The sequence below is a fragment of the Natator depressus genome, chromosome 21 (assembly GCF_965152275.1).
Source record: "Natator depressus isolate rNatDep1 chromosome 21, rNatDep2.hap1, whole genome shotgun sequence".
Classification (NCBI taxonomy): domain Eukaryota; kingdom Metazoa; phylum Chordata; order Testudines; family Cheloniidae; genus Natator; species Natator depressus.
Genome location: NC_134254.1, coordinates 10687082 through 10800805, shown reverse-complemented (window position 1 = coordinate 10800805; position 113724 = coordinate 10687082). Strand labels below are relative to the sequence as shown.

At 46.0% G+C, this 113724-nt stretch overlaps 1 protein-coding gene across 4 annotated transcripts; it reads left to right on the top strand.

Moving 5' to 3' along the window:
- Nucleotides 1–10393: 10393 nt before the first annotated feature.
- On the top strand, nucleotides 10394–84565 carry ILRUN (inflammation and lipid regulator with UBA-like and NBR1-like domains). 4 transcript variants are annotated; one of them, XM_074935814.1, is made up of 5 exons: nucleotides 10394–10663; nucleotides 31237–31391; nucleotides 36511–36708; nucleotides 47550–47878; nucleotides 58006–58500. In XM_074935814.1, exons 1-5 carry the CDS (start codon nucleotides 10506–10508, stop codon nucleotides 58192–58194), a joined length of 1029 nt encoding a protein of 342 aa, XP_074791915.1. In that variant the 5' UTR covers nucleotides 10394–10505; the 3' UTR covers nucleotides 58195–58500. The 4 variants fall into 4 exon arrangements, with proteins under 4 accessions (XP_074791915.1, XP_074791911.1, XP_074791914.1 ...); XM_074935810.1 differs by lacking the exon at nucleotides 58006–58500 and adding an exon at nucleotides 83859–84565 and having other exon boundaries at nucleotides 10396–10663; XM_074935813.1 differs by lacking the exon at nucleotides 58006–58500 and adding an exon at nucleotides 54403–54525 and having other exon boundaries at nucleotides 10397–10663.
- The last annotated feature ends 29159 nt before the right edge of the window (nucleotides 84566–113724 follow it).

The following is a 113724-nucleotide window of genomic DNA, read 5'->3' as shown; positions in this document are numbered from 1 at the left end:
CATAAGTAGGTGTTTTACCATTTTGTAACTGTTTGACCACAAGCATCACGTCTTCTAACGTGATGGCCTGTTTTCTGATAGATGCTTTTTTGCATTAACTTGTAATTTACATTTTGGCGGGATCTGTTCATTAATTCACAACAATGCTCAGAGCAACACTTAGGTTGTGCATCAATATCCTGGCAGCATTCTCCATTTTTGTCCTTAACTTGTGGAAATTATTCAGCCCAAATGGGAGTTATATCACACATTACAAGAGCATGTGTTATCTTAGTAGATCGTTCCTGTTCTTCACAATATCAGCTCTGCTGTCTTGTGCACATACACATAAAGATAGATAAGGTAGGAGAGATGGCCCCTTCATTTCTTTATTACACAGTTAAGTGATTTACATCCCTGCGCTTTAAAACATGACGGAATGTATGAGACTGGATGACTCTGGTACTTGTTCACAGGCTACATAGCCATTCATCTCTACAGCCTTGATCTTGCAATCAGACGTATGCAGATGGACCCTTGTGCCCACATGGTGCCCACTGAAGTCAATGTTGTATTCAAGGGTTTGCTGGCACTGTTCATATTGCAGGATCATACACTAGATCATTAGTTTAAATCCAGCTCAGGTTGACCAGCTTCACCATCTGACAGCTGCTTGACTTTCTATGTACAATGAGTTGGTGTGTCTCAGTTCACTTCCTAGTCATAGACTGATGTGTAAAAAGCTAGCAGTCACACAATGTACCGGGATCAATTCATCCACCACTGAAATGCAGACACCATTGGGTTTAACAGTGTATGGCAACACCACAAGAGATCTAAGGACCCAAAGTTAACAGCAACATGTTATCTTGAAACCCAGGAGAGAATTGTAGAGAGGCAGAATGTAGCTACCTAAGTAGGGATTTGGCAGGACAGCAAGGTTACCACTTATGCAATAATAGTAATTAATAAGAAACCTCCAAGGCCTAGAAATAGTGGTTTGGCACCCAGCGGGGTATAACCTGCCAACCCAACCAAATATGGAGAATACAGGCAAATTGATAATTATTATGAACAGTGTAAAGGGGGTAGTAAATGGGGCCTCAGAAGAGCTTAGCTGGACTGGAGGCTCCTCACCTGTGAGGGTATGTTGTGTGCGGGCAGACAACCCCAGGATGATATCATCCAACTGTCCAAACAACCCAAGAAAACCAGAGATCATTGTTAACAAAAGTGTGAAATGGACTCGCAGTGGAAATCCAGAAGTGATCCAGTGTTGGATTTTGGCAAAACCTGGAGAGGCTGAAGGAAAGGAAAGCTTCAACACTGAAAGGAGGTAAATAACAACAACACGGAGAAAAAAATTACCGAGCATAGACTTGCCAGATAACTAAGAGCTTTATTCCAAAGAGGTGAATTTATACTGATGCAGATTGAAAGCCTGAAAAGGGAGATTAGTGGTGTTGATCCACATGCAAATATATTGGTAGAAGCAATGATACGGGATATACAGCAGCCACAATTGTCCCAGACCAGTTGGTGTAAGCAAACAGGTCAGACATAGCTGCTGTAGGAAAGAAGACAAAACAAGACAATGTTTCCGAGGAGCAGCCGTGTTAGTCTGTATTCGCAAAAAGAAAAGGAGTACTTGTGGCACCTTAGAGACTAACAAATTTATTTGAGCATAAGCTTTCGTGAGCTACAGCATCCAATGAAGTGAGCTCTAGCTCACGAAAGCTTATGCTCAAATAAATTTGTTAGTCTCTACGGTGCCACAAGTACTCCTTTTCTTTTTGCAAGACAACGTTGTGATGGTTTTTGGGATACCCAGGACTGTGAGTCACCCTTGTTATCCCCTTGCTTCCAGCATGAGGGAGTCCTGCTTGTGCTTAACTGGGTGTCAGCTCCCTGACACCACCAGCCTGTTAGCCACTCAAGTACTCTCCTCTGGGCTATGCCAGCCCTTACTTCACCTTGCAGGCTAACAGTAGGTACACCCCAGTTCCTGAGTGCATTTGAAGCATTCCCTCTTCTGTTCTGCCCCTTATCCACTGTATGCTCACAGAAATACCAGGTCTGCTGTCCCCAAAGGAACAGTACACATACAGTCTTGTATGATTCAGCTCAGAATCAGCATCTTGCTTAATATCCCAGCACTTCGATATATTTATAGCGGAAACAAGAATAAGTTTATTATCAAAAATTCAAGATTAATGTGACAGTGAGTAAGAATACTGGAAACAACATCAGAGACTAAACTTAGCTAGCAAGTTAACCTCCTGTCTAAAGAACGTTTCAGAGTAACAGCCGTGTTAGTCTGTATTCGCAAAAAGAAAAGGAGTACTTGTGGCACCCCAAAGTCCTCTACGGTGTTTCAACTACGGCTGGCTGAGACCCCGCTTTCAGAAATGTCAATGCACTGCCTGTTTACATCCTCATTACAGGGTAAGGCGGTGTTCTCTTTGCCTTCTACTTGTACTCCTAAAGTTCATTGTCTGTACTCAGAGATAAGAAAATCACCCAGGGCTTATTTTTCTTGTGTGCTCCTTTCCTGTTGGCTTCATGTCTCTTTGTTGACTTTTATGTAAATGTGTAGCCATTGTGGTAGCTTACACTGCTTAATTTACATCCCGACGGAGAGACAGGTGAATAAACATCTCTTGTGTGACAGAAAACCTGCTTTGTCTCCTCTGCTGGTGACTCAGACCTTGACACAGACTCTAAGAACATACTTTCATTATATATACATAACTCCTTACACAGCATCTGTGGATAGCTTTCACAACAATATTAATGACCATGTGACCCTCTTTCATTTGAGACCTCACGTGACATTTTTTGGTGAACCAGAATGTATGTACCAGGATCAGGACATTGCTGTAAACCCCTTGCCAGTAAGCATTAAAGAGTTCTTGAGTCACACATGTTAATTGATACTGTCATACCAGCAGACAGAAACATAACAAAGAAACAAGAAGACAAGATAACAAGTATGAAGAACTCTGGCCCAAAGTGGAATGATTATGGAAAACTAGAACAAAAGTGATTACTGGAGAACTTGGAGTGGATGATCCCTAAGGGTATGAATGAGCAGCTCAAAAACACTTTGGAGCACAATGACAGGTTTCAGAGTAACAGCCGTGTTAGTCTGTATTCGTAAAAAGAAAAAAGAAAAGGAGTACTTGTGGCACCTTAGAGACTAACCAGTTTATTTGAGCATGAGCTTTCGTGAGCTACAGCTCACTTCATCGGATGCATAGCATATCGTGGAAACTGCAGAAGACATTATATACACACAGAGACCATGAAACAAAACTTCCTCCCACCCCACTGTCCCGCTGCTAACAGCTTATCTAAAGTGATCATGATCACTTGATGATCACTTTAGATAAGCTGTTAGCAGCGGGACAGTGGGGTGGGAGGAAGTTTTGTTTCATGGTCTCTGTGTGTATATAATGTCTTCTGCAGTTTCCACGATATGCTATGCATCCGATGAAGTGAGCTGTAGCTCACGAAAGCTCATGCTCAAATAAACTGGTTAGTCTCTAAGGTGCCACAAGTACTCCTTTTCTTTTTTCTTTGGAGCACAAGACATCATGAACAGTGAGCTCCAGAAGACAGCACTCTTAGGCACTGCAAGGAAAGTCAAAAGAGAATGAGTGCATTTAAGTACCAAAAATGCAGGAATTCTGCAGAGGGTTTAACAAAACTCCTGACTATCCAAACACACAAAAGTTGTTCATGGTCAGGATTTATTGGTGACTCATGGAGATAAATTTTAAACAGTAGTTTTCCTTTTGTTATGCATAAAGATCTTATATGTTGTGAAGGACATTGGTTTAAAAAAATCTCCATGATGTAATACTCAGGGATAATAATAATTAATAATGAATGACTGCGAGCAATCAGGATGTCAGTTTTGTCTCATCCAAAAGACATAATAGTATAGGGTATCTTGGATGGTGTGACAGTAGCATGTAGAATAATATTAAGAGCTGACAATATAGGAAAGGAAAACAAACCCAGTGGAAATGCCAAGATTGCTAGGTTGGGCATCAATGATTCATTTATTGACATCTACTCATTATATGATTAGTCTATTTATAACATGCACTAACTTATCTTCCTATGATGTGTTTAACCTGAGGGTTGGATATGATTGTTTATTTCTCCTTTGATATTTTTCAACAAAGGTTACTGGTTACTTTTTAATTGCTATATTTTTTAGCAATAAAGTCAGGTCCTGTGTTCTAGGTTAGTGGCATTTTCTGATACATCAGCAGCAAACAGCAGTTTTTCCCAGCCACGAGCCACAAAGAGAATTCTTTGGATTCGCAAAATGAAATGTCCTAAATTTGGGGTTTGCGGAAAGTCACTTCTCTCCCCATATTGCTTGTACTTTGGAGTTTGTTTTGCTTTTCACTTGCACTGATTTTCTCGTGAACTTGTGTTGTAATGTTTACTATATAAATATTGCAACAGGAAACTTCCTCTCAGTGGTCCTTAGAACTAATGCCACTATTATTTTTAATATGCAGAAAAACAACAGTATGTTTATATTAAACATTACTATATTACAGCTTTCCTATTAGGTTTCTTTATACTTTCACTGCTGGTGACTGGGTATGGTTTGACATTTGTTTCAGGTTTCTTTCTCTCAAAGGAAACAAGTAATGCCATCTCAAAAGAGGTGAGTTATGTTCTGCTTTGTTTAAAAACATGCCTGTGTATGAGTGGGAGAGAGAAGTGGTGGTTTAGGATTATGAAGGAGGACAAGTACTCAAAGCCTAGGAGTACTCCATTGTAAAATGATAATTTAAAGACAGACTCCAATGCTTTGATGCGATGACCTTAGATCCTTAGGTAAACAAATAGTTAAATATTAATGACAGATAAACAAATACTGCAAGAGACAATGCTAATTGAAAAGTATATTTTTATCTGAAAATGGTGTACCTACTGTAGTTACAAGTAACATGATTACTGTGGCCATGTTTACACTACAAAGTTCAGACAACACAAGTTACATTGGCGAGCTGCTGAAATTTGTGTATCGATCTGACGTGTGCACGCTTGGCTACTTGCATTGGTACTGTACATACTCATGAGGAGTGCTTGTGACAATGTAAAGCGCGGTGCCCCTTAGGTAGGTATCCTAGTGTGACATGCAGTGCTCTCTGGTGCAATACCTTTTGGGACATTTTCTCTGTGCTTTGTGGGACAGTAGTGAGTTGCCCAGGGATTACTGGAAGAAGTTAGTACAAAAAATAGTTTCCCATGTTTTTTATTTTTTCAGTTTGCTTGCTTAGAGTCAGATCCAATGTTCATTTAAGTCAATGGGAGTTTTTCATTTACATAAATGAGTGTTGAATCAAGCCCTTAGTACATCTGACAGCACTTGGTGTATAGTAAGTTAAGAACGTAAGAACAGCCATATTGGGTCATATCAATGATTCACCATCTAGCCCAGTATCCTGTCTTCTGACAGTAGCCAATGCCAGGTGCTTCAGAGGGAATGAATAGAACAGGGCAAGCTGAAAAAAACAAGGGACACTTTTTTCACTAACTTCTTAAAAAGAAAAGGAGTACTTGTGGCACCTTAGAGACTAACAAATTTATTAGAGCATAAGCTTTCTTGAGCTATAGCTCACTTCATCGGATGAACAGATGGATACAGACTAACACGGCTGCTACTCTGTAACTTCTTAAAGTAATCCCTGAGCTACTTGCTACTATCCCACATGATCACTATTTCTTGTAAAGTATCATTTATACCCCAATTCTGCAAACATTTCAGCATGTGACTAATTTATGTATATTAAAGTGCTTACAGGACAGTAGGCTTTGATTTCACTGGGGCTTCCAGCAAACTCAGGGGCCTGCTTGAATATATCGTCTTTTAGGACAGAAGCCTTATGAAATTGATTCCTTGCTGAACAGATTCTTAAAAACATCAACAGAGGAACAGAAAAGTCCTTACAATTTTTACAGGAATATTTTAAATAACCAAGTTATATTGCTTAAAAGGGCACTCTAAACTGGATTTTTTGTCATTAGATAGTTTCAAAATAGCCAAGTTGACAGTTTCCCATTCACTCAAATTGGACTGTGAAACTAAATTGGTCTAAAGAACGAGGAGTACTTGTGGCGCCTTAGAGACTAACAAATTTATTTGGTTTCAGAGTAGCAGCCGTGTTAGTCTGTATCCGCAAAAAGAAAAGGAGGACTTGTGGCACCTTAGAGACTAACAAATTTATTTGAGCATAAGCTTTCTTGAGCTACAGCTCACTTCATCCGATGCATGGAGTGGAAAATACAGTAGGAAGATCTATATATACAGAGAACATGAAAAGATGGGGGTTGCCATACCAACTCTAACGAGACAAATCAATTAAGGTGGGCTATTATCAGCAGGAGAAAAAAAACTTTTGTAGTGATAATTACGATGGCTCATTTCAAACAGTTGACAAGAAGGTGTGAGTACCAGTAGGGGGAAAAATTAGCATGGGGAAATAGTTTTTAGTTTGTGTAATGACCCATCCACTCCCACTCTTTATTCAAACCTAATTTGATGATGTCCAGTTTGCAAATTAATTCCAGTTCTGCAGTTTCTAGTTGGAGTCTGTTTCTGAAGTTTTTTGTTGAAGAATTGCCACTTTTAGGTTTGTAATCGAGTGACCAAAGAGATTGAAGTGTTCTCCAACTGGTTTTTGAATGTTATAATTCTTGACATCTGATTGTGTCCATTTATTCTTTTGCATAGAGACTGTCCAGTTTGGCCAATGTACATGGCAGAGGGACATTGCTGGCACATGATGACATATATCACATTGGTAGATGTGCAGGTGAACGAGCCCCTGATAGTGTGGCTGATGTTATTAGGCCCTGTGATGGTGTCCCCTGAATAGATATGTGGGCACAGTTGGCAACGGGCTTTGTGGCAAGGATAGGTTCCTGGGTTAATGTTTTTGTTGTGTGGTGTGTGGTTGCTGGTGAGTATTTGCTTCAGGTTGGGGGGCTGTCTGTAAGCGAGAACTGGCCTGTCTCCCAAGGTCTGTGAGGGTGATGAGTCATCCTTCAGGATAGGTTGCAGATCCTTGATGATGCGCTGGAGAGGTGTTAGTTGGTGGCTGGAGGTGATGGCTAGTGGTGTTCTGTTATTTTCTTCGTTGGGCCTGTCCTGTAGCAGGTGACTTCTGGGTACTCTTCTGGCTCTGTCAATCTGTTTCTTCACTTCAGCAGGTGGGTATTGTAGTTTTAAGAACCCTTGATAGAGATCCTGTAGGTGTTTGTCTCCAAGACAAACACCTACACTCTGGTTAGTCATTTTCACTTTCTGTTTTTTTTGTGTGATTTTTAGTGGATCATTTAGGGCCTGATTGTCAAAGGGGCTGAGCAGGCACAGATCTCATGGGATAGTTACCTAGCACTTCTAAAATCAGCCCATTAACATTTTTCAGAAAATGTGGATAATAATACTGACCTACCCTGTGGGATTATGACGCTATTACCCTTATTATTATTATACTTTATTTACTAGCGTATTTTCCATATTCATAAATGCCAATCAGTTATATATGCCTCTATTTTAAACAAATTTGTGATTAACCAACCTGCATCTATAATGTATATTACATGGAGTTGACTCCTATTATATTATGTGATTTTGTTTCACCGTCATTAGATTGATTTGCATGTTAACATATGAGATGCATATACCCCTGTACAGTTGCACAGCCATGTGATTGATTTACATATATAAACAAATGACATTTCTTCTGTGGTTAGCAATGGGATTAATTTGCATCTGTAAATGAAGTAGTTATTGTATCTGTATGCATCTGTGCTTGATAGGGTGTCACTTGCCTATGTAAACCATATTCATTCATTTGCTGTGATCTCATTATTTGAATAAACATGTGCTTAATTTCCCGATGCAAATATGAAAATATTTCTCTATGCCGTGTTCATCTGTTGCATGTACATATGTAAAAGAAAGGAGTACTTGTGGCACCTTAGAGACTAACCAATTTATTTGAGCATAAGCTTTCGTGAGCTACAGCTCACTTCATCGGATGCATACTGTGGAAAATACAGAAGATATTTTTATACACACAGAGCATGAAAAAATGGGTGTTCATCACTACAAAAGGTTTTCTCTCCCCCCCACCCCACTCTCCTGCTGGTAATAGGTTATGTACAGTGATCACTCTCCTTACAATGTGTATGATAATCAAGGTGGGCCATTTCCAGCACAAATCCAGGTTTTCTCCCCACCCCCACTCCCACACCAAACCCACTCTCCTGTTGGTAATAGCTTAGCTAAAGTGATCTCTCCTTACCATACACATTGTAAGGAGAGTGATCACTTTAGATAAGCTATTACCAGCAGAAGAGTGGGGTGGGGGGAGAGAAAACCTTTTGTAGTGATAAACACCCATTTTTTCATGGTCTGTGTGTATAAAAACATCTTCTGTATTTTCCACAGTATCCATCCGATGAAGTGAGCTGTAGCTCACGAAAGCTTATGTTCAAATAAATTGGTTAGTCTCTAAGGTTTCAGAGTAGCCGCCGTGTTAGTCTGTATTCGCAAAAAGAAAAGGAGTACTTGTGGCACCTTAGAGACTAACCAATTTATTTGAGCATAAGCTTTTGTGAGCTACAGCTCACTTCATCGGATGCATACTGTGGAAAGTGTAGAAGATCTTATTATATACACACAAAGCATGAAAAAATACCTCCTCCCACCCCACTCTCCTGCTGGTAATAGCATATCTAAAGTGATCACTCTCCTTACAATGTGTATGATAATCAAGTTGGGCCATTTCCAGCACAAATCCAGGTTTTCTCACCCCCTCCCCCCCCCGCCAACACACAAACTCTCTCTCCTGCTGGTAATAGCTTATCTAAAGTGACCACTCTCCTTACAATGTGTATGAGAATCAAGGTGGGCCATTTCCAACACAAATCCAGGTTTTCTCACCCCCCCGCCCCCACAAACTCACTTTCCTGCTGGTAATAGCTTATCCAAAGTGACCACTCTCCTTACATTGTGTATGATAATCAAGGTGGGCCATTTCCAGCACAAATCCAGGGTTTAACAAGAATGTCTGAGGGGTGGGGGGTAGGAAAAAACAAGGGGAAATAGGCTACCTTGGATAATGACTAAGCCACCCCCAGTCTCTATTCAAGCCTAAGTTAATTGTATCCAATTTGCAAATGAATTCCAATTCAGCAGTTTCTCGCTGGAGTCTGGATTTGAAGTTTTTTTGTTGTAAAATAGTGACTTTCATGTCTGTAATCGCGTGACCAGAGAGATTGAAATGTTCTCCGACTGGTTTATGAATGTTATAATTCTTGACATCTGATTTGTGTCCATTTACTCTTTTACGTAAAGACTGTCCAGTTTGACCAATGTACATGGCAGAGGGGCATTGCTGGCACATGATGGCATATATCACATTGGTGGATGTGCAGGTGAACGAGTCTCTGATAGTGTGGCTGATGTTATTAGGCCCTGTGATGGTGTCCCCTGAATAGATATGTGGGCACAGTTGGCAACGGGCTTTGTTCCAAGGATAGGTTCCTGGGTTAGTGGTTCTGTTGTGTGGTATGTGGTTGCTGGTGAGTATTTGCTTCAGGTTGGGGGGCTGTCTGTGGGCAAGGAGTGGCCTTTCTCCCAAGATTTGTGAGAGTGTTGGGTCATCCTTCAGGATAGGTTGTAGATCCTTGATAATGCGTTGGAGGGGTTTTAGTTGGGGGCTGAAGGTGACAGCTAGTGGCGTTCTGTTTTCTTTGTTAGGCCTGTCCTGTAGTAGGTGACTTCTGGGAACTCTTCTGGCTCTATCAATCTATTACCAGCAGGAGAGTGGGGTGGGAGGAGGTATTTTTTCATGCTTTGTGTGTATATAATAAGATCTTCTACACTTTCCACAGTATGCATCCGATGACGTGAGCTGTAGCTCACGAAAGCTTATGCTCAAATAAATTGGTTAGTCTCTAAGGTGCCACAAGTACTCCTTTTCTTTTTGCGAATACAGACTAACACGGCGGCTACTCTGAAACCTGTCAATATGTAAAGGAGAATCACTTATTTCTTGACCACATGCCTATTTTAATCATGTGAATAATCTGCATATGTGAAAGCTGATTTCCATCAGAAAATTATTAATCTGCAGACAGAAAACGCATGCAAATGAGTTATTAGCGTATGACACAATGAATTTGCATACGTAAATAACGTGCCCTTGCGGATCTCCTTCTGCCGCCGTGGAGAGGGTTCCCGGGGTGGGGCTCTGTTTGTATTTTTCCTTTAGGTGACGTCACCACGTCTGTGCGGTCACGCGACGCGACGACGTGACAGGTGGCGTGCCCCGCGTGTGGGCGGGACGGAGCGTGCGCAGTGCGGCGGGGCTCGCTCCCCGCGTCCCCTCCCCCTCCATGCAGCGCTGAGGAGACGGGCGGCGGAGCGGAGCAGGGGAGGCCCGGGGCCTAGCGGAGCGGGCTGGAGCGGCGGCCCCGGCGCCATGGAGGGGATGGACGTGGACCTGGACGCCGAGCTGATGCAGAAGTTCAGCTGCTTGGGCACCACCGACAAGGACGTGCTGATCGGCGAGTTCCAGCGGCTGCTGGGCTTCCAGCTGAGCCCGGCCGGCTGCGCCTTCTTCCTGGACATGACCAACTGGTAAGGGACCGGGCCTGGCCGGCGGCACCGGGCCGGGGGGCGGCAGCCGAGGCCTGGGGGCAGGCTGCGGGGGCGGACGGCTGCCCGGGAGAGCGGGAGGTAAGACGGGCCCTGTGGGGAGGGGGGCGGGTTCGCTGGGCCCGGGGAGGGGAGAGAAGGGGGGTAAGCAAGGCCCTGTGGGAGGGCAGGCGTGGGGGGTAAGCAAGGCCCTGGGGGGGGGCAGGCCGGGGGAAGAGAAGGGGGATAAACTAGGCCCTGCGGGGGGGGGAGGAAAGGGGAGGTAAGCTGGGCCCTGTGGGGGGGGGCAGGCCGGGGGAGGGGGGTAAATTGGGCCCTGTGAGGGGGAGGAAAGGGGAGGTAAGTTGGGCCTTGTGGGGAGGGGCAGGCCAGGGGGGTAAGACGGGCCCTGTGGGGGGGGGCAGGCCAGGGGAGGGCAGGGGGTAAGCTGGGCCCTGTGGGGAGGGGAGGGCAGGCCAGGTATGGTTGTGTAGTCTGTCTGCGCCTTTTTCCTGGCCATGGTAAGCCTGGAAGACAAGTCCCAGTGTGGGAGAAGCATCTGGGCAACCTTTTCCCAGCCAGCGTAAACAGAGAGAGACACAGAAGCGTCTAACTTGGACAAGGCTCTTAGTTTTCTTGAGATCAGGAGGAAAGAGTCTCTCTCGCATCACCAGGCAGTCTGAAGCGGGAGTGGTCCTCTGGTGTTGTTCCCCCCCCCCCCCGATTGTTTCTCCTGTCTGTTGAGGATACACAATATTTGGTGTATGTGCGTCCCTCGTCTCTCTGGGGAGCCTGTCTACAGTTGGATGGGATAGGGGCATGGGGAGCTTGGTTTCCCACTTCCACTTGAGACTGGATGCAGCACAAGTACTTGTATCTACACTGCTGGAAGGACCAATCAGGCATTAGCACCCTGTCCTGCTGACATCATCTCCCACAGTCCTGCAGCCTTTCCCAGGGTCGAGTAAAGGCAATTATAATAAAAAATGTGGCACCCTCTTGTTCCCCGTGCATCTTTCCCAGCACATTTACTGACTTCGGTAAGACAAATTCTTACTCCTGTGTGCCTCGCAGAGCTCACAAGGCTATGGGAAGGTGAGCTGGAGTCCTGTCTCAACCATCACAACCAAGTCATTGGTTGAATTTCAGTTGTTACTCTTTGTCACAGTTAAAACATCAGTGGCAGAAAGATCAAGTTTGACTTACAGATCCAGGTGGCAGTTAGAAAAAAAAATCCGTCTTACAAAGTGAACAAACTTTTTTTTGGAATTGTTGAAAGGACAAACATGAAAACAGTGTAATATTTAGTCATGCATTTGTCAAGAGCCCTGTTTCACATGACACTGGAGATTGCCTTTTTGGGAAGTGAAGAAAGGGTGAATGATCAGCAAATGCTGGATCCATCTTAAGCTAGTCTCCTGAATCCAGGGAAGGTGTCATGTGAGGAAGTGGTGAGTTTCTTTGGGGCAAGTGTTTTCATGACAAAATATTTCCTATTCAAAGTTTTTGGGACAGTAACATAAATACAATCTGTCTGCAGTACGTATGGGTGTTTTTTTTTTTTCCAGAGTAATATTGGCTTTTCCCTGTACGTTGTATTTCTCTTGGAAGAATAAATTCATAGGCCAACAGTGTGAACTCAAAAATGATCATGGATGACATAAAAGGATTTTTTTTGTGTTTGCATCTGTAATAATTCTGATTTTTATTAGGAAAACACTCTTTTGTTTTCAGGAATATTAGATGGCCACTTAATACTTCTGTCACTGCTTCCTTTATAAAATCCTGTTTTCAGGCATGAATAAATCAGTCGTAAAACTTGGGTTTCTTGGGTGAAACCTGGTGTGTCAGCAGTTTGGGCAACTGTTTTTATTAATGAATTTTCAACACAATTAGTCAAGCATTTTTTGCCATGAGTTTGAGTTATAAATGTTTGACTTTTGGATGCTGGCTTGTACTCAGCTCAGATGGTTTCATCTTTGTATGAAAGGCGTTATGTAAACATAAATAACATAAGTAACACATTCTGCATGTAGTCAAATAGTTTGGGGAGTACTGAAAGAAATTTTAAATTTGTCAACATTTAGGCTGACAGTTTCAAATTTGTGTGCCTAAATTCACATCCTTAATGTTGTTTCTAGTGTGTGAATTTAGTAAAAAGGGATTGGAACTGTGGCTGATTGGGTCTTATCAATTGGAAAATGTAGGGAGGAAAATGTCCATTAATTTGAACGTAGTACAACTGATCCATGGTATATGGCTCCAGTTTCTCACGTATCCCCCTTTAAGTGAATTTAGTGGCTGTGAAAGTGAGGGATTTTAACAGCATTGCCTTGAGCCAAATGTGCTGACAGGTGCTGTGAAAACTTCCCTCTTGTAACCTTACCAGTGTGCTACAATCCTGATCTGCAGCATCGTTTGCTATGCCAGACCCAGGACACCACACAGCTCTGCTAATGCACCTCAGTCCAAATCTGCAGCATCCTGACTATTGGTCATAAACCTATAATGGGCAAATACAGCCTAGTATAGGTATCTGGGGTACTAGCGTGGAATGGCCAGACCCCTTTTTGCTTGTGACCCAAGCCATAATTTGAACCAGCTTTCCTTAAAGGAAAACCTTGCTCTTTGGTATGTTGAGGCAACGTGAAAGTTATAGCTGTATAATACATACAAGCTGTCCCAAGGAAACGTAAGACAGTGGCCCTCTAGGTTTGGGTGGTGGGTGGGAAGTGTGTGTTCAGTTTGTCCTGAAAACCTAGTTTGTTGGTTTCACTACCAAGTTGCTTGTTCTTCTGTTAGGAACTCACCTCAGCCTTAGAGCTGGTTCTTCAACTCCCCACTGTTCCCAGCTTATGATTAATGTACCTCTACAGCAGGTTGTAGGGGAAGTGCATAGCAGGGTCAACGGCAGTGCACTCATGTGGAAGACCAAGGACTTCACCTCCCCTCTTATTGCACACATGCACAAATTTAACAAACCAACTAACTATATTGTTGTGAAAACTGTTTCCTTCACAACAGTAGCGAAAGCCGCTCTTTAAGGATATCTGTTACGCCACGAACAAACCTGAAGTTGCTTGCCTGTGTGTTGAAAAAGTACCATGTTGTAACAAATCAGAGCTAAGAAGTGTTTTTGGAGGGCATTTCCAGTGGTATTTCATTTGTAAACTTAATGGACATGCTGATAAATGAATTTATTATAAATTTGCAAGCTGGGGGGAAGGAGCGCAGAGGATATTTTGGCAGTTGTCAGAAAAATCTGGACAAACAGTGAATTACTTTAACCTTTAAACTTCTGATTTTTTCCAGTTCAATATACCAAACAGCAGAGAGGGCACATTGTAACTTGTTGGAAACTTTAAATTAAGGGTACTTTAAGACAGTGGCTCTCCATCTTCCCAGAATACTGTATTCCTTTCAAGAGTCTGATTTGTCTTGTTACCCTAAGTTTCAGGTCACTTAAAAATATACAAAATCAGACATAAAAATACAAGTGTCACAGCACACTATTACTGAAAAATTGCTTACTTTCTCATTCTTACCATATCATCATAAAATCAATTGGAATATAAATATTGTACTTACATTTCAGTGTGTAGTGTACAGAGCCATATAAACAAATTGTCTATGAAATTTTAGTTTATACTGACTTTGCTGCTGCTTTTTATGTAGCCTGTTGTAAAACTAGACAAATATCTAGATTTGTTGATATACCCCCTGAAAGACCTCTGAGTACTCCAAGGGGTAATGTACCCCTGGTTGAGAACCACTGCTTTAAGAAACAGTTTCCTGCCTTATTAGGAATATAGTGAAAACACTGGTAGTAGAGTACATCTTGAGATTGCACAGATTTCCAAGGTTGTTTTTTTTCTTGATGATCAAAAGCTATGAATTCAATATTTAATTGAACTATATTTACTTCCTCTCCATTTTTCTAAATCACTTCCTTAGAGCTTTGCCTCTGCTGATAAGCCATTCCGTTCTTTTTGGATTGTTCCAAGTTCTCAGTATTGCCCTTTGGACCACAAAATCCAAGTTGCTCCATTTTTTTGGGCTTTATTTTAGATGCTTGCTGTTCATTCTCTGAAAATGACACCACTGTAACATGGTTTTTGGTGAGGAGTTTTTTGTGATTGATGCAGGGGAAAAGTGTGTGATGGGGTTAGCTTCTATTGCTTGATACTCTTGCCTGGTACGGAAAGTTGAGTTCTATCAGTGTCATTTTGGCACTAAATTATCACTTAATGTTGGAGATTACACAGGTAGTGTAGTCAGTGTGCATTTTATGGCCAACACATCTGGGATAAAATCTGCCCTTCATTAAATAGACTATTTAACTATCACAGTGCGTGTTCCCATCCCCCCTCCAGATGTTACGTAATCCAGAAAACTGGCTGGCTGACACTGAAACTCATCTGGCATCTTGGGTTTAAGCGCTGGGAGAAGTGTTTTGGTCAAATGATTTTTGTGGTAATGTTAAGTTTCAGGTGTCCAGAGGAACTTTGAGTGTTGTGATATGGTATGACTAGTAACATGTCTGAGCTTGTTCCCGTCCTTCCCTCAAAATCCCTAGTAATGTCTAATTGCATCTACATTAGAAATCTGTTTGAAAAGCCCTTCTGTGTTAATGTTCCAGGAAACTGGAAATTGGACAGGTGTAATATAGTGTGCATACATTGGAACTTTTATTGCTATTCTTGCTTTAGGACAATTATTACTGTCAGTGCTCAGGACAGGTAGAGTATTTAGCCACAGGAAAATTCCTGCAGAATAAAGTTCATACAGTAGAGTAAGTTTTGGGTAAAGTGCAGTTGATATTTATGAGCATTGCTTATTTTTTTTAAAAAATCGTCAGTCTATCAGAAGATTTCACTTTTGTTACAAGAAATTCAGGTTACTGTACAAGTAAAAGAGTAGAGGAAAATGGCATTTTTTTCTTTATCTCTTTGTGTGGAGTCAGTTTCACTATTCCCCCTGTGTAGTTAGTTTCCCCTTTTGTTTATGTGGATATCAGATTGCAATAGGGGAGAGAGAAATATTTGTTTAAATTGAAAAATGTGATTTGTAAAACCACAAAAATTGGCCAGGGGAGGGATTCAAGTGGCAGGTGTAGGATCTGAAACTACTCTCAATTTAATTTTAAAATGGACTAGACTTCAAGTAGATGGTGTTGTTTAATTTTAAATCCCTGCCTTAATACAACCAGATGTTGGGATTTCATGGTGAGTCCCTTTAATTTAGCATTTAAATAATACAGTAACTTACACCTGCAATATGTATTGACATATTTGCTTTTTACTTCCGCTGAAGTATTTTTTTATATTAGCCTAATAAATGTAGCAATTAATTTAGGTTTGGCAGGTTGTGAAAACTGGTTGCCAGACGATGTCCATTATAAATACCAGTGTTATTGTAGTAAACCTTAATTTGTTTTGTTCTGAGCTTTCTGTAAAAAAATCTTTGTGTTAAGACTTTCTATGTGTGTCTTCTTCCTGAGATTGATTTTTTTTTTTTTAAAGGTAGAAGTCTTCTCTGGAGGAATTGAAATGTGTATATGAACAGAAATACTTCCCAAAAAAAAAAATCTGTTTTGAGTGTGTTTGGGTCAACGTTGTGATGCTCAAATTTGGCATGGACAGAGTAGTTTTGAATAACTTTGCTTTTGTATATAGTGTCTCCTCTCCAAAGATTTGTAATATATTTTTGCTTCTCAAATGTCTCCCCTTTAATGTGTGATAAATATTCTTGTTTTACAAGTGGGGAATTGAGGTGCAGGGAGGATAAATCTGTGGCAAAGCCATTGTATGGCAGAAAAATGTTGGTTGTAAAAAGTCAGCATTTTGCAATGGTCTAGTGAGCATGTGTAGGTGATGATTTTAACTCACAAGGATGCTCTTCCAAACAGTCCTAGGTAATTTTTATTTTGTCCATTTAATATACCACCTGTCCAGGGAGGAAGTACAGATAAGGCTCTGGACTGGGAGTCAGGATACTGAGATGCTAGCTTTAGCTTTGCCATTCATTTGCTGTGTGAGCTTGGGCAAGTGACTGCATGTCTGTTTTGTCCCCTGTAAAATAAGGGTAGTGATACCCAGCTTGGTAAAGAGCTTTGAGATCTTTGGATGAAAAGTACCTTTATAAATGCTAATATTGGTATCTCTTCCCTAAGCACTCCGCAGAATTAAAAACACAAAGATAAATATGCTTTGTAAAGTTAAAATGCAAAAACAGGGTCACTTAGCCAGGTCACAATAGAAGAAATAGCACCACAAAATAAAGTTAGAAATTGGTCCAGTAAAAGATATTATCTCACCCACTTGGCGTCTCTAACAACACAATAAAAGAATGTAACATAATTTGCCCCCACTCAGCACAGAAGTCGCAAATAGTGTGTCCATGTGAAATAAAGCCCATTTTAGGAAATAAGAATCTCACCAAGCACTTCCAAATCACTCAGCCCTTCTCAGAAGATACAGACAATGTGCCTTGCATTGTGTCCTGAAAGTTTACTAGTCTGGGCTGAGGAGAAGACTCTCTTTTGCAGAGAATGCTCTGTTAGCATTCTTCTTTTAAACTGGTGGGGGTGTCTGTCGTCTCAAGCACCTCCAAAAATTACATCTACCATGGTATGTTCAGAGAGAGCGGTAATGATTAATCATCTGGGCCTGTACTGTTCAAAGCTTTGTGGGTTAAAAATCAACACTTGAAATTCCACCTGGAAGCTGATTGAAAGCCAGTGCGGACTTCTGAGCACCAGTGAGATGGGCTCCCTGTGTGAAGATCAGTGACTTTATGTGCCAGCTTAAGCCTTCAAATGACTGTAAGGTGTAGCCTCATATGCAGCACATTGTGGTAATATCTGGTCACTGTGACAAAGCTATAGTTGATTGTAGCAAAGTCTTTAGTTGAAAGAAAGTCATGTTTTTGTTTTTTTTGCCAGATGCAGATGACTCCACAGTCCTGATTACTGCTCCTACTGTAAGTTCTTATTAATACCTGGGCATTCCAGGGCAGCTTGGGATCTAACAAGGCTCCCATGCTGTGAAACTTAGCAATAAAAGGCAGATGTTCTGTCAGTGAAAGGGATGTGTCTATCACTACTTGTGGTTGTTTCCCTAATGGACATTGCACCATAGTCGGCTAGCACTTACCTGGGCATTGGGTCATTTGCTCCAGCCTAGTCAAGTGAGAGAGCAAAAAAGAGAGAGATAAGTGTGATGAATCAACTAAAGAAGTTGCTGTACTTTCCAACTCACTAACTCTGGTAGTGGCCTCGTGTGTGTATTGAAATGGAGGGGTAGCATGATAGAAGCCCACAATACCCTATACAAGAGAGACCTCAACTCGGATAAGCAATTGCCTAGTGCAACCATCTGGAACCTTCTGGAAAGAAAAGTAGATGAACCTCCCAACCAACTCAATCACCCCATACTGTGGGCTATAGATACGTTGCTATGCCCTTGTGTTCACAGTACGAAAGGTACTCCCCCTTGCAAACTAGTTAGATGGTATTGGTCAGGCACAGCCGAGTGCTCTCTCTTCACATATAGCATCACACCCCATAGTTTACGTACATTCAGAATGAGAATCTAGTTTTATCCCACTGCGGCTGTTCTCTTAGACACTAAAACTACTTGTCAGGATACATTAAGAGGGAGTCCAAATGCTGCCTCTTAACATAGGTCCTTAGGCTGCATTCCTAGGACAGATGCATGCTTGACAAAAGTGGCACTCTAAGAGGAAGTGCCCACTCTAGGAAATTGGTTAGGATGTGTCAGTGGTGTATAGCTGGCTTTTTGCCTCAATGATGGAGCTTTATATCCTGTTACTTGGATGTGTGTGTAAGTGGAAAGAATACACTTGGAGGGAGAATGTTTCCCCCTGAGAGAGAGAAAAAGGAAATTCCATATACAAAACTCTGTCAGAAAATGTGAAAGGTGAGATTGAATATGTAGCCTTACCTCTATTTGTGCCTCTGCATTATAGCAGTCTTTGTGCTCAGATACTTTGTCAAGCGGACAGTTTTGTTGACTGCAGTCGGCTCGACACAGCTTTGGTTTAGTGGAAGATGACGGCCTCTTACAACTGGTGCTATATAAATACCTGAGTTTTCATTTTAAGTCTTGTGTTCTTGTTTTTGATAGTAACTGAAATCACTTGTCCATTCTCACTATTATTTTGTCAAAGGAGTTTGTTGAATTTCCTTCATCCTTTACTGTGGTAGTCTTTAAAAATGATAAAAATAATCTTCAGATGCAAGTGTGCAAGATGTGATACAATCCACTTTGCTGAGAGTGTGTATCTATTGTCTAAGATATTTGATTAGTAAACGCTTATGGGAAAAAGGACTTGCAGACACTTCTTAAGGTATCATGTTATATTTCTTGTCTAGTTTTTTAATCAGGATATTTGCATGAAACATAATCCGAGAACTTGGTTTCAGATGCTTCCTGCACCATCTGAGGTGAGAGACCTTGGTGTATGATCATCCTGATAGTTTCTAAAAGAGTCAGTCTTCTGTCAGAGAATGACATAACATAAGAAACAAGCATTGGGAGCAGATGAGTTGTTATCATAGGACTCTAGAAATTAGAGATTGACAAGACCTATTGGGTCCTCTAGTCCAGGGGTCAGCAGCCTTTCAGAAGTGGTGTGCCGAGTCTTCATTTATTCACTCTAATTTAAGGTTTAGCGTGCCAGTAATACATTTGAACATTTTTAGAAGGTGTCTCTATAAGTCTATAATATATAACTAAACTATTGTTGTATGTAAAGTAAATAAGATTTTTAAAATGTTTAAGAAGCTTCATTTAAAATTAAATTAAAATGCAGAACCCCCTGGACCAGTGGCCAGGACCCGGGCAGTGTGAGTGCCCCTGAAAATCAGCTCGCGTGCCGCAGGTTGCCTACCCCGATCTAGCCCATTCCCACTATTCTCCCCACTGGCTGTTGAACCAATCAAGATTGTTCACAAGAGCAGGGGTTGGCAACCTATGGCACGCACGCCAAAGACTGCACGCGAGCTAATTTTTAATGGCACGCTGCTGTCTGACCCCGGCAGACATCAGCGTGCCACTAAAAATCCTGCCTGGCCTGGCCTGCTCTTTTCTGCCCCGCTCTTTTCCGCCCCCTGCCCACCACTCTCTCCTTGCAGGGCAGGCAAGCTTCTCCCTCCCTGTGGCCGATCAGCTGACGGCCCTTGCTACAGAGCGGGAGAGGTAAAAGCGGAGCCGCAGCGCGCTCTCTGCTCCGGGGACCTTGGGGAAGGGGGTGGAATCAGGGCATATCTCCTCCAGCCCCCTGCCAGTGGCGTAAGATCAGCATTTTAATTTAATTTTAAGTGAAGCTTCTTAAACATTTTGAAAACCTTGTTTACATATGACAATAGTTTAGTTATATAATATATAGACTTATAGAGAGACCGTCTAAAAACCGTTAAAATGTATTATTGGCATGTGAAACCTTAAATGAAAGTGAATAAATGAAGACTCGGCACACCACTTCTAAAAGGTTGCCGATCCCTGCACTAGGGTAAATAGTCTAATGCAGAGGTTCCAAAACTGGTTTGGAATACATGCTAGCAGGTCTGTGGAGAGCTGGCTGATTACAATCTGTTGGCTCTCATATCCCACCTGAGAGAGATCAGGTGGAAGGAGGGGATGAAATGAAGTTGACTGTGATTTCTCCCTTTTCCAAAAAGATAAATGCAAATTGAAATAAAGGCAATTACAAATATACACTTTCTTAATTGTTGCGTGAAGTGTTGTTGTAGCCATGTTAGTCCCCTGATAATTTACCATTTAAAAAAAATAAACTTCCAGCTCGTGATTGACAGAAGTTGGTCCAATAAATATTACCTCACTCACATCACTCAATTACCTTATGTCACCCATTGGTGTGGCCAGTTGTGGTAGTTTTCAAGCTGTGAAAGAGTGTGAAGACCCCTGCTGTCAATGCTTTGTCCAGTCTCTCTTGCAGTGGGACTCCCACCACCTGCTGAAATATTCCACAACCTAATACTTCTGTCAGGAACTTTTTTCCCCAATATTCAATGTAAATTTCTAATAATTTCATCCTATCACTCCTAGGTATTGTCCTTGTGTAGCACCTTTACTGACTCTTCTCCCTTCTTGGCTTTCAGGATGCTCAGACCTCATTTCCATGCTAGTATTGTTTGCAATAAAGAGCAAGGGGCAAGAAATATGAGGCAGAATAATTTTCAAAATGCTTCCCTTTCTCTCCACCTTCTGAAAAATTTCCCAGAAATCAGCCGCTCTTTAGAGTTTTATTAAAGAAGTGATAGGATTAAAAACAAGCACCTTCTTAATGTACACCACTTCTGCTTCTTGTGTCTTCAGATTCCTCTGGGTAATATAGTGACCAAAGCCATATTCTTATTACTGTCTGACATGCAGAATCAGTATATGGTACCTGTTTGAGTGAACTGTATTTTCTCTCAACTCTGGCCAGGTCAATAAGCTGCTGAACACATTCTTATTTAAGAACATTTATTGTGTATTGGTTCATGAAGCCACAAGACTAGTATTTAGTTTTTCCAGATTGCTGGCTGAGCTTGCAGATGCTGTTAGAAAACTCTTGTTGTGACTTAACCTGAATACAGTTACTTGGAAGCTGTTAATAAGCTACAGTTATTTCTACACAGTCACTTTGCTGCTTGTAATAGGCCTGATACCCCTTGAAGTGCTATCACCAAAACGCCACAGCAGTTTTCAGCCATAGATAACAGGATGTCAGGGTGTAAGTATAATGTCAGTATGTGTAATAGAAAATATTTCAACTACTCAATCCTTTATTTTGAGTTAGACTGTTTTTGAAATATACTGCTTAGCCGTTAACTTTTCTAGTTTATTATATCTCTGGATCAGTGGTTCCATATATCCCTACACCCACACACCCTGAAATTAGTAAGAAACATGAGACCATAGGTTAGATTACTCAGAAGGCCATCTTAAGCAATTTTTACTTAGAGTACAAAAGATCCCAAACCACTGAATTTTCTTTCCTCCCTCATACCTCAGGGAGTTGACCTAATGATTTACCATTTTTAAAAAATAAAAGTTCCAGCTTGTGATTGACATACCATATAATTTTACTTGTTGAGCTGTCGACCTCTGAAAAATTGGGTGGGTGTGAAATGGAAGTGGAGGCAGACAACTGTAGTGGAAGGAATTGAGGATGCTATCATTTTAGCCCAGCTGAGTTGCAATACATGCCTGAACTTGTTCTGTTTCTGTAGCTTATACTCCTTTATTTTAATGCAGACAGTTATAGATGGGAGGCATAACTGAGGAGTTGCTCGTGTTACTAGAGTCTTTTGCACACTTGTGGGCATTGATCTATCTTTGTCACACTGTGAAGTGTATTGCTCTTCTGATGCTATTGCCTATTTCTAATGGCCGCAAGTAGCTAATGATTCCCACTGTGACATTCTCAAAATGCTTTCCCCCACACTTAAAGCTTCTGACCACCTGCTTAGGACGGTTCAGCTGCTGGGGATGGCTGTGTGGGTTTTTGTGTCTTTTTTCATAATGTCACGGTATTGAGTCTGTCACTGAGCTTGCTTTCCGTTGTTTGGCAAGATAAAATGCTCGACCTGGTGCAGGTGGGGTGATAGATAATGGTTAAACTATGCATGTGTTCATTAGTACTTTTAGACAGGCTTCCTAAAGGAAAGCAGTATGTATTGATTTAAATCACTGATGTTAATCATGATTTAAATAAGCAAGCAGGAAACCTTGATTCAAATAATCAATTTTATTTTTGTTTTTCATTTGTACTTGAGTTATTTTCTTTAAAAGGTTGATTCTCATTGGTTGGTAACCATTAAAACATGTTAATTTGCAACTTAATATAGCCTTTACACTAAACTTGGTATTACTATTTGCTAATCAGGATATATTATATATTCTACACTTAAGCAATTATATAGTTTAATATGCATTTATTCACGTTCTTGACTTTTACATTTTTTATATTGTTAGAAAGTGGTGGATGATTCAGTTCGTATTTACTGGCTTAGTTTGGATGGAAATTGGAATTTGGATGGAAATTGGAATTCAGTTAAAAGTTCAGTTAAAAATGGACAAAAATATCATTTTAAAATTGTTTTTCACTTAATAAAACTACCACAAACATGCTGATATTTAGGAAAAAAGTGAGTATATTAAGACACGTTTTGCATATAAAAACATTTATTAAACCAAGGTTTCAGAGTAACAGCCGTGTTAGTCTGTATTCGCAAAAAGAAAAGGAGTACTTGTGGCACCTTAGAGACTAACCAATTTATTTGAGCATAAGCTTTCGTGAGCTACAGTTCACTTGATGAAGTGAACTGTAGCTCACGAAAGCTTATGCTCAAATAAATTGGTTAGTCTCTAAGGTGCCACAAGTACTCCTTTTCTTTTTATTAAACAAAGGCATTAGTATTTGTAGTTAATGTAGTGAATGGATTGTTTCTGGATAAGGCTAAGATTTTGTCATGGATATTTTTAGTAAAAGTCAGGGACAGGTCACGGGCAATGAAGAAAAATTCACTGAAGCCTTTGACCTGTCCCTCACTTTTACTAAAAATATCCATTAGAAAATGGGAAGGGGCTGGGCATCTGCAGGGTGGCTGAGAGCTGTGTGCCTCCCACCCCTGGAAGGGGGAAGGGAGGGACTCAGAGCTCCAGGGTCCCTCCCCTGCCCTGCTGTGGCAGCCGGGGACCTGCCGGGGTATGCCCACGGCCCATGGTGGCTTTGAGCTTGGGGGCCCGCTGCATCAAGTGGTGGGCCTACCTCATAACTCCCTGCTGCTGCGGAAGGTAGCAGGACCCTTCGGCTCCCAGTTGTCACCCCTGAAGTCACGGAGGTTTTTGGAAGTCACGGGTTCTGTGGCCTCGCTGACAAAATCATAGCCTATTTCTGGTAACCATATCCTTCATGATTTTAGAACTAGTAGATCACATCCTTTCTTACCCAGTTCTTATTCGTAGATTGTTTTACTCTTCTAGTCTTTCCTCCAATTTCTAATCGATTTCTTAACTTTGAATGAACTATTCATTGAACTGAACTAGTTGAATGAACTGAAATGAAGAAAATACTTTCTCTACATCTGCAAAAGAGTCTTCTGCTGTCAGAAGCTGGTTTGGCACTTTAACAAACTCTGGTTTCAGCTGCTTAGCCAGTGACTTCCACCAGATCAGTGGTTAGACTTTATTTACAACTTTGGCAGCAAACGTGTTTGCTTAATATTGATTTTTTAAAATTGATTTAAATGATTTTAGTATAGTACGTGTAGGTCTTAATATAGGCTTGTCGTCATTTTAAATACATATATTTCTCTTTTTAAAAATAAACCTGATTTAGATTTTAAAAATCCATTTTTTATCCACCTTGAAGAAAAGTGATTGGCACTATTTTCATGTGTGGAGAGCAGTGACAATTACATAAAATCTTTCATAGTCCGTTTACCTCTCTTGCACTGTCTCTGCATAGGGTACAGCATACATATTGCCTATTAGCTGGGCCATTCATTCTGCAGAAAATCAGTGTACATTTCTCTGCCCTGTCTGGAAAACCCAGTTTGGTATTTGGAACCAGCTATTTGCAGCAGAGACCTTGAAAGATTTTGCTTTTCTGATAAGAATTCTTGGGAGACTGCTAATCAGGAAACTTTACTTTACTTCAGCTATAACGTGAAATAGTTGAACTAAAAACTTCAGCTTCCTCTGTGTGTGTGTGTGTGGTGGATCATCCAAATTCCCCAAAAGTCACAAATTCCTATAGTCTTGATTTTTTTGAAAGAGGAGTCAAGAGTGAAGATTTCTGTAACTCTTGTCAAAATGTGGGTTTAGAGAATGGTGTCTATCACGAGCCAATTGGTGATGGATTCACACATCCAGTGTTATAAAACATCTTGTGTCTTTCCACTTAGCCACCACATCTTATGCCTGGTAAAAATATTTAATGTTAGCTTTCTCTCACTTGGGATTTTCTGATACTTTCTTTCCCATTCCTTGGCCCTCTCTCAAGGATATCCCTTTGAGGAATCTGCTGTTTGAGAACCAGCAGGATAGTTGTGTGAGTTTTCCTATTTGGATCATAGTCTCAGTAGTATCGCTCCAGTTTTCCAGCAGCTGGGGCAAATAAAGTAAACAGCAGGTGTTGCATATCAGTAGTAAGGAGCAGAAGAACCCCAGGTAACTTGTTTATAGAGTTCCATTACTGAGGAAGGAGAAATAGTTCATCTACTTTTGACACTGTCTCACATGACCTTCTCTTAAACAAACTAGGGAAATGCAACCTAGATGGAGCTACTGTAAGGTGGGTGCATAACTGGTTGGAAAACCATTCCCAGAGACTAGTTATCAGTCGTTCACAGCCTTGCTAGAAGGGTATAATGAGTGGGGTCCCGCAGGGATCAGTTCTGGGTCCGGTTCTGTTCAATATCTTCATCAATGATTTAGATAATGGCATAGAGAGTACATTTTTATAAAGTTTGCGGATACCACCAAACTGGGAGGGGTTGCAAGTGCTTTGGTAGATAGGATTAAAATTCAAAATGATCTGGACAAACTGGAGAAATGGTCTGAAGTCAATAGGATGAAATTCAATAAGGAGAAATGCAAAGTACTCCATTTAGGAAGGAACAGTCAGTTGCAGACATACAAAATGGGAAATGACTGCGTAGGCAGGAGTACTGCGGAAAGGGATCTGTGGATCATAGTGGATCACAAGCTATATATGAGCCAACGGTGTAATGCTGTTGCAAAAAAGGCAAACATCATTTTGGGATGTATTAGCAGGAGTATTGTAAGCAAGACACGAGAAGTAATTCTTCCTTTCTACTCTGTGCTGAGTAGGCCTCAACTTATTGTGTCCAGTTCTGGGTGCCACATTTCAGGAAGGATGTGGACAAATTGGACAGAGTCCAGAAAAGAGCAACAAAAATGATTAAAGGTCTAGAAAACATGACCTGAGGGAAGATTGGAAAAATTGAGTTTGTTTAGTCTGGAAAAGAGAAGACTGGGAGGGGACATAACAGTTTTCAAGTATGTAAAAGGTTGTTAGAAGGAGGAGGGAGAAACATTGTTTTTCTTAACCTCTGAGGATAGGACAAGAAGCAAGGGGCTTAAATTGCAGCATGGGAGGTTTAGGTTGGACATTAGGAGAAACTTCCTAAGTGTCAAGGTGGTTAAGCACTGGAATAAAGTGTCTAGTGAGGTTGTGGAATTTCCATTATTGGAGTTTTTTAAGAGCAGGTTAGACAGGTACCTGTCAGGAATGGTCTAGTCTAGATAATACTTAGTCTTGCCATGAGTGCAGGGGACTGGACTAGATGACCTCTTGAGGTCCCTTCCAGTCCTATGATTCTATGCTGTTTCTTTCTTTTGCATATTTTCTCTTAACTGTTTTCACATGAAGCACCTAGGTGAGCATTGCAGTTCCCAGTGGTGTTTTGTGCAAGGATCTGAAAAGAAGAAAAGAAAATTCACAGCATCTATATTATTGAAGAATTCAAAAAGGCTGCAAAAGTGCCTGTGTATAACGTTGTTTTGGATCTAATACTCCATGCTGTAGTTCTTGAATTATTCTTGCATCACTCTTCTGCTCTGCTTTTCTGTAGGAAGAGTAAGGGTTGTGATTTACTTGTTTTTCATACTCTTGTTAGCTAGAGGTAACTAGATGGTGGTGTGGCTATAGGGATGGGGAGAAGCCAATAAAAGATCAGTATGTACATTTCTGGAGTTAGTGATCTATTATGAAGATGAATCACTAACTTTGAACAGTATCTTTGTGCTCTGATCTGTATTTACATAGTATCTTTTATCAAAGGATTTCAGAGCACTTCACAGACAAGAATTAATCTCACAAGCCACTTTAGCAATGGTATATTTTATTCCCCATTGTGAAACTTTTCCTTATGAAGTCTTAAAACATGACAGAATGCATTTGAGTAAAATTAACCCATAGGGTGTATACTGTCCTTCAGTTCATACCCCTCGTTCAGAAGCTGAGTTTATGGCAGCAAAGTGCCTTTCTGCATGTTGCCCTCGCTTGGTGACTGGAGCAGAGTATTATTGGAAGCCCATAATTAATAGATACTACACAGTTCATTCCCATTCAGCTTACCCTTGACCTAGTTTGAAGCTGAGAAGGTAGACACCGATATCCAGATTACAACTGTAGTGTAAGAGAGAATATAGGTAACGTTCCTTTCTTTTCTTCTCTGGAGGACACTCGCTATGTTAGAAATGAGCCTGGTAGTGAAGATAGAGACTCAAGTGAGAAAATAGCAGTGTTTACAGCCGGGGACTGGTTATCATGACACTTCTATTATGTTCCCTGCTTTGCTACCCATTCCGTGTGGCCTTAAGCAAGTTACCTCCTTTGCCTATTTTTTTTCTCCATGTGGAAAAGAGGGATCATAGTAGCCTACCTTGTAAAGGAGAGTGAGGCTCAATTAACATCTCTAAATGTGCTTTGAAAAGTACCATATACGTGCATACTTAATATAACACCACACATTTGCCTAAAGTGACAGAAGGTAAGAGCTGCTTACAATCTTACCAAAGTCTGGACAAAAGAGATGGGCATGAGAAGGAAGGCATCTAGCTGACCTGACTAATTTGGCGATAAACCACTTCTTCTGAAACATTTGGAAGTTAAGGGACAATGGCAGGGCTATTAGCTTTTGCCTCCTCTCTAGCTAGCCTACAAAACTGGTTTGAACCAGGACAGATGAAAAGAACTCCTGGCAGGTTTAAAAAAAACATTCTCTTGAGAGCGTATAGTTGTTTGGGGGACTATGAAACAGACGCTGCCTGGGGGTGTCTGAAGAAATTAGGTCAGCCTAAGTTACCATCAGGGGATTGTAAACTTTTGTGCAAGATAGATTTGTGTAGAGTGTTCTATTTTAAAATCCTTTTTCTTGAAATTCTTTGTTTCTATTGTTCAGCAATAACTTGGTAGTTAAGAAGGCTGTCTGGTCACTCTTTTCACCACGGGTTACAGGCTCCTGAAGGAAAGAATTGCAGGTGATGAACCCAGTTGGACTGGCAAAGTAAGCACAGTCAGCACATGGAGTACTGTAGCCTTGGGCCCCATCTACGAGTGGGTGGATCGTGTGATTCCACCTGAGATACATAAAGGCACAATGCCCAGGGACTGAAGGAGATGCACTCAGCGAGACCAGAAAGCTGACAAAGCAGCTAACCCTGGAACTGTGACAGTTTACTCATGTGGATTATGTTGGTTAAGTTGGCACTTGTGCTAACAGTTCCACATTTATTATTAGTTTATATATAACTTTGTCATGTAGCCAGGAGAAGGCCTGGTGAATAGTGAGTTTTGGGGAGAGATTTAGTGAAGAGTGAGGTGGGCTGTCACACTGGAAGAGGGCTGCTGCACCAGATGTAGAACAGCGTAGACTAAGGAATGAAGTCAAGGGGTTTGTGGAAGTGGGAGGGGATAGCAGGATTGAATGCATAAATCAGGAGTTTGTAAGATTATAAATGCTTCAGAGAGAGGGTCTTGTTTTTGTACCTGACTCTAAAGTGCTTCACACACTGGTGTGATACACAGAAATAGTAATAGGGAGGGAGGACAGAAACTTAGACAAGAGGTGGCACCATGCAGGGCTTCAAATGTGCTTGTTTGGACTTGAAACCAATGAAGTGATTTTTGGGAGGAGAGATGAAAATCAGCTTTTAAGTAGAGTCCTATGTGGATACAAAATTTGTATCCGCATCTGATCTGCAAACATGGTCCACGGATATCTGCAGATCTCTGCTTTTAAGTATTTTTCTAATTTTCAAAGTTTGTGCTTGTAAATGTCTCTGGTACTGAATTGGAGGTATGGGGTTATTGGTGGGGAACTGAATCAGGGTTCCCTGTGGTTTCGTAGTTCAAGGTTCAGATGGTTTCCTAGTGTGTCCATCAGCTGGTGCAAGGTGTGATTTCCCAAAAGAAGAGGTGTCATATTTAAGCCCATACTCCCATTTGATGTCTCCCAAAAGGCAAAGACAACAAGGAAATGTTGCTGTCTAATCTGTCTGCTGGTTGTGTAACCAGGCAGCGCATGACTTATGCCATACTGCCTCACAGTAGACTCTCTTGAAGCAGTTCAGTGTCGAAGCATTCTCCTGCTTGAACTTTGGAGATTTGCGTTGTCATTCTCTTGCTACTTTTCTATGTTGTTACTTTCATTTTCTATTTAGTCTCTAGAAATTTCCTTGAATCGTCTGTTGCGACGGCCCGAGCATTTAGAACAACAAAGCAAAACCCAACTCTTTGTGTGGAGTGGGGGCAGGCAGGCAGGGAGGGAGGGGTTGTGATACCTGGACACACTGGGACAGGAAGTCTACTTTTCTTGCGTCTTATTCAGTGGGTTTTTTTTATTAAATGCTGCAGCAGACTCTGAATTGTTTCACAGTGGCAAAGCAAGCTGATGAAATATGACACAGGGATGGGAAGAGACTTGGCAGGGGGCCTTGATGCACAAATAGCCCCACTACCCTCTGAAGTATGCTTACAGCCAAGCAAACAGAAAACAAAATACTACAGGCTGCTTTCAGATTTGTTGAAGAATTTTCCCTCAAGATCTGTCCTTTGTTTCCTTGGTTTTTTTTTTATCTTAGTGTAATAGTTTTATTGCTTGTGTGCTGCACACTTGGGATCAGACATTTTAGGATGTCTGGAGATTTATCTCTGTGTGTTTATGGATGGAGAGGAGGAAGAGCTGTGTGTGGTAGTACCATATCTGGCTACTGTAATATCTTTAACCTTGGGTCAGGGTAATGTGGGGAAGAAATTTCAGAGAAGACTGAAGTCTAGATCATGGTGTTAACCAGTTGAGTGAACAGTGACCTCTTGGCACAGCTCCATTGTGAGTTATGTAGATCTTATTCAGTGTATAAGCAACTGGCATCTGATGAGATAAAACCAAGCATTTGTTTTCATTTATTGGGTAATGTGACATGCACCCTTCCTGTAGCATTTGACTGAGCTGGCTGTTTTAAATATAGTCCTATCTTTCCTAAGTAGAAAATGCCTAGAGTTGAATAATGGCTTATAGTATAAAATGCATTGATTGTGTGTCAGTGAAAATCTTGCATGGTGGCTATTATGATCAAAGTCTGCTCTGTGCTAGGTAAAACCTAACAATTAAAAAAAAAATCCTTAACTTGTTTGACTGCCTAAAACTACCTATTATGTCCTGCAGGACATTCCTCCAGTGTCACCTGATGCATTGGGTACATTATCCATGACTTAAACAGGATGCAAGTTATTGCAGCCGTGATTGTGGCTAACATGTATTTAAACCTAAGCTCTCTATCCCTTCTTCCCCCTAGTCCAGATAGCTTTTACAGACATACCTAATTTTCATATAAGATATTACTCCTTTTGCCTTAAGCAGTTAGCTAGTATTGCGGGGCGTGTGTCTAGTGGGCTGTTTCCATTGTGAGGGGAGATTGATGATAGGTAACTCTTTGCAACCCTGTTTATTTAAAAAGAACATCAGAACAGCCATACTGGGTCAGACCAATCATCCATCTAGCCTAGTATCCTATCTTCCAACAGTGGCCAGTATCAGGTGCTTCTGGCAATTGGAGGTTATGGGACACCCAGAGCATTGGGGTTGTGTCCCTGACTATTTTGGCTAATAGCCATTGATGGAGTTATCCTCCATGAATTTAGGTAATTCTTCTTTGAACCCAGCTATACTTTAGGCCTTCAAATGCCCCATGGCAATGAGTTCCACAGGTTGGTTGTGCATTGTGTGAAGAAGTACTTCCATATGTTTGTTTTAAATCTGCTGTCTATTAACTTCATTGGGTGACTCCTAGTTCTTGTGTTGTGCAAAGGGGTAAATAACAATTCACCATTCACTTTCTGTACACCATTCATGATTTTACAGACCTCTGTCAATCTCTTAATCATCTCTTTCCTAAGGCTCTGTCTATACTACCACTTATTTTGGTATAACTTACGTAGCTCAGGGATGTGAATAAGTTACACCAACCTAAGCACTGATGTTGACATGGCTATGTTGGCACTCGTTGGGAGTGGATTAAGTCGATGGGAGAGCTCTCTGTCAGCTTGGTGCAGGTGCAGCTGTGCCACTTAAGCTCTCTGGTGTAGTCATAGCCTCACCTGATCTACTGCATCTTAAGTACACTCTGTCTGAAATAGATAATAAGCTCCGTGGTGCTGGGACTGTGTGCAGGATTGAGTATGCTGTCAGCAGTAAATAAATAGGCTCCTTGATTGGAATTCCTGCCATTCTGTGTCTAACCATGTATCTTGAAAGCATCAGGGCCTGTATCCTAGCAATCCAGCAATTATACCATTTTGGTCTTGAGAATTGAGTAATCACGCATGTGTTTTTTGTGCTTCATCCATCCCATACAGCCAGAGGATCAGAAGACCTTGTACTCCAAAATTAACCTAACGGAGCTAATGCTCTTTAATTTTTTTGTTTAGCTTTAAGAGATGGAATATATAAACCCTTGAGAGGGACCTGATTCAATGGGTCTGTACTTAAGGCTGCATTCTGTTTTGGTTTCCAGGAACCTACAAGCAGCCATTGGAGCCTACTATGACTTTGAGAGTCCGAACATCAATGTGCCCTCCATGTCCTTCGTTGAAGATGTTACCATAGGAGAAGGGGAGTCCATCCCTCCTGATACCCAGTTTACAAAAACATGGAGAATACAAAATACAGGTAAATGGGGGTAAATCTTTCCTTTTTCATTGAACTGAGATGGAAACTTCATAGAAACAAAGATCCACTTGTTCAAAATGATTTTTTATTCCGCAGGAGTAAAGTTATTTCATATCAAGGTGTTAATGAAGGGGGAGGCTTTCAAAGACACAAGGGGAAGCTAAGTGCCCAAATACCATTGAAATGCCTTTTTGGTGCCTTTGAAAATATTCACCTTTTTGGACACTGACATTTGGGCAAAATGGAAGCATGTTATGTTGACAGGTGGGGAGCTGTAATTTCTGTCTTATCTACCTTAACTCCCCAAGGAAGCTTAGAGTCTGAAGATGTTGTAATGCCAAGGCCTCTGTATAGGTTAGAAAGAAAAGAAAGCAAATGTAATGTGATATCTGCTTCCCAGCCCCTTCCTCACTGCCTTTCCCAGGAGGGTTCTTTTGTGTTGGAGGTAACATGACAGGATAGAGCCAGATGGTGTCTATATGGGTTTAGAAGGACCTTACAACCTCTCTTCTTTTCAGTCCCAAGCTCAATCACTTCAGCAGTTTCCATCCTTCTAAACTGGGTTGATATTTTCTGTTGTTCCCTTCATTAGTACGTTAGTTTATTGGGTGTACTTACTTTGAGCTCTTTGTAAGAACAGTAGCCTGGTAGCACCATTGTATTAATGGGGATGTTTGTTTTCCTGTTCAGACCTTCTGTTTTGGCTGTTAGATATCCTGAACTTTTCAAACTCGGAGGACAAGGAATTTGTGTTGCAAATTCTGTCTGAAAGTAAAACCATGTGACGCAGAAGTGATCCTAAAATAGTTCAGCTGTTCCTGTTGATGGAATTCTTTATTCTTCTAGTTCTTGTTCTGTCCCTATGCTGTGTGCTTCACTTAGGAGGGGGTATTTAATTGGGATGATAGTTGTATTGGAACAACTCTCTAGGAACAGATTTAGCCTTACTGTCGTGAATGGAGTGAGTGGTGCTCTGGGGCCAGATCGTACATCACTGAAATCAGTAGCGTTGCCACAGACTGCAACTGGAGCATGATCAGCCCTTGTATGGGGACAGTGTTATCCAAAATTCTGATTCAGACAGATGCACGTGACCAGTTACGCTGTTCAGTGGTCTTTTGAGTTCCCGTCTCTTCCTACAGAATTTGCCAAGTAAAGATAAAATGCAAAGCAAGTTATTTTCTTAGGTATTCATTCAGTACAGGATTCCTAATTTTCAATCTTTTCCGTCACTTAAAGGCTCTTCTAGTCAGAATCTCTTCCAGCAGGAGGATGGAAACAGTTTACTTTTAAAAAGGAATAGTTTTCAGCAAATAAACTCAGCCGATTTAAAATCAGAATTGTTTTATTTAAACTCCTATGTTTGAACTGCATTTCATTCTTTTTTGTGTGTGGTCTATACACTGTCCCTTCAATTAACTGTGGGGCACTTTATAGAACCCATGAGAGTGTCAAGAAATCAGTGGAGGTGATGCAACTCTGAGAGGAGATGGTGTAAGCTCAGACTAAATTACTCTCATTGCAAGGCTGTGACAGTTGCAATTCTATTAAAACGGTGTGAATTGTGTGAAATTAGGAACAGAGTAATCTTGTGGCAGTTCCTAGAGGAGAGGATATGATGCAAGTTTGTGGAGACAACATTCCAGCTTGAGGTGAGCCAAAACAGTCATCTCCGTGTGAGTCTGAAGTGAGGCCAGGCAAAATAAACTCTCAGTGCTTATCTACTGAGATGTAATTATGGGAGGAAAATGAGATCTGTGGATTCAAAGGGAGATAATACTTTGTCCTCGAGTGCTGCAATGACCGGCTGTCGCATGAGTAGTTCACCTGTGTATCTGAATTTAATTATCATGCTTTTGCTGCTTCTGTGCAGAGGAATGATAGCATAACCAAGACTAATGTTCTTAATCGTGTGTGAGCAAATTACAGCTGTGTTAAAAATCATAAATGACTCTTCTTGCCACAGAGCTTGGAGCACTGTATAGTAATATGCTAAACATTATAAAACAAACGGTTATTAAACCCCACTATCCTAAAAACTTAGACTTGGGTACAGGGCATAAGGGCAAGAAGTGAGGTAAAGATAGACTCAACACTTTGTAGGCTGGTGCTCATATGAAAAAACACCAATTGCAGGGAAAGGGTTTCGGTGTCCTATTGGACTTTCCTGTGTGTATTTGGTGGCTGTTTGGGTAAAATGGAAAGGTGACTGTTGAGCACTTTATTTCTAACGTGCAAAACTATTTGGCAAATTTGTACATTTACTATGTATATAATATATGGACAATTAGTGTCAAATATGAGACATTCTTGACAAGTGATGAGGGATAGATCCAGGGGGAACAAGTTTTTCACCTTAGCAACCCCCATGGCAAAGGCACTATAATCTTCTCAGCAGTTGAGGTGGAGTTTCCTAAAAGTCCAGGTCCTGTCTAAGCTTCAGAACCCTTCAGGATGAGATTGGAAAATACTAGCTCCAAATGAAATCCCCATATGTGAAATCTACTGTTGATTAACAGACCTGTTTTTAGTAACTAAAAACCCTTTGCTACCCCCATCCTCATTCTCTTGGTTTTTTTCCTTTTGGTTTTTATGATTAAATCATAAAATCCCTCCCACAAGTAACAGATGTGTCTTCATGAAAACTTGGGTTTTCAGTTTCTTAAAAAAATTTCTAGATAATTGTTAGATTCAGTGAATTTTATGTTGTCTTCAAAATTTGTTTCCCTTCCTAAAGTCCTTGGGTCTTGTAGGATGTGGGTAGGGAGTTGAAGGAAACAGTTTCAACTTAGAATTCCTTGGTTTTTGTGGCTTCCTGTCAAAACCAAACTTTGTTTTGGCTTCCACCAGGGTTAAAGCAATACTTTCTTTTGTAAATTTTGGTTATAACAATACTTCGGCTTATCCACAGAGGCCAGACCACACTGTTACAACTTGGTTTAGCTTCAATCCAGGTTAACTATCGTTTTTGTGGTGGTGGTTTTACTGTGCAGATTAGGCCAGTGTCTTACATTTAAAAATTATTTCAATTAATATTTAATATCCAAGGACTGGAATGTTCAAGATTAGCACTTGCTAGGTAGATGCTGAAGTGAAGCCAAGATTCTTAATGATCCTGCAGGAACCCTTGATTAAATGACTTCAGTTCTAAAACATGAAAAAAACAGAGTGAGGCATCGCTTTGAGGGATTTGGTGTGGCAGAGCTGCTTTCTGTCTGATGCAGAGAGCAGAGCTGTTGTGTACTCAGTTGGTTGAACAGGTCAATTAGAGTTCTGTAAGCATGTAGTTCCGTTTATGAATAAACTGTTTTCAGGCAGGGGCTTTTTGCCTGTTGTCAAAAACTAAGGTCCAGTCCTCCTACAGTGTGATAGTCTTTTTGCAGGCTCGCCAGTCTTGTATAATAGGACTAAAGAATCAACCCGATTCAATGGACTTACTTCCATATCCCAGTCTACCTCTAGCTGCTGCGAGCTCCTTTGGACGGTTACTGCAATCTGTCATCTCCTGAGAAATGCATGTACTGAAATAGAATGACATAATCATCATTTCAGTTTAATGGCGCTTATCAGCTATAGCACTCTAAGCACATGGCAAACTTAAAGCCATTAAAACTGATAAAAATCACATATATTATTTAAAGGAAAACCATGTTGCCAGGCTGCACACCCTTTCACACAAAAGTCGCCACACTCCATAGCTCCCACACATCACAACATAGGGCCTGCTAATCACTCAGATCTTCCTTTTCCAAGGGTCCCCAACTTTCATGCTGTTTCTAACTGTTGCTGGGTCCAAAATAGCTGCCCTCATCCCATTCCAACTATCCCACACTGATACTTCCTCAGTTGATGGGTTTCTTTCTAGGTCCAAACCCCACAAATAATGATTCGCTGCCATGCCCTCACTGCAGTACCTCCAGAGAATAGATTCTTCCATAAAGTCAGGTATCTCAAGGAATGCTCCTACAAGATGTCCCTTGGTCACTAATACCTATCCAGAGTTGGCATCTCAGCATCGGCTTGCAATAATCATATATATCTGTCCAAATTTCTCTGCAGCTCACAGACGTCCCTAAACTGCTCCCATTAACTTATAGCAAGCAGAGTGCAATCGCTACAGCCCAGAAACCAGATTTATCAGTCCAGCTCATATCATGATCTCAGAGAGAGCATCCAAATGCCATGTTGGCACTGATATTCACACACCCACTGGAGCCATGCTCTACAACTCTTTCAAAGCCATTCTCCACAGTTTTTCCATCTCACCATCCCCTCCTCTTTTGCCGTTGTATGAAACTGCTGCATCTTCCCTCAAATGAGCTGTTGCTTGTACAGCAAATACCACCTTGCTCCATTCCTTCATGCTATACATCATCAGCCCCTAGAACTTCAGTCTAAACTTGGATCTCAGTTTTCACTGTCAGAGTTCAGCCACACCATCAAGGAGCTGGGAGGGGCTCACTGCAGGAAGGAGAAATAAAACAATATAGAAGATGTTATTTCTAGTTCATAAGTTTACAAACAGGGAGAACAAAAGCATTTGCTCTTCCCAAGACTGCCAACAAACTGAAAAAGGAACTTGACACCCTGGCAGAAAATGTCTCATGTTTCCTATGAAAATATTTTCAGTTATGAGATTGCGGGGAGGGAAACAAAAACAGTACAATTAAGATGGAAAAACTAGTTGGTCATCTTCATTGAGTGCTACATGTGTCCCCAACGTGGCTAACGTGCAGCGGAACGTGTCCTCACAGGCCTCTCACTCAGATTTATTGATTACTGATGGCCTTTGTTAAATCATGGCTCTGGGTTTCTCAGTTTTTAAAGGACTTGTGCATATTTTACAGGTCTTTCCTTCCAGTTGGTCACATGCTGGAACAGTTATCTTTTTGTATGAAAATCTTTCTCTCCCTTTGCTGTTGTATGAGAACTAGAAAATTTGACTAGGCTGGTATCTGTTAGCCAACTTGGAATCTCCTTGACTGTTCAACAGAGCAGTGTAACTCTTTTAATAAAATGTTTATCTACTCATGCAGGCACTTGCCAGAAAAGAAGCAGATGCGAAGTCGCTACAGTTGCATTGTCACTGACACTTCAATACCTTTTTCTGCTCAATCAGGGACAGAGGCATGGCCCCCAGGGGTTTGTCTTAAGTACGTCGGGGGAGACCAGTTTGGCCATGTAAACATGGTGATGGTCAGATCGCTAGAACCCCAGGAGATTGCAGATGTCAGCGTTCAGATGTGCAGCCCCAGCACAGCGGGAATGTATCAGGGACAGTGGCGCATGTGCACTGCTACAGGACTCTATTATGGAGGTAAGTTATTCCTCTCTTTGTAGTTCTCTCTTATTTGTAATGCTCCCAAACCATAAAAGGTAGGAGCCTTCGTTCTTGTATTGCTGTTGGCCAAATAGTTGCTGGTATCCCAGTCACCCTCCTAATATCCAAATGATAATCTAGAGGTATTGTAAATTTTATTCCCGTGTGTTTTAATGGAATGCACTTTAGAAAATCATGCAGCTTAGTTAAGCACCTAAGTATGGAACTCGAATTCGAACGGTTTATCTAAACTAGGAAGTTGTGCTGATTGTACTATAATCCTGCCCTCCTTCCCCCAGTTTGGGTGCAGTTACAATAGCATAGAAATGTTTTACACTGCATGGCTATTCCCATACAGGAATAGCTATAGCTACACTGATTCAAAATGATCTGGACAAATGGAGAAATGGTCTGAAGTAAATAGGATGAAATTCAGTAAAGACAAATGCAAAGTACTCCATGTAGGAAGGAACAATCAGTTGCACACACACAAAATGGGAAATGACCTCCTAGGAGGGAGTATTGCAGAAAGGAAAGGAGTACTAAGAGACTAACCAATTTATTTGAGCATGGATCTGGGGGTCATAGTGAGTCAACAGTGTTAACCCTGTTGCAAAAAAATGAACAACATTCTGGGATGTATTAGCAGGAGTGTTGTAAACAAGACATTAGAAGTAATTCTTCTGCTCTACTCTGTGCTGATTAGGCCTCACCTGGTGCATTGTTTCCAGTTCTGGGTGCCACATTTCAGGAAGGATGTGGACAAATTGGAGAGTCCAGAGAAGAGCAATAAAAATGATTAAAGGTCTAGAAAACAACATGACCTATGAGGGAAGATTGAAAAAATTGAGTTTGTTTAGTCTGGAAAAGAAAAGATTGAGGGGGGACATAATAAAAGTTTCAAGTATGTAAAAGGTTGTTAGAAGGAGGAGGGAGAAACATTGTTTTTCTTAACCTCTAAGGTTAGGACAAGAAGCAATTGGCTTAAATTGCAGCATGGGAGGTTTAGGCTGGACATTAGGAAAAACTTCCTAAGTGTCAAGGTGGTTAAGCGCTGGAATAAGTTGCCTAGGGAGGTTGTAGAATCTCCATTATTGGAGTTTTTTAAGAGCAGGTTAGACAGATACCTGTCAGGAATGGTCTAGATAATACTTAGTCTTGCCATGAGTGCAGGGGACTGGACTAGATGATCTCTCGAGGTCCCTTCCAGTCCTATGACTCTATGATTTAAGGCTGATCTACGTTTGTTATACCGGTAAAACATAAATTGTTAAAAATAGATAAATTGAAAAAAAAATCACACCCTTAATCAAAATATTTAGGCCAGCAAAATATTTAGGCCAGTAAACCAGCCTTAATTTCTTGCATCCAGTTTTGGAAAACGTGGCCTGTATTTGGAAAGTACCTAAGATATTTTGGGCCCCACCTAAATAATAAATAACCCACTGACCTCTTCTGCAGGACACTTCACTCCTTTAAGATTTGCACTGAACCTTCACTGGTACTAATGGCTAGCAAGAACATTGCTAACAAGATTTTCATGATTTTTTTTTGGCAATTAGAGTGCCCTAACTGCATGGGGTCAAATGAGAAATATTAGCAACATGGGACAAAATAATTACCCTCTTCAAAAAGTACATGCTTATTGAGAACTATCAGCAGAGCCGAGCTGTCTTTGAAGGGGATGTAATTTATACCTGAAGTGAGAGGATAGCTTTCTCTCCTGCTTTTATTTCAGTTCAGGATGTCTACATAACTGCTAGTTGTCTTTGTTGTTGCATAGCTATGTAAGAGCATGTGATTTTTATTTTTGAAGGTCATTAGAAGTAAAGTATAGGGTAAAGGTTATAAATCTTCTTTATTTGCTTTTTTCATCTATCGCTCTTTCTGATATTTACATTCCTCAGTTAGAAACATAAGTGGTGTCATATCAAATCAGACCCATCAAGAGTGATAAGTTGCTTCCAAGGAAGAACCCGCCCCATAATTTATAGCCGGTTCAGTGTTGTACACAGTGTGTGGAATTCTTTCCTGATCCCTCTGCATGATTGGATAGTGCTGTGAAGCATGGTTTGATTACCCCTATTTTTGCTGGGATAACTACAGATGATGTTGGTCATAAAATTTACTAATGCTTGGAATGTGGGAGTAATTTTATTTGTAGAAGCATTCCTTTGTCTTTGTTTCTCCAAGCGTGGGGTATCTAGAGAGGAAATTTGCTTTCCCGTGGTGATCTCTGCATATGTTTTTAAATCCCTACTCATGTATTAGTTTCTTCCCTGTTAGATTTTTTAAATGATATGATGCTTTAATTCCCTTTTTTTAAATGTTGTTGGTAATGGAACTGGCTATTACCAGTAGGTATCCTTCCAGATATGTGCAGCATAGCTAATTTTGACTAGCCCAATGTGTGTGTACTGGGAGGAGAATTTTGCCATCCCTCACTTTCCCTCCCCACCTACACCCACCCCCAAGATGTTAAAACAATCATTCCTCCCTAAAGAGGATTGGAATTGGTTTCCTCTGGAGTGCAGTGCTACTTAAGAGCATTAATCAGAGGTGTTTTTTGAAAATAACACAGTGCTTCTCCTGGAACTAAATGTGCTACTTCCACAGCTCTCCCAGCCCCTCAGGATCTAGGGGGCTCCAAATTTGAATTCAGATGACGCTAAATTACTGGGCTGGCATTGAGATTCTCAATTTTTTTGGCTATCTAACTTGCAAGTCACATGCCTGAGACTTTTAACCCATGAATGAAACTGTATTAATGCTTATACAAAGCCATAACAATTGCAAATAAATCGTACCAGTTGGGTTGGGAAAAGCAATGAAAGCTGGAGTAATGGAAATAATTACTTCTGCTTCGAGTGCTTGTTCATGTCAATTCCAATCAGGTGTGCGCACGCGCATGGCAGCCGGAAGATTTTTCCCCTAGCAGTATCCGTCGGGTCAGTCCGGGTGCCCCCTGGAGTGGTGCCATGATGGTGTTCAATATAGGGCCCTACTGACCCGCCCACCCCTCAGTTCCTTCATACCGCCAGTGACGGTTAGCTGGAACTTCCCCTGGCTCTTGTCGTGACAAGCGCATTTGGCAGTCTGTATATAGTTAGTAGGTACTTTACTTAGTTAACACTAACTACTACTTAAGTTTCCTTTGGAGGGGTTTCCCCTCCAGCTCTATCCCGGTGCTAGGGCATGCTGCGGTCTCCTGGCTTCAAAGTCTGTGAGGTCTGCGGCAAGTGTATGCCCAGAAGCGATCCTCACACTTCGTGTTTGAAGTGTTTGTTGGAGAGCCATCAAAAGGATCGCTGTAGGATCTGCAGGGGGTTTCGCCCCAGGACACTGAAAGATAGAGATCAGCACCTGAAGATCCTACTAATGGAAGCGGCATTCCGGCCCCAGTCCAACCCTGGGTCGGCGGACCCAGCGCCGAGTACCTCCTCCTTAGTATGCAGTGCCCCGGCACCGTCGACACTGGGATCGGTGCTGAGTAAAAACAAGGACTCTCGGCGCCGTCATGGCTCCACTCATGGGTCACGTGCCGCAGGCAGGCACCGGTCTCAATTTGCCAGTGCTGCAGAAGAGGAGGAGGCCGGAGAGGGGTCGTTCCACCCCCCGCCAGCTAGAGCCAAGGAGCTGGCCATTGTAAGACCTGAGTCAGGCCACGCTTCTTCAGCCTCACTGCCAGAGATGGTTGCCACGACTCCTGCCCCCGTGGAAGGGCGGTCAAGTCCTGACCCTTCTTGCTTGCCGAGGCTGAGCTGACAACTACACCTCCCGTCGACTCCAAAGGTGTTTGAGGCAGCACATGGCTCCAGCTCATGGCACCATTCTCCCTGCCTGGACGGGAGAGGTTGCTGGCACCGGTCGTTCCCGCCGGCACTGTCAAGGGGAAAGCCTGCAATGATGGCCTGGTGGTCTCCGTCCCCAGTGCTGCTTCCCGGTGCCAGAAAAGGGTCAGAAGCCTAGTCGGTCCCCACGCCCTCGGCATGGACCCTCAGAGCCTCAAAGTACTGCTTTTCCGGGGTCCTCCTTTTTGGGGACCTCGGAGTCTGACTCCTTGTAGCCAGACAGCCAGCCCCCCCCCTCAGACCAGCATTGCTGGAAACACACGGGAGCCAAAACACCAGGGCACTCCAGCACAGCCTTTGAAGCTGAGAGAAGCACAGGTGTGCTGCGACAATGTGTCTCTGGGAACGTATACAACAATTGGGCTCACAGCAGGCAGAGGCGCTGTGACAGACATGGCTCTTAGCCCCTACTAAAACAGCATGATGCACACACACCAACATCCTAGGTGGGAAAATATTTACCCTGATAAAAGAAATGTCCAGTAGTCGAAACTTATTGTTTCTCCCTTGCAAGTGTGAACTACTCTTGCGAGAGCTGGCGTCACCCCGACAGACCAGCCCCAATTTAGCATAGAAAGGAGAAAGAGAATAAAGGAGTACAGAGGTATAAGTAGGGGACCTACAGCACCATGATTTTTGAGTGCTTTTCACTATCTATCTGCTGGTCAGATAAGTGACAGCCTCCCAAGGCTTCTGCAGCTAAGAGGGTCCCTAAGCCTTGTCCCTTATTCGTCTTTCCGCGGAATTGAGTGACCGATCCTGGCTTGGCACCGCTGGAATCGAGAGATGCAAGGAGGGTAAGAAGCACCCACACCTGATCTCCTATCTTTAGTGTACACATATTTTGAAATAGAGCTCTATACTTTGTTTTCTTTCTTTGGGATTGTAGCTTCAGTTTTGTAATTTGTTTGTGAGTGTAACATCTCTACATTTAAATAAGTAGGCACTAGCAATTTTGTAACCACATGATTAGAATCTAGTTTAATAAATTTTGGTTACCATTTGTGCATAAGCCTGACTTGTTTCTCTGGTTTACTGTGAAGCAGCCAACACAATTAAAGAACCTCAGCCGTTTTGGCTATAAAGCCTGGCCATTAGGTGAGAGTACTAAGAGCCTAGCGTTGAGTTGTGCCGCCTCCACGGTGCAAACTCTTGGGGCGCCTGTCAGTCAATCCTGACTGCCCGCTGCGAAGGAGCTCTGAGCTCTAGCAGTTAAAGTCACGGGTGTGGAGAGGCTCTTAGTGCTGCCATTGGGGCACCTGTCAGTCAGTGTTGACTGCCCGCTGCGAAGGAGCTCAGAGCTCTAGCAGTTAAAGTCACGGGTGGTTAGGACCTTGGGGCATCCGTCAGCCTAGCCCGGGCTGCCCGCCGCGAAGGGACAGTGCGTCCTAGCGGTTAAAGTCACGGATGGTATAAATGGGCATAGCTGGCACCTCACCAAACATCCCTGGCCATCGGCTAACACTCCTATCGATCTCAAAGGAACAGAAGTAGACAGTCCAGGTCATCATGAGACCAGCACCCTTACCTGGCACCGTGGCCCATGCAGTGGCAGCCTCCGGCACAGTGGCCCTTTTGGACTCCCTGGGCCTTTCACCAAGGCCAAGGGCAGAGCCAAGTGTCTCATTCTAGGGCGTCATCAGTGCCCTTGGCCACTTTCATACAGCCTCCAGCACCGTCTACATCAGCAGGATCGGGGTAGCTCCATCACTTCCTGATGCCATCCCAACTGTTGCAGCACTGGTGTCAGCTACTCCAGCCCCAGCGGTATCAGTACTGACGTCCTCGGCACTGACAGCCCCAACACCATCGGTTCCAGCTTTGACAACTTGGGCACTGGTGGCCGTGGCACCGACGTATACAGCTCTGGCACAGAGGGCCATGGCACAGTTCATGTCGGCTCCAGCCCAGGATCCCCAAGCGCCGCGGGACCCCTTGGGTGCGGAGGGAAGAGAGCAGCCACTCCTTGCGGGCGTCTCTTCCTTCCCAGAGGAAGTGCTGGCAGGCACTTTGGTAGCCCCGGCCCTGGAGGGCAACAGGGTCCTACAGAAGTTATTGAGGGTTGCCCAGGGCCTGGGCATTCAGGCGTAGGAGGTAATGGAGGATGCAGATCCAGTGTTGGATATCCTCACCCCCTCCGGACCAGCACGTATTGCCCTACCCGTCATAAAGATCACTGCCAGCACCACAAAAATCTTGTTCCAGATCCCGGCTTCATTGCCCGCTATGGCAAATGCAATGAAAGACCCTATTTTGTGCTGTCCAGGGGCTACGAGCACTTGTATACCCATCCTCCACCAGATTCCTTGGTTGTGGACGCTGCTAACCAATGTGAGCACCAGGGCTACCCAGGCCCTGTCCCAAGGAATCGGGAGGCAAAATGACTCAACCCTTTTGGTAAAAAGGTCTACTCCACTGGCGGTTTGCAGCGCCACATTTCTAATTAGCCAGCCATTGTCAGCGGGTACTGCTACAATACATGCGGGGCAATGGCAAAGTTCGCAGAGCTGCTGCCGCAGGACTCCCATGCCGAATTCTCAGCCCTTGTGGAGGAGGGCAAGCTCAATCCTTGAGCTTCGTTGCAGGCCACTCTGGACAGGGCTGATGCAGCCACTCAGGTGATGTCTACCGGGATTGCCATGAGAAGGGGCTCCTGGCTCCAGGTATCGGGTGTGCCATACGAGGTCCAGAAGACCGCTCAGGATCTCCTCTTTGACTGTGTGACTCTATTTTTTGAAAAGACGGATAAAAAGCTACATAGCCTAAAACATAGGTTCTCAAACGGTTGTCTGCAGATCACCAGTGATCCGTGAGCTCCGTTCAGGGGGTCCGCGGATAGGTCCCTCTGATGTGTGCGCCTGGGCAGCCGCACATGAGAGAACGAAGGGCCACCCACCTAATGAGTGGAGCCGCATAGATGTGGCTCCACTAATTAGATGCCTGGATCCTGGAGAAGATGTACCACATATGGTGAGTTGGTGGCCTTGGGGGGAATATGGGGTAGGTGGGAGGGGCCACTGGGGTGAGAAGAGGGGGTGGAGGGGATTTGGGATGTGCAGGGCTGCGGTGGCCAGAGAAAGAGGCAACTTTCCCCAGCTCCAGGGCTGCAGCTCCCAGGGAGAAATGCCCCTCCTTCCCAGCCTAAGCTCAGTGGCTGCTGTGGTGGGGGAGAGACCCCCACCTTCCCAGCCCCAGCTCGGGGGATGCTAAGTGGAGGAGAGAGGGCACATCCATCATATTAGAAAGATAAGGCTACGGATATTAAAATATGAGTTGTGGGCTTTTATTTGTAGAACAAAAAAAGTTAAGGTTTTTTTTTTTCTTTTTTAAATATATAGCGCTTTTATCTAAGGGCTTTACAATAGTTAGCTAATTGTAGAAACAACATTTGGAAAGATCATTAAGTGGTCTGCTGAGACCCTCAGCAATTTTCAAGTGGTGCACGAAAAAAAGTTTGAGAACCACTGGCCTAAAAGACTCAAGAGCCACCCTCAAATCGCTGGGGCTCCACACCCTCGCCATGCAGTGGAGGCATTTTAGGCCACAACCTCCTCTACGGTTCTACCAACCGCAGAACTGGCAGGATGGCTCACGGAGGAAAAACAGGAGCAGCAGGAAGAGGCCTTACCCGTCGTCAGGCCAGGGCTCTGGCCCGTCCAAACTTTCATCTGGTCAGAAGCAGGCCTTTTGAAAGTGCGAACGAGGACGATGCACCAGAACTTGAACTGGATCCATCCCGCCTTACCTTCTCGTCCCGACTATCCCCTTTCTACCTTGTGTGGGCCCGTATCAGATTGGGCTGCAGGATGCTCTGCACAGTAGAGAGGAGATACTCCCTCCAATTCTCTGTCCTTCACCCCCCTTCCTTGTCCCTCTTCAGGGACCCTTCTCACGAGCAACTCCTCATACAGAGGTGCACTCGCTCCTGTTACTAGGAGCAGTGGAAGAGGTTCCTCAGGAGCTGAAGGGCAAAGGTTTCTATTCCCAATATTTCCTAATACTGAAAGCCAAAGGTGGGCTCAGGCCCATCCTAGACCTGCAAGAGCTCAACAAGTTAATGAGGAAACTGAAGTTCACCATGGTCTCTTTGGCCTCCATCATCCCTTCCTTGGATCCAGGGGACTGGTATTCCGCCCTCAACTTGAAGGACGTGTACTTTCATATAGCAATTACTCCATACCACAGAAGGTAACTCAAGTTTGTGGTGAGCAACAAAAACTACCAGTTCACAGTCCTCCCATTTGGCCTGTCAGCGGCGTCTCGTGTGTTACTAAATGCATGGCAGTCGTGGCTGTGTTCCTGCACAGGCCGCAGGTACAGATGTTCCCGTACCTCGATGACTGGCTTATCAAGGGCTGCTCCAAGGCTCAAGTGGGGGCACAAGTTGACTTTATAAGAAAGACATTAGATGAACTGGGCCTTATCCCAAACATGGGGAAATCAATGCTCTTCCCTGTTCAGTGAATAGAGTTCATGAGGTGGTGCTGGACTCAACACACGCCAAGGCACACCTCCCGCAAGCGAGGTTTCGGGCCCTGGGGGACATCATTCGAAGTCTCAGACAGTTTCCAACCACCACAGCAAGGAATTGCCTAAAACTTCTAGGACACATGGCCTCTTGTACCTATGTGGTACAACATGCCAGGATCAGACACCAGCCTCTCCAGTAGAGGAACTGTTACATTAGGGAGCATTTATTTCATACACGTTTCTGGTCAAATGGCTAAACTATGGGCTTGGCAGGTGGGTAAAGGAAATAATTTTGGGGCTACTTTGCATATAATTTTCAGTCTGTACAGATACTCCACTAATCATGTCAGAAAGTTTCAAGTCCAAACTTTGCAGTTCCCTTTCGAATCGGAAAGGGGAAAAAAGCCTTAAAAAAATTACATGTTAATCATTCTGGCCTTTCCTGAATTGACATCCCCTCTAATGCTGGGGTAAAACTTGAGGAGTTGCCAGAGATTAACAGCAGATGGCACCACTTCACTACTTGCCAGACTTTTTTGCCGAAAGCTGCTGACCATGTTGGTATAACCAAGAGAGAAAAATCCTCTGTAGAAGTAATAGGTTTTAGTCTAATTTCTTGTGCCTTTTCAGTGTCCTAATTGATGTTTCATAAGGGATTTAAACATGGGTAGGATATGGGGCTGTTGACTGTTGATACGTTCATATATGAACTAAGATGGCTAAGAAAAAGGAATATTGGGAGCTGAAAAGGGGCTAGTGAATCCTCCTAGTCTCGCTTGGTAAAGTAAAGGCAGCTAAACCCTGTCAAACTAAGCATGGTGGCCAGATGAGAAGAGAGGTGCTGTGAGTTGGGCTGTTTTGAGAAGCACTGGTAGCCACACTAAACTGTAAAGGAATCTGCTGTCCTCTTTTTCCCCAGTCAGCCACTGGCAGCATGTTGCAAGCAGCTGGGCTGCTTGCAGATTAACTTTATCTGGAGGAAAACCAGCAGCTGACTAGAGAGACAAGGTGGGTGAGGTAATATCTTTTATTGGACCAACTTCTGTTGGTGAGAGAGACAAGCTTTCAAACCACACACAGCTCTTCTTCAGATGTGGGAAAGGTACTCTGAGCATCACAGCTAAATGCAAGGTGGAACAGATTGTTCAACATAAGTGGTTAGCACATATTCTAAGGCGGGGTGCCCAACAGACAGCTCGCGGGCCATACGTTACCCACCAGAGCGTTTCATAACACCCGTGGCTTGCTTCAACGCAATATACTGGAGGCTGATTCATTAGTGTTTTGTCATCATGCTTACATCACCAGTGTGTAAATAAACAATACTGTACACAGAAACCACCTATCTAAATACATATGAAACAAGCTGAACTTAAAATATAAATCAAGACAGGTGACTTTTAATCTTATTAAAAATATGTAGCATTTGTTTGGCCCAGACAAGGTTGTGCTTCGGTTTCTGTGGCTGTCCTGTGTAATAATTTGGGCACCACTCTAAGGGACCATTCAAGGTAGGGTGGCCGGTTAATACCTCTGCAGTCAAAGGACAAAAAGGGGTCGTTAGTGGGTTACAGGTTGTTGTAATAAGCCATAAATTCAGTGTCTTTGTTCAATCCCTGTATACACCCCTGAACACACTTAAAATCGCCTTCATCAAACAAGGATGCTCCACCATTTTGGTCCTTATTGGGTGCCTATCACAACATGCGGTATACCTCATGCAGTGCACTAAATGCCCCAATAGCAACTATGTGGGTGAAACCGGACAATCACTACAGACTCGAATGAACTGACACAGGAAAATAAGAGATGAAAAACTCCCTATCATCTCTGGGTGAATGCTTTTTACAAAGTGATCACTCTATATCTGACCTCTCAGTCCTCATCGTCAAAGAAAACCTGCACAACACTTTCAAATGTCGACCCTTGGAGCTTAAATTCGTAATTCTGCTAGACACTAAAATCATGAACTGAACAGACACGCTAGATTTATGGCTTATTACAACAATCTGTAACCCATTAATGTAAAAATCAGGAAATTCATTTACATAACTCAGCCACATTGCTCACATACAGATGTAAGCGAAGCTGGTGTAAATGAGCATATTCTGCAGCAGAAAAGTGAAGGACTGGGAGTAGTCTCCTGGGTTCTTTCAGTCTGCCACTCACTCTTGCTTTGTGGCTTCGGGCAAGTCTCACTTCCTTGGTGCTTTCAGTCTATAGGAAATTAGACTGCATGTGGGGCTTTATGTTGAGGCCAATAATTACTTTTTTTTTTTGGTTTATTGCTTGGCTGCTGTCCTGAGTAGCATACTGTTGCTTACTTGGCAGAACACTTGCCTGCTTCTTAGAGGCGTTAGGCTTACCTGATGTTTGTAAAATGCTGTAAAAATGTGTGGTTGAAAAATACTATGCAAGTTAAAAATACTATTATTGTATTACAGGGGCAGGAGTGGTCTCCCTCTTCCCCTGTAAGCTATATCTAATATTGACCTAAATTACCTTCCCTTTTCACAGATGTCATCTGGGTGATCCTCAGCGTGGAGGTTGGAGGACTTTTAGGAGTAACGCAGCAGCTGTCATCCTTCGAAACGGAATTCAACACACAACCACATCGCAAGGTAGAAGGAAACTTTAACCCCTTCGCCTCTCCGCAGAAGAACAGGCAACCAGATGAAAACAACCTAAAGGACCCTGGGGGTTCTGAGCTAGGCACAATCAGCAAAAACACGTGGGGGCCTGCTCCTGACCAAATTGAACAAGATCAGAATGGACTGTCACAAAACTCTGTAAATCTCTCCCCCAGCAGTCACTCGAACAACTTGTCGGTAGTGACGTACAGTAAGGTAGGTGCCCTGGGAGAACAGGAGAATGGGTAGGTGACAAGACCATGGTGTGTATTGTGATAGTCCTTCTTCGTTACAAACTGTGAAGCCCTCCCTTCTGCCTCCGCCTGACCTACTAAGGAAGGGTTTGAATATAAGACCGTCTAACTCTGCCAGCTCCTCACCTTATATTAAACAAAACAAAATAAAACACCCTTTTCCTCTGATAGATTCTACTAGGTCCACATTTTAAAAATCCTCCTTGATGTTAACCTACTCTTGGCTGGGTGCTGTAACTGATAGTGGTTGGAGCCCTCTCCAACCTCCAATATGTTTAAGAAAAAAAGCCACAATATCTTCAGACTCAAATATAGGTGGTTTTTAAAAAAAAAAAATACCTACACATCTTGGGATTCGTCCAAAGAATTTTTTTTCTGTAATAAATGGGCAGGGGGATGCCTTGTTCAACATTTTGGTCTCAGGAGCCACTGTTCAGGAATAGTCAGTCCTTGGACCATTCCTGTTTGTGATCTTTTCTTGTCTCTATAATCATGTTTTAAAATCTCCTTAAGCTTGCTTGATGGATGCTATACAAATAAGTTTGAGTGATATTTTAACTTTTTTTTAGATGCTTGTGTGTACAAATACGTGAAAAATGAATTACAGGATTATTTACACTTCAGAATCCTATTATTGCAAGAGGCATGTCTAGGTGTGTATTGTCCTGTGTCCAGAATAGTTGATTTTAAAATCCTTTAAACATGCTTAACTGTACTTTACACAGGCTATGTAGGACAAGAACACTCAGTTGCTGTTTGCTTTAATAAAGTCCTAATGTTAGGAACTACAGTGCTGTAGATGAACTGGTTAAACTGCTTGTAATGTACAAATGGATCCATTCTATAGTACCCCACTTTGTACTGAGGTTACATATTTGTTATAACTTTTACTTACAGCAGGTACCAAAATAGGAGATGCAACTGTACAGCAAATCCCCTCTTCATATTATACACCTCAAACCAACAGTTGTATGAGACTTACTGGGTCCTGCTTCAAGGTGGAACTCAACAACCTTTTAAAGTTGGAGCTTGATTGCTCAGGGAATTGGTAGTGATTATAAAGCTTTTCATCTCTAGATTGCCAAATCAAATCCAGCCTCGATCAGTAGTGACTGAAAGCTCTTACCGTCTGATGATTGCTTACTGTGTTTTCATCCAGGCCCTGGTGGACAGTGGCCTTATCACAAATCACTGCTCAGTCCTTATGGAGATGCCAAGAACTAATGTACCTGTCGACTGATCTCTGCTTATCCCCATAAGTGATCCCTCTGTAAAAGGCTGAGGCACATTGGTGGGTTAATGTGGGGGAAGTTGACCTGTTGTTGTTTGTGTGATGTATATGTTCTGTATCTAGAGGGCGACATTTCCAGGATTGATAAATGAACATCTTTCACGAGTGTTTGAAGTACATGCAAAGAACTGAAATAAAAACTCATTAATTCAGTTGAGATACTGGACTAATCTACCAGTTTTTCACAGCTACAGTGGAATCAAGTCTAGTTTACGTCACACATGACAACTTGGTTGTCCTAGTCTTAGGATATGTCCACACTTGCAAGTGAAGGTGGGCATAGCTATGCTAGCTTTAGTCTAGCTACAATGGGTAACAGTAGCAGAGTACATGTGGTGTCCTGGGCTTAGGTATGGGTTAGCAGCCAGAGTACAAGTCCTGTAGAGTCCCTGGGTATGTATTCTGGTTGGTTGTCTGTGCCACCACATGTATGTTGTTGTTATCCATGGTAGCTAGATTAAAGCTAGATAGGCACACCTGTGACCAGTCCCAGTTTCACTTGCAGTGTAGACAGACCCTCGGGAATAAATTTTCAGCTGAGCTTGGGCATTTTGTGCCTGCACATTTTGGTTGCAGAATTTGGTTATTACATATGTCTACTTGATTGGCACCTGTAGTTGGGTAGGCATGTAACTACTAAAATTTGCACCTGCCGTAAAGTACAGGTGCAAAAAATCTGGATGTGGGGTTTTTGGTGGAAACAAATTGTGCTGTGAAAAGGGAGGTGGGGCTATTAAAATATGTCCGTTAGTCTCTGCTGTGCATCTGCCCACAAGTCAAAACAACCATATCTTTTGATACACTATAGCACAACTGAGTTGCTACTCATTAAGAAGCCCAGACTAGAACAGTGTAGGTGTGTTAAGGTTTAAATTAGTGTATCAATGAGCTGTGTTGGAAACCCAGCTGAAATACTAGGTATGTTGGGATAAATGTGGTGTAGCTGTTTAAGGAGAATCGCTTTCCCATATTGCCTAACGGTCTGGAAGGCAGTGACAGCTAGCATGGTGGTACAGAGATAAAAACAGACAGGAGCTACACCTTGGATGAGCAAAGCTAAAGGAAGAAGGAGCTAATTCCATGGGCAGGGGTTACATTCATCTCAACAATCTGGGCTAGTTTGTCATTGCTATCCAGAGATTTGGATCATGATCTGTTTTGACATGACTCAGTCTAATCTAGTCCCAGGAGGCAGGTGTAGGGTGGTCAGCTGATCTTCTAGTGACTCCTTCTGACTGACTGGAGTTTAGCTTATCCATAGCTTCTAACTTGTTGTGATACCCATCACAAAAAATCCCTCATCTGTTTTCAGCCAAAAGGTAACTCTAATAATAGTTCAGTGGGCTACAATTGCTGTTTCTTTTCCCAACAAGGAAAAAGATCACAGCCGTACTAATCTGGTCTTGTCTTGCAGCACTTGTGCACAAAGCTCAGAGTTTTGTTTCAGGCTGCCAAGAGATTTCTGCTGTCTTTTGACAGAAGCTGAAATGGACTGGGCCTTAATATTACTTAATTTGATTACCTCCTGCTTAGAATACAGGGCCCTTGAAGAGTTTCTCTGCTCTTGATCATGTGCTTTTCTTTCCTTGGTAAACTGGTATCTAAACACTACCTTGACACTTTTTAAAAGGTAACTTTCCAGCAGGAAACTATCAATTGCAGGAACCTCTTTGCCAGTCTGTGCTTGTGTGCCAGTGTATTTGGTACCTTTTCTAAAGGAAGCAAAAATGATAGCCTGTTGTGTGTTGAAAGGGCTGACAAAGCTGGTGGGAAGCTCCTGGCAGAGTCTGTTGCCTGTTGACAGCATTTTTGGAATGCAGGTGGAGTATTTTTTGTCACATCCAGAATTTATTATTGGGTTGGCAGAACAAACTAAGATTGCTTCATACACATTACCTTGAGAAAGCTGGATGGATGCGTGATCTGTCACCATCAGGAATTGAACACCTACACTGCATGGTGGTTTTTGCAGGGGAGGGACACTACGTTCACAATCAAAAGCTCTGTGAGACTCTGGGATGTGCCAAGTGAGAAGCAGTAGGAGAGAATGACCAATCCTTTTGCATCTCATATCCTTGAAGTTCCCACCTCTGTTTGAGAACTTCCCGTGGTAGCCAAGCAGGTATATGCTGACCTGCTTTGCTTGAAGTCATAAATCTGGCTTGTTACTTTTGTTTGAAATACACTGAGCTGATTGTCAGCTCAATAGTAACCTGCCTATCCCAAGTGAATGGTCTGATCAAATATTAGTGAAAGGTGCAAACTAGTTTTAACCTCTTGGCTTCAGAGCTCCTGCAAGCATGTTCATGCCAAATACTCCTGTTTTTGCAAGGCTGATCTTTCCTTTCCCAGACAAATGTCCTAGCTCCAGTTCTCACTGCCAGAAGGATTCCAGTTTTCCAAAAGCGGTCTTCAAAAGTCAGATCTATGAAACATTAAGCTGAACTCTTCTTTTCTGTTTCCTTTTCCATTCCACTGTTCAGGTTTGGACTAAACTGGTGTAAGATCCAGTTGAAGATCTGAAAGTTCCAGCAGGGGAGCAGCTGCCATATCATTTTGTGGTCCTAAATAGGGTAATTGTGGAAATAAAACATATAACAAAAAACTTTTGTGACTGATTTTGATGCAAAGCACCCCAAATCTGTGGAAGAAGTTATTACAGCTCTATTGTCTGTTGGTTAAGAGGAGATCTAGCTGGTGCTTTTGGAATGGGGGTGGAGGGTTTGGTGTGTGTGGATTCATTCACTTACTGAGGTTCCTTATGCCCTGCGTTTTTATCTACGGCTTAGTAAAATAGGCAACTGGTTTCCTCCAAAGCCAGGGCTGTTCTGAAGACCAACCAATGCCCATAGCTGTTAGACTAAGCACTTTGCCATGAAAAGCTGCCTTACCTCTTCTGCCCTACGGAGAAAGGAGTGCAGAACTGGGTTTCCATTTTCAGAAATCATCAGGAAACATCTCTGTTCATCCAGTGTCCTTGGGTTCACATGAGCACAGTTCCTCTCTGGTGAATGGTTTCTGTAGAAAGTGTGTCAAGTAAAGCAGAAGCTTTGACACCATGAGTTTCTGGACCCACATGTAAAATTTGCTTAGATCCAGTGCTGTCACCCTCTTCTTGCAAGCTGGAAATCTTTCTTTAAAAAAGGTTTTTTCCCTGGGGAGGAATAACATGTAAGAGATTCACTCTGCACTTGGGTGTCTGTTTAAAGGGAGGTGGAGGGCACCATAGGAAAACTTAAGAAGTATTAAACCACCTCACCAGCACATGGTGTGCATGTACTTGATGGCGGTCACTCTGCCTCACCATCTGGTTGTTTCTTTCCTATGGGGGATTGGACTCTGTTCTGCGTGTCTGAGTAGTTTTGTGGGGAAAAGGAGAAACTACATGGATACTTTAAAATTGCTAGATTCTTGTGCTCTCATGCTCTTAACAGAGAAGGCGTTATCCGAGGTGGCGGTGACTTAACATTGTAGAACAAACTGGGAGAGCTGTGTTCAAATGGATTGAACATGAGGTTAGAGGGCAGGAGACCAGGGTTTTATTCCCAGGTCTGCCACAGACTTGCTATGTCATCTGTTGAGTCCCTTAATGAGCTTGTGGCTCAGTTTTTCTCCACTCATAAAATGGAGTGAATTCATTGCTATGTTTAATTAAGTACTTTGAGATCAACAGAGGAAGGGATGGGTGAGATAGGGTTTGGGTAAAATTTTCAAAAGCACCTAAGTCCCCATTTTAAAATTCATGCAGGCACTTAAGAACCTAAGCTTAGTTGAAAGTCAGTGTCAGATTGTCACTAAGGCTTTCTCTACACTAGGAAATTTTGTGGATAATTCCAACCAGTTCAGTCATAGCAGTGAAAGTATCTCTTTAGCCAAAGCTCTGCTAGATTCCAGATTATAACAGATTGTGATTAAACCTGCTGGTGTAAAAAGTGTCAGAAGCTGCCAGAGTCTTGTCTGTGCTAAGACTCCCTGTCGTGCAGCTGAACAGGTGTAAATTGTCTTCTAAAATTCCCTAGTGTAGATAAGGCCCTGGTGACAACTTGATATGCCATCTGCCACTGAGGCAGGCGAGCATGTCGAAATTTCACACACACAGCATTTGGAACACTGTTTTGTGTGGCAGTGCAGGCCATGGAGTGTGGATGCATAATCTTTGGAGAACCAGAATCACGTGTAAGGAGACTCACTCTCTAAAAGTGTCAGTAGAATTTAATAAAATGTCAATATGATTTATTAAACACTAAATAGAGGCGCTCTGTACTACTTCTGCAGTATATTTCTCTTTACCCCCACCCCCAATGATTTGATCAGCTCCTGCCTAACCTTGATGCTCCAGTTTGGTAGTAACGGGGCCGTCCCTATGAGTTCCAGATGGGTACCTTGGTTCTTGGATTCTCCAAGGCTGAAATTGCACTGGCAGCTTACTTGGCTCAAGCGTTATGGTGGGGAAGGAATAGCACCTTGTTTCTCTCTCGTATCTCCTATATTGGAGGTTCTCAAACTTCATTGCACCATGACCCCCTTCTGACAACAAAAATTACTACACGACCCCAGGAGGGGGGGACCAAAGGCTGAGCCCACTCAAGCTCTGCCACTCTGGGGGTGCCAAAGCCCTGAGAGTTGGGCTTTGGCCTTGGGCTGTGCGGCTTGGGCTTCGGCCCTGGACCCCAGCAAGTCTAAGCCAGCCCTGGTGACCCTATTAAAATGGGGTTGTGACCCACTTTTGGGTCCCGACCCACAGTTTGAGAACCGCTGTCCTAAATTCTTGAGTCCTCCCCTTTGGAGAGAGGGTATGTTCCCATTGTTCACAAACTTTGAGCCTGGATTAGATATTTATTCTCCAAACTGGGTTAGTTGACAGCCATTATAGTTGAACTGACGTAGATCCAGTGTGGAGAAGCCACAATCTCAGCATTGCTATTAGCCACCCTCCTGGGACAATCACGCTGCTGCTTATTAATGTCTATAGGTTAAACAGTTTTAACCCCCTCCTCTGTGGACCCAGGAATTGGCTTACCTAGCTGTTGAAAGACTGATATAGATGCAATTAACTGATTTAGTTAAATCAACTTGGAGGACCTCTGCGTTGTAGGAAGATTCTTTCCCAGGGGTCGTAGCTGTTGCATCATATTTGCATAGCATGCATGGAACAAAAATAAAACTAAACACTCTGTTCTTCTGTTTGTATTCAGTTTACGTAAATGAGTCAAAAGAACTCAGGATAGTTTGGAGAAGCACTGACCAGGAACGGCCCAGGAAGTGATGAGGAAGAGAGAGGGACTTGTAGTGTTATCTGATGCTGCCATCAGTGTACACTGGGAGACTTTTGTGTTGCTTTGCAGCCGTGCATCAAAAAGTTTGTCTTTTTTTTTTTAAACTCAAGTTTACCTTTTATTGATCTAAATTCAGCCACAAACAAAGGTGAAATAAAGATAGTTGTGTGAAAGTTTCTGTGTTTTGATGGATTATAAAATATAAATTCCCTGAGATGAAAGAGGGATTTTGATTTAACTTTAAAAATGCCTGCTTTTACAATTATCATGCCGTTCTGAGTAATCACTGTACCCTTTCCTTCTTCACAACCCCTATTTTAGTTTCGCAGGTGGAATGTATTTAGGGTCCCAGCTGGGCTCATTTGACCTCTTATATCTCGCAAAGGTGGCTGCCCTAGTTTAGGTGCATGGATCCAAATGCAGACTTTTGTGGGTGCTGAGCACTTCTCAGTGGGGATAGGTTTCCAAAAGCGCTGACCTCCAATTTAGGTCCCTAAATATAGTGGTCAGATATTCAGTATGGGAGCTGCATTTTGTTTTAAATCTGGCCCTTAGATTTCATTATTCACTTCATTTACCTAAATATCTGGACAAAGGTATTTCATCGCAGAGTTACTAACTTTTACCTCTTGGGGGAGACAGGAAAAAGAATTGAAAACTAAATTTGCAAAGCAGAACGTGAGCTTGTCACATTTTGTTTTCAAGATGTGTCCCATTTTGCAAGCAAGAGTCAAAGTCTTTTCAGCTGAAATGTTTCAAAATTTTTTTGCAAATGTACAGGAAATATCGGATTTCTTTTTGCGTGTTTCTGGTGGGAAAATTGTCTATTTGCGAAAGTGTGATGGAAAAGAAAATGAGTAGCAAAATGAACGCTCACTAACTGAAAATGTTCGCACCATGTTTCTCAAAATCATGGCTTTCACACAGCTGTTAACTTTTAGTTTAAACCAATTACTTCCAACATTTTTTGGTGCTGTGACTCTTTTGAATCAGTGCTGCTATTTGTTTTATACTAGTTTCTAGAGTTCCCAGTAGAGATCAAGGCACTATTACACTATATTCTTGTGAAAACATATACAGTCCCTGCCCCAAAGAGCTTACCATCTGAATAGATTAGCTAAAGGGTAGAAGTAAGGCAACAGATGGAGAATTGAGGCACAGAATGCTTGAGTGGTCTAGAGATCATGGCAAAGGAGTGTGGCAGAGCCAGGGATTTGACTCAGATATAAGTCCTGGTGTATTATCCTTTCTCCCTACTCAAACACTGGTTGACTTAATGAAAAAATCAAAGCCTTTCTATGCGTCCACAGGTTGACTTTTAAATATCGTCTGCATCAAATTTAGTAGTTCCTTTCGCTGGAAATATTGACATGAAATAATATAAAAGATGCAAAAGACCTATTAAGTCAGGTCATTCTCTGCAGATGTGGGATACATTCCTTATCGGGGGTTTATATCCGATGTTTAACCAATACTTCGCTTGATCTTAGCCAAAAGGGCAAGATGCAACAGTGGGAAGTAGTGAATAAACTGCTGCGGGAGCGGGGAGAGTTTTCTTCTTTGAATCATTAATAGCGGCAGGTGAGTTCATATATAAAAGTACCCTTCACAGGTAAGTATGAGCTATAGTGAAGGGCCGTGTGTACGCTCAGGGTTCTGTTATGGTAATCATAAGAGCAAAGATTGTTAATTCTTCTGGTCAAATTTGCAGTTGCAAGAGAAACCCATTTGGAAACCATTCTGGAACTGTTAATGACTGAGTCATTTCACAGATGTGAATACAGTTTATCAGGGTTAAAGTGCTGTAAAAGTACGGTGGTTTTCTCACACTCTAAAGTGAACTGAAATCTAGTTTTGATTGAGACCCCAAATCATTAACAGAATTGTGTATATTTAAATTAGACACAGCTGAAAGCAAGATTTGACCTCTTTTCTTTACATTGGAAGATCCAAGGACAGAGTTCTTTCTCTTGCAACAGTTTATACATATATTAATCTCTTTAGGGACTGTGTGCTTACCAGGGGATGTGCTATTAGGCTGTATCCATTTCTGACTGCTATTATCTCCAGGTATCACAGGGTGCTGTGCTTTACTTACACTACTTTAGGTGTTAATATTGGTGTTTGGCATGGACAACACTGAGATCTTGGCAGCCGAAAGCTTTTCAGTTCAGTTTTTGAATGCATCTTTATCAAATGAGCTGCAGCAGTCCGCTCCTACGTTATAGCACAAGTGGCCTTGTTTGCCAACACACAAAGATGTTGGTTGCAGGGCTCATTTGAAAATCAGGCCCTTACAGACTAATCTGAAGTTGAGATACTGCTCTTGCCTAATGTTCCACAAACCATTCTCCCCTGATAGATGCTGGACTCAGCAATAGTTTTGAGTCACTGGAAGATACTTTACTTTGCTTTATGGGTGTCACGTGTTGTTCCTTGACACTGCATAACCCAAGGAATTACTCTTGCCTGGTTAATTGTGGTTAAACTCCTATCAGCACTAGATCATTAAAAACTAACTACAACACAGAAAGTAAGATACAATAGGGCTTTTCACTTCAGGTGTTTACAGCTTGACCCAGCCCATCCTACCAGACTTATGCCAATATAATCAGGGCTTTTTGGTATGAGTCATATAAAAACATCTCAGTGCTTCACAGCCAATTCCAGTACTTATGGGTCACAGAGCAAGCTGGTTATGGAGTTACAGCGAAATTCTTATTGTTGGAGACAATATTTCTTTTGCTGCTCTGGCCCATTGTCCTGCTTGAAACGAAGTAGTAAAGCAGTCTTACACCTTGCTTGAAAAGGCAGGCAATGGGGTTGGTGTTTAATTAGGTCACTGGCTGTCTTTTTACATCATCCACACAATGGGTAACAGCAGGGCTGTATAAAGAATGCCAGAAGATCTACCTTCTGTCTCTGGGTAACTGAGCATAATGCATTTTTTCTTATTTTTCCTTGGCTTTGTTTCATGTTCCTTTAAATGAAAAAAAAAAGGGGGGGGGGATTTAATTGGTGCAGCTATTTCAGTAAATTGTGCACCTCTGATTTATAGAGCAGTCTCAGCACTGAGTCTTTCTTTTGATGTATGATAAAATGCGTCAAAGTTGGCTTGATTAGAGCATGGGAAATTCAGAACTAGTGTCTCTGTTAGTTTCAGACCTCCTGCTGCTAGATCTGGCACCTTAACTTCATTTCAGGGTTCATGAGGAAAACACAGGCTATTAAACGTTCCCCTTTTTTGGAGGCAGCTGGTTTCCATTGAAGAAAAATGTGTATTCTAGAAATGTCAAGTCTCATAGTCTTGAGGGAATTAAATTGTAAGAGGAAAAGCTTCCTCATAGCAGGTGGGAGGCAGAGGCAGTGGGGCGTGTTCATAGAGGGAGATAAAGGCCATATGTACATTGGGAATTTGCCCTGTTTTCAGACACTGGCCTAGCCTGTGCCACTGCAATATCCTAGTATAGACTAGGGAAATGATGAATTGCACTGGTGCAGCTTTACCCTGGTTTCAAGCAGAGGGAAGCCACGTGGACACAAATGGGGCTTACAGTGGCTTATCCTGTGTACACTAGAGGTTTGGACTTGGCAGTTTCACCAGTAACTGAAATCCCCAGTATAGAGAAGGCCAAAAAGTGGCCTTCAGCAGAAGAGCATGCCGTCATGTTAACTGACTATTGTCAGGGCTTAATGACGGGGTGGAGGTGAGTGGCTGGAAGCATGTGTAATGCTGCCCTGTGGGTTCATCTCTGGGGGCTGAATGGGAGACCATTGGATCTTAAAAGCAGGACCATTCGCTTAAAGGCAGTAAGTAGCTGACTCAAACATCTATATCTGATCTAGCTGCTAGAGGGAGACAGAGGTGGAGTATTAGCATTGATTACACATGGATGTGGAGTAGGTGGGCAGTTGATGTGGGATGAAGAATGCAGGAGGTAAATAAATCCAAGCAGTGGGGTAGGGTGTAGAGGGTAGGTATGCTTTTTGCAAGCTGGTGCTGATCAGCTGGTTTAGTCTGTTTATTGAAACTGATTTTGTCTCCAACTTTCTTTCAGGGTTTCCACGGTCCTTATCCCTTTGGACAGTCTTAAAAACAAACAAAAAAAAAAAACGGGTACTGTCAAGAGGAGAATTTAACAAAGAACTGACTCATGGGGAACAGAGTGGGGTTCTTATGGCTTATAGAAGACACGGCATGGATCCCCTTCTCTGCCTCCGTAACCTGGATAAAGAAGAAAACAAACAAACCAATAACTTAAGACTAGTGGTTTCCAGAGGAAAACAAAACAAAAAACTGAAGTATGCATGTGTGAATGCTGAATTTTAGGAGTGCTGTTCAATGCTACGAGAAAGAAAATACACCAACACCATGGGTTTTTTTAGAGGTCATTATCACAATTAATTAGGTAGCTGAAAAAGTTTAAAAAAAAATTAAAATGAAAGCCATCTTTTTAAAAGAAAGAGAATTATTTTGCCTACAGAGCAGTTATAGTTTGAGCAAATGTTTAATTTTTTTGTTTGTTTCCTGTTCATAATTTTTTTAATAAGGGACAGAGTGCATTTTTATGGAACTGTTGTGTTTGCTTGCTACAGAACGGGAGCTCGCTTAGCATCTGGGGTTCATGCAGTGACTTCTCTTTGTATCTATGTTGGATGTTTTTAATGTGTGATTGGGCCAGCACCCAGCTCTGTCAATTTCAGTGGTATCAGCTGTTTTTAGTTATCAACCTTTTAATCTTCTGTTTTGTCTGTGACCTTAGTGTTATCAGAAACCTCAGTCAAGACCAAACTGTTGAATTAGGATGGGAAGACTCCAGCATTGAGTTAACCTGGGAGGTTCATTTTTCTCTTGGAACTTGAAATATACATACACGTATTTCAGTAAGAAACAGACTTACAAGAGTTCCAAAGCTGGTCCTAAATGATTGGTGTTTTCAAATGCTGTTTTGTTTGTCAAATACTGATGTCCAGTAGCTGTGCCTAGGACAGCCAGGCAAGTGTATCTGTCTTGTGCCAAGAGGAAATTAACTTTCTGTAGCTGTAGTTCACCAAACAGTAATTATAAAGTTATACAAAAGCCATGTCCCTTTAGGTTTAAACCTCACATCCCTACCCTTTTTATATAAGTATAAGTTTAATTCCTCTCTCCTGTGATTAAAGTACTAGCTTAGGAGGCAGAGGCCAATTGTTTTTGAATGTAGAGCAAGAAGTTGAATCATTAGCTGGATTCCACAGTAACGCCTTGTATTCTTTCGCCTTTTTACTGGCCTATAGCTTCTTTGAGGCTCTAGCTTTCTAGATGGGTCTCATCAAGCCTCCTGTTCAGAAGAGGAAGAGTTTTTCTGGACATGAGGGTCACTTAGCTCTGAGCATCCTCGGAGGAATGATAGCCATGTGCAAATGAGACCATGCAGAGCAATTGCGGAGGGTGGCGGGGTTCTGTTTCAGACTTTGAGGCATTGGGGTCACTGTGAGCCAAGCAGCCCAGGTACTTGGGAAGAGAATGGGGTTTTTTTGCAGGGGAGGAACTGATTCAGAAACTTGAACCAGGCCGTAACAGCCATCTGCCAAAGATACAATAATATGCAACGTCCCCCATCATCCTTCTCCAAAAACCCCCATCCCAAACTACCCATTCATGTTGGGAGCTGAGTGCGGGGTATGCCTGCTGGCGAGAGCAATGCAAGGCTTTAGGCTTGCCTAGTTTGCACCCAAGCCCCAGTGTTTGCTTGGTTGACTTAAGCAGGGTTTCATTTTCAGTGCAGTTTCCATGGGCCTTATTCTCCCAGGCATATGGGTAGCTCCTGTTGAGGCTGGTGGGAATTGTTGGTATCCTGCCAGGGAAGAATTAGGCCCCTGGTGAGGCATTTGGATACTTGTAGTCTCAAGATCCCAGTGAACAGCTACCCTGATATTGCTCCATTAGTGGGTGTTTGATATTTTAGTTGTCTATTAGACACTGGGTTTCGAAGGACATGTTCCCTTTTAAGATTGAAAATTTCCCTTTCATCTTTCTCTAAACACACAGGTGGGGCTGGGGACAGGGTTGTAATGGATCGCCCCTTGGATGAAGAAGGTCGGGGAGTTTGGAGGAAGGTCCTGCCTGGCTTACACAGCTCTGGTTGAAGTGTTAACCTGAAGGCTTGTGGCGGGATGGCTGCTTGCTAGACTTGGAGAAGGGGGTGCAGATCCACGTTTGTGCTTTGAATGCAGTTTAGGAGGTGGAGGCTGTATTTGGTTAGTTGTAGTCGTAAGACCCTGTATATGTCTTGTAAAATCTCTCTTGCTGTGGGCAAGATATGTTGTTCACCAGCCACAATTAAGCAAGTGTGTAAACAGTCATGGTGAAGTGTGGTCGAGGTTTGAACTGTCGTGACATGCATGCAAGGCATGAGCACGTGCGCATCCAATACCCAGCATGTAGCGCCTCCCCCGCTTTCCCCCCTGTGTGTCCTTTCTGGAAGTGTTGATGTTAGTCGAAGTGACATGGCTGCTCATTGGTCTCTTCACATCCGCTTCATCCATCTGTTTGTTGTGTAGAGGAGGAGGAAGAAGGAGTTCTGGGTTTCTGACTGCTGCCGCCAGTGGGCCCAGAACTCGGCAAATCTTGTACCGGCAGGGGCCGCTGTGCGACCCTCGAAGCCAGCTCTCCTGACTCCCATTTTCTCTTCTGCTGTTCCCACGTATGTAGGCTTCACCCAAGCAAACTGGCCACGTTTACACCCGCCTGTCACTAATGCAGATTGTATTTTGTTCCTTTTCCTAGAGAAAGCTAGCGTGCACCCCCCATTGTTTCTGTGCCTTCTCCGTCCATTCTGCACAGCTCTCAATGTTGTCTCCTTTCTTGAGCGTGTCTCAGTCTACCGTGCCCTTGTGATTGGGTTGTTCATGGAGTGAAGAAAGGCAGGGCCTGATTTGAGCTGCAGTTGCAATTGGTCAGCCTGTTAACACTGTTTCCTAGGAAATTGGTCTGGAGCATAATAATTCCCATATTACAGCTGTTTCTTAGGAAATTGGTCTGGAGCGTAAACACAACCCTTATCAGCAGGGAGGATCTCTCTATAAATAACTGCAAAAGGCTCATAACTGTTTCAGGGTGTTGGTTAGTGTGATAATGCTCGTGTGATAATGATGGGAAGATGTTTAAATTGGTAATTAATCTGTCTCTTTCTTCTCTCCAGTGAAAACTGAGTCCTCTGGTATTCTGCGATGCACCCAGTCCCCAAATTTAAGCTACTATTAAGTTTGCAACATTTTCAAGGGAGGATTTCAGGGAAGCTAAGCAAAGGTCTCTGCTAGTCATAGTTGGGGTTGAAATTGCACTGCTTTCCTAGGGACAACATTTTCAAGGTTTTTTCGGGGGGTGCTAAAGTTAAGCACCTAAACCAAAAATAGTCAGATTTTTTTCAGAAGTGCTGAACACCCACGTTTCTCATTGATCTCAGCAGAGAGAACCTCTGAAAACCAGACTGAATTACATGCCTAATTTTAGGCACTCAAGTTTTAAAATGTGATCTAGGACTCAGAGCCTCAGCAAATGGTTACCTACTTGAGACTGCTGGGCAAGGGAAGAGGCCCAACAAAGCTTGTCCTATGCCATGTTACCCAAGCCAGGCTGGTGTCCCTGACTTTGGGAACAAAGGGGCTGGTACCCACGGGTCTGAGAAAGGCTGTAGTTATGGAGGGGCTGCAGTTGGCTATGGGCCCCGCCTTTCCCTGGCTGCTGCTGTTGGGGGAGGACGGTCTTGGAGTCCTGAGAGGGCAAGGCAAATGGAGATCTCTTCAAAAAAGGCAGTTTGAACTTCCAATACATATTTGTTTTTTAAATGGAACCTCGAGCGTGGTGTGAGCTGTTGAGTTTGGAAATGCCTGCTAACCCCTGTGTCTCACAATGTGTCTCAAGTCTGGGTTGCAAATGTATCCTGTCCCATGGCTGGGAAAGCCTGGATAAGCTCTGCGCCCCTCTGGCTGGAAATGTGCTTTGTACCTGGGAAGGGGTGTCTAGCCTGTTTTGGCATGGCAGAAAGTATCTGCTGCCCTATGTCTTGAGGGGTGTGTGTGTGTGTGTGTGTGTGTGTGTTTGTGGGGTGGGGGGAAAGAATGCATCCTGAAACCTCCAGGGTTTGGGAGATGCCTGAGACCCCATAACTGGGGATGCAAGTGCAATCCCAGACCCCGTGGGTGTGAGCATAATTGGAGTCTGCAGAGTTAGGAAATACACACTGTCCCCTGTTTCTGTTGGGTTTTTTTTTTCTTGTGTGAGTGAGTGGTTGGTTCTGCAGCCTGTCTTTATTCCCTCTGGGGGGAGTGCATGTGTAGAACAGGATGGTGTGTTGCCTCGTTGAGTCTGGGAGAAGTCTGATGATAGCACATTGGGGGTAATTAAAAAAAAAAAAAAAGGAAGCTTTTTCCTTTCATGTGTAAATGAATATTTGTATGATTAAATTAACACAGAAAAATTACCTTCAGCCGTCTATAGAGTTTTTTTTATTCAAGGCGCGAACGATTTCTAGTATTCTGTGACCTCTGCAATGTTTGTTAAATGCACCTCTTTTGCTTCCATCCCCAGATCATTGGGGGTCCCGGGCAGACATCACAAGTGTGCTGTAAAACTCAACGGTACCTCTCCTTTTCCCATGAATAAATTTAAGGAGAAAATTTTAAAGGAAATAAATAAATTCAGGCTGCACTGGATGCATGAAATAAAACAAACTCCTTTTCCAGTCCAGATATGCATGCCAACAAGAATAAACACTGGAGGAGGGATCATTTAAAAAAACAGATGGTTTCACATAGGAGTTGACATGAAAAAGACCTGTTAGAAAGGAGCCCTGATCCTGCAATCTTTTTCAAGCAGGTAGATCCCCACTTGGGCTCCACATGGATACAGGGTGCCTGTGTGGGACAGCTTACAGAATTTGGGCCACTGTTTTTTTTTTTTTTTTTTAAGAGTGCTAAGGCAGATGTTATGGGGAGAGTACCTTGTCCTAGGGGCCATGAGAGCAAAAGCTCCAGGACACAGTGACTTCAGATGCAAGGTTGGACTTGGGCCATCACTAGTCTCTGCCTGTGGCTTTAGGAAGTAGAGATCCTCCCCAAATTCTTATTGTAGATCAGGTTTTTGTTGTTGGGGAAATGGAGGCTGCAAAACATGTCGAGACATGGCTAAAAGAAGATGGCAAAGTTATGGTGGGCGACCTGTCTTGAAGTGCATGGAGATACATATTTCCAAAAGCCTATGGTAATATTGAATGCAAAGCCTGCTGAAGGATGCATTGCTGAAGGCATGTTCTTAACCTCTCCAAGTACTGGCACAGGCATGGTGCGACAGAGCTGCAATAGACACACACACCCACAACGTCCCCATAGCTGGGGTCCTCACAACTGATCTGTTAGGGCAACAAAATGGTTTGTGGCTGATAAGACGTTGCCACAAACAAGCAGGACCATGTAGGGGTGTGTCTACGCTCCATGTTACAAAGGGTTGGTGGCCTTTTCCTGGCAAAGGTGATGTCTTCTGGTTACATCAGTCTTAAGCTGAAGCCTTTGAGTGATTTTCAAGGGTTAGCCCCAAGCAAATCATGCTTTGATGGCCCAGCATGGCTGACAGTGGTAAGCACTCTTACAGCAAGTACATCCAACCTCTTGGGTAATTGCAGAGGGAGGTGAAGTGGGGAGGGAAGGGAAGCAGCATGAGCAACTAGCTGGCAATCCAAAAGTAGTTGTGGAAGAGGTGCAGAAGTCCCAAGTTGATGAGCCTCTTTCGTAAAGGGTGGGATATACTCCACCAGCAGATAGAGCGGTCAGAAACTCAACCAGTTCTAGTTGCTTTCTCCCCCTTCCAACCAGCATTCCTCCATCTTCTCCCAATAACCCGTTACTGCGGCTGATGCATTGACTTCAAGGGAGATACACTGATTTATAGCACCCGAGGATCTGACCCATCAAGATTCCGTCTATTTTGGCTCGTCACCGAGAGAGGAAGGAAGTGTGTGTGAAATTCATGCATTGTTAAGGCCTATGGACAATAAGAGAGACAAGGTGGGTGAGGTAATATCTGTCATTGGACCAACTTCTGTTCATGAGAGAAACAAGTTTTCGAACCACACAGCTCTTCTGGTCTGGGAAAATGGACAATTATGACTGTCTAGGCTGACCTGCATCATGCAAGCCAGAGAATCTCACCCAGTTGAGCCCAATGCTCTGCCTATATAGAAGAGCAGTTTCGTTGGAGCTATTCACTTGCTTACCTGTCGTTTCATTATTAATCCCTGTGAGAAGTGTCAGTGCAATTTTTTACATTTGAATAAGTGCCTGGAGCTTTTATGCCATTTAACCTTGTTTGAAAGTTTTGCTGGGAACAGACATCCTGCTGCATAGGCCCATAGCTGTTTGTTCTGTGCCTGGAAATGAAAGGGGTGCTCCAAGGTGTTTTCAAATTCACTCTGTGTTTGGCAACGCCGTTTACAGAATTTAGAGAGGTTCCCTCCCCACCCCCGTCCTTGCTTTTCTTTTCTAGTTATTTGCTTGAAATAATCTGTTTGTCTTTAGGGCTGCAACCTGTCAGGAGTTTATCAAGGCAAGACAATCAGATCACACCTTCATTAACGCACTGTCTTTGGAGCAGGACAAGTAACTCGGGCAATTGCTATAACGCAGATCATTTTAATGAAGCAGTATGCCATGACGCATGCATGGTGGATCTGTGCTGCAGGTGTGGGCAAGGCTAGTGGCCAAGGCAAATAGTTGCAACAGAATCAAGTATAAATTAAATTTTAAAAAAGGGACCCAGGTACTATTTTATCATCAAAACTAACATTCACATTATGCATTGTTTAACCCAACCTTTGTGCTTCAGGGTATGAATTGATAGCTGCAGTGGTCAGGAAGGAAATCCCCCATCTCTAGGTATGGTACGGCCTGGTGCATTACTGTGGGGAAAGGGGACTGTTAGCTTGAGGAAACATTAGTAATTGCTAGGGGGTAAAGTATGGGAATTGAAGGATCAAATTGCTATTCCAGCATGTCAATTTCTTTTGTGTCTCTGGCTTCAGTCACCCAAAATGTTACTCTTTTGCAAATACCTCTGGCGGGGAAGGGTCGTTGCCATTATGGAATGATTGCAGAGTGAACGCAAAAGTTGTGTCGTAGTGCTTTGTGTCATAGCAGCCCTGGGATCTGCTCGGCCAAGATAAACTACACCAAAATCCCTCCCTGGAGTTAGAAGCTGCAATGGCTTAGCGGACTGAAAGGCTGCCTGGGGTCACAAGTGAAAACTAAAGTTGATGGAGTTGTCATCCTAGGTCCCTGTTGTTTTTTCCTCGTGACCAAGTAGGTCACATTTTGGGGGCAGATTCTGAGCTGGTGTAAATGGTCACACTTCTATTGAAGTCAACAGCCTATGACAGCTTGCTCCAGCTGAGGATCTACTCCTTGATGCATATTCAAGAGAGGTCCACAAGTGGAAGATCTATGGGCTTTGCCAGGTCAGGAATGAAGTGACTTGACGCCTGTGGATACACTTGTAGTGTACATGTGTCCAGCAAGTGCTATTATTCCTTCAGTTTCATGACCACTGAGGTTTCTTTGGTTAGTTTCCCATTTTGCCAATCTCATGTCATTTCCTGAGTCAGGGGTCTTGCGGGAAATAGAGTATGTGATGGTCCCTACTTGATCATAATGGATGTGCACAAGGGGGCTAAATCAAGATTACACAGACCCCCTTAATTTTGGTATCTAACTTTCGAATGTTTGATTCTCCAACCTTAATGTTCTTTTAACTTTGTTTCTTGGATGGTGTGTGTGTGTGTGTATAATATATATATATATATATATCTGTCTATAGCGCCTTACCACTTCTGTGATCCATTTGTTTCTTGAAAGAAATGGATCAGCTGGGAAAAAACCCTCCATTAAATACAAGTGACTTGTGAAAATCTAATGTTAAATGTTCCATATTATGTTCATACAACTGCTGAGCTTAGTAATGGAAGGAATCCTGACACAACAGGGGAAGCTCCGAGTGAGGAAGCAGATGGCACCTGAGGGTAAAGAAGTAGCATCATTATTCATAGTGCATCTATTATGGCATCAGTTCTTAACACGGAAGAGTGGCGTGATCTGTTTCATCCCTGGGTAACTTTCCGGCAAAAGGCAAAATTAAGTGAGGCCGGTTTAAAAGGTGTAATTAAAATAATGCAGATGGCAGTACATGTCGTTCTGTTACCACAATACTTTATATTCTTCTATCGCTCCTCATAAATCTCAAAGCAGCTTAGAAAGGAGACTCTTGTTATTCCCCACTCTATGGATGGGGAAACTGCAGAACAGCAACATGAAATGACGCAAGTGTTGAGCTCTGATCGCTTGCTCTCAGAGAAAATACTTCGCATGGGTCTCCCCACTGCCCCTTGCATTCAGTTGCCTTCTAAATGGAGCTAGGGCTTCTGACAGCGGGAGAGTGATGCCAGGCATAGTTAGCAGGGGGACAAGCTAACAGGAAGAAGGGGTTGAGCACTTGTAGCTCCCACGGATGCTGGCATTTTGGGGTGCTCAGGCGTCAGTGATCACTTCTGAACTGAACTGACAGCTGAAGTTAAGGAAGGGCTGAGCTCTGGGATTTACTCACAAAACAAGGTAGCTTGTATGGGGGGAATGGAAAAGAACTGACTGGGAATAGCACCGAGCTCTCCTGAGTCCCTTTCTAGTGCTGCCACTTAAGTTAGTTTTTTCTGTCTCATGTACATTTTAAAAGACATCTGAAATCAGTAGGGGAAAATCTTCCTTAGCACAAATGTATCTTCAAACAGCTTTTAACACATCCACAATTGGGTTTGTGGGTTCCTTTTTTGTTCCTCTTACATCCTTCTCACAGGCTCATTTAACTGAATTTCTGTCTCTAAAGACATTTTCCTAGGACTTCTGAGACTGAGTGTTGTTTGCGCATGCCCCCCGTCGCCCCCACCGCTGTCTTTGTAGGCTCAATTGCTGATTGCTAGCCCTATGCTGGGAACATGGTCTAGTGCTTAAAGCGTAAGACTGGGCTGCAGGAGACCTCTGTTCTCCTTTCCCTGGCTCTGCTATTGCTGTTCTGTATGACCCTTTGGAGGTCACTTTCCCCGTCTCTAAAATGGGGATAATTCTTAACCTTAAAGGCCAATTGTGACAGTGGTTTGTTAATCACGTTTTTGAAAGCATTATTTCTTGGTATTCTGGTACCACCCACAGTATGCTAGGCTCTGTCCTCAGACAAAGGAGGACAAAATCCTTGACCTGAAGAGCTTGCAATCTAGGAAATCAAGACCTTTTAGCGATTTGGGGCATGGGTCCTGGGAGGGGGTGATTGGCTAGGGAAGTGAATGTGGAATATTTATTGTCACCAGTTTTCTGTAACCGGGATTAAGAATTGAACCATTGGCAGTGTGTCAGAGCAGCCAGTAGAGGGAGCTGAATGCATTTGTCAGTTTGGGAAAACATCCAGACCTGAAATTGCATTGCGAAACTGGCTCTGCTACATTTGAGGATTTATTTTTCCATTGAGGTGGGATGGTGATGTCATTTTCTTACAAATGGAAGCTCTGTGGCCTGATGCCCCTGGGGAAGTATTTCCTATCAAGGGCACCCAGGGGAAATAATTTAGTTTTCCCAGGTTTCTGGGTGGGACTGGAGCCCTGGTGCTCATTGTTACAGGACCCCTGACATCTTTGAACCGGCCCCCTTTTGCTGCCAGCAACATCTGGCAGAAGCGTTAAGCAGAGGTGCCAAGCCTGTGCTCCATATTGCTGCAGAATCCTGCTTGCTCAAGGCAGGGTGGGGATGAGTGGACAAAGGCCCACCTTTATATTTTTAAATAGGTGACTGGTTGCAAGCTGGACCCAGACAGATGAGCAAAATTTCCAGCAGATTCTAAATCCTGGCTTATATTTCCAGCTGCTGTTGCCGTCCACGTGCGTTGAAGTCTCTGATGCTCAGCCTGCCACTCCTTCTGCAATGGGCAGGATTGTGTATGAACATCGGTCCTGTGTCCTGATCCCAACTTCTCCAGGGCTGGAAATGGGGGAGAGATTTTGTATCACTTGATCTAACAGCAGTGGAATCTGTTGCGTACGAGTATTTTAGGGTGCGGCAAGAGGACTTAGTGAGCAGGGCCTGGGTTGATCTCATTTGACTATTCCGGGAGGGGGCTTGTGCTTTCTTGGAAATGAGATTCTGCTACTTTGGCCCTGGCATTGTACATTTTTATGAAGTGCTAGAGGAGGCTGCAAAGCAGCTGCATCACTCAATGATTTATCACCATCACGTTGGGAGAGCAGGGAAATGCCCAGATTGTGTTTCAAGCCTCCTACGATGTAGAAGTTTTATGGATATGCTGCAGGGAGGGATTGGGGTTACCCCCTTCTGTCTCTGGATCTGGTCAACCTTGAGTCCTTAATTCTTTTTTTTTTTTTTACAGTGAGGGCAGGTGCTTTAGGGGTGTGGGGTCCCGAAAGCTCTAGCATGGGGAGATGGGAACTCCAAGGTTCTTTAGGAGAAGAGCCTTCCCCATGTGCAATGTGTTTTTAACACTCATTCTCTTAGGTAGGTAACATTCCCTTCCCCGGCTTTCCTGGCGTGGCTGGTCTTTTGGGGTTGGCTATATGCAAAATGCAAATGTTGAAAATCATGGATCAGGCCCCTCTTAAAATTAGTTTAAAAATCATAGATTTTAACTTGTGTTGGTTTCTTTCTCTGCTGTCTAGTTTTGAGCTTTTATGGGTCATGTTTTCAAGTTTTTTCTCTGCATGAAAGCTGAGACCTTCACCTAATGGGGTGACTCCAGACCCAGACATCATGGGACTCCCAATAAAATTGTGAAAGTTGATTCCACTGCTCGGGCCTCTTCTCTTCTTCCTTCCAGTTGACTTTGGTCTTTTGCTGTCTCCCACATGTCTGTTGTTACCCTGACTGCCAGGGGGATATAAATGGTGGAGCCATAAACCAGAGGTTCTCAACCTTTTCCTTTCTGAGCCTCCCCTTCCATGTGCTGTAAAACCTCTGCCCAGCTGTGCCAGAACAACTGGTTTTCTGCATATAAAAGCCAGGGCTGGCGTTAGGGGGTAGCAAGTAGGGCAGTTGCCTGGGGCCCCACGCCACAAGGGCCCCTGTGATGCTAAGTTGCTCAGGCTTTGGCTTCAGCCCTGGGTGCCAGGGCTCAGTGCCCCAGGCTTCAGCCCATGCGGTGGGGCTTTGGCTTTCTGCCCTGGGCCCCAGTGAGTCTAATACTAGCCATGCTTGGTGGACTCCCTGGAACCTGCTCATAGCCCCCCTGGTTGAGAACCGCTGCCATAAACCATGCATGCTATAAACTGCCCTATATCTGCCTGCCAAAACTATCTCACGCTGCTCCGTCAGGAAAGCCAGTGCTATTCCTCCAAACTGCCAGCAATTCCGTTTCCATCAGGGCATTATCTGTTAGTGGGGAATGGAAGCCCCAAAGCTGGTGGCCACCACGCTGTTAAACTGGATCTAGTGTGTGTTGCCTTCTTAAAGCACATGAGCTAAAGCAAGGGTGTTCATCTGCGCTCTCCATAAATCTGACACCAGCAGAGTGGATGGTGGTGGTTTCTCTGGAAAGCCTCTGAGTGGATGAGAGCATTGCATTGAAGAACAGTAAGGGCAGATCTCTATTCACCTGGAATCCAGCTGGCAGGGAAGCACTTGCTCTGAGCAACTTCACCAATACACTAGTGTGTGTGTGAGCTGGAAGGATGAATCCCGATCGCTCTCGTTTTGAAGAGGCTGTTGGAGAGGCAGGATGCCATTTGCCTCTGAAAGTAGGAACCCTGATTGTGAAAGGCTTGGAGTGAGTGGCTCTGTGCCTTTCCTGCGTAGCCAGGCAGGAGGCTGTGCATGTGTGATGTGGCTCTAAGTGTAAGTCTGGCCACAATAAAAACATTTCCTTGTTATCTAATCTGCCCCATTTTCCTTCCCCTCTGTTTACCGTGGCCAAGTTTCCTCAATAATTCTGACAGCTGCAGGCTGGGCTATGACGTCAAGCTGCAATATTGAAGTCAAAAAGATGTTTAAATGAGAACAGTTAATACTATTCATTATAAAGCTGCAACCTTGGTGGCTAGGCTGGGGGAGGGTCGGAAGTAGAATTTGGCTGGCTCAGCCCGGTGGTGTTAGACAGTCGTGATATCTTAGGTTAATTTCATGTCTGTCAAGCTAATAGACCCCAGAGTACATAGCTTCATCCAGCTCTGGGGTCGAACACAGCAGCAGTTTAAAGGCATGCAGCAAAAAGTGAATGCTACCATGCTCAAATGAAACGGCCTCTTTCCAAAATGGCCTGTCTGGGATCAATCACAAGTCAGGGTCTTGGGAAGTAATGATAGTCCTCCAGGCCAATCTAATTCCAACACTTCACCACACGGGTCAGTTAAGAAACTATACGCTTTCTTCTCATCCCCTTCCGCTCCTTTACTGCTTCCCTTGTCCATACAGGAAACCCTGTGTCTGGCATGATGAAGCTGCAGCCTCAGAGTCTCCCATAAGAATGGCCAGACAGGGTCAGACCAATGGCCCATCTAGCCCAGTAACCTGCCTCCCAGCAGTAGCCAGTGTCAGGTACTTCAGAGGGAATGAACAGAACAGGCCATTGAGTGATCCATCCCCTGTCATCCACTCCCAGCTTCCGGCAAACAGAGGCTTGTCCTGCAAGCTCCAGACAGTCACCTTGGTGGGTGCTGAATATGGAATTCTCCTTGTGCTTTCAGTGGCGAGGTCCTTCCAGGTCACATCTGAGGCCACTGATCGCATAAGGATAAGGATAAGTAAATGGCTTTCAATGTCAATGTTTTTTTTTTCCAATGAAATGTCTAGGTGTCTAGATAAAGGACCCTTTCAGCACTAACTCATGGGATGAAATCCAGCCCAGACCAGTGTCCACAAATGGTCACCATCTTTTTGACTGTTCTTTGGGCCGCTGTGTGAAAGGATCTGGCAGCTACCAGTTGAAAGCAAACAGGTGTCTGTAACTGGTGATTCTTAACCCCCTCACTGCTGGCCCTGAGTGCCCGCTTGGTGCCTCTGCAGAAAGGCCCAGACCTGAATGGGCCCTAGAAGCTGGGTTCCCCTCTCAACCTTAGAAATGATCTTTGCAGGTCTGCATTGAGTCATATTGGTGTGGCAACGCGGGATAGTTTTCTCTGCTGTTGCTTGTGCTGTTCCTGGCCTGTGGATAGAGGGAACTTCCTTGCCCAGGTTGTCAGTCCAGCACCTGCATCAGCACTAAACTGGCTTCCAAAGTTAAATAAATAGACGAAAGCTTTATTTTCTGCCGCAGAAATGCCAAGCCTGGCAAGATTGCTGTTTTTCCCCCCTGGAGAATCGGTGCACAGATCTGAGCTTGTCTGACAGGCTGCAAGAAACTGACGATGGCTGTTTGATAAGGTTGTCCAGGAAGTAACTGTTTTCTCCCAAGAGCCCAGGTTATAGAATCCTGTTTATCCAGCCAGAGGGGCAGCAAAAATTGACACTGCTCAAAGAAAGGAAGGAACGCGACCCACTCTAATCTTTCTGGTGCGGAGAAAGGGGGAGAAAGGTATCTGCAGTAGCCCTGCTTGTAAATCTGCTTGTATCATTGCTTCGCAAATATGCTAAGGTTGGGGGAGTCTCGCCTTTGTTTCAGGCAATTAGATTTGTGGGCATCTGGCACAGAATTACCCACTGGCAGGGCGGGGAAAGGATTATAGGTGCTGGTGAGGTGGAAGAAGAGAGCTAAAAACTGACCAACTCCTAGCCACCGTGCTTCCCAGACCTTAGCACTTGAACAATCAATGAGCTATCTGCCTTGGGATATCTGATCTGGCTTCTGCTTAGGGAAGACTGACAAAGAAGGGTTGGAAGGAAGCAGGTTTCTCAGAACTTTTAAAGGGTTCTAAATAAATAACTATAGGGAAGCAATTATTTCAAGAGCAAATAAATGGGTGCTACCAACTCTAGGTGTTTTTTTTGTTTTGTGTTTTTTTTGTTTTTTGTTTTTTTTGGTGGTGGGGGGTGGGAAGGGTAGCTTTTGTTTGGGTGCTGGCACACCCCTACTTTAAGTACTGTCTTTGTTTTTGTATCACACACATTACGATGGTATCTAAGCACCTAGGAGGGTATGTCCTTAAAATCAGGAAAGTGAATGTATTTTTTGGCTGGTACCAGTTTCTTCTTGATGTGCCAGTGGTGGAAGGCTCATGGTGGGAGATGGGCTGATCTCAAGGATGTGGGCCAGGGGAAAGTTATCTATCTGCCAGGACTGTGTCAGATTGTTGGCCTGGAGTTGTTGCCAGATTGGCTAAAAGCAGCTACATGAAAGGAAACTGGTCAATCAGACCTGACTGTCACCAGGAAATGTTGATGCCTTATCTGAAAATGCCAATTTGAACATAATCCCGAGAGCCAGTGTCTTGACAGGTTTAAAACGTTTCATGCAAGTTACTCATCCGTACTGGGTCACCAGTAGGAGATATAGAGAAACTAACCAATGTCTGATGCAATGGAAAATGTAATCTTCCTCTGTACCCCAATGCACTGTGTTGTACACACCTGGGAATTTTGTTTCTGTAAGAAAAGATACAGCCCTGGAGACAAAATTGACTCTTCCACCGTGATTGAGTTTTCATGCACCAGAAACAAAGGCATCAAACTTTCTGTTAAGGATGCTAGGTATTAAAAGTCCAACAGGCAATTTCCTATACCAAACCCTAACCTCCCTGCGTCTTCTCTTCTTCCCCTTGGGTAAAACTGAGGTGATAATAAAAACTCCCAGGATGGGGTGAAAGGGCGTTTGAAGCCTCAATGTTTGTTTAAAAAAAAAAAAGTTGGGTTCCCCTGACCAAAGGATCTACCCACGTGTAAAGAGTGCTTATATTTGCACCATTTCACGTAGTACAGGGATGCTGTTATCACTGAGGAAGAAGCCATTTAACAGAGCACCCCACATGACAGTTTAGTAGGATAAGAGGTGAAGTCTGCCCTGGAACCACGGTAGAGAATTTTAAGTAGGCAGATGAGTTGGAATTGATCAGAACCGTTGGAACACTAGTGCTTGTGTACTTCTGCTCAGAGTCATGAGATTTAAAGGCTACTGGTTTTGTCTCCTGTGATTGTGTTTGTAACTTTTTTTTGTTAAGGGCACCCAGAACTGGGGGCTAGGGGGTTCTTTTTCAGTTGATAATACTGAACTGTAAATAGATTAATGTGGTCAGGAGCTGCAGTCTCCCATCTCTTCTGAATAGATTTATACCTTCTCTGCAGATTGGCACACCAACAGACCCCGGTTGTTGGTGGGCAGGATTGAACCTGGGATCTCAGGAGCTAAATGCACGAGCCTCTACTGCATGAGCTAAAAGCCATATGGCCCTTAGCTAAGGTTGTGGAGCAGACTCATTAATCTCTTTCAGTGGTCTCAGTGCCACTGGATGGGACAGAACGTCACACCTGGGAGGTGTGTGGGTTACAAAGGTACTTTGAAAATTACTGTTTCTGTTGGAACTGGCTTGGTGATTTTCAGAGCTGGATTAGAAATTGCACAGAACTGCCCTGATTTTTAGGATTCCTATACTGTTCTTTGCATGATGGGTTTGCTGTTCCAATAACTAAGCAGCATACGCTCTGCATTATTGCTATACATCGCTTTGCTGACCCTCCCTGACCAAGATGAAAAAGGATTTTGGTTGACTCTCTGCTTAGCAGAGCTCCTGGTGAATCCTGCAACACCCTGGCACTCTCCCTTTGTGCTGCGGGGCAAGGATGTCCATTCCAGAATGGAATGATTCCATACCCTGAGGCTCTGTAGGAGTTTCCATTAGGATCCCAGTTCTGATATTCTGTATCTAGGTGTTATGGACCTGATGTTTCAGAAAAACAGAGCAGCCACCCTACAAACGAAATAAAAAGAAGCTGTAGGTGCTCAGGGTTGAAAATCAGGCCTCAGGTTACTAGCTGAGGTATGGCTTTGAGACATAATATCCGTGTGGAAGTGACAAGGCTCATACTTCCGAGCAGGCACATTGTAGAGTTGGTGCTCAAAATCATCAGGTGGGCCCTGTAAAAATCATGAGATTTTAAAAAAAAAAAAAAAGAAAAAAGAAAAAGAGGAGTTCTTGCTTTCTACCTTGTGCCTCAAAGGTGCAGTCTCTTGGTTGGGGATTGGTTGTGTGTTGACAGAGCAAACATTTTCCTGCCCTCAATCTACCACTGAAAGCAAAAACCTCACTGCGCCTTGGCTTTTGTGCACTGACTGACGAATACAAGGAGTCCCAGCCTGGAAGATGAGGCCATCTTCCCAAAGGGAAGGCAGGGCTCTCTGGGAGGCAGGACTTCTGGGTTCTGCTTCCAGCCCAGGGAAGGGAAGTGTTTTAGAGCGGGGGAGTGGGCACCTCAGCTCCTGAGTTCTGTTCCCAGCTGTGTCACTGATTCACATCGTCCGGTTATTTAACCTCTCTATGCCTTCGTTTTTCCATCTGAAAAAAGACTGAATGAGCCCATCCTCCCCAGGGCTTGGTGAGGTTTCATTTATCAGCCTCCGTAAAGGGCTTTTTGATTCTTGGATGAAATGCAAAGTATTTAATCGTTAAATTGCTGGCTTAAAATTAAAACTCTTTCCTGGTGCAGGTGCCTAGAAACGGTAGCTCTAAGCCCCAGTCCTGGCTATGCATGCCTGCCTGTGTTTCCTTTTATAAACCCTTTGCTTTCAGTGTCTGCAGGGAGGCTGGCATAGCTCAGGGAGGGTAGGAGGCTTTTGCACCTGTTTGGCTGGAGCCGGCAGCTTGCGTTCCCACTGGATTGCTCTGCAGCAGCTTGGGTCGTGGGAGAAAATGGTTATTCTTCCATTTAAAAATCAATGCGTCAAAACCAGAGCCAGCTCTTGAGCTGCAGGAGGGAGAAGGCAACTTCAGAGCACTGCAGCCAGGGTGACCTGCAGGTGGCTCGGTGCAGCTGGAAATTGGGCCACTTCAGTCTAGGGCACTGAATTGGGACTGTCCCTTTAGGCACCCATCTCTCTAAAGTGGGCCCTCAGGACCCTATTTATTCTGGTACGCTGCGCAGAGATGGGCGGGAGGTGGAGCAATACATGGCCCCAGCACCAGGGCCTCTGGGGTTTGATTGAGACCCTGATGCTGGGTAGGACAGCCCTAGTTTGCTGCCTGGCTGCAATGGCCCCATGGGGCATTCCAACCGCTGGCCATGTAGGGCCAGCCCACCCACTGCACTCTATGGGCTTCTGAAGTGGGTGGTACAGTGTATGCCTGGGGCATTCTCTGGGGTGTCCGAGGGCCCTCTGGCTACAGCATGGGTTAATTCCTCTCTCAGGGCCCGCTGCCCCTAGGGAGAACGTTATACCCGCAGGGTAACAGGTGCTGCTGAGTCTGGCTCTGCGCTCAGAATACAAAGTTACCTGTGTCTTGGGCACAGCCGTGAGGGGTGGGGGAGGGTGTCTCTGAGCCCAGTTCGTTGTTCGTCTGGAATGACACGTTTCCTTAGCCGCTCCATGACTCACATCTGAGTCAGCCCTCAGCCTGCATCACCTCTGCCTCGGTCTTTCCTTGTTTGTCTTCAGGCCTTGAATTATAGAGGCTAGAGGGCTCTTGTCCAACCCCCCCTCCCCCCAAATTCCCAACCCCCTCAGCACCTGTTGTCAGCGCTGGTAGGTGTGCAGAGGGGAATCTTGCTGCAGGTTGTTGCAACAGGATAATTGGCTGCACTTTATTTCTGACAGACAGGGTGTGGTCTGCCCCCGTTAAAGGAGCCAGGCTGCCCTTGGTTCAGTCCCCCTGGAGCAGCATTTGAGAGGACCCAGCGGTAGTTAATCTCTCAGGCAGGGATGATGGTACAAACTAGCATGCAGGGATGGGCTCTGTGGTGAGGGGGGGCAGGGAAGGATGCTGCCGAGCCGGCACGACCTCCCTCTCTGCTGCCCGCCCACAGGGAGCTCCTCTGTGGCAGCACCCCTTTGTTCTCTGGGGCAGAGGGTATTCGTTTCAGGCCTGCTCAGGGGTGAAAGTAAAATGTGTCCCTTACCGGTACGGTAAGGCTGTAGAGCAGACACATTCTCTCTCTGTCTGAGGCCTCGGTGCCACTAGAGGGGACAGAACCACACACCCAGGAAGGGTGTGGGTTAAGAAGTGCACAGTAATATTTTTAAGAGCAGGGAGAAGTAGAGGTGGATTTATAACCAGGCTAAACCACAAAGAGTAATTGGAAGAGGGAGACCCTGTCTGGCTGGAATTGAGGATGGGGGCATGAACTCTTCAAACCTTGCCTTAAAATGCCCATGGCATCTTCAATGACCACAAAGGGGTCCCCGGCTCTGGCTCTTCTGACAGACTGTTACTCGCTGAAGTGAGGTTATAGGTGGTTGCTTATCCTAACTGAACGCCTTTACTCTGTCCAAGGGCAAGTAAAATCTGAAATGCTTCCTCCCGCAGCATGAGACTGACCTTTGAAACTCTCTGCCTCAGGAGTCAGAGTCAAATACTGTGGCTGAGTGTAAAAGGGATTGGATAAGTTGAGGGCTAGTAACAACCCTTTAACTTTTTGCATCCATTAGTTCTGAAGGAATAGGGTATCCTTCCCCCTCCCCCGCCCCGCCCCAACATGATTTCAATATTATGCAGTGGCAGTCACCCAGTAAAAGGGAGATTCAGGCTCCAAGACTTCAAGATAGGGCTAATCAATTCTCATGCTTCAGGGCATGAGCTGATTGCCATGGATCAGGCAGCGTTTCTAACTCCTATGTGTAGTGTTAACCAATTACCCAGGTTTGTTATCCTCACCTTCCCTGATGTACCAGGGGCTAGTCACTGCCAGAAGCAGGAGACCAGATTTAATGGAGGCCTGGTTGTGTTCTTTCTAACTTCTGAACTTAACGACCATCCAGATCTCCCCAAAGTGGGCAATGAGAGATGAATCCAACCCAGGACTCATTATCTAACTCGCCCTCCTGCATTCCAGCCTTCCAGGCTCCATCTTTTGGGGTAAGATGGGACCGTGATCTGAACCGACCCAACCCACTCTGGGTTTGCCTTTGCAAACCTGAAACCGCCACAAGGAGCTCTGGCAAAGTACAAATCGCCCCAGTTTTGCCACGGCACAAAACTGCCGAAATCTATTATGTGGACAGTGGTGGTCAGGGATACTGCAGAACCCAGACCAGCATCGCCCCCAAGAACCCAAATCAAGATCCATCCCCTTCTCTTGTGGCACTGCATTTTCCTGGCATCTCCTCTGGACTTCAGGTCCTTGCAGCCGCAGGTACTGCTTACTCTCAAGCCTGCGAGGCATTTTCAGGAAGAGGGCTCACCACCCACCTCCCACGATGCTGGCCAGGGAGCGCTGCTCCTTGAGGCCGTTATGCCCAAGGATCATTTGCATGCACAAAAGAAAGAATTTGCATTTCATCGTGGCAGCTAGTGTGGGAACCGAAGCGGCCAATGAGTCAGGCTGTGTTGCAGCCTGGATACATGCTGGGCACTGTGTGAAAAGACAACATCCCTTCTTTTGGCACTTTGTCACTGCTGGTTTCACCTGGCTGGCTGTGTATGCCTGGGAACAACTGGCAGTGGCTTGATCTATTGTGGCTGGCGGAGAGCGAGGGGTGGGGAGGGCTTGAGCACGGTTGACCTGTCCCAGAAATGACCCTCCCAACGGTAGCTAATGTGCCACGGAGGGAGAACCAAGGGGATTACAGCCCCATGCTGCCGTTTTTCCCGGAGGCAGGTTGGGTGCAGCAGGCTCAAAATCGATTGACGTTACCATGGACGTGGACTAATTGTATCGATATCACTGGGTGTCTCCCGGTGTGGCGGGCTTGGGACCAATGTTCCCTCTAATTTTTGACAGGCCATGTGTGCAAAACATTTCTGCTGTGCAAATTGTGCTTCTGTGTAAATTTTTGTGCGCGCGGTGTTTCGCCGTGTGCATGGGGTTTAGGATCTGTGTGTGCATGCACACCCCCGCAGCTTAGAGGGAACAGTGGTTGGGACCACCTTGCCTTTCCCAGGCTAACTAGGAAGGGGCTTGCTGGCTGGGGCGCCATTGGCTCATGCTATCCTTGAGGCTGATCCAACCATCCCTTTGCAAAGGGAGTGTAGTGCCCCTGCCAGGTGGTCAGGTGCGAGCCCTGGACAGCTGAGGCCTCTCTCCAGCCTGTCAAGTGGCAGGCAGGGTAGGCATCCTCCAGCAGGCGGCCATTTAAGGCACTGCGCATCCTGTCTGAGGATGACGCTGTTCAATCTTCCTCGTGTGGTTCTCTGCATTGGGGCTTCCTCTCCTACCGAACGCTGGACTCTCTGCCACAGCAAGATGTGGGCACAGCGACGGGGGGACGATTGCACCCACTGTGAGTGCCTGGGTGTGCAAAGGTGAATGGCAACCCTGATGGGTCGGTTTGCTAGGGGAGCAGGAAGGAAGGGGTTAATTGGGCCGATGGGGTATGTGGTGTGGATTTTTATAACGGGACGTGCTCATTTCAGTGCACTGCGCTAGGTCTAATCTGGCTGCGCATAGCCGCTGGGGGGCACATCAGCATGACATTCAGCATACCACTAGCAGCTTCTGCTTCCGAGAGACTAGCAGGGAGGCGGGGCAGCATGGGATGGAGGATGCATGGGCAGAACTACATGGGAACCCGGGTCTGGAACAGCAGGGGGCGCTAGACTCACCACTGAGTGCAATTTGGAAAGCTTGGGAAGATGTTGGTTCAGGACTGGAATATAGGGGGGCAGGAGGTCACGATCCCAGGGGATTAATAGACCTGGCGGGGGGGGGCCACGACTGGAACTGCAGCAGGTGCTGTAGGATGGGTTTGAGGGGCCTGGGCAGAGCTGTGCTGGGAAACTTCTGCGAAAGCTTCATTTCTGACACGCGGGGTCGGTCTGTCTCTTCTGAGCACTGAACTTCAGCAATTAACGAAAACAAAGGCAACAAGCACCGTTTGTCCTCGCCCCGCCACGTGAGGTGGGTCACGCCCACTCTGCCCTGAGATGCCCATTGCTGGCAGCGATGTCAGCCCCAGCACGGATGGGTTGCACATAGTGACTTCCAAGGCTTAATCCCAAGAAACAAAAGCAGTAATTTACCGAACCCAGAGGAAGAACAGGCTCAGGGCATTAACCACAGAACAACAAACATGCAGGTGGATTCTGTGCCCTGGACTGTGCTTGCCAGCTGGGCCGTTTGGGTTGGTACAGGCTGAGATCTTTCCACTTTGTTCTGCGTCATTAAGGATTTGAACTGGCAGTGCTGAGAGTGACAGAGACAAAACAGCCTGAACGAGGCAATGGCAGACAAAGGAGGGGAGAGCAAGGAAAGGGTAGGCCGGTGGCCTGAAAGAGCCTGGAGGGGAGAGAGGACACTCCTGAAATGCACCAAGGAGAGACTGGCTAAGGCAGGGCAGGTTGGGGCTGGAGCAAGGAAGGTCTTGCACTGGGGGCTGCTGGGCTTTATCCTTCCTGTCCTGGGGCTGCAGGATTGGAACAAGCTGCAACAAGCCGCGGAAAGGCTGCAATGTGTGCGCGCAGTCAGGTGATCTATTGATGTGACTGTTATGTACAAATCCGTTGTGACCGGCCTCATCTGTAACCCCCGGGGCTCTGTCGCTCCAGCCTAACTGGAGTCTGTTCCGCACCGTGGGGCCCGCATCCCTAACCTCAGCAGTGCTTCATGGCCCCCCCGGGGGACCTGCCGCCACCGCTGCCTTGCCCTAGTGCCAGTGGCCCCCCTCCCCTCCTGCTCTCCTGGGTCACAGGCTAAAATGGGCATAAGTGTGTGCTGGGGGTGCTCTTCTTAAAACACCGGCAGTGTCCTCCGAAGGTGGGTGGGAGGCTGAGGCCTCAGATTGTCCGCTCTTTGGGGCAGGAACCATCTTCTTGGTCTGCGTCTGCATGATGCCTAGCACGCTGGGGTCCTGGACCGTGACTGGGGCTCCTCGGTGCTCCCACAATACCCGTAATTAATATCAATTAAGAGCTTGTGCAGCCCCCGGGGAAGCAAACCTTCTATCCGATGGCACATGCTCCTAGCCTACCCAGATAGCGTGCTCTCGCTCTCTTCCCGTGTCCCCATCTCCCCATGCCGCCTTCAGTCATCGCCATGGGTTGGGGAGAACCCCTTACTGGGCTCTTCCTTTTTAACTTGGGGGTGGAGATCCCCCTCCTCCCTAGAACCGCCCCCTCCCCCAGTCCACACGCAGAGGTGGCTGCATGGAAGAAGACCCAATGTGGGGCCGGGATGCTGGGAGTGAGGGCCGAGATGGGGGGCCCTGCTCTCCTGTAGGATCTGCTGGCCCTGGGCTCGTCTCTCTGGGCACCCTTGTCAGACGCCAGCCACCAAGTGGTGATTCAGGCCGCTCTCTTCCTTCAGCCAGTGCAGCATCATTTCCTTCAGGGACATAAACTGCTGGCATGCTGGGGGTGCCCGACCGTGCGTGGCAGGGCCATCCCAGCACCTCCATTGCCTGGCCCCTTCCTCCCAGCCACGCATCCATTCGTCTCTCATTAGGACCTGTCGCCTGCAGGGAGCCTCACCCAGCGTCTCGCCCCACTGAAAAGAGCATGTGTGTCAGCACTGTGGTTACCTTGGAAGGGAGGGACTAGCATGTAATGGTATTTATGTTCCTCCCAGCTTCACTAATCCCCAACAGGATTGCCTCCTGCTGCAGGCAGGGAGGGAATGTCTACACTGCAACTAAACGCCTGCGGCTGGCCCATGTTAGCTGATTCCGGCGTGTGGGGCTTGGGCTATGGGGCTAAAAAGAGTTCAAAAAAGAACTAGATAATTTCCTGGAGGATAGGTCCATCAGTGGCTATTAGCCAGGATGGGCAGGGATGGTGTCCCTAGCCTCTGCTTGCCAGAAGCTGGGAATGGGCGACAGGGGATGGTGATTCCCTGTTCTGTTCATTCCCTTTGGGGCACCTGGCACTGGCCACTGTTGGAAGATGGGACACTGCGCTGGATGGACCTTGGGTCTGACCCAGTCTGGCTGTTCTTATGGGAGACTCTGAGGCTCATCATTTTTGTTGACCTTCTCTGTACGTTTTCCAATTCTAATCTATCTTTTTTGAGATGGGGCCATCAAAACTGCACACAGTATTCAGGGTGTGAATCAACAATGGATCTGTATAGTAGAATTATGATATTTTCTGTGTTCTTATCTACCCCTTTCCCAATGATTCCTAAAATTGTCAGCTTTTTTGATTGCTGCTGGGATTGTTTTCCAATGTGCATAACTTTGCATTTATCAACAGTGATTTTCATCTGCCATTTTGTTGCTCAGTTACCCAGTTCAGTGAGCTCCCTCTGTAGCTCTTCACAGTCAGCTTTGGACTTCACTATCTTGAGTAATTTTGTATCATTGGCAACCTTTGCCACCTCACTGTTTACCCCCTTTTCCAGAGCATTTATGAATATGTTGAACAGCAAACGTTCCAGTACAGATTCCTTGGTGAGGGACCTTGTCAACGATTTCCTGAAAGCCCAGGTACAAGGTCCACCTGCTTGTTGATGCCCTCAGATGAACATGATATATTGGGGAAGAATCAACACTGCTTTTGTAAAGGGAAATCGTGCCTCACTAATCTATTAGAATTCTCTCTGTGTCTGATCATTCTGTTCTTTCCTATAGTTTCAACTAATTTGTCTGCCACTGAAGTTAGGCTTCCTGGCCTGTAATTGCCAGGATCAACTCTGGAGCCCTTTTTGAAAAATCGGTGTACATTAGCTATTCTCCAGTCATCTGGTGTGGAGGCCGATTTAAGCTATCGGTTACACACCATAGTTAGTAGTTCTGCTATTTTACATTTGATTTACTTCAGAAATCTTGAGTGAATACCATGTGGTCTTGGTGACTTATTACTATTTAATTTATCAGTTTGTTCCATAACTGCCTTTGACACCTCAACCTGTGACAGTTCCTCAGATTTGTCCCCTAAAAAGAATGGCTGAGGTATGGGAATCTCCCTCGCATCCTCTTCAGTGAAAACCAATGCAAAGAATTTATTTCGCTTCTCTGCAATGACTTTATCTTCACTGAGTGCTGCGTTAGCACCCCTGTTGTCCAGTTGAGCAGGCTCATAGGCACTGGAACTAGGGGCTGGGAGTGGTGCTGCAGCCCCCTCAGGTTTTACTTGGGGCTCCGCTGCTGGCCCCGCACCCGAGTCCCAGCTGCCAGTCCCAGCCTCGTCCCCCTGTCCAGGTTCCCATCTCCAAGAGACACGGCCCTGCTCCCAGCCCCAGCTGTGGGAGGGCGGCGGACAGGGGTAAGGGGGCTGGCTTTCAGCACCCCCACTGGGCAGGCTTCCTGCTTCTGATGTACTTAAAGAAAATTGCTGTTCGTTTTTGTGTCTCCGGGTAGGTTTACACTTAAAACGCTGCATTGGCGCAGCTGCAGCACTTAAGTGAAGATGCGCCTCTCCTGTCCCCAAGAGGTGGTAGCTATGTCAATGGGAGACACTCTTCTGTCAACGTAGCACTGTCTACACAGGGTTATGTCGGTCTAACTATGTCGCCGAGGGGTGCGGATTTTTCATACCCCTGAGTGATGTAATTAGACTGATAGAGCTCTGTAGTGTAGACGTGGCCTGTGGCCGGTGTAATCTAATCTGCTATCCTCATGCAGTCTAACCTAATCCATCCATCCAATCCGTTATCCCAGTCCTGTATAACTTAATCTACAATTTGCATCAAAGCCAACCTAAACACTCATCTCAGTCTAGTCCAAACTACAGCTATTGTCCCAGGCCAGTACAATCTAATCCATAGCTCTCTGGGGCAGAGACTGTTTCTGTTTTGTGTTTGAACAGCAACTAGCACAGTGGGGCCCTGATCCGTGACTGGGGACATTTTAGGTCCAATACAAATACTAAACAGTAATACCATCCAACCTAGTCCATGCAGTCCCATTTGTTTTTGTCTAATCTACCGATCCAATCTGGTCTAATCTAACATCTCCTCTGCAGTCGAGTTCTAATCACCCCTGATTGCTGCCGTTGGGTGGAAAGCCTGCAAAGTTCAAGGTCCCCAAACTAAACTTGGGAATTCTGGCACTTGCACTTTGGTTCGGGGTGCAAACCCAGAGAGAATGTGCACATTTCCCAAGCAAGCACAGAAGGTGCGTGAACAGCGTGGCATAGGTGTCTATTAGTGGAGTGACTGGAACTTCAGAACCCGGATTAGAAATGGACCCAAACCAGAACGTTACTGCTTCCCTGACCCACACTAAAATTTTAGAAGGGACTGTAGAGTGAAGGAGGGTTAGAAGGGACCTTAAGGACCATTTAGTCTCACCCCCTGCCAAGATACAAGATCTGTTGTATCTAAACTGTCTTCTGGGTTTGTTTTAGGATTCGAGGAGCCAGGAAGAGCCTGTTTTCCAGTTCTGGTCTGGCTGAAACCAAATTCTTGAATTTCTAGCAGTCACTCTGAAACAGGATGACACATTCAATATTGGCATTACATTTCGTCTTTCATTGCTGATCGTTTGAGCAGCACCATACAGCAACTCCAGCCCATGGTGGGGGTGGGGCTGGGAATTGAAGGTGGAGCCTGAGTACTGCTTACGTAATCTCCAGCCCCACCCTCACACTCCTGGGCAGCAGCAGATGGGGAAGGCAGCTTCACTGGTCCTGCGCACTTGGGAGCACCAACAAGTCACTTCAATACTGAAAATGAAAAGGAGTTGGAAGGCAAGGGAAGTCCTGTGCACCTGTCTTCCTACGCAGCAAGCTACAGCTATGAGCCCGTGCCAACCGCCCAGGGTGGGCCCCGCATACAGCTGCCAGCTATGACTGCTCTGTTTGCTTCTGGCACCGGCACTACCTTTATGGCAGCATCTGGGAGATGGGGCAGAAGGACAAATGGAAGTAATAAATGGGAGTGACCCCCATCTCAGTCAAGTCATCCCGATTCCGGAGCTGTGACTGGCTAAAAACTGGTAGTGTTGACGGAGAAAAATTTATTGTGACTCAACTGGTCCCTGCTGTAGATCAGATAGTCACGTAAATCATTTTCCAACTAATCACACCATGCTTCTGGCTTTGTTGATATATCTAGTGGCAGAGAGTTCCATGGGTTAATTACACATTATAGAAATAAGTGTTGTATTGGTTTTAAATGTGCTGCCCTTCTGTTGTTTTCTCTCCCTAGCATTTTGTTTGGTGCTGGGTTGGATCCAAGATACCTATTTCCCAAGTCCAATTTGGATGCCATTGAAGTGCTGGGAATGCCCAGAGTGTATTTTGAAGTCTAATGATGACTGTTTAAATACCAGTTACATTTGCAGAAACATAAAGCCCTTGGAGGTGGAGTTTTAAATTTATTTTTTGTGTTTGTCTTAACCCTCCTTGCTTCCCTCTGATGTTTAACCTCTAGTTTGTAGGCTGGATTTCCATGAGATGAAGGATTCCTGTCTTGCTGAGGTAACCTCTTGCACCTTAGTATTTAGTCATACTGAGAGTTATCTTCCCTTTGCATTCCTGCTTCCTCTTGTGTATAGAGGGGTATGTAGCCTTCTAGCTTCGCTTAATTAGCTTCCACCTCCAAGACCTGCTTTGCCTCCAGCATTTATAATAGTGTTAAATATAAAATGTGTTTTTAATTTATAAGGGAGGGGTCGCACTCAGAGGCTTGCTATGTGAAAGGGGTCATCAATGCAAACTTTTGAGAATCACTCGTCTATTTCATACCGGCTGCTGCTGGGACGGATTTTTTTTTAATGATTTTTGCATGCACTTTTTCCTTTTGCAAATATCCCCGTTGAAAATCAGGATCTGGCTCTTCCCTGCCAGCGAGCCAGGCACTTACTAAAGCTGTTTCTCTCCAGAAAGAGCCTTGTGACCAATCCCCTCCTTGCAACTGAATAGGGATTCTCGAACAGCTGATCCAGAGCCTGTTTCCTCTCAGGATACAGTTCCCTTTTCGGATCGTCTCAGTTATGACTAAGGGTAATGCAGATGCTGTTTTTCTCCTTAGCTGCTGCTCTGTTGGTGGCTAATGACCTGGGACAATGGTGCTCAGACATCTCCCGAACGTGCAGCTGGCAGCGACCCATTCGATCTGCACATCTCAGTCCATACCTAGCTATGCTGTTGCTATTAAAGATACCTGTTCTTGCTTCCAGGGATGGCAGAGCCCATCAGACACAGGGAAGGCCCGGCTAACTTGGCAGGAGGTGAGGATGGTACAAGAAGCAGCTCAGACAAAACACACAGGCCTGGCCTCTGCTTCCTGCTGGCCATGCCAGTTTGGAAGCATAATTCGATCTTGTGTTTCCATCACTGCAGCAACTGTGGCAGCTCTGCTCAGGTTACAGAGCCTTGTGCTCCATGACTTCCGAGCCTGCAAAGGAAACCGTGATTGAATACGTGACATTTATAACATTGCAACAAAGCAGAGATGTTGACTGATGTGCAAGCTTGGCCGCTCATGGGGTCCTGGGTGCATGTCGCTCTATTAAAAGACTTTGCCCTGCTATAACACCTCTGATCTGAGGATCTCGTGGCGCTTTATGTTCATTAGCGGACGCGTGCACACACCCCCTCACGATGCGGGTGGTCTGTACCTTATCTGTAAAATATGGGATTAGAGAGGGGACGTGACATGTCCCAGATCACGCAGTGAGTCAGTGGCAGAACAGTACCTAGGTGTCCTGACTTCCTTTCCCTAGCTCCAGTCAGCTGTCAACACTCCCATTCAGGGGTGTGGGAATGATTTGTATAGTGGGGGTGCTGAGAGCCATTGAACCAAACCAGGCCTGCTGACAGCAGTTCCAGGCCCCAGGGCTGTCCCTGATGGGGGGTGGGGGGATTGGGACAGAAGTGACAAATCCGTCACTTCCAGGACTGACCATGCTGGCCAATCTTGCCGGCCCTTGGGGCTCAGAGCAGTCACTTGTGCCTGGGAGCCCTGCAGCCCACTTGGGCAATTTAAAAGGGCCTGGGGCTTCCAGCTGAGGGCCCCTGGGTCCTTTTAGATTGCCCAGGACCCTGGACAATTGCCCCCTTTGCCCCCCCTGTCGGTGGCCCTGAACCAAACTGTAAACCCTGCATATAATGGAAACCACTTCAAGCCAGGGGGTGCGGCACGACCCCTAGTTCCAGCACCTATGCTCCCATTCCTATGTCGTTTTGACTACACCCCTCAATATTTGTGGGGGACTTCAGGAGAAGGGACAACAGCCCTCCCCTGGCTCCCCCTGAGTCCCGTTGCTAAGGGGGCTACTTAGACCACCTAAGGCTTGTTCAAGTTCTCTGTGTGGTTGTGTAAAGCCCTGGTGCAGTCAGGCGAAGTGGTGATTTGAGCTGGTGGAGCTCACTCCTGCATGCTGCCCTGGCGTGAAACATGGGGAATAGCAGCTGTGCAATGCCACCCATGGAAGTAATTGAGGCAAATCCCCAGCACAGGAAAGGCCCTAAACCCCCCCAAGATGGGGAGCGGGGGGTTGGGCAAGAAGTTCCCCATCTTGGGGGGGTTTAGGGCCTTTCCTGTGCTGGGGATTTGCCTCAATTAGAAAGTATCTGCCAGTGAGAGAATCTTTGAGCTGCCTCTCCCATGGACAGTGCTTCAGAGTTAGGAGGGGATGGGGAGTGGTTTCTATTTCCCTTTGACAATGGGGACCGGTGCCGCCCCCCGCCAGCAAACAGCTGTAGGCAGCTGCCCGATAGCAATTTCAAGCATCCCACTGGCATGGGGGGTGGCCATTCTGTACTTCAGTGGTAGGATCAGTGTGTATCCCGGTGGTGGGGCCCGTGGGGGAATGGAGACTCTCAGTGCCAGCTTGTACGAAGAGCTACAGACTCTTATCTGCTTCATTTGCCCATGGGAAAAAACAGCTTAAACTGCTTAAAATAAACAGCTCAGTCTTCTTAAAGGCAATCCCCCTGGGCAGCGAGTTGAATGAATGGCCCCTGTGCTGTTGTTTCTAATGTTTGCATGTGGTTGGCAGGCGTTAAGAAGCTGCCATGGGATCAAGGTGGTTATGTATACAGCTGGCAATCTCTTCCCAGCCTCAAATTCCCGTGGGTAGCGCCGGGCAGTGTAGCGCTAAGAAACGTAAACACCTCGCAACTCGGAGGAGCTGCGGCGTGGGCGTGCTATACGTCCCTGTCCTTAAAGAGCAGGGCTCCTTGGAGAAGAGCCTGTGAACTCAGGTCCTGGAGCGTTTGAGTGTGAAATGCTCAGGCTTCACTTCTGTTAAGGCTGCAGACTCAGTCCAGCTCTGGGAGAGGGAGCTGAGTTCTAGTCCAGCAGATGCATCATCTGCAGGCTGGCTGGTCAGGTTCTAATCGTAGGGCTAGTGGTGCAGCTCCTGCTGTCACGACCTCCACTGTCTCCGCATCCCTCACTGAAGGCGACAGGAATAGCGGCGGATCTAATGTGAGCACCGGGGGGTTGCACTGAGGGCAATCCTTGCCTGCAGAATCTGTATTACTAGTGATGACTGATGTATCAGAAGCCAGGCAGAGCTTGCAGGGCTGGCCATGAGAAAACCTTTTTATTTTATTTTATTTTTACAAATGAGAGCAGGGTCTGAGACATGACATAAATGAAGTGCCTGGCACAAAGCAGAGCCAGGCAGTAAGGTTCCTGTGGGCAGAGTGCAGGGCATTCACAGGGCGCCTGCACTCTGATCACTCGGACATCAGTTAGGTCCCCTGGAGGAGGCTGATTGGAGTAGCTGAAGTTATTTATTTAATCACATGATGGGGGAAAGGGGGGCTGGGTGAGCTAAAGAACCCATCAGCTCAAGGAAGTGAAAGTGAGAGGAACAGGGCTACTTAAGCCCCGTCTCAGAGAGCTCAAATAAGGGAAGAGGCTGGAAGCACAGGGGACACTGCAAATGCGTGCTGTACAGGGCTGTCAAGATGTCGGAGGTGGGACCATAAATAAACAGTATGGTTTGGATACCCAGCTGGTGGAGTCTGCCTAGGTTTCTGGGGTGCAAAAAGACAGGAGCAAAGTCCGCCCTGTTAGGGTCCCCAGTGAGCAGGTGAGGTTAGGTCACTCACTGGCCTTTCACCATGACCAGCCTTGGTTTGAATCTTGGCTTGGGATATAGATGCAAATGTGTTTGTGGGGTGGCGTATTACCATCCCTAATCACCCCGTGGTCTGGATATGACTGGCAGGCTGCTTAAGAGGGGACTCGGGTGCATCAAGGCAGGATTGAGGTGCCTCGGCACAGCTGTCGGAGACTCCTGCCCTGGGGTGCTCCCAGGAAGGACTGGGATGCACTGGTGAAGCATGTGCACAGGTATGACTGTATGTCAGGGCTGAGCCGTGGATCAAGCCTGAATCAGCAGAGCTGTGCGGACATCCAGACGTGAAATATCAGGATGGTCGCTGGTCAGCGTACTTACTGGCACAGCTCTGCCAGGGTAACAGGATGTGAGTTCAAATCATTTCCACAGTGAGGGGAGCGGGAGGTAGTGCTGGAGACTCGTGCGAGCTTTCTGCCCCCTGTGCCTATGGGGGCATAATCAACCCACCAGCAGTTTGCAAACTTAGGTAAGTGAACCTGCTTAAAACTTCACCTTGGGCACTGCATCCCCCTCTCATTGCTGCAGGTGATAGCTTAGCAATTGTTAATCTACTTCAAGGGACTTAATGCTTTGGAGCTGCCTGCTCATTGGATATGTCAGTGACTGAGGATTGACAGAGGGGCAAGGGAAGGCATAAACCAGTCTGTAATGGAGCAGGGGTTAAGAAGAAACGTTTGGGTCAGAATAGCCCAGAGCTGCCTCCTGCAGCCTTTCTTGAACCTTCTTCTGAAGTCCTGGTGGAGCCAGGATTCTGGCCTTGTTGGACCTTGGGTCAGATCTGGTTGGTCAGGCATTCCTGTGCTCCTGCATTTTATCCCAAAGCAATTACCTGGGTGATTTCAAGAACCTGCTTTCAAGGGATGCCAGAGCACGCTAGAGGTTCTGACCTTCTAAGTATGCGTTAGCCTGCAACAACGTAAGAGAGCCTGCAATAACCCCCGTCAGTGCACTGGGAGGAAGTGGACGAGTATAAGCAAACGTAGACTGCAGAGCAATTAAGATTACATGCAGGGAAGGGGGGTGTGAGCAGCTTCCAGGACAAACACCAGCAGCTCACTCATGGAATTACCTTGTTTTTAAGGTGACAGAGTTGGTCTCCTTGCAGAAGCGCTTGGGCTGCCCCTCTTATCCGGGGTGTACTCAGCCTGGGAGTGTTTCCTTGCTTCCCCAGCTGCTTTGCTCCTGGAATTTTAGGGCATAAAGAGACATGCCAGTGGGTCATGCATGGTAGGAAAAGACCTGCTGTGGCTGTCATGAATGTAAAGGGGATTCTCTAAGGAGGCTGCTGGACACGGGCAGACCCTGTGGTTCTCCCAGCGCTGCCTGAGCCTGCCTAGCACTGCCATGAGCTACCCGGCTAAATGTGCCTCCCACGAGATCTGTAGGGACATTGTGCAGGTGAAAAGCAGAGCTAATTTTCCATCCCGTGGCCCTTTCAGCCTTTGGCCCTTTTTTGTTGAGGCTGTTAATGATGGGACCCATTAGTGCCAGTGGTGGGTTATATGACGGGATGCTGTGTCTGGAGGGACCTGGACTGACCTTCACCCGGACTCCTTTCACTTAGGGGCCATTCTACTTCACACCCAGGGTTACACAACAGATAAAATGAAGAAATCTAGCAGCATGGGAGCATTGGGCACTTCCACTGGGTTCTGGTGCCAAATCCCTTGAGGTTGATGTCTGTCATTTATCCAGTGACATCAGTATCCCTAAGTGTTTTTTTTACATCTGTATGTTACATGGCTGCTTATCTCTTAGTCTAGCAATGAAATCAGAGAGATTCCTCCAGCCTGATTCATGTCACTTTCCTAACTCTGTCATGCTCCTGAGCCACGCACTAGGAGTTAAGGTGTGACAAGCGTACCTGAATTGGAGCCACTGCATTCACAAAAGGGACCAGGAAAAGTTTAAAAATCAGCTTTTATGGCTCTGGTGTTGCAAGCTACTCTTTTAATTTCACTGTTTTGCATGTGTAACCAGAGCTGTTTTGAATAGCTGTTGTGACCGCACTGGGGTTGCGAAAGGCTGGGCTTTCTCATTCAGCCAGATTTGCAGCCCGGGGAGCCGGTTCTATCGGGGCTCTGGATCAGCGACGCCTGATCACGGGAGGGAAATCTGAGAGGCCTGGACAGGCCAAAGTGTAGGAAAACCAGCATTTATATGGTGGGGTAGGGGCTTCTGCCCACGAGGGAGGTGGTCTCACCTTCTGGGGCACGGGGCTTCAGCAGGAGTGGGGCTGAAGCCCCGAGCCCTGCCAGATGCTTCTTGCGAGGCAGAAGGTCCGGACCCCAGCAGGTGTGCCTCAGCGCTCAAACTTCTGAGGAGTGTTGTAGGCAGCTTGGAGGGCCAGTAAGTTTGGCCACCAGTCCACGTATACATGGGCTTGGCTGAAGACTCTTAGCCAATCTGTGGCTCTCTGTCCCCTCCATCGCCATAGCGTCCGAGCAGCTCACGCTTTTTTAATGTATTTATCCGCACAATACCCATGCTCTTCTCCTCGTTTTATGGATGGGGCTGCATGACTTGCCCAAAGAGTCTATGGCAGAGAAGCAAATTGAACCTGGGGCTCCCAAGTCCTCAATGAGTGCCCTAACCATTAGCCCATCTGGTGACCGCCCACATGATTTGGCGTCTGGCAGGACTGGGCCTCTCATGGTGTAATCTTCATGAACTCCTTCCCAGGGATGGGTGGGAGGGGAGTAACCGTGCCTATAAACCTGTGGGGTGGGATTGTCAAAAGAGCTGGCCTAGCTCAACTCCCGCTGACTCCAATGGGAGCATAGGTGGGCCAGTGAGGAGTTACGGCATGCGGGACAGGCTGGGGAATAAAGAACAGAGCCCCAGTTTGATGCTGTGCTTACAGCGAGTGCGATACTCCCTGGAGAGCACCGTGCATGGAAATGGGGTCAGGCTATGCCAATAAAAATCGCTCTAAGCTACTAGTATGCTCATTGTTTATCAGTTGTGTTTCCATAGCACCTAGGAGCCTGAGTCATGACCCGGGACCTCATGGTGCTAGGTGCCCTACAAACACAGAACAAAAAGAGGGTCCCTGCCCCACCAGAGCCCAGATGTGGTGGCTGAATTAAACCAAGTCTGTCACAGGAAGACAGCTCTGAGTACTGCTGCTCTTCATTGCTCCCTTTGTGGCTCAGATGGCTTCAGGAAAGGGATCCAGTCAGCTTGTAGTCAATTTCCAAACAGAGTTAACGGCAGTTTCAGACCCTGCCCCTGAATCCTTTTGCCTGTTCTGGGGCTTTTATGTATTTTTCTTGCCCCAAATAAACAGGGGAAGCAGAGAGGGCAACTCTCTCCAAAGCGCTGCCAAGTTCACAAAGCCAACAGCTGGCAAAGCAGGACAATTGTGTTTTCTCTAATCTCTTTCGCTTATCAAAATCTCCGGTGTTAGTGATAGCAGGAGCAGGGAAAACATTTTCAGACCAAAGCGTGATCTTTACATTGAGAGAGTCCCTGAAAGGCCAGGATGAATGGGATTTGGGATGCAGCGAGCAATGGTCCCGCTTGGGCTGCTTCCAACTCCATCCCATTTGCTCAGTAGTCTCAAACTGGCTGCTTGCTTGGCATGACCAGACCCTTCTCTTCTCTGGTGGCTGAGGCAGGCTGGCTGCTTTGTTGTTGGTCCTGGTGCAAAGGTGGTAAGACAGGGAGTCCCACCAATGGTGACGGTAAAGAGTAGCCAATTCAGCTTGCACAAGCTGCAAAAGCAAGAACGCCCTCCCCACAAATCTTTCTATTAGTCCCCTCCCTCCTGCTGAAAGGCTGGTTACTGCCCCAGCGTGTTGCTCGCATGAAGTTCATAGGCCTTTCCGTGTGCATTGGATCTGCAGTTTCTGGAGATCGTGCGTTGAGTCTGAGGCTTCCATTACGTGACCTTAGACGAGAGCAAGTGGAGAGCAGGCATGTAATTAGAGTGAGTGTGTGTGTGTGTGTGTGTGTGTGTGTGTTTGTGTGGCTGATGTGACCTTCGTGCGTAGCATGGGTGGGCCATGGGACGCTAACATGACCTTAAGGTGCAGTGTGTGTGAGGCTGGAGTGACTTTAGTGTGCAGCACATGAGCGGACTTGTGCTGAGTGTGGATAATGTGCCGTTCCTGTGGGACAGCCAAACGGTGGAAATGCACCTCGGGCAAAATGTTAAGAAAATAGCTCTTGGGAGCCGCAACTTATGCTAGAATGAGCAGCGCGCTTGCAACGGCTACATCGGTCTATGACCGTCCGTGCAAATGAGCCCGGTAAGAGCAGTAGCGACAGCCTGGGGAATCAAGAATAGACCCCGCGCTGAAGCTGTGCTGAGAGCAAGTGCAACGAAGGAACCTGGCAGGATGCTGGACTTCAAGGACCAACGGTCTAATCTGGGACGATCGATCCTATGTCTGTCCAGCGGTGCTTCTGGCGGAGCAGTCTGAGTGCCCAGCTCAGCAATCGCAGAGGGATTGCCATGGCACTGAAGGAGCACGTCCGGCACCTGCCTCCATTATGCCTGGCTTGCGCTGTGCATTGCAATTTCCCTTCCCTGTCACGAGCACTGAAATTCAGTCAGTTTTGTGAAAATAAGGGAAACCTCTTAAATGGCGTTAGCTCCAAAAAAACAGCCGTTCCTCAGGGCGGAGGCGTTCAGGGGCTGGGATCCTCCCCCCATCCTTGGCTGCTGCTTTTCGGAGACTGGACTGGTTCCAGTTTGTGGAGCGCAAATTGGAGATGAGCCCAAACCAAAGCTCTGGGGTCCAAGTTGGGCGGGATTCGCATCTGGATCCTTGCAGCCCAGGTCTATTGCTAGTGTCGATTCAGTATTGCCCTGCCTCACGGTGAAGCTGCAGCAGGTTGGCTGGCTCCCAAAGGAGTTCCTGCCTTGATACTCCCTAAATGTTTTTGCTACCGTTCCCCTTCAGGCACAAAGAGGAGGTAAACAGCCCCCTGGGATTAATTAAACTGCCACAGAACTGAATAATTTTAAACCCTGGAACCATAGCCTGACCCTGCACATTTAGTGTAGGGAGCGTTTGTGCTGTGTACTTTCACACGCAGAAACGGAGAGCGTTCCCTGTTCATCTCCTAGGTCAGCAGGGTCTGCAGAAGGGTTGGTTCCCTCAGGGAAACAGGGAACATCAGAATGAGGCTAGAATCTGCCTCTGCTGATCTCGACAGTCACCTCAGTCAGGACCCCCTTGTCCCACTTGGGGCCAATTGGTCTCCTCAGCAGGAGGACTGGCTGATTTGGAGCGCAGCGGTCCTTTTCTGTCCTGGTTGTGGCGGCCGCCATCTTGGCCTGGGGAGTGAACTGGGGACTTCCAGAGCTACAAGTTTGAACTGCTACGGCTTGAGCTCAAGAGCGAAGGCACTATAGTTGAGGCTGTAACAGATACATAGCCGGGGGGGAGGGCGGGGGAGACACGTAACACACTCACCAATGTGTTAGACCTGCATTTTGGCTTTGTTATCCCTGAGATCTGAGCCAGTGGTGTCCAATGGATCACGTTCCTTTCCCAGTATTACTCGTTCCCCCTGGGCTGAGGACCACTATCTGCTGAGAAGATTAGAAGCGCTGTATCCGCAATGAGGTGGCCGTGTTGACTCATGTGACTCTCTCGTACGTACGAAGAGGCCGCCATGTCTTTCGCAAGGACTGGGATCCACTCTATCCCTGCAGAGGCTAAATTCCAGACATCCTAGGCTCTCCTGGAGGCTAATGAAGTTGCCCATATTTGATGGTCCTGAATTTCCCAACCCTCTGAGCCCTCATCTTTTTGGGATTCACAAAACAAGGTGACATCGGATAGGGAAAGAGCAGTAAATTGTTTATCTGTGGATGTTTGTGTCTCTCTCGCTGTCTCTGGGGTGTATATGTCAAAGTCCTGGTCATCAACATCACAGTTCCTGAGAAAATTCTGAATAATGGTTTAGGCAAATCAGGGGAATTGTTTTTGCACTGTCCTATAATCACATGTACTCTCATAGTAAAGAAGGTAAACAGGCTGCCCTGCTCAGGCAAACAACTCTCTGAACCTCCCCACTCTGTGCGTGTTGGCTTTACCACAATAACTACATAATCAAGAAACAGAGAAATGGAGAATGTCAGCAGCAATTTGTCGGCTGGTGTGTTTGTGTTTATTTTATGCCCTATCTTAAGTTTCCACATTTGAGACACACCTGTGTTTTTGTTCATAAACTATGATAAAGTTATCACCACTTGGAGAGAGTGCGGTGGAATAGACGTGAGCTCTGTGCCCCGCTGAAAGCAAGCAAGGACTGAAGTAGCCGTGAGTTGAGCTGGGCCACGTTTTTCGTATGAAGCTGTTGCCTCCAAAAAATGCAGGTTTGGGTCGACTGAAACCATTTGCAAATTCACATCTATTTTGACAAACTGGGTTGGTTGAAACCAACAAAGAGAGAGGACTGTGTTGGAAGTGTCGAAACAGACCAGTTAGAGTCTCCAGAAATGTCTCGTTTGCTTTCTCCAGCTAGACAGTCTCCCCAAAACTGCTAGTACCACCCCCTGCTTTAACCCAGGGATTAGGGCACTCAGCTGGGAGACCCAGGTTTGAATTCCAACTCTGGAACAGGGACTGTAACCTAAGTTCTCCCCTTTCCAACCCCACCATGTGAGTGCCCTGACAGCTAAGCTATTGTAGCATGCAGCTCTCTGTCTCCCCCATGAAGCTGTTCCACTTCCTATGGAATAGGATAGTCCCCCAGGAAGGACTGCATAATCCTCCTGTTTCGTATGGCTGGCTGGACAGAGCCATGCCATTGGCTTAGGAGATGGGGAGAAAGGAGGAGCTCAGAGCTGGGATCTGATCCAAAGCTCCTTGTGTTCAGTGAGAGTCTTACCATCGACACTAGAAGGCCCGTTATTCCTTAGTATCCCGGAAGGCGAGAAACTCCATGAGCAACCAAGAGAAATTTGGCTCTGACATTGAGGTGCTTAGATCCCCCCGGAACTGCAACTGCTGAGCATCTCTTCGAGTCAGACCCTTTGCAACCCATATGCTGATGAAATCCATGGGTGCACCTGGGACTCTCCCCCCCTCTATTGACCTAGTTGCTCTGTGTTCGCTAGTGATCAAAGATAGTGCTCGTGTTTCAACTGTGGTTGCTTCCTGGTTCAGAGCCCGAATGTGTCCTGCAGTGAACTCATAAATGAATGCTGGGTTGGTCATGGCACAGTTAATTTCATGGCATCCCGACCGCCAGATTATGGAAGTTCCAGGGTTGGGGTGGGGGGTCAGGAAGGAGAAACAGGGCCAGGTGGGAAAAGGTTCATATCCAAATAGAAATATCCTGGGGACAGGATGGCTAATGGGCCATGGACCTTTTCAGTGTGGTCAGCACCCAGTCCAAGTGGGTAGTGAATGAAAGTTTCCACTAGAGAAGGACCCATTCCCAAACCCCAGAACTGAACATCCCTGACGCTTTTATGGAGATGCATGGACTCTGACTCCAAATTTTGTAGGTGGCATGTCTCTCTCTGATAGCTTGAGCCTACATCCCTGGATATTAGGCCAGCATGTGTCTTGGCCTGTCTCTGCTTGTTGACATCTAAAGCTTGCTTGGTGGCCTGTGTGAAGTGAGCTGATGATTCTCAGCCTAACTTCTTAGTGGGCAGATGTCGGCATCACTGTACAGGAGGATGGCCTGGGGTCAAGGTGCCAGCCTGGACTTGGGAAACCTAGATTCAATTCCCTGCTCTCCCAGACTTCCTGCATGATCTTGGGCATGTCGCTGTCTTTCTCTGCTTCTGTTCCCTGTCTGTAAAATGAGGCTCTTTCCTACATCCACCAGTATGTTGAGTACACGGCATGTTGCAAGATGCTCTGATACTACCATAACTGGGTCCCACTCAGTACCTTAGATGCGGTCATTGGATCAGCTGTAGGCTAGACTGAAACCCTAGGGAGATGTGGAATATGTGCATAGCTCACCCACAAAATCTACTTAACAAACATCTGCTGCCGATCACAAGGGCGCCCATGTGGGCGGGCTGGGGCGAGCCGAGGGCATGCAGGATACTTCTGCCCAAGGGGGAACCGCTAGCCGTAGAGCTGCAGCTGTCCCAGGGAGCTTGTCCCCAGTGTGGGTACACGACCAGCAGCCCGTGCTGCCTGCCACGTGTTACGGGCCGGACTCTAATGACAAAGCGCTCATGGAAATGAACAAAGAAAGCTCGCCTGCAGCAGCCAAAGCTGTAATCTAGGGGAAATGTTCTCCCCCCCGATAAGATAACATTGATGCATTTCAAAAGGGAGGCTGAGCCCCCTGAGCTGGCGATAGCGTGGGAATGTGCGTGGGGCCCGTGTGCCAACGCTGCTGCCGCTTGCTTGTGGCACTTTAATGCGCAGCCTTCCTTTATTTTTACTAGCAAAAGAGCTTTTTGATTGTGCGCTTATCTGGGTTGTGGGTTTTAAAAGCCATTTCCATTGGCACAGGCCTGAGGGAGAAAATGAGGACCTTTCCCCTCCGGGGCCCGTGGGTCAACCGCAGCATGAGCTGTTGCTGGGGGAGTGAGTCTGGTGCGTGCGTCCCGGGCTGCTAAGTGGCCCTTTAACGTGTTCCGAAAAGCGGTGGCGAGTTTGCACAGTTCCTTCTGTGATAACAAAGAAACATTTGTTTGATGCTGGCTGTTTTCAGTGGCGATCAGAGATTTGCTCTACGCAGGGGCTAAAGAGCATCTACGCATCTCTCTAGTGTATAGGAAGTTAGGTTTGGATTGCCAGCTTGGGCAGTGTGTTCCTCAAGGCACAGTGGGCCTGATTCTCCACTTCCTCCCACCTTGCCACCTTTTATCCCCGTGCAAAGTGGGTGCATAAGGTGAAAGGAGACAAGAAGCAAAGGAAAAGACAGAGGAAAGAAAAATAGAGCTCAGAAGGGAAGCTAGGGGACTAGAAGAAAGGGGCAAGCTGGGATTGCTGCCGGGAAGGAAAGGTTGATTAAAGGGGCGAGAGCGCCTTGGAATGTGGCTGTCTTAGTGGGAGCTCCTGCTAACTGCAACTGGAGGAAGTGGTGGCCCCAGCACTGCAGGGCAGCCAAGCCTCAGCCCCTGCTATGCCAGCCCTGGCTGTTCAGGCTGGTTTAACCCTCAGGCAGATAAACTCTTCTGAGAGCTTGAAAGGGGAGGGGGTCCAAGGGGATAGCCCTTTTCTTTTGGGAAGCGTTATCTGTTGATGATGGGCCTAGAGCAAGTGCCTTGTTAAGGTCTTGAGAATATTTGCTTCCTACAGAAGCATGGTGGTGGTTGTGGGGAGCGGGTGCGGGGAGGGATGACTAAAGTGGTTTGCGGGATGGAAAATGTGCTCCGCATGTACAGACGTGTATGGGTGTGTCTGTGTGCACACATACATGTGTATGTCCAGAAGGATTCACCGCTCTCTATAGGAACCACACATGTTGATGCTACATCTGGACTTGCTTTTATTTCCCTGGATGTTGGTCTGTATCTACACACATGTACGTGTGTGTGTGTGTGTGTGTGTGTGTGTGTGTGTGTGTACATGTACATACTTGCACTTGTTTGTATACAAACCTCTCTGTTTGCACATATGGGCCTGTTCTTATATAGATTTGGATTTGTGTCTCATTGTTCTCACATACGCACCAATCTGTAGTTTATATGGATCTGCATATTTATATATTCTATCGACGTCTCTGTTTGTGTCCTTATGCATCTCTCCATGTGCATATGAATGTGCTGTGTATGACCTTTGCATGTGCATGAATATGTGACCCTGTCTGTATATACGGAACCCTGGGGATGGTTACGTATGGACTTGTTTGCTTGTGTGTATCCAGGTATAAGTCTATGCTTGCTTGTAAGTGTATGTAAGGATTTGTCTGTATATGGCCCTTGATATGTGGCCTGAGCTTTTGCACACGTGGACCTGTTTGCACATGCAGTTGTCGTTGTGTCTGTGTGTAGCAGCTGTAAGTGTCTGTACGGCTCTCGTATGTCTGCATGCATAGCCTCTGAGTCTGGGTACACTGGTTGTCCTTGCATGTGCAAATAGTATGTGCTAGCCTGGAGTGTGCCATGCATACCTTTGTTTGATGTGACAGCCCACGAGGTGAGCACTTCTTGTGAATGGGATGAGGGGAAGTGTGCGTGGAACTTCAAGGATGTAAACAAACATCTGTGAGCCTATCAGCGTGTGTGCGTTGCAGTGCTTTATCATTCGCAGAGCCTCCGCACTGGCTGGCTGGCTGGACAGTTCCTTGGGATGGGACTTGTATCAGCCTGAAGAAGCAAAGATGAAGCCATGCTTGGAAAGCAGGGTGGGAGGGAGCAGAGGGATAAGACTTCTGCCCTCATGATCCTGAGAAGAGGTTAGAAGGATGTGGGATGCCGCTGGTAAGTGCAATAGATGGGCCGATGCCAATCTAGAGATCTGTTGTATGACTTACTCTGTCCCTGGTGTCTGGGCTGAATTGTGGTATAGCTACATACATCCTGCCAAGCTAATTTTTCCTTGTGGTTTCGGCTGGGTGCAGTGGGCCTGAGCTACCTCTCACCACTTGGCTTGAGTCCTCTGGCTTTCACGGAGTTACTTTGGACTTGCCCTGGTGTGGGAGACTCAGCCCCAGTATTCCTCTTCACTCTCCGGCCCTATCCTGTCAATCAGCTGCCATATTCTGTCCCATATGCAGCAGCATTTCAGTGGATGAAGAGCTAAGGAGGGAAGGTACGATAGACATGCCACGTATAAGTGCATTTGCCCCTTAGCGGCGGTCACGGTCACGTCACACACCGGAGGAGGGCTCTGTAATGCTGGAGACAATTGAGTTGATTAAGAGGTGGCTGGAGCAGCCTTAATTCTGAATTTCCTGCCATTCAGCTTGGGCCCCTCAGCATCTGTTGCGCGGGGATAGATTTATCACAATTTGTAGCTCACGTTCCAGAGAAAGAATTGGTCCCGTGAGATCGGAAGGGGAGTGGATCTATGTGAAGAGAAGCCAACAGAATAGGAGGAGATGGTTCTGCGCCAAAGGGTACAACAGAGCTAGAGAAGACTTTTAGGGTTAGAGGCTCCCATGGAGTCAGGAGAAGGGGCTCCATCTCACCCAGCTGGGCAGCACGGACCCCACGGCACCAGTGGGGCATTGGGACCCTGACAATAGTGCAGGGCCTCCCTTTCAAGCCGCCCACTCCATCTGGGGGTACGTAGCAAGGAACCTTCTTATCCCCCTTCCACACCAGCCTACAAGGACCCTGCGTCTTCCCTCTTGAACAGTGCTGGCAGCAAGGGTCCATCGTACTGGCAGCGGTTCTGAAGGGGTTAAAGGTTAGATGGGCAAGGCAGTGGTGTCGTGGGGAGGGTGGGCAAGGGGGGACGGGGAAAGATTCCTGGCTCTGAGTCCCAGCAAGGGCATGTGCATGAAGGATGATCCCCCTAAAGGGTTAACCCTGGGCTAGGATATTCAAACACCTCCAGCTGAGGTAAGCACTCTGCTTGTTTGTTCAGGTAAATAAGGAAGGAATTAGATATAATGGGCAAAGGAGGCCTTTGCGGAACACTTTGCATTGTAGCGCTCAGCGTTGGGGTACATATCGAGAGACAGATGCCTTTAGCTGAGTGCATTTCTCCATAGCCCACCACTTCTTTCCCACGCCTCCCCCATCCCGTGGCGGTCTCTTCTGGTGGCACTTCTCAGAGGGCTGATGCTTCTTGGCACACTCGGCCTCCTGCAAACAGTGTCCGGGTGAGTGACGCAGGGGTAGGGCTCTCGTCCCACCCCCCTGCCCAGCACTCGCCACGAGCCAAGTCCCTGCACCCCAGTCCGCGCCTCTGTCCCCTCTCCATGCCTGCCTGAGACTCTGAAGGGAAGGGGGAGAACTTTTCTAACTTTCTTTCTGGATTGATGCTACAGCTGAGAACCCGCAGATCTCTGCACACCTAACGGGTAAGTCCGCCTAAGATAGTCTCGCTTCAGTATTATGTCCGACTTACCCTCCATGGTGGTGGGGGGTACACCCTGGACCCTAAGATCTCCTAGGTTTGTTCCATCTCCGCTCTGATCCAGCCCTTTTTCTCTCATCTCCTGTCCTGTGTCATCTGAGGTCAGCTGGCTGATTCTGTGACGTGGTCACCTGGCTTTTTCTTCCCCTTGTTTTGAACGACCTGGTGAAATATCTGGGGTGGTTCTGAGATATTTCCAGGTTATCCCAAAACTTCCTACTTCAAGATTTCTTGCACCTTCCTCTGAAGCAGCTGGGATCAGCCACTCCTCAGGAAAAGATACTGATCCAGTAGATGACTCCTACAATCCTAGGGGGCAAATATCCAAAGGCACAAATGGGAATTAGGTACCCAACTCCTCCTGAAAGTCAATGGGAGTCGGCACCTAACTCTCGTTAGTGCCTTCGAAAATCCCCCGCTAGAGCTTAGAATGAGGGACTGGGAGTCAGGACTCCTGGGTTCTGTATCTAGCTGTGTTGCTATATGACCACTGACTTAAAAAAACAACCGTGCCTCAGTTTACCCAGCTATGAAATTTAGACAATAACGCTTGTGTCTGGGAGTATGTGAGGGCTTAATTGATATAATTAGTGTATTGATTAAATAAGTGCCCCTGGAGAACCTCGGGTAGATGGTCCATAGAAGGGTTAAGTACTTTTTAGATACCATGCAGTATAAACAATGACAATTGTTAGTATACAGATCACCAGGTTTCAGTGACTGGCTTAGCTAAGCTGGGCATGCAAAGGGCTGGGGGCGTATTTGTAAAAGGACAGTGGGTGCTGTTAACCCTTTTAACCAGGCCGCCATGTCTCAGGGCTGCCCTTCACGGTTTTCAGTGCCAAAGGCAAATTGGCTCTGGGTCTGATTTTTATGGTTATGCTCGGTTAGTGAAACACAAATGACACCTCTGATGCCAAATCCCTTACAATACCAGCTTTCTCATGGGCAGGCGTCTCTGTGGGGCAAGCGACTTACAGGGGGAGGCAAGTGCTGATATAAATAGGGGCTCTCCGGATTTTGATGGGGAACACCAAGCTCCACCGCTCCCCTGGGACACACACACAGGTTGGTGCTTAATTAAGATGGTCAGCTAGCCACTTCCCTTCCCTCTCTGCTGTTCCACCTCCCAGTGGGAATGGAGAGATGGCAGGTGGAGAGGGCGGCTTGACCTGGGCTGCAGAGATCTGTGTGAACATCAAAGACGGCACCCAAGAGTCTCCGCATCGGGTGCAGGTAAATGAGTGGGGATCTGTGTATTTGCTGTCGTTGGAGGGGGTGGGGGAGGAAAGCTGATCTGTGCTCTCTTTTTAATAACCCAATGATAACTTGTAGAAAAGTCAGCTAGGAAGAGAATTGCCTGGGAGGAAGGTTGTCAGCAAGGTCCAGTGAGAGATGGAAAGACAGAAGAGAGAGGCAAAATCTTTTTTCAAAGTCCTAAATGCAACAGCACCCAGAAGTATTTCCCTGCCATACTTAACAGGCCATGTGCCTCCCTGGCAGTCAGTGGAGTTGGCATCAGAGATCAATACGGTGCATTGACACCAATGCTTTTGGGGCATGTGACCGTTCCTTAGGAAAAGGAGAGAATGGGAGGGAACTAGACTGGATTCTGTATCCTGAGATTTCCATCCTCCCCGCCCCCCAGAAGTGGAGGAAACCTAGACAAGACATACAGACCACCAACTGTACTCCACTGCTGAAATCAAAGTTCACCTAGCCTGTCTATAGTCCGGGCTCTTGCCAGGTCCAGGAGATGAACTGAGTGAACAGGACAGGTCTGGATCATTTAAAAGTCTGTGAGGCTACAGTGTTTGAGGGACCTCTGAACCTCACAGAGCATTGTTGGTGGTGTTCTGGCCCATGTCAGTTTTGTGCTCTCTGGGAGGTGATCCCACAGCCCTGAGGGTAGGGGATGCTGTTTGGTCATGTATCCAGCTCATTCCATCCCGGAGCAAAAAGCTAGGCCTTGCACGCCTTGCACCCCTGTTCTCAATTCAGCATGCTCAGAACCCCCCTGGATCCAGAACCAGGGACAGCTCTCAAACGAAGAGCTTCTGAGTCCTTGCTCTGAACATCATGGGCCAAATTCTGCCCCAGGTCCCCCCTCAAGCAGCCTCAAAGAGAGAGAGTTTGTCCACGTGTGCGAGAGAGACGGATGGATTTTTACAGACTGTGCTGAACCCTCTGACACCCAGGCCCCTTCAAGGTTTTCAAGATAAGCATCCAAAAATGGCGGTGCCTGGAATCACTAATCACTTGTGAAAACCTTGGCTGTGAGCTGCCTTCCATGAGGGTGGCCTGGGTTGGTTTACGGAGGCCCCTTAGCCCTGTTTGGTTACGGGAACACCTAGAATCCACTTTCATAGATAATCTCATGGCCCCCAATAAAACCATCTCATTTCCTTCTCGCCACCAGATGTCTGGCTGGCAGAGCAAATAGGCTGGTAATCCTTTCGCACCCAACCTGCTGGACTTTGACAGCCTTCATTTCCAGGTGCTCCCCATTCACAATCAGCTGAAGCTGACTCTGTCCTCAGGCCGATTCCAGTGAATCTGAGGTAACCCGTAGTATTTCTAGAGTGCCTATCTCCTTGGGATGTCAGAGGCAGTGGTATCCTAGTAACCCCTTGTCAGACAAGGGTCTGGAGGGCATGTGCCCAGCACAAGGTGGGAAGGAAGGGACTGATAGACAACCTCAAAGGCAGTGGGTGAGGAGCAGCAGGATAAAGCAGGGATTATTGTACTCCATTGGGAACGGTGATCTGGCCTGGCTGAGCTTTCCTGGCCCTCAGATTCGTGGGAGCCAGTGTGAAGTAAAATGTGAAGGGGTCTCCAGTTGATTCTCCCACACGGGAGCTTTGGCTACTTGTCACCCTTATTTGGGAGAGAGGGTTTATCTGGGATGAGGATGGAGGCTCTGGAAGACGTGGGGTTCTCTTTCCGGGTGGCTGGAGGGAGCTGTGTAGACTGGGGAAGCTGGAGAGCAGGGATGGGCCCAAACAAAGACTCCAGTTCCAAACAAACCCAGACTTGGAGGGGACATTGAATCCATACTGAGCAGCTGACCCCAAACCCTGGATCCAAGTAGGACCTACCACAGACAGCAGGGATGTGATTGCTGATGCACTTGAGGACCCTGCCCACCAGGTGCACTGTAGTGAAGCCTCCTGTGGAGGTGGCATAGCCACCACGGGACCAGAGCTGAGGCCTGGGGCTGGGGAGAGCGGAGGCTGGCTGTTGTTGCAGCCGTTTTGAAGAGCAAAGGCTGCTGTCGAGAGCACAGCTGAGTCAGCCACTGGGTCTTTGGAGAACTCCTGCTGAGAGGTATGGGGGGCCCAGGGGAGTGGGGAGGGATAATTTAACAGGTGAGCTTTGGGAGGTGAGCATGGACACGGGGAGAACTTCCACAATGGGTAGAAACTTGAGTCTTCCCCGGGGTGCTCATTTGCAAATCTTTCCAGGCCACGGTTTGCAGACTCAAGAGTTGCAGGCGAGTTTTGCAAAAGCTTCTGCCTCTCTTAGTCCTTAGCTGACCTGAGTCTCTGGGCTTCAGAGGCCATGCATCACTGCTCCCAGGTTAGACGCTCTTGCTTCTATGACCAGCTGGTCCCAGCTGGCGAGGGAATGCGTGGGAGAAGCAGGCAGAGCCAAGCAGCTCAGCCCTTGGCTCTCTCCCCCTGGGATGTTTACAGCCGGGCATAAGGCCAGCCTTGGGGGCTGCTGAACCAGTTACCAATGGCGACACCTGCAAATCCACCCCTGCAATTGGGGATTGTTGAGATCTCTGCAGCCCGCCAGATCCCTTGGGCTCACAGCATGGTGCAGGCTCAGAGAGCTGGGGCATTGGCCTATGTGATATGCAGAGAGTCTCGAAACTGGGTCCTCCGACATTGCCAATGTTGTCTTTCAAAAATCCAGGACGTACCTGGTGGGGGCGGGGGTGGGGGCACTGGGCCAACTTTGAGTGGCATCGTGACCCTGTGTGCCAGGTCACAACACCAGCTGCCTCCCCGTCGCATGCTAAATTGGCCTGGGATGCCTTTGATCCCGTATTGCAGCCATGGGGTAAGCGCCACTTGAGTGGCCTGGGATAAAAGGCGTCCCGGCCTGATTTAGTAAGGGACAGGTGATTTTTTTATTTAAATAAGGGATGTCCCTTATAATTCAGGCCTGTTGGCAACCCTAGGCTCCCTCCTGCCAACCCTCCTGCCAAACGCTCCGCTCCATGGACATGGCCTCAAACTGTCTCCCCACACCAAGGTGGAGGTGCGGGAGGGGGAGGGGTAAGAGGAGCACTGTCAGGCCCTCATGAACCCTTACATCCCCACTGGGGCACACTAATTCTCAGGGCGCTGGGGCTAAAACCCTGGTCCTTCAGCACAGCCCTCAGCCTCTTGAGGGGCAGCAGGTCCCATCGGAGCTGCAGGTTAGTGACAGGCCCTCGATCAGCCCAGCCACTGGAGGGTGACATTACACACCCATAGGGCCAGGTTGTTGCAGCAGGCACCTGCTAGGCCTCCTAATCTCTCCTCCAATGCCCCCCAAGGTGGCTGAGGCATGGGCAGTATGTAGGCACTGCAAGCTGCATTAGTTGGCTCCAGGGCTGAGGGAGATGGGTGCCTTGCCAGAGAGAGGGTGCACCAGATGGAGAGGGTGCAAAGACTCCGCCTCCTCCCTGTGCAGGGGAGTGAGCATGGTGGGCTCTCTGGAGCGCAGGGACCACTCCCTCCTAGCGCCCTCCGGAGGCGGCAGAGAGCTGCACTGCCTCCTCTGTATGGCTCCACAGAGCAAGCTGGCTGCTGTGGGAAGTGCACAGTGCAGTACGTGTGCTCACCCGGAGAGCCTCGGTGCTTCCCGGCGCTCCCCCTGCTGCAGCCCTGCACTGGCGCCAACGAAGGGCTGTGCCTTAATGGGCCTATGGGGTCCCAGGCCTGCCTCTCTCCTACCCTGTGGGAACAGCTCGTGGAAGGGATCAGCTGGAGAATGGGGCTTGGAATCCCGCTGCTGGCAGGGCTGTTTCCTGGCTCCCTACTGCAACAGGGTCATAAATTGGACCATTAGCCTCTGGGTACAGGAGAAAACATGCCCGGGACCTGCCTTTGTCATGTGGCCCTTCCCAGGCAGCACCAGAAACTTGGCACAAGGAGAGAAGGCCCCGGCTGCCCCATCGACCGCATTCTGACTATGCAAAGCAGTTCAGCTAATGTTCTTTGGAGCCTGATGCCTTGAGGCATCCTCCTCGTTTATACAGTTACCTACCGCGTGCTCTCACTGGCCTGCCTCCCGCAGGCAGCTGATCCTCCGTCTCCCTTTAGCCCTTGGAGGATGAAGGGCTGGGTGCCCTCCAGAGCTAAGCCACCGGGTCAGCGCGGAGGATACAGGAAGGTAGGATGGATCTCCAAAGGGCCACACTAGGGGGGCTCGTAACTCTGTCCAGCTCCCTTTGGGCAAAGAGAAAGCAAGAGCTAGTAAGATTTTTTTTCATATACAATTGTTTTGTTTTTTTTAATGGGAGGCAGTGTTGCCTTCTGCTTAAACCATGAGGCCGAGAAGCCGGACTCCTCCTGGGTTCCTGACTTTGGCATTCACTCCGTGTGTGACTTTGGGCGAGTCACTTAAATGCTCCATGCCTCCGTTTCCCCTTCTGCAAAATGGGCATAACAACTTTTGCCAAGTGCTTTGAGATCCATAGGTGAAAGGTTCCACCAGTTGTTAAATATTGTTTTTAGCCGTTGTGATGTGTTTGCTGAATTCCTTTCCAAAGTCTCATCCTAGGTTAAAAACCAAAAAAAAACCCCATAGGAGCTGCCTATTAACACTCTCCTATCCTATTTTAATCTGAAGCTTCTTTGTACCCACCGGGTCTACAGGATTGGGCTGGAAAACTAGGAAGAATGGGCTCCCTTGTGAGATTTCTGGGGATCTTCCCTCTTGGTGAGGCTCAAAAGGCAGAGGAAACAGCCTTTCTTCCTCGTGATTTTTCAGGGGATCAGCTTATGTTCCTGACTGGAACCCAAGATAGAGAGCCAGCATAGGGATAAGGGGTGGGCGAGGGAGGAAGAAATGTAGTTTGGTCAAAGGTTCAGGCTCCATCTGAGTTTATCCACTTGGGGTTGCCTGACGGTGGCATATACCTGCCTCCTCCGAAAGCATTTATGGCCACTGGATTAGAGTTGAAGACTACTTTGGCTCCCTTAGTCCTACATGGGCTGCTAAAAGGTGTCAGATTCTTCTCCAGCGTGTGGTCTCTCCTCTTAGGTTGTCTGAGACATCTCAAACTTCCTGCTCCAGGAGGGCTGGAGACACAGAACTGGAACCTGGCTTTGGAACACTCCCTGATTTCTGGGGCCAGCTTCAGTGAGGGCGAGAGAGAGCCTAGGGAAACTGAGACATGTTTTGTGAAACCCCAAAGATTGTTGAGGTTTCCTACAATCCCACATGCCCCCAGGCCTGCCGGTCCCCTGCTTAACACTTCTGCCGGTTTGCATGCAGTCGACAACAGTTGGGAGTGCTATCTGAGCTTGCCCTAACCCAACCTGTTTCGCTGCGGATTTAATTTTAATTAATGAGCTCATTGTTTAAGGTAGTTTGTTCTTTGCTTTCAAAGGGCTTGATCCCAAGTCTGTTGAAGTCAATAGCAAAGATCTCATTGACTCATTGGAGGAGGATCATTATAATACAAATAATATCTACCTCTTAGTCATGCAGAGATCTCAAAGCACTTTACAAAGGAGGTCCAGACCATTCTCCCCACTTCACAGATGGAGAAACAGAAGCCCCAGGAGTGAAGTGACTTGCCCAAGTGGCTGAGCTGGGAATAGAACCCAGATCTGCTGAGTCCCAGTCTAGTGCTTTGTCCACTAGGTCACACTACCTCCCCTAGGCCTTATGCGTATTGATGTTCTGCATGGAGTTGGCCTTGCAGTGCACCGTTCAGATCCAAATTTCCCCCAAAAGATAAGAGCTGAGGTTTGGGCACATCTCTGAGAGCCACAGTCCAGCTTTCGTTACAGTGAATGCTAAAACTCCGATTGGCTCATTCAGCAGATGCTCCCAAAAGCGATCAGGCAAAACATTTGGGAAGGATTTGGCACGAGCTGTGTCACAGTGTAAGTCCCCCTGCCCCCTGGGGGCGCCATTTCCTATTTGAGTGGGAGAGTTGAGTGAGCGAGAGTGAAGTGTTCATTCCTTGTGGGTTTCCAGCCAGGTGAACAAGAAGCACAGTATTGCTGGTGTCCAAAGGTCTCAAAGCCAGCCCAAGCGTTACATGCAAAAATCACATGAGTTTTCTTTGGCAATTTGGCTGTTGTACATTCTCATCTAGCTGGGTTTTGCTTAGTAGGGGGCTGCACCTGGGTTCTCTCTGCAGGTTCAAGAGCCTCAGCAAAGCTCTCTGAGCCTTGTGAGTGAGTCTGGTGTTTGTAGCCTCCAAACCAGATGAGTTTCACCTGCTTTGGATCTTTTTCTTTGCAAACATTTTGTACAGCGTTAGTCCCTGCTGTCGGATTCTGTTTAGGAACTGTCCCTGCTCCTCGGCTAGCAAAGCCAAACTTGGCATCTAGAATCTTAGTGCACTGACATTTCCAGTGGTATCTCGTCAACTGGAAAATCCCACCTCTGCCCCATTCTCTCTCTAGTCAGCTATCTGTTAATGCTTTTATGCGGTGAGCACCTTCGTTGGAAGGTGTTATGGACATGTAAAAAGGCTCCACCCCATCCCAAAGTCCTTATTCAGGCAAAACTGCCAATGAAGTCAAGGAGAAGGGGGAATCTCTTATTCTCTGTCCTGCTACAGCTTTTCTCTGCTGGCAGAGACCTTCCACTCCCTCCATACTGATGGTGGGCGGGTTGAAGGTGGTGGGGGTGGGTGGGAAGAGGGACACTTTTTGTTGCAAGAGCATTCTACTGAATTTTTTCCCCAGTGGCTTGGAAAAAATGGAGGACTGTGTTTTAAGCTGCACGCAGTTGTTATGTGGGATCGATCTTCCTATCAAAGGCATGCATCACATTAGAGTTGATGGGAATTACATGGGCACATCAAAGGAGAATAAGGGTACAGGCTGGAACTCACCTGCACATGGCTAGGCTGATGAAATCAGAATGATAAACAGCTTGCAGGTTTTTCCTTTAACACCATTTAAAATCTATTTCACGCTTCAAGGTGTGATTCTGTTTGTCAAATGACTGTGGAAAAATGGCCCCTCCTTTCCCATCAGATCAGCTCCTGGTATGTATTTAGAGCCAGAGTTGATGAACCTACTTTACCATATTATACACCTGTCTGCCCTGCCACACTGGCACAGCGAAGAGTGAGCAAGCTGGAGTCAACGCCTCATGCATCTTCACCAGCCCTGTTTGCAAAAGTTAATTGGCACTCCTGTGCACACCCAATGATGGCAAGGGACATGCACTGATGTCAGAGAAAGCAGAATTTGACTTGCAGACCCTTCCTGCCTGATTGTGATGCATGAGAAGGAAATACCCCAGCTTGACTCTCAGATCCAAGGGCTGGCAGTTACAAACAATGGGACAGATGCAGATCAGTGTAGCTCCCCGTAGCCAGTAGAACTATGCTGGTTTATACTACCTGGAGATCTGGCCCAGGACCTTTCTACTTGTCAACGGAGCCCAGTTGGTCTGGAGATACTGAGAAGCAAGTCAGGAGCCCCTTGATGCAATTTTTACACTGATATTTTTTGTACAGTGACACTTCTGATCTCCCCCAGCTCTTGTAGAGTTTGCCAAACAGCTGAGGTGGAACATAACTGTCTGCAGGCAATAAAGGAAGGAAATACCAGTGAGTCAGGGGAATTGTTTAGGGTAGTAAAAGGGATCATTAAATGCAATCGAGGCTATGCCTACCTTTAAAGTGCTACAGTGGCATGTTAGGGCTTTTCGTGTGCTTCAAGCTTTCTGTGCTCGAGAAACAAATCAAAAATTGTTGTCAGGGCGGCAGCTCAAACTCAGAAACCCTCAGGCCTTGAAGGATTTTTGTAGCTTGGTGACAGTTGTTTGTTTTTAAAGGTTGTAAGAGTTAATGCCTTGTTTCCTTTCTTGCCTGGATACTTGAACCAGCTGTGGCAAAGTTCTTCTGCTAGAGACTAGAGAGTATAACCGTAAGGGAAAGAGGGGAGGAAGAAGAGGAAAAGGAAATAGAAAAGAGAGAGTTAACACAGAGAAAAGGAGTACTTGTGGCACCTTAGAGACTAACCAATTTATTTGAGCATGAGCTTTCGTGAGCTACAGCTCACTTCATCGGATGCATACTGTGGAAATTGCTTTCCACAGTATGCATCCGATGAAGTGAGCTGTAGCTCACGAAAGCTCATGCTCAAATAAATTGGTTAGTCTCTAAGGTGCCACAAGTACTCCTTTTCTTTTTGCGAATACAGACTAACATGGCTGTTACTCTGAAACTTAACACAGAGAAATATTTGAGTGCTACATACCAATGCTCCCCGATGGGGTCATGGTGACCTCTGTAATTAACGTTCTGGAACCATTGGGCCAAAGGAAGGATCCCAGCTGAGACTCTTTTTTATAAACTTTTTATTTCAGCTGCCTAATCCACCGAGCCCTGATGCTCATTTGTTGTCACAGGGCTTGTCCACTTGGCAAATGGCTGCCCAGCCCAGCAAGCCAGGGCATAAATCTGCCCTCAGATCCCATGTGGACTCTGCTACACATAGGTGGCAAGGGACTTGGCCAGAGCAGGGTTCAGCTCCCTTTCCCCAAACATATCTACCAGCTCCCCAGTTTTGGTAGAGCCCTCCTGTGTACATGCCTGGCTCAGGAGGCAAACCCCCACATAGAATCATAGAATATCAGGGTTGGAAGGGACCTCAGGAGGTCATCTAGTCCAACCCCCTGCTCAAAGCAGGACCAATCCCCAATTTTTGCCCCAGATCCCTAAATGGCCCCCTCAAGGATTGAACTCAGAACCCTCGGGTTAGCAGGCCAATGCTCAAACCACTGAGCTCTCTGTCCCCCAGCATTCAAGCGCTAGTTCTCATTAAGCTACTGAGAGTATAAGTAGCAGTGTTAGCATGGGGAATGGCAGCAGAGTGATGGCTATATGCCGCTGGTTTCAGGAGGGGTTGTGCTCAGGCAGCTAATCCGTGCCTTGCAAGGGCGACCATACACCGACCATACACCTCTTTTAGCTCAGCGAGCTAACTGTGCTGTGAAGCACTCAGATCCGACCGTTACGGGAGCCAGATAATTACCGGAGATAGAGAGGAGGTAGCTGAGAGTGGTGGTCCTGGGTGGATTCTGGTCTCTCCACGTTTGTTAGAATCTGCACTGGAATTTATCTAGGGAGTGCAGTGGCCTTTGGGTTCCCTTCCATATTGTCTTGCTCCGTGAACTCTGGGCCAAATCCCAGCATTGCCTTTGACACCAGTGCGGGGGACAGATTTGGCACGGGTCTAAAGATCTCTCCAAGGTGCTGGGGCAGAGGACAAGGAAGCAGAAAGAACCACACCCTTTTTGCAATTAACAACTGTTTGCTCATGCCCTGAGCTTGAATGGTGTCTCTGCAGCTGCCTGGCTGGGAGAAATTAGAGGAGTAAGTGGAGGAAAAAAAGACCCATTAGCTGCAGAGCTAACTTCTAGCATTAAATAGGGGTTGAGGTCTCTGAGGCTAAAGAGATGTGTGAGGCTGGAGGAAGGGGAAAGGGATAATGCAAGTGAGGGCGGAAAAAAGAGAAAATAAATGCAAGGGGGGGAAGGCAGTAAGGGACAGAGGGGATGTGAAATGAAAGGAAAGCAGACAAACCAAGGAAAGAGCGCATGGCCTTAGAAACTAAAACTTCTGGGCCCAGTTTTCAGACATGGGCCATAACTTGACACAGCTTTATAGACTACATTAGCATTGTCTCCATTGTACACTAGCTGGGCATCTGTCATTGACCCCGAAGGAGCTTTGTGGATGTATTCCAGTTACGGGGGGGAGGGTGGGTTCTTCACTCTTGTATCCGTATATACAAGCTGACTGAGGAGCCCTGAGCTGCAAACCCAGCCTCTGTGTGACACCCTGGCCTTGGAAGCAGGGCTGCGGTTTTACATCTTGGGTAGATGCTGCTGAGGAGCGGACGTGCGAGAGGAAAGTTGCATTTGGTCCCTCCTCCTGTTGTTTCGACAGCAGTCTCTCTCTTGCTCCGAGCGGCTTCTCAGAGTAAATACTTCCCCACCTAGCCCATAAAGGCCTCAGCAGCAGCCTCCTGTGTGCCAAAGCCAGAGAAAATCAAACAAAGGTCCCCACCCTTAGAGTACAGCACATTTCGTCAGATGATTACTCAGGCTTTTCTCTCCCACAGCCCAGAGGTTCTGCTCCTGGCCAGGTTCTGTTTCCCAGGGGCTCTGGCCTACAATTTCCCAGCCAGGGGTGCTGGGGTGGGGTGGGGTGGAAGGAAAGGGCAGGGCTGATTAGTTAGAAGTTTCACCTTCCTTCTTAGTTCTCTGTCCCCAAACTTGGCAATGCCCCTTGCGCCCTAGAGCCTCCATTTGGCACCAGCTATGCTGGTTTTGCCCCAGTCTGTCTGTGCGGCTGCTAGCATGAATACCATGACTACTGGGCACTAATCAGGTGTGCATTTCTGCAGTAGCTCTTGCATCAGAGATGTATGTCGGGGACTTTATAATGGTTTAAAGACCAGGGTTCACCCCACCTCCCTCACAAACGCAGATGTAGGTACATGTCCCTCCTAACACTCCCGATCTCCTTTTTTGTAGTACCCAGCACCGTTACTGGGGTGTCAGTTGGCCAGATCCTCTGCTGGTGTCAATCAGCATCACGCCATGGACTTCAATGGAGCTACCCCAGTTAACGCCAGCGGGGGATCTGGCCGCAGCGACTTTGGGGTAGTAAGTAAAACTGCGTTATGGGCTAGAACAGGAAGGTATGGCTGAGCTGCTGCAGCTGCAAATGCTTTGTGTACATGGGGGAGCGAGAACTGCTGCAGACTGCAACCAGTTTAGCCAGACCTGAGGGATAGACTTTGCCCTGGTTGTGGCAACCCAGGCTTGCAAGATGACTGGGACAGCTGCTGTGCGTGGATGCAAGTTGTTGTAGGTGCCGAGTGCTCCAAACGCTGTTTTGCTTAGGGCCAGGAGGGAACTTGGAAGGAGAGGGTTGGAATTAGGAAGGGGAAGCCAGAGATCCAGGCGAAGGTCCCAAGAGACAAACAGGCCGCAGGGGTCTGGTCTGCCATTGTTCTAGATCCCAGGGACATAACTGCGTGCACTTTCTTTCTTTCTTTAGCCCTCTGCTTGTGGGGAAGGTGGTGCCGGGATCTAATCCCACTTCCAAGGAGCAGCACACCATCTCAGGTTTGCAAAGGGCTTTCTCAGGGCTAGGGCCTTGCAAGCTGTTACCAGCTTCCCTTTTGTGCAGGCAGCAGCATGGGGCTGGATTTAAGGCTGATCTCTCAAAGTCTTAATCTAATCCAGAGCAAATAAACCAGAGGTTTGGAACTGTGCAGCATCTCTCAGGGAAACCTGCTGCCTCTTGGGATGCGCCCCGTTTCGCACCCCTCCCCCCCCGTTAGGGACTCCCCAGTTCTGGCCTCCGGAGCATCAGAGGAAATGCAATATTTGCTGGGCAGCAGGGGGGTTAGCACCTGCTCTGCGGAAGATCATCTTATTGGGTGCCTGATCGGAAAGGCCAAGCCTGCTTCCGGGGCCACTGTGACATTCCGACATGTTTCTAAAAGTCTCCTATCTGAGCAAAATTCGCCATGTAAGGGCAGCCTAGTATTTCTGTATTCCTCAGGGCTATTGATTATTAAAGTCTTTGGGGCCAGATCCCCACCTGATGTAAATCAGCATAGCTCCATTGCCCATCCATGAGCCAGGGCGATCCAACTCTGTGTGGGTATGTGATTGCGTTGTGCAAATATATGCGTGTGGGGGTATTTGCATGGCGCACGTATGTGTGTAGATCTATTTATCTATATGTCCCAGGGACTTACCCGGGCCCCTGTGACCGTAATACCTGAGCACCTCACAAACCTGAATGTGTTTATACGGTATGCAGGGGCGCAGAAGCTCTTCGTATAGTCAGCCTCTTCCTGCTTGTTAATTGGTTCAGCACTGTTACAATGCAGCATCTGAGACCCGTGTGCAAAAGTAGTTACTGCCTTCAAGGGTTTGATGGTAGCTGTTGGAGTAGGGGGTGGTTGCACCGTTGCTCGTGAAGGCTAG

Bases quoted from the DNA above. Each gene is read 5' to 3' on its own strand.
- ILRUN (XM_074935814.1), top strand. From the start codon at position 10,506: ATGGAGGGGATGGACGTGGACCTGGACGCCGAGCTGATGCAGAAGTTC. The intron at 31,392-36,510 runs GTAAATGGGGGT...CTGCTCAATCAG, and splicing joins ATGGAGAATACAAAATACAG to GGACAGAGGCATGGCCCCCA. The intron at 47,879-58,005 runs GTAGGTGCCCTG...GGTTTCAAGCAG, and splicing joins CGGTAGTGACGTACAGTAAG to AGGGAAGCCACGTGGACACA.